At 36.6% G+C, this 144,179-nt stretch overlaps 1 protein-coding gene and 1 pseudogene across 10 annotated transcripts; one reads left to right on the top strand and one right to left on the bottom strand.

Moving 5' to 3' along the window:
- Positions 1-5,592: 5,592 nt before the first annotated feature.
- On the top strand, positions 5,593-6,022 carry LOC119049244 (60S ribosomal protein L26-like; annotated as a pseudogene).
- Positions 6,023-34,422: 28,400 nt separating this feature from the next.
- Positions 34,423-107,386, bottom strand: RBM26 (RNA binding motif protein 26). 10 transcript variants are annotated; one of them, XM_053665503.1, is made up of 22 exons: positions 106,834-107,386; positions 82,494-82,612; positions 81,161-81,297; positions 77,306-77,394; positions 76,223-76,440; positions 73,586-73,846; positions 71,952-72,191; positions 71,373-71,543; positions 70,866-71,021; positions 69,961-70,072; positions 68,682-68,841; positions 65,765-65,929; positions 64,765-64,896; positions 63,456-63,527; positions 55,822-55,947; positions 55,403-55,477; positions 53,605-53,772; positions 51,938-52,042; positions 48,597-48,809; positions 46,969-47,055; positions 37,443-37,556; positions 34,423-35,856 (listed from the first exon to the last, which is right to left on the bottom strand). In XM_053665503.1, the coding sequence occupies exons 1-22, from the start codon at positions 106,902-106,904 to the stop codon at positions 35,767-35,769; spliced, it is 3,081 nt and encodes a 1,026-aa protein (XP_053521478.1). In that variant the 5' UTR covers positions 106,905-107,386; the 3' UTR covers positions 34,423-35,766. The 10 variants fall into 10 exon arrangements, with proteins under 10 accessions (XP_053521478.1, XP_053521483.1, XP_053521482.1 ...); XM_053665508.1 differs by having other exon boundaries at positions 35,107-35,856; positions 70,866-71,006; positions 71,373-71,513; XM_053665507.1 differs by having other exon boundaries at positions 35,107-35,856; positions 64,765-64,887; positions 71,373-71,513.
- Positions 107,387-144,179: the final 36,793 nt, after the last annotated feature.

The following is a 144,179-nucleotide window of genomic DNA, read 5'->3' on the forward strand; positions in this document are numbered from 1 at the left end:
AATGACATTTGGACACACTCAGTATATGCTCGTCATAGAAATTAAAAACACAAGCATTTCAAGACCACATAAGAGATGGTTTTAGTGTTCCCCTGCAATCAGAGTTTTTCCTCCATTACTTAGCTTGGAGGAGAAACATAAACCTGATTAGCACTTAACTAAAGGGTAACGGCTGATAAATTGGCCTTACTGTTTCAAAACTAGACGACTATGCTAAGGTGGCCTAGTATTTATTTCTTGGCTAAACAGATACACTCATTTTTCTCAGTCACAGGAATCAACGCTTTAAGAAAGCACTGGCTCTTTTGAAGCGTATTTCTTCTTTATCTTGGATTAAAGATTTAGCTGTTATCTCTAGCAAAGATACCTTGGAAGAAAGGTAAGGGCTGATGAATGAAACAGAAAGTCGTGCCTAGCAGAGGTGAAAATGACTGGGAAAACCTTCTGCATTTGAATCTGATTGAAAAATGAAAGAAGGTGTTTATTTACTCACTCAGCAAATATTTATTGAGCACCTACTTGGAGCCAGGACCTGTTTCCGGTGCTGGAAAGACAAAGTTAGTGCCTCCAAGGAGCTAGTGAAGACGACAGCCGAGAACACAGGGAAGGGCTGTAACAGAAACATAAACCACGCGTTTGGAAGCTCAAAGATCACTAAGGGAATATTCCTTCCTCTCAAAATTCTATTTGTTACAACGCTCAGAATCTAAATTACATTTGCTTGCATTGCATTCACATGGGGAAAGAAATTCTATTTGGCTCTTATGTTGATAGAAATAATATTCACATTTTAAATAGTTACATTGTTACCTTCATTGTGAACCAGATGAAATTCCACACCAGAGTTTCTAAAAAGTTAGTTCACGCAGAATTACACAAATCATCATTTGAAATAACCCATACTAAATGGTATTTATTCTTAAAGAGCACCCTGCAATTAATCCTTTATTTAAGCAAAGAACCCTGTTTTGATGTGAACAATCCCCATGTTTATTTGCAGTATAAACCTGGATTTTCATATATTAGGTTTGAATCTCGAAAATCTTAGTGATAGGTCCCCAGGCGACACACCGTATTATTTCCTTAGGCCTCCACACCCTGCTCGCCCTGAATAGAACAAAAGGCATTAGAAGCACTAATCCCTCTTGCCCTCGGGATAAGGTCCAAACTCTTTAACCTTTCACAAATCTGGTCCGTGCTTAACCCCCCAGCTTCCCACTGAGTGACAGACAGCAGTGGGGTCCCTGTCAGTTTAGGTTCCTGAGTGACCACGTGGAACAGAGCCGCCTCCACCCCACCCCTGTTCCCCTCAGTCACGTCGGTATATAATGTGAGCCCTGAATAAAGAAGCCATTTCTAAAAACCCTTTTCCTTGTGCTCCTGGATCCAGGGGTTCTTTGCTGCAGTGCAGCCCCACCCCACCCCACCCCATCACTCTCGGTCCTCCAACAGCCAACAGCACCGTGTGACCTAGAACATTTTCCACACTCAAGCACTCTTGTTATCATCACAATTTTTTACATGCCTAAATACCATTTTTACTTAATTTCATTTCATTTTATCCGCCTGGAAACTTCGGGTTTAAAAACAGAACTATACTATCACTATTCTAAGTAGAAAACCAGTATCACTTCCAGTAAAGAGAGGATAACTGTAAAAATCATGCCTCTTCAAAGACTGTGTTTATTTAGGTGCCCCATTCAGTCTCTGATGTGCTACCAGGATAAACATAACAGCCCTTTCGAAATACTAGTCAAGAAAAGAAAGGCACAGGCCTGCGAGTCCAACAAAATTACATTTGAATCCCAGCTCCACTACCTACTGTGTGTGTCCCTCAGGCTGGTACGGAACACAGATCGGCAGGCCGCAGCAAGCCAAACACGTGAGACAGGTCCTGGTGAGAAGGAACCTTTATTCGAGTGGCAGCCTGCTGAGAAGATGGGGGACTCTCGTCCCAAAGCCCATCTTCACATCTCAGGGCAGGCAGAGGTTTTTGTAAGGAAGGAGAGGGAAAGCAGAACAAACAGACCAAGGGGAGGGGCTGAAAAGTTCTCCACGTGCAGACCGGCACAGGGTGTTCCCACAAGGACCTTGAAACCGGTCCAGCAATGACCTGGTGCGCGTCATCTTTTTTTACGTCATCTTGGTTTTATAGTTGAAGGTCAGCAAACCTTCCAAAGCTGGGATGAATGAAGGTCCAAGCCTGTATCTTTTGAAGTTATGTCCTAGAATTCTTATACAAGCGTGCTGTTTATCTACAGGCTACATATTAGTCAGAGTCGGTATTTACCAAAACAATGTCAAAAGGATGGTGGGCAGGTTACAATTCCTTGCTGTTCCAAGGTCAAATTTACCTGACCTCTCTGAACCTCATATTTCATAAGGTAGAAAACTATGGCATAAGACTAATTTAAAGATTAAATAAGAAATGTATAGGAAATTCCTGACCCACATTTTTAGTTCTCAGTTCAATGGTTTTTAGTACACTGATGTATTTTTCATGCTTGGAAATATTAGGTGTTGCTGTTGTGATTATTTCGATGTCACATAATCCCTACATTGTGAATTCCTTAAGGTGTTGTGTTTATTCATCTCTGAATCCTCACAATACCTACTACTGCTCTTAGCTCCTCAGAACTGGCAAATAAATCAAGAGACCTGAATAACCAAAGATTTTTCAACTTATCTGTAGCATTTGTTTTCCATCCCTTTATGGATAGAATCAACTGATCGGTTAAATTACTTCTCAAGGTGTGACTGTAAATCACTCTGGCCAGGCTTTGCCCAACTCCCGCCATAGACTAATTGGGGATTCTTATCTTTAAAACTATCATTCTTCAAAACAATCTGCACGCTGTCTTTTAAAAGATTTGTTAACCTATAGCGGAAAAGATGTGAACTGTGAAAGTTGGAGGCATATGATTATAATAAAAGAAAAACCCAGGCTTTATAAATAAAGTCACAGGATCCAGGACATTGAAAACACGCAGAGTGTCAGTTACAGCTCAGCATTCTCGGACATGTCGGGAAGACATCTTGTGGTGCTTAGACATACAGAATCTAAAATTAGAGATATACGGTGTCCTGTTCATAGTGCCCTCGTTAATAGCAGTCTCCCCTTAGAATTGTCAGAGGGCTAACTGAGAGAATGCAGCAGGCCCTGACACGGAGCAAGTGCTTACTACATGTTAGCTGCTATTACTACCCTTTGTACACTTGATTACTGTGATCATAAAACTTTACTGTCTGAGTATAAGGATTCGAAGTTGGAATCAATGTAAATGTTTCAGGTAATTGAAGAAAGCCTTTAGGCCTCCTGCAACTGCTCTTAACATTTTAATTTTTCAATTCGGTTGTTTCATTAACCAGGATTAACTAGATTACGCTGTGATTTTTTTTAAAAAGTCCAACAAAAGTTTTTCTCTCTCCTCGACGGCAGAAAACCCTCGTGGGCAGCTCATCCCCAGGACCGGAGTCTCAGGGGCGTCTCCATGTTGATCGGAATGTCTTCGATCACAGTGGGAGGGGCGAGCATGCCGGAGGCAGCTCATTCTGCCATTCTAACTGCCCCTCCACGCCCTGGCCCGAGAGAATTGCATAGAATACCCATCCTCAGGGCAGCAGGTGGAGAAAGGCGCACCTGCCTGCTGGAAGATGAAGGAGAACAGACACGGAAGAGTGGTAATGCGTGCCAGGGTTGTGAATGGTCATAATCATCACTCATCCGGGAACTGGGGGCTGACCACTATAAATTCCCCAAGCTCTTGACAAAGCGCTGTTATTACATTACAAATCCAATCAAACAGTTATCAAAATTCCAGAGCAGACATTAAAGGCCATGAAAGAAGAATGCTACTAAAACATTTTTAACTCACATTTTCAGGGATTTATGATAGCTCTTTTTTTCCACTCAAAACTCCGATCTTATTTCATGCTCAAAGAAAGGGAGTTGCCTTTCTTTACTTAGCCCTGAGCAGGAAAAAAAAAAAGGAACCTAATTCTCAGATCCAATCCAAGGTGGGATTTGGACTTTCATCAATATGATCATGTATGTTACTTGATTTAGGCAGGGAAACAATCTACGGAAAATCCCCCATGGGACAGAGGCATCCCCATTTGGGAGGGACAGACTTCTTCCAATTTCTTTTGTAAAATAAAAATTTTTGTAATTCTGCTTTGCTGTACTAGTTTATCTACCTAGTTTGCTTTTTCCTCTATCAAACCATCGATACAAATTATATCCCAAGTCCTGTTCATTAGTTCCCATTTCCTCCTATTAATTTCCATATATGATCACCAAATCGGCACCCACAGTCTCCATCACCCCAGCTACATACTCGCCGCATCATTTGAATGCTCTTACTTCACAAATCTAGAGACACTCAGAATGCCCCCCGAACGCCAATAATCTGTTGCATTATTTTAGTTAATATTCTGCCCAAGTTTGAGATGTGAATGACTTCTGATTTCTTCCTCTTTCTTGACCCCTAATTTTATATGGTCTTAAGGCTTATTCATTCTCTTTATGAAATCTTTCTTTTCCTTACTCCTTCCTTTCCACTCTTCACCACATTATACTCAGTACCTCACACCTGGACCATTCAAATCATTTTCTAACTCGTCCCCCTTTCTCCAGGCTTTTCTGGCTCCCCATTTAAGCGTGCAGCCTGCTCAGTCATCCCAAAACACGACCTCTCTCGGGTTGACCTCTAGAGGGAGGGGAAGAAGGCCCTTCCATAACTCGTCACTGCATACACTACTAAATGCCAGCTCCTCTCCCTGATTGGAATTTTTGTGTTAAGCATAAATTTTCTACCAAATAAAATCAAAAGCACTCCCTGATCTTAGGAAAGTTCATCTACTTCCTTTCTTTGCCTTTCCTCGTTCATCTCTTCCACCCAGCATTTGGCGTCCTGTCTTCAAATCCCACTTGTCACTTACAAAATGCCTTCATAAACCCTTTTGAACCATGGTCAGCTCTGCAAATGTGACATAAGTTGTGTGAAAATAATCAGAAAGCAGCATCCCACAGAATGCTGCTCAGATGTAGTTTGTCTGGTCAACATGGCGGTGCTGTTGCTATTGTTTAAACTAAACGTTAATACCTTTGGAGACCCCACACACTCCTCAGCCAGTCACCCAACTGCTTGAGTCTGAAGACCTTGGTCTGTGTATGTCATGCTGCTGGCATTGTTTATTTTACGATTTTTTGATGTTATTAAAAACAATAATAACACACATATGTTGTGTTTATTTTTCCAACTAACTTGTATGTTTCCTGAGGTCAGGACAATGTTTTTCTACAGTTAAACATTTAAATAGGGTAAGATGAATGAAAAGCACTTCATAAACATAACTAGTCCCAACGTGGTTGAGTGCTAAGTCCTGCCAGCGTGAGTCAGTTAGAGCCATCAGGAACCAAAGTGGTTTTAGTTAGTGGGGAGTAAAACTTTTATGTTCCTATTAATTCATGGATTCCTTCAGCATTTTATCCCCATTTAAGTTAATGTTTAAGAAAGAAATATCCAGATGTAAAAGCATTTATCTGGACTCTTCCCTCTTGTGGCCATCAGTGAAATGGCAGTGGTCTAAATGAAGTTCAAGCCCTGTGTGACCTCTGACAGGAGCTAGAACCGTAAAAGGCATTTCAGTGCCCCTCACCCCATTCACAGGAAGATTATGTCTTCTCCCCTTTCCAAAGGGCTGAGACAGAAGCACCAGGTTCCATCCACGCCCATCTGAAAGGATGATGAAGTTCAGGCCATGCGAGGACACTAGAAGGGGCAGCAAACTGGCAAAGAGGTCAGGTTCACAGGAAGAAATATGCCGTCTACTCTGAACGAGGGCAGCTGGAGGAGGCAATGGGACAACTGTCCCTGCGGGCATTCACCCCCGCAAGGTGCTTATCTCTGAAGCTGGACAAAGACCCATAAAGATCCTTGAACATTAAAGCCAAATCACACCAGGTAGAAAGGAAAAGAGCAAATACAAGAAAGAAACAGTTGAGAAGGTGCAGGAATAAAGTAATGTTATGTATAATTGTCACTGAAGACTTAGAAAAAGAAAATCATCCATTGGAGAGCTCTTCAAATTCCAAATAAGAGAAGTAGTTCCTGAATCAGGGAGGTCCAATATGGAGAGATGAGTAAAGATAACTTCAAAGGAATAGAATATCAAAATTCGATAGAGAAGAAAAAAGAATCTCAGTGTTTACAATAATTTGGAAATAGAATAGGAAGAATATTTGCAGGAAATATTTTGAGAAAATAGCAAGAGCTAGAATATAGTAGTGACTGAATTATTGACTACATTATTAACGCTTGACCCTGACTCCGCACACCCCCACCCTCCTGCCTGGACCCCCACCACAGCTCTGCTGGGGACCACCAGGTCTTACATGACAGTCAGCGCACAGGGTTGGTGGTGTTTGTTGTCATCCTAAACAAGGAGTTGACGTTCACAGGTTTTACATGAGGTTGCACAACGTGGGAACCAAAAGCATCAGGGACTGAACCAGGGTCTGACTCGAAGCCGACGTTCAAGGGACTGGGCTGCACATTCATAGGGACTGTCTCTTAGAGACTAAAATGAAAATAGTAAGCTAAGTGGTGACAATTGGTTCAATAGTTCACTTTTAACTGTTATAAACTTTTAACTTTGTTCCCCCCCCAAAAAAAGAAGCCACAGAAGAATAATTCTAACCATGCCAAAAGATAAACAATTGTTAAGAACTCTTCTGATTGAAATGAAGCAGGGGTGTCAGGCATAGAACTGGTCGTGGCCGTGGCAGCAGTTCAAAGAGGTCTCTGCCTGGCAGGGACTTCTGGTGACGAACACACAAAGGCAGGAATTGCCAGCAAGACCAACAGTGGTGAGGACAGAGATTGCAGTTGACATTGTAAAATGGTTCAGACTTTTTTGATGATGATTTTGCTATACAGTTCAATATCCATAAAATGTTTATGCCATACAAAACAGAAATCTCACCTCTGGGAACTTAACACAGTGAAATAATACAAAGGTAGGGGGAGGAGGGAGAGGATCCTGAATGAACAGAAATACTGATAACTGTGTTTATAAATTTAAAAACCTACTAGTAATACTAGAAATATCCGATAGTTGGAAAATATGGGGTGAAGTCTGTAACATCATATAAACACATTAAAATGTGAAGTGATTGTTTAGAGACCTTAGCAAAGTATTAAAATCAGTCAAAGGCAAAGATAAAGCATTAATCTTATATGCATAATACTAGCTACTATTTTTGAGCACTCCCTATGTGCTCAATTCTTTTTTTAAGATTTTATTTGTTTATCTTTAGAGAGAGGGGAAGAGATAAAGAGAAACATCAGTGTGAGAGAGAAACATGGTTTGGTTGCCTCTCCAACTGGGGACCTGGCCTGCAACACAGGCATGTGCCCTGGCTGGGAATTGAACCAGCAATCTTTCAGTTCACAGGCGGGCGCCCAACCCACTGAGCCACAGCAGCCAGGGCAATGCCTGTTAAATTCTGATCTATAAGCATCACATACAGTAACTCATTTACTCTAATAACTATCCTGTGAGAAAAGTGTTATCATCACCTCCATTATGTAGAGGAGAAATCCAAAGTTACGAGCTACACCCAAGTTCACACCACCACTAAGGGCATGAGACAGGACTCCAACCACTTAGTCTGGCTCTAAAGCCCAAACCGTTAACCAGTGTTAATGGTGGTTCCATAATTATAAGAGCAATAATTAAGCCAATGCAAAAATGAAATAGTATATGTGGATAAAGAATAAGGAATATCACTGAAGAAGAATTAGCACACCTTGGAAGTGGAAGGAAAGACATTATTAATTTATTTTGTTCCTACTCTGCATAGGGCCTATGATTGCTGTAGTAAGAGATTTCTCTGATAAGGTTTCATTCAATCCTTCCCAGGGTGTTAAATTAATTTTTATGTTTTTTTTTCAGATTTTCAGTTTAAAGACATTAAAATATCTCATGATTGATATTGCTCATATGTAACTAGCCATGCTTATCTGAAATTTATACATACAGGCTCATAGAGAGTTTCAGCCACAAAATAAAAAATTTTAATGACAAAAATAGTAAAATATAAACAAAATATAATAGGAAGAAAATCACCTCCCTATCTGTCAAGAGAAAAGTTCAACTTTTTTTTAAATTTTATTTAGTTATTTTTCAAGTACAGTTTTTTGTCTATTTTTCCCATCCCAGTCTCCCCCTCCCCTTGCTCCCCACCTCCCTCCCATTTCCACCCCCCTTAGTTCTCGTCCCTGTGTCCTTCCTATTTGTTCCTCCAAATCCCTCCCCCTTTTTTCCCCTTAACTTCCCTTCCTTCTCCCGTCTGGTCACTATCCCCTTGTTCTCTATTTCAGTGTCTTTGCTTTTTGGTTTTTTTTTCTGCTTGCTTGTTTGTTTTGTTGTTTAGCTTCCTGTTAAAGGTGAGATCATATGGTATTTGTCTTTCAGCACCTGGCCTATTTCACTCAGCATAATGCTTTCCAGTTCCATCCATGTTGTTGCAAATGGTGGTAGCTCTTTCTTTCTCTCTGCAGCATAGAATTCCATTGTGTATATGTACCACAATTTTTGGATCCATTCATTTACTGATGGGCACCTAGGTTGCTTCCAACTCTTGGCTATTGTAAATTGCGCTCAATGGATAAGAAAGCATGACCCACACATATGCTGCCTACAAGAGACTCACCTCAGGACAAAAGACCATCACAGACTAAAAGTGAAAGGCTGGAAACAAGTTTTCCAAGCAAATGGACAAGTTCAACTTTTAAATGTATTGTTTTTACAGCAGTGAACATGTCATATCCTAATGTAACTTCTTTGAACTAAAATGGGATTAAACATTGTAAAAAAATTAGTGCACACCCAATTTTTCAAATTATATTTAATCCCTCAGTAGTTTAGTGGGTTGTAACAAAGAGAAAGATCTTTTTTTTAGGATATTACTATCTAAAATTATATATATTCAACTATTTCTTTGATTAATCCATATCATATGTTCTTCTAAAAATAAACACCAAGAGAATACCTCAATAAGTGATGTTACGTCCAACTTTTGGAAACCACAAACTTTTGCTGTAATGTCACATTTCATTTCAACACTATTTCAAGAATATAACCCTCAAAGTCTCCAAGGTAAGTAAGGTAAGCTGTATTCAACCTTACAAGGTTTCACCTTTAGTTAGTGTTCCCTTCCTTGTTGCTTGACTATGACATAACTGAAATATTCAGGGAGAAATTAATGCAGTAAAGCAACCAGAGGTATCGTTATAAACAAAAGAAACATTTTCATGTGTGACTCCCCGAAAACAAGTGTTTTTGACTTTATAGACATACCATATGCGTTGTTTTAATGGGCGTCACTCAATTAATTACCAATCTACTGCCTGTAAAAAGGAAATAGTTAAAGCTGCTTTATAACAACTACTGAATCAGGTGGTACATAGCACACATACAAATTATCAAAACTCCATATCATAGGCCATTTAGACAGAGCCTGTGAGATTGAATGTTGTAAGCAAAGGAGTTTTATCCATTGTTTCTAACACTACTTCAAATGGGTTCATTTGAAACCTTGATTAAAAATGTATACTGGTATGTCAGGTAAAGTATTGGGAAATAGAAATGTGCTTTTCAAGACCCATTATACAATTTTTATCATTTGAGGAACAGAAAGTAGGAAGCAAAACAACACATAGATTTTAAAATGACAGATAAAGCTTGCGACTACTACCACCCTTAATTTTCTCCTACAAAAAAAAAGGCGACATAAAAAAACTAAATTTACCAAACGGAAGGGCACACAGCAGCACACACCAGCATTGTACAAATCAATTTAAGAAGTGCAACTGCAGTTGTCTTTCCTGGGTTTTTAATTATGTGTTTGTTTGCCATGGTGGCCTAATTTAGTCAAGAAGATGAGCCCACATTAAAAGCTGGTAGGAGAGGTAAGTAATCCCCAGGGTGGGCTGCTGGAGCTCCAGAGTGTAAAAGCTACCCACACAGAGGCAGAAGCCAAGGCACGTTTGAGAAGGGGGTCCACATGACGAACAGTGAAAGGCGAGCAAATCAAATTTTTCACAATTAGTTGAACAACAACGGTGACAGGTTTAGCGCTTAGCATTTTCATTTGTGTGCTCAAATTTGGTTATCTGTCCTCTTTTATGCAAATGCGATGTGACAGGGGAAGCTGGGAGCAGCGGAGCAGGCCAATCACTCACAACAGGGGCCAGGGCTGCTGGGCCGAGAGGCCGGGATTAAATGGACTGAATGCTGATGGATAAATGACAGGAGTGGCACTGAAAAGCCTCATGAACTGATTTAAAACTTCTGAGGGAGGATGCCAAGAATATAATTATGCTTTATGCCCCAGCCTCAACTGTCAAAACTAAAAAGATAACAGAAGAATATAAATTGTACCAAATGAATATTATCGGCATTCATAATTTAACTAAACCCAACATGTTTATCCTACATTGAAAAATAGATAGGATTGGAAAGCTGTGTTCTCATACCACAGGCCTTGGGACTGAAGGAGAGTTTAAGAATTTGTAAATGAAGCGCAATGGCTAGAAATCCAAGACATGGCAGCTTTCTTTTTAAAGGGCTTCCATCTCCCACCAGCTCTCTGTGGAGCTGACACAGCACATTCGTCTTCAAATGTATGTCTGCCAAGAGGTGCAGGTTCGAGTGGCCTCTCCTATGCACTGCAGCACAGTTACAGCCCCCTGAAGACTCGGGGTCCATTTCCAGGGGATTGTAGGGTATCTGCACTCTGTCCCAACCCGCACTAATGGGCTGTGCATCTATCAGCCAAAAGGGCTGAAGAATACCGGGGCTTCTCATCTAGCTTGCTTCACCTAGGTCTTAGAACTTTATTGTTGCTGCAGGCTCTTAATCAAATGTTTTATAACATTAAATTTTTCAGAGGGTAGAGGCCTGTCTGAAAACAAGGATATGAATAAACTATCATTCTCACTTCTTTCAATGTTTGACTTTCAATTTTTCTATTATCTCTATGTACACACACACCCATACACATCTTTCTGGGAAGACATCAATGATTTTAGACAAAAAGAGGAAAATGTCCCACACATGCACTTTATGGATAATTACACATACAGATAAAAGGAGAATGTAATCTTAACATCTTTTTGTAAAAAAGGAGGGTACCAAGCAATATCAGACAATATGAAGCAAAGATGGTAACGAACTCAGACCGCATTTGAGTGAGCTAGAGAGTACTCATAGGCAAGAAAGCACATAGATGTTAAAGTGTGACTTATCCCAGTCAATTGACACTACCTATAAACAAATAAAAGTTTTTGTTCTAATAAACTTTGACATAATTTGGTACCTAGTCCATCTCTTAAAACTCATCACGAGATTAACTACTGTAGACCATGTCATAAAATTCAGAAAATAGTAATCGGTACATATATGCATTTTAAGTAAAAACATCAATTCCTGGGCAAAAAACTCTACCTTAATATGCTAATAACAAATCCATCTGCATAAGACTAGAATATTACAAATAAAATGTTACTAAACAAACCACCTTTCTAAATTTTTATAGAGCTAAAAATACATGTGCAGAGAAGTGCGCATCATAAATGCATATATCAAAGACATTTTGCAAAGTAACCACCATCCAGATCAAGAAATGGAGGGTTCCCAACACCCTAGAATTCCCTGATACACCCCTTCTGGGTCAGTAACCCCTCAAATGTAACCACTTTGGGGAATTCCTTAAGCACAGCTTAATTTTTCCCATTTGTGAGATTCATACAAATCAAATCATACAAAATCTACTCTTCGTGGTCTGACTTCTTTTGGGGGAGATGGGACTGGATGGCTTCTTAACTCAATATTTGGTTTGTGACATTCGCTTGTACTATGTAACAGGAGTTCATGCTTTTCCATTGTACTTTCCACCGTATGTATAGAATATTCTACCATTGACGAAAACCTGGTTTGCTGCTATTAACATTCTCATACATGAACTCCGGTGCATTTGTTTCCATTTCCATGGAGTATAACCTTGGGGGGGGATTGCTGGGTCACTGGATGCACACATATTTTAATATGAAGTATAGCTTTTGTAGATTCTGCCTAATAGTTTTCTAAAGTGGAACAAAGTATTTTTATATATGAAAGAAATCTCAATATGCCCTATTAAATTTTGTTTTAGTTTACAAAAAAGAGGGAGGAGGAGGAGAAATAGAGAGAGGAAGAAAGAGAGAAAAAGAGAGAAAGAGGAAGGAAGGAAAGAAGAAAGGAAGGAGGAAGGAAGGAGGAAGAAAGGAAGGAAGCGGGAGAAAGGAAGAAAAGAAAGAATTTAACAGAAATTAAATCAATACACCACACATACAATTCTCGGCCAGGAAATAATGTGCCCAAGTGAAACCTGAATGTGGAGCTCCCCGGCCCTGTCAACGTCCTATATGCCTGGCTGTGGAAAGAAAGGTGTGGCAGTCATGGCTGCCACCTCTGATTCTACCTGCTTAAGTAGTTGCTTAAATGTACTAGAGAACCATCAGTTCATGAGTAGCTTCCCCAAAACAGTGCTCTAGGCTAAAGCTAGATGCATCTGTCCACAAATCCCAGTTCTATGTGGCAGACACAGGACCGTTTCTGTATTACTCAGAACTTTGTTGGCAGCGTGGAGAACAGCACCAGGTGTTAGACCGGTGGAGTCAGACCAGATCTTGACTCAGCAACCTCAGTACCTGAGTTTTGGCTAGCACATAATTCAGAGCCAAGACTCAAACTATAGGAGAAAATGTATTTAGAAAGTCACAGAAGTAGAAATGAGCTGTAGAATAAATGGGCTCAGGAAACAAGCTACAGAGTCCAAAGAAGGGCCCTGGGAGCTTAGGAGAAAGAGACGCAAATGTACCAGAGGGGGGAAGAAGAGGGGAAGGGGAAGTGTGAGTTGGATTCTCTGTTCTACGGGCTTTTCAGGGCTGGGGTTTGGGGGGAGGTCCCAGGGAAGGATCTCAATAGAATATTCATCAGCTTTCCAGGTGTGTCCTTTCAGGGATGTAGTCTCCACTGATTGGCTGACTCCAGGGTTCATTAAATGACTCAGCTGGTCCTGAGGTCAGCTGTGGTTTCACTTGTCTGATTTTACTGCTTTTCTGGGCCTGGAGCTGAAACACACCTGAAGCCTGGGTGTATCTGATGCAGGTCCCAACCTCATTGTTCTGGGGGCTTAATGCTTACGGGCTATTTTCCGGCCCCTTTTTTGTTCCTTCTCTAAAGGGTCTAACCCACAGGACTAGCAACATGCCAGGGCAGGATGGACCAGGGGAGGAACCAAACCACAAGAAGAGCGATGCGCTAAGGGAGGAAAGGTCACCTGAGGGTGAGTCCTCGATCTCCCGTTCTTGGCCATCGCTAGGCCGCTGGGGCTTTCTGCCCTGGTGACCCTCTGCACCTGGCCCACTGTCCTTACTCCGCTCATGTCTGTCCCACAGCCCAAGCACAACATGAACCATGTTTTTATTTATCCAACACATCAGAATTTATCCTTTTAAAACAACAAAGGCCTGTTGTAACTTGAGTCTATAAATGTGCTTTTTTAGTAGGTAAATGGAGAGACCTCACTATTCAGCCTCATAGTCTCACACAGCTGAGGGCCTGCACACTGTTAACCAATCATCACAACAATAAGGCCCAGCCGTGGCCAAAATGGCTCCATGCTGCTTAAGAAGGAAGTCCATTTGCTAACTGCATCTACCAGCCACGCCGACAAACAATGAGAATGTTTGTCAGCGTGCCTGGTAACCAAACGCTCCAGACTACACTGAAGTCTGTGTCATGGAAACAGATTTTAACAGCTCACAGAAAGGAGTTGAGATCTGGATCTCTTCCCTCCAAGAAGATTCCTACTCTGAGAAGTTCCCCACTTTTCCCCAGAAACCATCAGGGTCTACCCTATATTTTTTTTTCTACTTTTTTGGGAGGGGAGTGGGGGCACATATTAAAAACAAAGTCTTCACCTGCTAGCACTCAGTCGGCTTGATCCTCCCTGGGTGGGCTTCTGACAACTTGTTCACCTGACCACCCCAGCCCCTTCCCCACCCGAACCTCCGTAGGCACACCCGCATTTGCCGTGCCTTAGCTTTTGGCTGCATTAATGGCCCGGGGGGGGGGGGTCACAATTTCATCCTAAAGCAAGGATGGGTCTTCTACAGTCTCTCTGTCTTCATTCTCATTGTCATTTTTCCCCATGGGTTCCAGGTTTTTACATCCATTTCAGCTTCATGACTATTGCCCATATCCTGTGCCTGAAATTTTTTTCCTCCCAATTTTATAAAGCAGCAAGATAAGGTTTATTATTTTGGTCTCTTATTCCTCAACTTTCTTGGCAGATCAATAGCCAAAAGGAAGGTACATAAGCACAAATCCTTTCCTGTCTGGAGTTCACCTGTTCCTTTCTCAACTCTCACCTTTAAAGGGGTGTCAGTGTCCAACCGAACTACCCATGAATTAAGTGGCCAGCCCACGGTAGTGACCATTCACACTCTTCTTACCTCAGCGGAGAAGAGAACACACAGCAAAGGAAGCTCCCGCCCAGCCGGGGTTTTCTGGCGTCTCAGGAGCCACATGGTGGGTCACAGCATCTAACACACAGGCCCCCCTGCCCCACACGGAGGTCGATGGTCAGCTCAGGACCCCCACCACGGAAACTCCTCTTCCCTTTTCCATTTGTCTGTCTCTGGGCCAGCTTGCCAGTTGTTAGGAAAATTTCCTGGGGCCTGAAGACCACAGAAAGAAGCTGATAACTTCAGAATTACATCAAGAGTTGACTGAAGGAACATACAGACTTCGGGGGCAGCAGGACAGTAAAGCTCTCCAATGAAAAGAAACAGACGCATTATATATGTATGTAGCCACGCAGCCCGTGCTCACACGGGCAGCTTATAGCCACGTGGCACGTGCTTGTTAAGAGCTGTATAACACAAGGCAGTAAACAACCTAAAGGGCCCAACTTTTCTGTGCAAATACATCCCTTTCAAGGGATATGGGGACCCCTCCTATGGCGAACTGGTAGTTGGGTTGCTTGGAAGGGTGGTGTTGGTCGCACTAAATACCAGGAATCACTTCATATAACAAACACCTACCTGAACTATCTTTCTCCACCAGACAAATTTTTGTTCATCCCTCAACACTCATCTAAGATGCAATTTCTGTGAAACCTGCAGCGACTCTTTAAGACATAGTCATTTCATTTTTTTAAGCCTCACGAGACCATTACAGCATTTCACGTTTTGTATTGAAATTACCTGCTAGAACTCCCGCCCGCCCCCACTGGGTCATGATGTCCACGAGAGCAAAGACTGGGTCTGCGTGTCTTTGTATGCCTATTTCGTTTGAACTCAGCAAATATTCAGCACCCAGAGTCGTCTCAATTTCAAAGTTGGTACTTAGTAAATGTTTCATGAAAGGATGAAAGAGAGAGAAGAGATAAATTGACATTATTTTTAAACTCCTTCAAAAAAGTTCAGGCAGAACCCCGGCTGGGCAGCTCACTCACTTGGAGTATCATCCCAATACACAAGTTTGCAAGTTGGATTCCTGGTCAGAGTATATACGAGAATGAACCAATGAATGCATAAATAAGTGGAACGCCAAAATGATGTTTCTCTCTCTCAATCCTTTCTTCTCTCTCTAAATATCAATAAATATTTTTTTAATTTTGAAATAAATATTGTTCAAGCAGAAATGTCTTTTTTTCACTCTTATGTCCAAAAGAAAAAATAAAAGGGTTTTTGAAAAGTTGTACTTAAATCAGCAAGCCTCAGGTTTGTTTTTCCAGTTCATTTTCTGTTTATACACTTAAATTTAAATGATGAATAACATGAATTACATGGCAGAGCACAAGTGACCTTGGAGGTGATCTAGTCTAGGGAGACAGCTAATATATGGCACTGTTGGGGCCGCTCTTCACCTTCTGCACCCATAGCAGACAGTACTAATTGATCATAGCACTCCTTCTCATTAAGCCCAGACTCAGCCTTAGAATTCTCAGCTCAGCACCTAGCAGGCTGCTTTTTGGAGTCGGTGGTCATGATGAATCCTGCTTGCCACTCCTGGTCTAGTTCATTTTATCTTATTACAGGTCAACAAAGTGAGGTCTAGAGCAGCCAAATAGCTTTGCCTAGGTCACAGAGCTAATTAGTACTAGAACCTGAACCAGAGCCCTGGTCACCTAAGGCTCTGTCTACTAAAGAATGCTTTTTATTTCCAGAGCTAGTTAATAGAAACAAACACATCACAGAACATGTTAGTTTTGGTCATTCTGTGTGTATTATGTATTGTACATAATAGTTTAGAACCTTACTATTTCTCCATCAATGGTGTCAGCAAACCAATGAATGTATCATGAAGACCTCATTAGTGTGTCATAACAAGCCAAACTTCCCTTAAAGTCACAGTGGCATAATTTTTCAAAAACTGCCACTTAGTCCAGAATTCCGGGGCAAAACATACCATTTTTTTAAAAATCAAAAGTGAGGTGCCTTTAGAAGTTTGCAATGAAAAATAGCAAAACACAAAAAATGTAATACAAAATAACACAGATCAGTTTAACTGTTTGGTATCCTATAGCTAGCTTCTTAACATATCAAAAATGCATTTGAGAAAAATAGCTATGGAAATTAGAATATAAACGAGACTAGTTATTTATATTAAATTTTCAATAGGTTGTTCAGTTACTCATTTTTATTAACTTTTTATGTATATTCATATTATCTTCTTCCATCCAGGCACAAGCAGGTGTCAGGGAAGATCTCAGAATTGTCTCAATAGTATTTTTTATTTTTATTTTTTAAAGATTTAATTTATTTTAAAAAAAGATTTTTTTAATTTATTTATTTTTAGAGAGAGGGGAAGGGAGGGAGAAAGATGAAGAGAAACATCAATGTGTGAGAGACACATCAATCAGTTGCCTCTCACACATCTCCAACTAGGGACCTGCCCGCAACCCAGGCATGTACCCTGACTGGGAATCAAACCGGCAACCTTTTGGTTTGCAATGTGTTAATCAATCCACTGAGTCACACCAACCAGGGCTACTTTTGATTTTTAATAGAATTTTTTAAGTGCTCAAATGTTGTAGGTATCTATCTTAATTACACAGAAATGCTTATGTGTAAAAAAAGAAGACATGTAAAAGAAAACAAGAAATATATTAAGAAGTGCAAGACTGTTTTCTTTTCCAGCACATAAACTTCAAATTCTCCAAAAGGGTAGACTTGTTCCATCCCAGTGGGCCAGCAGAGGCGTAAGAAAGAAACAGCGAAAGTTGAAATAAATTAAAATCTCAGATTTCTCGGCCTCTTTTTCTTTGAGTAGCAAACTGAAAAATACTCTCAAAGAATCAACACCCAAGATACCTCATTATCAGGAATAGAAAGGCAAATGAGGAAGGGACGAAAGAAAAAGCAAGCCTACAGCCTGAGAATAGATAAGAGAAGGCCCACAAAGTTCCTGGACATGGAATCACACAAAGGTTAGCCATTCGAGGGTAAGAAATGAAATAAACTATTAGCGAATAACAATGATAGCCTTTGCAGGGGAGAGAAGCCCGATTTTTGTTGACCAAGAAAAAGTAGTTGTAGCTGACCTCTGGCTGTTATCTGAGGAACATGTGTCCGCTTTCTTTGACGCGTGACTTACAAGTGTAGCCGATTCACGATGGTGGTCCTGTGGATGTGCCTCTTTGGAGACCTGGGGCATCGAAGCAAGGCATTGACAGTCCTCTTCTTCCCACAGTCCTGGGAGAAATGGCGACAGCTGTGACTGCCTCTCAGGCCCAACCCCACACTTCTGTACTTGGCTCTGTCGTGCAAACTACATTTCCCGGACTCAGGGCCAGTGGGAGGCACTGTGGGGAGACTATAAGGGGGAAAAAGGGGTGAAAAGATGTCCTACACACAGCTCTTGTGTGCATCCTTCCAATGTCTTTTATCACTTTCGAAACAGCTGTGCCGTCCTCTGAGCAACCCCCGTGTGTTGGCCCATTTTCCCTGACAACTATCTGTCCTCTTCTATTCTTTGCTTTTGAGAGAGCGACACCACCTTCATCTCTTTCAAGCTGTGTTAACTAACACTTCATTATCCATTTTCCTAAAATGTTACATGAGTTTGTCACTGGGAGACAAGAAGGTGGCATAACTACACGCTTTGCTACCTGCCTGTAAATGAATAAAAGATGCACAGGGACCAATCACAATAAACTTCGAAAAGAAGCGAAGTGATTGGTCACTGATCATGATGTGCACCTCTTATTTACACAGTGATTTTCGGACTTAAGAGGCAGAGTGAACTTTGCACAGGAAACAATTAATCATAGATAAGATATCTTGGTAACTGATTGTGATTCACGGTGTTGGGGGACTGGGTGATAATTCATGCACATAGGAATGGTGTAAAAGGAAAGACTGCCTAGAGTTATTTGTATTATTATGGGTACCTTCTTCGCCTGTCTTTGCAGACATCGAGGTTCACCATCTTCAGCCTTCCCTCTTTGCATGCTCATGTCCTTACTGCGTCATCTCACTCATATGTATCAATGACCTAAGTCTGCCTCCCAGACTTCTCTCTACAGGACCTTTCAATGTTGATATCCCACAAGGCCCTAAAGCTCAACATGTGAGAAGTGAATTAAACTTCCTCTCTTATCCTGTAACCCTGCTCCCAACCCCACATGTCCCATCTCGGAGCATGACACGCCCATCAGCTGTGTCGCTCAGTCCACAAGTCTGGGGTTCCTTTGCCCTTCTGTCCCTGACTCCAACACATCCTCCTCACCACTGCAAAATGACTTATAATCAAAGATGAAATATAAACATTCCACACTCCCCTCGCCTCACCTCTGTCTTCCTTCCATTCCATCTCCTTTTTCCTTCCAAACTTTCACACCTTTCAGTGCCCCCCCCCACCCAACACCTCAGGATGAAGTTCAAAGTTCTTACAATGTTCTGAACCTTGTTTCTTTCCAGACTCTGTCTGCCTAGCTTCTGTTTTTCTTAAAACTCTCTTTTTCCCCTAAACACCACTTTTATTTGAAAGGAACCTAGCCAAATAAAATCACACACATGCAGTGTTTCTTTTTGGCACGGCCCTGCCTGTGTGTGTGTGTCTGTGTGTATCTCTTGCATTTCTGACCAAATTGACATTATAGTTTTTATTTTGTGGAAAGTTTTAAATTATTTTTCTGTAACTCATTCACCCTCCTGTCCTGAGGTAGAGTGAATTTTCCAGCGGGTCTCAGTGTGGCAGAAACGCTCAGAGGTGCCGCTGTGCCTTTCGGTGCTGGAGGAGAGGGCAGCATTGGAGCAGGCGGTTCGAGCCAATAAAACACAGCTGAGGGACAGGAAACTGGAGATCAGCTGCCCCGGGTCACCCTGTGCTGGAGCACCTGCAGCGCAGCCATGCTCTCCTGGGAAACCCAGCCATGGTCTGGCTTCCTCCCCAAATTCTTCCTGGGCTTGAGATGCTGGACCTTTCTTGCTCCCCGTTGCAGCCTCCCTTGGCCCGCCTTGAGCACAGCGTTCTGTGTGTAGGAGAGAGCCACCACTCTGAGCTCTCTCCAGCTTGCCCAGGCCGCTGCCGTGCTGGTTTAGGCTAATGGCATAAATAGCATCACACTTAGAAAGATGTGTTCTCTTAAAACTCTTTAGATTCTGATTGCTTCATGCTTCTTGCCTTTTCTGAGTATTTCATTAATTGATATTTATATGGGAGCTTTTCCCCCTCCTAAACTACAGATCAGGGAAGAAAGTGCATAGAGCAGGAAGGAATTATGGAAGGAACGGCAGGATGTTTGTTTATACACTGGCTTGCGCAGCTTAGAGTAGGAAACAGGAAGAGCCAAAAAGACAGGCTCTGAGCAGAGGCCGCATTGCATCCTAGGTACAATGGTGGAGACTTGAAGAAGGACCATTGACTTCCTCAGACCACAGGGGAGCTTCGGTGTGGGGTGCGTGGGCGCGGGGCCGCTGTGAGGGCTGGGCATATCCGGTAGAGCGACGTTTTAACAGAGGCCCCTATGATTGGCAGTAGAGGTCATTGTGAGGGCCCAGATGAGTCTGGTACAGAAGAATGGAAGGGCGCTAGTTAAGACTAGATTGTTGGGGGGGGGTTCTCAGGTACAACTGGGAAAGATGGTAAAGTGGAGGGGAAGGCGCTGTTTAGCAGTTACACAGGTGAGGGTATACAGCAAATGATTTTCTGACCAGTTGGAGAGAAAACTGAAACTATCCGAGGGAAACTCTTTGAATGCCACCACCAAACCTAAAAACAATGAATTTCCTTCCCTCTCTGCCCCCTGTTGCAACGGAGGACTTGTCTCCATTACTAAGAGCAGTCTTTTTCATTATGAATCAAAGATCTGTTCTCGTCCTATCTTTTCCAGCATCTTAAACTATCTGTTTTCCACACTATCTTCTCCTTAGAACTCCTTTCTGTGCTGATTGAAATATGGTTAAGTCTCTGCCACCTTTATCCCACCTGCCTTGCAAACTGCTAATATCTCTTTTCTACCCTAAAAAATCTTCTCACAAAACCCTGATGCTTGTACTGTCTCCAGATTCTTACCATTTTTTACTCCTCAGCCTGTTCATTTCACTCCCATGTCCCTCTTTAAAACAAACAAAACCACATGAGCTCCCCCTCCCCACCTCCCCACCCCCCAAAAAAACATATTCCAGGCCCATCAATGACTTCCTTATCCCCAAATCCAGGATTTTTTTTCTGGACTTTTGCCCATTTCATGCTACTTTACCTTATAATATTGTTTATCACTCTCTTCTTCCTAAAACAGCTTTTTTATTTTTAAGCCTTGGCCTCCATTTATAACTCCCATTCCTGGTTCTGTCTTTGCCCTTTCTAATCTTTGCAGAAACTGCCCACATTACCTGGATTCAGTGAGAATGTCCTTATTCTATACTTGATCTCCAGGAATCTCATCCTCACCCACAGACAAAAACCTCTACAATAAATAATTCTAAAATTGTTTGTCTCCACACTGCAACCACACCGGGCTGCTTTCTGTTCTTCAGATGCACCCCATTGCGTCCCCCCGTGGAATTCTTGCACAAAACTGCTCCCTCAAGGAAGTGCTCCCCCCATTAGTACACTCCTGCTCAGCTTTCAGACCTCAACTGAAGACCACTTTCATGGGGAGCCTTTCTTGACACTGTAGGTTTTATATTTCCCTTAGGAATGAATGTCTCCTTTTGGAGCATTTCATTTATAATTTTGCTCTTGTTCTATGCTTCCTTCCCCTTTTGGATGATTGCAACCCTCCTGAACTGTGGTAAAGGACAGGAAGTGCAAAATAAGCATCAGTTGTTTTAATCCTCACCCACCTGTTCTTAGGTAGAGGAACCCTGCTGTTTCTCGGAAGGAAGAGTCCACTTCAGGCAGCAAGGCTGAAGGAAATAATGACAGTCACCGTGCATGCAGGACTGCTGGCACTGCTGGAGTGTAACCAGTGGAAGAGGTAAGTCTAAGGTACTTCCAGAAATTCTCAGTATGCAAACTCACTTTACTCCTTTTCTGCACCTCAAATACACGCTCTCAAGAGCTCACCCTTTTTGGCAAGCACACATCCTTCCAAAACATTTCTGGAGACTGGATGGAACTAGGTAGATAGTACTCTGCCTTTACTTACGCTTTTTATTTTGAAATTATTTAAATTCACACCAATTGTAAGAAACAAGAGAGATTCCACGTACCATTTGCCAAATTTCCCCCCAATTGTAATACCTTGCAAAACTGTAGTGCAATACAACCAGCTTACCGATATTTAGTCAAGGTATGCACTTCCATCACCATGAGATCACCCTCCTGCTGCACTTTTGTGCCCACACTCCCTTCTCTCCCACCCCACCTCCAAAACCCTTGGGACAGGAGATCTCTTTCTCATCTTTATAATTTGGTTATTTCAAGAATGTTATGTAAATGGAATTACAGTTGCCTTTTAGGATTGGCTTTCTTCAGTATACTATAATCTCTGAAACTCATCCGGGGTGGCATGCATCAGTAGTTGTTTGTTTGTTTTTACTGCTATTACTTTATGGAATGAATAGATCAGTTTAACCATTTGCCCGCTGAAAGATATTTGGTTTTTCCCATTTTTTTCCTATTATGAATAAAGCCTCTATGAACATTTGTGTAAAGGCATTGCGTGAAAAGAATTTAAATGCCCAGGAGTACAATTGCTGGTTCATAGAATATTTGCATATTTAGCTATTTAAGAAATTACCACATTGTTTCCAGGGTGGCTATACAACTGCCATAGCTTTCCAGAGCTAACATTCCCACTAACAACATCAGTAATCATTTCTCTGCATCCCCGCTAGCATTTGGTGTCACTATTTTTTCTTTCGCCATTCTGAAAGGAAAGTAGTTATATCTCACTGCAATTTTAATTTCCATTTCCCTAGTGGTGAAGGATGTTGAGTATCTTTCGTGTGCTTCTTTGCCATCCAAATGTTATCTTCGGTCAAACGCCTGTCTTTTGCCCATGGACTGCTTGTCTTTTCATTGTTGAGTTTGGACTTGTGTGTATATTTGAGATACCCGTGCTGACACGTACTGGTGTGATTTGCCATTATTTTCTCCCACTTCGTGGATTTTCAGATTCTCTCACAGAGCAATAGTTTTAGGTATCAACAAAATCCTATCATGCTTTTATGAATCATGATTTTGGTGTCAAATCGAAGAACTTCTTGCCTAGCTCTCGATCTCAAGATTTTGTTCTCTAAAAGTTTTACAGCCTACATTTGTCCGTAATCCATTTTGAGTTTGTTGTTGTTAAGGTGTGAAACTTTGGTCTTTTTAAAAAAATAATGTCCAGTTGTCCCGGAATTTGTTGGAAAGGCTGTATTTCCTCTATTCCATTGCTTTTGCACTTTATTAAAAATCAGCTGGGCCTGTGTGTGGGTCCCCTTCTAAGGTCTGCATTCTGTTCCATTGACTTGTGTGTCTATCCTCGAGATTCTTTATTAGGAACAGTCCTGATTACTGTAGCTATGTTTTGAAATTGCATAGACTGACTTTTCTCACTTTCATCTTTCTCAAAATTGTTCTTATTCTAGTTCTTTTGCCTTTCCATGTAAATTTTAGGATAATTTTGTTTGTAGCTACAAAAAAGCGTCTGTGATTTTGATACCTACATATACTACGTTGGACTTTCCAGCCCATGAACACGTCTCTCCAATTATTTACATCTTCTTTTATTCGCATTTCATAGTTTTCAGCATATAAGTCCTAGACATGGTTAGATTTACTCCCACGTGTGTTATTTTTTCCATCAGTGCTTATAATTGGCATTGCTTTTCAGTCTCCAAGAGTCCCATGCCAGGGTGCAGAAATATGATTGACTTTTATGGTTTGTGGCAAGCCACAGACAGAAATGCACATGGGGGGGGGGGCAGCTAAGTGTTCACATTTGCAAAATTCCAAAGTCCAGCTGGGCAAGAGGAGTCACAGGCAGGTTCACAGGTACAACACACCAAGTACCTTGAAACAATAAACCTGGATATTGGCTCTGAACAGTGTGGCTCATGGCTGCATGTGACAGTATCAACTGTGCTGAGCTGCTCCTGTGGCAGATGGATGGGTGCTCTTTGGCGGGACGGGGCAAGTACCTTGGAACTCACTCAGGTTGCTATCATCACCCGACCCTGAGTGCTTCCCATGAGGAACACGCGAGTTACCCCAATTAAGTGTGCTCTCAGCTGCAAGAACTGCTATGAAACTTTCATGTCTTTTGATGCTTGACAAAACTTACCACTTGAGGAAAAAACGAAAGCAGAAATGTACTCGCTTCCGGGCTACTCTGAATCAGAACTTGCACAAATGCAGGACTAAACCTGCGATCCACCTTGCTCTTCCTGGCCTTGGCATCTTAGAGGGCTCTATTCTTTTCTGAGTGCTCCCATTTAGGGATTCTCCCCTTTTTCACTAGAGATGTTAGCAAAAGTAAAAAAATCCTACTCCTTTGGGTTAACTAGAGAAAGGTTGGTTAGAATTAGAGTACATTTTTAACATGTCATTTTCATCTCTGTAGTATTACAAGTATGACACATGTGAGGGTTATCATGACTAATAATCATATCAGTACTCCAGAATTGTTGTCATTACCTGTTTGGTTTTTATTTAAATTCTTACATCATTCACATGGCAATTGCTAAGAGCAAGAGAGCTTCCTTCTTAGTACTCCTTAATTTCCTAACTGAATATTGACTTAAACAACAAAAAGTAAAACTGGCATATTACCTATTAGACTTATCACAAAACTAAACAAATATTGCATTAAACTTAGTACAAATTCTACAGCTGTCCATTTCTAACTCCAAAATGGCAAATATCTATAATCCCTACAATCTACGCATTTCTTCCCAACACTGACTTCTAATAAAAAATACAGGGTGTCCATGAATTGTTATATTCTTTTTTAAAAAAATAGGTTGGCAATGTCGCTGAAATTTTTTATTTAAATGAGATCTTTGGGGTAAAAAAGCTTAATATTAGTGTTTCAAGAACGTGACAGACTTTCCTTGTATGTTACCTGTACTCTATAGTCCTTGAAATCAAAAGGAAGCTGGTCTTTTCATTAACTCCACAACTCAAAATCTTAATACATTGAGGACTGTATTTCAAACAGAATCAAGGCCCTCATTATCACTGAACATAAAATATATTCTTGCATACTTTAATAATATTTTAAATTTATAAGTGAATCAAAGATTGACAATTTAAGAAAACTGCCATGACATTTGCAAACTCTCAAATACTGGAATTAATGTAATATTGTTAAATATTAGCTAAAACATGGACTATTACATGGGCAGTTCAGGAAAATGTTCATAGTTTACAAGAGTTTATTCTTCCCAATAAAATTATCTGTTCAAAAATTGGAATTTCCCATTTATGACATAGATGGGAAAATATAGAACCCACTATGTTCCCAATTCTATATTCTTCTTTCATAGCTATTTCATGTTTCATGAGTTTCAGTAACGAGTGTTCATAAACTTCATGGAGAAAATGTACTTTGAAGAAAAAGCAGTTTGGAGAGTTTAGATAAAAAGTTACAGACTTTGTTGTTGCTATAAATAACTTGGCAGTTTTTTGCATACTCTTAGAGTGGAGATGGTATTAAGAAATGTAATTCCCATCCTGATTCTGCCATTTTTATTTCATAATTTTAGATTATCTTCCTCTCCTTTCATACAGTTATGAGATTATAATAGTTCTTGAAATTTTATGAAGGGCCATAAAAAAGTTATAAAAAATCAGCCCTGGCTGGTGTGGCTCAGTGGACTGAGTGATAGCCTGAGATTCAAAGGGTCACCAGTTCGATTCCCAGTCAGGGCACATTCCTAGGTTGTAGACCAGGCCCCTGGTAGGGGCACGAGAGGCAACCACACCCTGATGTGGCTCTCCCTTTCTCCCTCCCTTCCCCTCTCTAAAAATTTTTAAAAAAAAACAAAAAACAAAAAACTTTTAAAATAAATAAATAAATAAAAGACCAAATTTACATTTGGTCAAATGCACATTTTAAAAACAAGTGCTTTGGACCCAGTGGTTCTAAGAAGGTATCTTGAAAGAATAATAAAAAATGCTCAGAGATACAGCACCATTTATGTTAAAATTAAAAAACGAGCCCTGGCTGGTGTGGCTCAGTGGATTGAGTGCCAGCCTGTGAACCAAGTGGTCACTGGTTTGATTCCAAGGGCACAGGCCTGGGTTGTGGGCAGGGTCCCTGGTGGGAGCACGTGGGAGACAGCTGCACATTGATGTTTCCCTCTCTAAAAATAAATAAGTAAAATCTAAAGAAATACAATCTCTAACAAATGGAAAGGCTTTTTAGTCTTCAGAATGAAAACTGATTCAATGCATTATGATTCATCTACAAATGGTGGGGCTTTGAAAATGGTATAAACCTGTTGTCATAAATGAAGACTACGGAATAGTATACATATTACCTCATTTAAAATGTCTAAAGATTTACAGACGGCAGGCTTTCTATCATCCTTTCATTTTGAATTTCTAGCTTTTCTATAACACTTGTGTGATTTTTTAAAAAGGATTTTAAAGGACCAGCCCTGGCTGGTGTAGCTCAGTGGATTGTGGGATTCGAACCAAAGGGTCACCAGTTTGATTTCCAGTCAGCGCACCTGCCTGGGTTGTGGGCTGGGTCCAGCAGGGGCGCATGAGAGGCAACCTCACACTGATGTTTCTCTCCCTCTTTCTCCCTTCTCTCTAAAAATAAATACAATCTTTTTAAAAATAGGTAAAAGACCGAATTTATACATACTTTATACAAAAGTATTTTTCAGGCCAAAGTAAGGCTCACAAAATGTGCGCTCTGCAGATATTTCATAGGGACTGGCAACATTTATGTAAGAAATGGAACTCCTTTAAATAATTTTACCACGTGTGTCGTTATTAGACAAAGCCCTATCATTTCTACTACTTCCCATTCAGACCCGGCTCGATCTTTATCCCGAGTTCTGCACCTGGAGACGATGCATCTTCTCGTGGAAGCAGTGTCACCAGTGGCAACCCAGCTTGTTTAACCGATTACAGACGACAGAAGGTGTTTCTGCAGTAAGAGACAAATTTTATCATTTGATAAAATATGAAATGAATATGCTAAATGCTGGAAAAGCAGATTTAGTCAGGAGAAATGTCCAAATGAAAACTGAAAATTATGGAGGGAAGTCCTACATTTTCAGTCGTTTTGGAGACTGACAGTGTAAGCACTTTATGCCAGATCTCCCTGCAGAATCTATGGCAGTCCTTCTCTGACAAACACTACTTCTGCTCTTATTGCCCACGATAAGGAGAAGCGTTCTGGTCCCCAGATAGAAGACAAAGTTTCCAGCAGTAAAGAGGCAGTAGTTAGGGAGCATAAGGTATGGAAGATTTGTGTATGTGTGAAAAAAGGAGCCATTAGGCCAGTAATGCATTGGTACCAAAGGTGACTTAAAACAATTTACAGTGAGAATGAAGGGCAAAGAGGGGAAGAGGCAATGTGAAGCCATTTCCTAATATAAACATTTTCAGAATTCTCAATTGTGTAATGCCTGAGGGCTGCAAATTTTTCTTTCTATCGATGCAAGATACAGGACAATTTTTAAAAATTTAACAACTGCTTTTAGGTAAGACTATTTTATTTAAAATTTTTTCAAAATATAAAAATAATAAACATCATGGATATTTAACAAACACAACATAATTCAACTATAAATAAAATGTTGACAACCCCACATAAACATGTGATACTATAAACATTCTAAGCATAAAAGAGTAGTTCTCTAGTTCAAGTTTTACCCTTTTCAGTTCAAGTTTTAGTACTTTAAAAAACAAACAAACAAACAAAAAAGCTGCTACAGCTTAACCAATTGCTTTTGCTCCACTCAAAGAGCAGGGAATTGTCTTCCCCATGCCAACACGCACTTGTGAAACGGACACGTATGTGCACAGGTACTAAAACCTGCAACAGTCCAGTCTCCAGACAAGAAAAGGTTCCTTTGGTGTTTTAAGGTTCAACAATCCACAGAAACTGAGTTAAATTAAGCCACTTATTAAAGAACCTCTTGTGCCAGATATGTTCTACCACACCCGACACAGGTTTCGGGATTCTGAGAATCAAAAATAAACATCTAATGAATGCTTTGCTGATACTTAAGAATTGAATCTTGAGAACATTCACTAAGGTGCTGGAATGAAGTCTTGTGGGTGTAAAAAACAATCCACACATTAACACAAAACTTGTACAATGTAAATAATACATCTCTTTCAACTCATCAAATATTCTATAAATACTTAAGAATTACCCTGCATCTTGTTGAGTAAAAGACAAATGGGAATTTAAAGCAGAGCAGGATTACACCATATTTGGGACTAGAAAAGTTTTCCATTTGAAATGAGACAGGAAAACTGAGCCAAGCTGAATGATCATTTTTTAAAATTCTAGCCAGGTTAACACCATTCCTCTTACTCAAAAGAGCTGATGACAAACTGAAGAAACAATTTTCTTTTGGGAACCTGGGCACAGATCCATATGATGTCATTCTGCTTATTTTTAAATTATGGGGCGGTGTTTCCAACGGGCTGGGCTTTTCACTAACCACTGACCACGTTTATCATTATGATCTTAGAATAAAATATGTCACAAGCAATCAGCGATTAAAGCCTAGCAAAGTCTAAATAACAGGCTCAAAAATGATACTGAAAGATTTTATAGCACCAATGACTTTTTCCTAAGACACTTTGGGGCTGCATCACTTTAAAGTATTATTTACCTTGTAAACAAGACCAAAATATTCAATTGATCTGTATTTTGAGCATAAATATTTATAAACTCTATTTAAAAAAAAAACAATATAGCATGACTAGAGCAGCTAGTAGTGTAAAATCCAAGTATATTGAAAAATATAAAGATATATATAAAAAGGCTTCCATAATGCAATCATGCAAAGGTAAACTGCTTCATTCAATTACACAAAAGTGATTCTGCAGTTAACTACACATAGCTCCACAAGAATTCTACTCAGGAAAATGAAATAAAAAATTCTTATCTTTAATTCATCAACATATGGGAATGTATGTAACTGACCTACTAGATCTCACAGCCATTTCTAAAAAGTGCAATGATCTTGAGAATCAAATCACCTGAACTCTGATTCCAAACAGTAAGTTCAATTTTGTTTTGCTTTATTTTGTTTTTAATTTAAAAGCAAGGGAAAAACAGAAAGATGACAAAAAAAATTGAGGGCGGTAGTATGTGGTCCACATCCAAAAACCAGCAGAAACTGGGAGCAGCAAATATGGCCTCTGCGGACAATGTTCTTTGGGTTTCTGACGCACACGTAAACCATTACTGGATGGGCAGAGAATCTTTCCTTGAAAAAATACTGAATTCATCTGGGAAAATATTTACAAATTCCCTGCAACTATATGCTAGTTTGCAAATATAAACTGAAACTAAAGTCTATTTTTAAAAAGGCCTTGTACACTTACTAGGTCATAATTATGTCAGAAGACCTTCCAAAGTATGCACTCTTCCTTCACACCATGCCTAGTATTAACTATGCTGTCTCCAACTACGGTGGATCAAAATAGATCATTTACATTATGACCGATGTGTTCATCTTTTTATTTTTCATGAAGACAAGTGCAATGCATACTCAAGAAAGAATTGTTTACAGAATAATCAACTTTGCACACACAAAAAAGGAAAATATAGCATGAACAACGATGAATATAATCAAATGCCATTTGGACTTTTCCAATAAAGAGTTTGTACCAAGTATAACCTCCAACTTCTCAAATGCCTCAAGAGGATCTGAAATACTCAAAAACTGATTTCCTGAAAACTGATTTTTAAATTGAGGCCCATTATAAAAACGGTGTTTGGGGAAATACCTAGGATTAAATTGAATCATACTCTATAAATAATTGTAAGCCATACTGCTTGTTAATAATATGGGCATATACCTTTTAAGATAGGAAAACTATGTAGTCTTTAACAGTGCTGACACGCAACGTTATTTCCCCTTGCTTTTAAGATTGTCTGATGTCTTGAGTGTAAGAAAAATATGGAAGAACTGTGTAAATTAGACACTTAATAGATATTTTTTCAATATTTATACTCCACAGGTCATCCTGCAATACTTGAAAAGGAAAAAAATTGTCTCACTGTTGGTTTTGAAGAGCTAAGAATATTTTAAAAAATTATTTAGGTAAGTGGTCTTAGGAACAGCTTCACTAAGTATATTTAGAAGAAATAAGCAAGGGTGCATAAAAAACTATTTTACCATCTGTTCAAAATCATTTTAAGGGAGTATTCTAACTCTGGGAACGTACACCGTTGAACCCCCCTCCCAAAATGTAAACTAAACCCATACTTAATGTTTTAATCATTTTGTTCATTCTAAATTTTTCATGTGAATTAAAACAACATCATGGCTTTACAGATTTCCTAGACACAATTCTCAACTTGACTGAGACTGAACTTATGTCACATTAGGAAACCAAGAGGTCTTTTGCCTTCTTATGGTGTATAAAAAAATAAATGGCTATAAAGTAAGAGGAAAACATTTAAGAATAAGGTAAAACAAAACAGACACTCAGATATACTTCTGGACTCAGATGTACCCTTAGAAACTGTAAAGATAAAATGCTAATTATAGCACATGTAAACATCTATTCAAATGGATAAAGGGCAAACATGAAATGCCGGAGTGACATCATTGTAACAGTCGTCTCCAGACAGGAACAGGTCTTGCTGCTGTAGTCAAAGCTAAATTCAGGCAATGATGGTCTCTCTCTGCTGGAAAAAGAGAAGACTATTAAAAAAACTGAAAATAGTAAAGAAATTTAAAAACTGAATCACACCATACATTGACCTCCAATTTTTCTAAATATCAAAAAAAGTCTATTTTAGAAAGAATCAAAATAAGTATTGTAGACAGATTTCTCAAAAGATCAACTCTGACTTAAAATGATTTAAACAAAACCCCTCTGCATCATGCATCCTTAAAACGCTATATTGCAAAAATCACAGCTCTACAACATGACTATGATCTAAACATTTTGGCTAGGAAATGTAGTAACTAACCAAATAGCAAATTTTTAGAGGTGTGGGTAGGCAAAGTAATTTGAAATAATCATGAACAAATACCAAGACTTTATATATATATAAATGAAAGCAAAAACAATTATCTTAAGTTTCCTGAAGATTTCAAAGTAATTGCAACATATAATTAATTTCTTTAAATTCCACACGATAATCATTTTGTTTAGTCACACTATATATGACATAAAACTCTATACTAAGCACAATGATTAAACAACAAAAATAAAAAGGAACACACCAAAATGAGACAGTGCTTGGTATACAAAGGAAGACTAATTTTGGATGATGGGGAGGTGAGTGGACAGATGCAGTAACAAAGGAAGGAGGGATTAGGGAGAAGCAAATATAATAAATAAACTGATACCAAAAAGGTAAAATAAAAAATACTTTCAATTACACTAAGTACACTAACATCATACTTACAAAGTGCAAGAAAATTATTTATTACCAAATTCGAAATTTTTCAACTAAGCTATGTTTTCATTAGAAATTACTGAGCAATGGCAGTCATGTTCTTCAAGATTTGTTTCTGAGGACTTTGAGGAAGCTATTTTGGAAAATTATCTACTGCCATCTGATAGGCATATAAAAATCAGAGAGAGTAAAAAGCCTACTCTTCTCTAAATGCCTGCATACATACCTTAGAGCAACTAGCCAGTTCAAGAAGTTAACAAGAACAAGGCAGTTCCTGAGGTCTGGGAAAAGGAAATTTTCTTTCTGTCTTTCGAATATTATACTCATAATTTAATGCTAGATTAAATTTCTACTTTAAATTTGTGAGGTTTTAGAAAAGTAAGAAAAATCCTGAGAAAGACCAAAAAGTGAACTAACTTAACCAGAATTTCACGCAACATATTTTTGTTTTAAAAGGCTAAAAGACTTTTGTGAGAGAAAAAACAATAGTTTACTATATAATACTTATATAAATTCTAGAAGAAGTAAAAATTATTTTCTATAGTTAGTTCACATTATAGGTAAGGGGAAAAAAGAAAACAGATGATGAAAGTTTGTATACTACTGTGATATGGCCATTGATATTTACATAACAAACATGCAACTGTTTGCTTTCTTTTTGTAACCCTTCGAGTCAATGATCAGTGTTCCAAGTACGACTGGAAACACCATCCTCACAAAACAGTTCCAGTGACAGGGAATTCCCTTCGGTTAGGCTCAGCCATACTCTGTACAGATGATGAGCTCAAAAGTGAAGTCCCACTGTAAACTGTGGGACTTCAATACATCTTGTCATGTCACAATAAAACGAGCAGTATAGAGTACTCTCCCGCTCCTACATGATTTCAATAAATGCCTGGGCATTTGGTTAAATATTAAAATTAATTTTTAAAATATTACCTCATCCAACATTTAAAACACTGCTTAGGTAGAGACATAAAATACTGAAATATGTAAAATGATAACTCAACCATCCCTTGAAACAATCCTATTCAATCTTTTAACCAGTTACATAATTTCCCTCAATTTTTTCCTGTAACAAATATCTAGCTACATCGCTGTCAATCCTTTTTTCACTCCCAACTCAGCCTAGATCTGTACCAAAGCAAATAACTCGCTATAACTAATTAAAATTATGTTTCACGTTTTAGGTAGCATATTATAATAAGGAAAGAGTTTTAAACTTTGAGTTCAGAAGTGAATGGAAAAGTTGCAAGTAGAGAGGAAAAGTGCTAATGAATACAGTTAATGAAGTTAATCTGTACTTCATAGGCTGAATGGAATTTGTGCCAGCAAAGGCAAGCTTTGAAAACACCACACACAAAACTGTACTAAGACACATAATATAAATTATGATAAATCAAAATTGTTTCTATTGATAAGACAGAAACAATAGCAGCAACATGTACTCGGACTTGGTATAGATGTATTAAATTGTTTTAAACACTAATACATGCCAGGGAAGCTATAGATGTGAAAGGGATCTTAGAAGTCATCTAGTCCAACCACTCTCATTTTACAGACAAGGAAACAGCCCTGGATAAGTTAAGAGACTTGTCTAAGGTCTCAGAGTGAGTTACAGAGCTGGGACCAAAAGCTAAATCTCTTAACCCACATCCAGCACTCTACACTAGGTCATCTTTGGATACAAAAAATCAGTAGGATGGACTAGATTGGTGGCTCTTGCCAAAACTGAAAGGCTGTTTCACTCCTGCAACTGACTACAACATTTAATTCCCTAAACAGCTTATTAATTGTTACGGATATTCCACTAAGACTACACATGCATTCCTCCATCAGCATTTGTAACCCCCATGGTGCAATGCTTAAAAGCAGATGTTTAGCAAAATGGTCCCAATGACTAAGAAGACCTTTAAGAGATATTTTTGAAAAATCGGTAAGAATTCACAAGGAAGGTAACTGTCACTCCACTGCTGGAGGTTTTAATATGCATTCATTCATTACTTCATGCAACAAACATCTTAGTGCCCACCATGAGTAAGGCTTTGTGATAATCACTAGAGATAAGAAGATGAATAAGACATGGTCCCCTTCCTAGAGGAGCTTGTAATCTAGTGGGGAAGACAGATGTATAAACCACATAAATTGTATTACAACATAAGTACTTGTAACAGAGATATGTACAAAGTGCTGTATTAAAAGGGAGGGTAAATGTGTAAACTGGCAAATAACCAAGTCTACTAATATTGTGCAAGAACTACCACATTTATTGCACACATGATCTCTTGCTCAATCAATAATTTAAAAGAAGGTAGCAAGGTAGAGTTGTTGTTTTTTTTCATTGATAGCTGGCACTGGAACCAGAATGCATGCATTCAAACCTAGTCCTTCCATGACCAGCTGTGACTTTGGACAAATCACTCCATTTGTATTAGCCCAAGTTTCCTTATCTGTAAAATGGAAATTGACAACTACCTGGAAGGGATATCTTAAGTTTTAAATGAGAACAGATGAAAGTACATATACAGTACTAGTATTTATAAATATATTAATTTTAAAAGTTCAACAGCCATGAAAATCTAAGTAATATTTATAATTAAAATCATATTAATGCTAATAAAATATAATTGTGAGCCTAATGAATGTTGCTGGTATTTAATCCCCATACTTCAGGGCCAAACTAAAATATACTTGTGTTCAGATTCATTCACAGCAAAATGGCTTACATTACTGGAGAATGTAAAACTAGAAAGAGTGATTACCTATTTGTGAATTTAAATAAATAATAGGTAATTTCAGTTACATTATAAGGTGATTTAGAGTATCAGGCAAAATATCTGGCAAAAATTTAGTAATCAAATTATGAAGCCAAAAATCATCATGGAGATTTAACTGGCCTTTAAAAGACTTTCTTTCTTTATAATACCTGTTTGGTGTAAAGAGAAGAAACGTGAGCCTCTGCCAATTTGGCACGTTCACGACTACTAAAAAGAAAAGAAAACAAACTTACCTAACAAATCAGAATAGCACACAGTCAACATATAAGAGACTACATAAAAGTATATCACAGATCTAAATAAAGAAGTTTTCAAGTAAAATCACCATTTTGACAAAAGAAATTTGATTTTAGAATTTTAAATACAAACACAATGTACCAATTATAACTCAAAACATCAGTATGAAATAGTATTACTATCAAGAACATATATAACTTTAACCCTGAGTGTGGGACAAACCCACTAGTCACCCCACTGGCCGAAGACTATGGGTAGTAGAGTTATACTTTGTGATTGTGAGGACCACAGTACTTACAGAAATTGCTAATTTTAATGTGATTTTTAATGTAATCACTATAACCTCAGGAGCAGAAACACTTATAGCCGAAATGAATTAAAAAATATAAATATATCTCCCACCCCCTCTTTCTACAAAGTATGCATTTATTTCCTGAATCAACTTTAAGTGATCATGTTCACTTGCCAGAGATAGCCACATAAAATATCACAATATTGTTGCAAATGTCAAAGATTTTTATACAGTATAGGAAATGCACACTTAAAATATCAGACTGAAACACTTACCAAACAGTGTTTTCCTAAAGCAGTATCTATAGTACATTTCTTTATTCATACATCTTCAAATGGTCAAGTTTTCTTTCATACATCCAAAATGTAATGTGATGGTTTCTTATTCACCAAATGTTAGCTCTACTTGAAGTCTGGTTCCAAACTAATCAGCCTGCTTTTAAATTTTAAGACATCTGTTGAAAATTTATAGGATCAAACCAAACTGAAGTGGTATAAATTTTAAACATTGGATTGTACATTATTGTAAAGGTACCAGTAACCATTATTATTAAGAGTAAGTTAGTGATTATAGCTCCTTTAGTGATTATTGGGGGAAGGGTATATTACCATCAGGAATGGTCTACTTTAACTTTTTTTTTCTTTCTTTTCTCTTTTTTTTTTTTTTTTAAATCAAGGAACATCGTATTGTTTTTTTTTTTTTGTCAGTACTTTTTTTCTTTTCTTTTCTTTTCAAGAGACCATTCCACTTTATTTTAAACATCTGAATGCATAAGAAGGGAGTCATATGCAAAGCAGTCATACACCATTATCAATGAAACCCATATGGTAAAATACAGACACAAGTCCAACAAAAGGCTAATACATAGTAAAGCCTAAGCATACTACTATGTAATATATGAATACATACTTGGAGATTTTAGTTAGAGTACTATGTTATCTATTCATTTTTGAAAACATTCATTAAGATTTTAAATGCAAATTCATTCCTTATTTGGAGTAAAACAAAATCCTCTAAGTTATAACAAGTATTGGTCGTAAGTTTTCAGACCTATTCATTAAATTACAAAGAACCCAAAGAATTCCATAATGTTCAGTAGAAGTTTGTAATAAAAACATTGCATGTTTCTAGTATGTCTTTAGCAATTGTTTACTGAAATAAAATGCAAACATCAATCTTTCAAAATACAGGATCAGAAGGTAGTTTTCTTCTTTTTTGTGTATTTGTGAAATCCATCTCCATCACATTTACCAAAAATTGTTTTTACAAATATGTAAAAGTACATTAGATAATACTAATGAAACACAGGTAGAGTTCTAGCATATGTAGATCAATGATCAGTCAAATCATCTTCTCCAAGAACGAGATTCATTGTCCTCTTCCTCTTCATCATCATCTTGAAGTAATGAGTCATCCACCATAGACTCTTCCTGAAACTTTAGGTTAAAATGCATTTAGGAATTTACACACACACAAAACAAAGAAAAAAAAAAAGGTGACACTTTTAAATACACATTTCTCCCAACAGAGTCGAATACAAAAGGTATTTCTCTAGCTAGAGCATTCAAGAAACAAAGCAAAGCAATCTTTCTGGACTCCATGGTTTCCCTACAGATCTACTCTCATTTGCATCACACAGGCACTAAAGAATTACCAAAGTAAAGCCTTTGTACATGCTGTTTCCCCTGCCTCTCTTTACCAAATGACCCTATCTTCTGCAAAACATTGCTTAGAATCTTTTTTTTTTTTTAAGAAAACATCAATAAGTCTTCTCTGACTTACCCTAACGCTGGACACTAAATCAACCAACAAGTTATATAAAAATCCAGATTTTCTACTGTATGTAAACATTTTCTTTATGGCAGTCCTTTCTTTTCTCTATTCCTTTCATAAGACCTTCTCGGACTGCTTTTCAGACTTTTCAAAATACCTAATACCAGGAGCTCTCCTGCTTTTCTCCCCATTCAATTCAAACTCATGGAAGGACATAGGTATAATCTAAAATATAAAATGACAAATGTACATGAGTTTCAAAACACACAATTTGTTCTTGCATTTGACTAGGGAGATGTGTAACAGCCTTGACTGCTCTTCAAAGGGAAGTGACAGTATGAATATCTAAATGCAAAACATGGATTCCTTTAGTGCCCCTACCTTACCTTTATTTCTTAATTTCCCCAACTTTTCCCTATAGCTTATTAACAATTAAACAAAACAGAGCTGCTTATTTTTAATATTGGGTTGTTCAAAGGGCTCCCTGTCCTTTATGTTCACAAGTCTAAGTCATCAGACTAACTGCTGTTACTCAAGAAAAATGTAATCCTCCACACCAACCCTCCACTCAAATATCCTCTCAACTATGTCCCCCATCCCAGCTCTCTCAGTTATGGAAAGCTTTATTATCACTTAGGGTTCAGCTCCACTGTTAGCAACTCCTTCAAGATTCTTCTGGACGGAAAGAATCACTTTCTTTTGGATTCCGACGGCATATTGTTCAAATCGCTATTCAGCATATCAGTGTGCCTTTTATTATAATTAATTTCTTATGTGTCTGTTACCACCATCTCCCTTTCCAGATTATAAGCTCCTTGATGATAGGGGACCGTGTCTTATTCATTTTTATGCCTATCACAGTATCTACAATATAGCAGCCATTTACTCTAGTGAACTAAAACAGTATGAATTAAAATAAAAGGTACCTGAAAGATTAATAAAGCAACTGAGCATACTCTAAAAACCTGAAATATTGTAAGTTCCTGTGGATAAAAATCTAATGAATAATTATTTTCTTCTAACAGTAAATGAAAACTGAATATGGGTGATTTTAATGTATTTTTTGGATTAGCAATCCACAGATTTCATTAATTCAGAAAACATAAAGTTGTCTGCATTTATCTGATATCCCTGCCTGAAATATGGATCAGAAATAAGTTTTATGTTAAAATTATAGCCAAAAATACATTTTATACAAAAATGTGAACATTTAAGGAAAAAACTAAGTGAAAAATAAAACCAAACATACTTCCTCTTCATCAGGTTCAACTTCTTCTGTTTCAACAGCTGAAATATTAGTTATTGGTTTATTCCATGCCAATTTTAGATCCTGCCCTTTGAAACGAGCTCCATGAACTGCAGCCTAAAATAATTAAGACATAGGAATATAAAACATTAATAATTTCTGAAGAAAAAATGTTACAGAACCCAATATTTAAATTAAATTAGCTAAACACAGTGAAGACAGCTGTAAATTTGCTTTCTGGTTATTCTCCACTTACTACATATTATAATGTACTTTTTATGGTTATTTCTAACATAAGCATAAGTGACCGGAAATTCCTTTACAAAGAAAACAAGAACAATTTCTCATAATTGATTAGAGTTAATTCACTATTGGCCACTATTTGACTAGAAGAACTATGTCTATATGTTTACAATACAATGATAACTGCCATTCAAGGCACAGTTTCAAAGTACTTCAAGATGCTGCATCAAAGTCTAAATTAGAATCAACAGGCTATATGTTAATCACTGCATTTTAATTCTTAATTTACAAATAGCATATATAGTAACTATAATTAGAAAACTTTAACAAAATTATAAATTTTCATGTACAAAATATCACATTATTTTTAAATTACATCACTTGATCACAAAGTGTCTGATACATCACTGTTGTAAAATATAAATATCTCAAATCCTGAAATTTTTCTCTTACAAACTTAAGTACTTTCTACAAAGCTTTCAGAGTTGCATATAAAATGAGCTTAGTAAAATCTAAGTATTTGCCACAGTAAGTGGCTGCTTTGGAAATTGCAAATTAAAGTAACACAGCCTAGCATAAATCAAAGCAAGCAACAAAGAGAAATAGCACAATGTCGAAGTACAGCATTAATGTGAAATGTAGAAACAATGACATGTTCAATGATCTGACCATGAGTAGTGTGGTATTCGAGTCCCCAGGTATAAATTTTAAATCTGTACCTATAAATTTATGATAAATTTAAAGTACTCCAAATTATTTACTGAATAATTTGTTTTATTCCCTGATCTAAATACATCTCCTTTATTATTTGCTAAAATTCTTGTATTTACTTAGTTCTATTACTAAACTCTATTTTGTCCCATTATCACCCTATTCCACATCATTACTATATTAATTATTTCATAATAAATTCACTTATCATTCCTCATACTTTTCAGAATATTCTTGATTATTCTGATGCTATTTTGTCTTTATGGCTTTTTATTTTTTAGTTTTTCTTAAAAATTTTGTTTGTTTATTTTTAGAGAGAGAGGAAAGGAAAGAGAAAGAGAGGGAGAGAAACACTGATTGGCTGCCTCTGGCAGACCCCCAGCAGGGCACCTGGCCCACAACCCAGGCATGTGCCCTGACAGAGGATTGTACCAGTGACCTTCTGGTTTGCGGGCCAATGCTCAACCCACTTAGCCACACTAGTCAGGGTGACTTTTGGGATCTTTCTGCCACATCCGGTGTCATACTGTCTTCATTACTGTCACTTATAAACTAGATCAATGCTTTTCATAGTGTGAAGCATACAATGGCAGTTGCTTCAAAGCTCTGCAAGCATTTTATTAAAATGTACTTTAAAAATAAACTTTGTGCTCTGGCTGGTATAGCTAAGTGGATTGAGTGCAGGCTGTGAACCAAAGGGTCGGCAGTTTGATTTCCAATCAGGGCACAAGCCTGGGTTGCAGGCCAGGTCTCCAGTAGGGGACACATGAGAGGCAACCACACATGGATATTTCTCTCCCTCTTTCTCTCTCCCTTCCCCCCTCTCTAAAAATAAATAAAAGCTTTAAAATAAAATAAAAACAAACTTTATAAAATTTTAATCAAGAATCATGTTTAAATGTATTCTATAGGATATCTCTATAGGATATCTATCTGAGCAAAGGTAGTAGTAATCATAAAGGTTAAATGTAGGGCTAAATGTAAAAATAAAGAAAATATAATACTAAATGTAGCCCTGGCTGGTGAAGCTCAGTAGATTGAATACACCCGCCTGGGAACCAAACAGTCACTGGTTTGATTCCTGGTCAGAACACATGCCTGGAGCTGCACTGCAGGTCAGGTTCCCAGAAGGGGGTGTGTGAGAGGCAACCAAACACTGGTCTTTTTTTCCCTCTCTTTCTCCCTACCTTCCCCTCTCTCTAAAAATAAATAAATTTTAAAAAATATTAAATGGGAAGTGTAATAAAAAATAAAATTAAAAAACACAAAATAAGAAAGAAAAGTGAAGGAAATAACCTCGGATGAAGATCAACTAAAAAAAAAAAAGGAAAAACACCCAACCATATTTCTATAAATACACAAAATCATAATAAAATCTATTTAGATAAAAATTTTAAATCTCTACAGCTTTTAATAGAATAAGAATCATTTGCCTGCACTTATTCTACCTTAATTTTAAAGCCAGCATCATACATAATATTAAAAGCACTATCAGTGACATCATTCATCATTTTCATTCATTTCATGAGCATGAAAATGACATTTCAAGACACTATTACTAATGTTTAAAGTTTTCTAAAGATATTAACAAATAACAAAAAGTAGTAAGTGTATACATACAAAGTTAAAAGTAGAAAAATAATGAAAAAAATCTCATTTAAAATAGTAATAATGTAAATTACCAAGATAGTAAGCAATATGATTACCTAGAGAAAATTTTTAAATGCTCTAAAAAGACCAAAATAAAAATAAAAATGACAGAAAAACTTGAAATACATTGATGTTCCAGAGGAAGATTTAGTGTTATTAAGAATTGTCCCCCAAGTTAGTCTATCTTTTTGGAACCAGATAAGCTTATTCTGAAGTTCATATAAAAAGTAAACATGTAAAATCAACCAGAAGATTCTGAAAATGAATAGTAATCGGGCATTAAAGGGAATCCAAACAACAGTCCTGACAAACTATTAAAATGTTATAAAGTTAGTTTAAAAGTAAGAGGCACATGAGCAGAAAACTAATTGTCCAAAACACGACCAAATAAACATATTAAGACATTTAATGTACTAAGGAAAACCAGCTTTACTCAATGAAATCAAAGAAGGCTTCTCATTTTACTCCTCATATCCAAATAATTTTCTTACAAAGAGTTTTTAAAAAAATAAATGTAAAATCAAAGGAGAAAAAAGGGGAAAAAGAAAACTATTAAAGGACTAAGGAAAAATGCTTATCATTTCAAACTGGTGAAAACCTTCCAAACTACAGAAAAAAATTAAACAAACAACTCACTATTACTGCACGGCAAAATACAGCACAAATGAAAATTCATAAAAATGTTTCTAACTTATGTGCTAATAATTTTCTAGAATATAAAATGCTCCCACAATTTGGTCAGAAAAAGATCAGTAGAATATATATATAACTCATCAAGATGAGTAGAATATATAACTCATCAGGCAAGTGACATTAATGACTGAGGGAAACAGAAGTAAGTAACATTTAAACATGTGAAAACTGTTCAATTTCAATAAAGAGAAAAGTGAATTAAAACAGAAATGAGTGGCTATTCTACAAAATCAAACTGTTCTGTATGTCACTGTGACTTACACACCCATGGATTTTTTTAATTAAGAAAACTGATAAAACTACTATGTATAGGACATACTACTGTAAGAGTGTGGAGAAAAGGCACTCAAACATATTTGGTGACTTTGTTCAGTAAGTTTAAAAATATTAATGTTTACAAAAACATATCTTTGGTGGGTTAGCAAGTCTGGTACAACCTTGCATGAAGGGCAATTTCAGAACTACCCATCAAAAATTTAAATGCACATATCCTTCCACCCAGCAGTAATGTATCAAGACTATATCCTATCATCATATTCGTATGTGTACAGATAAATATGCACCAAGAGTACTTTCACTGCTGAACAGTTAAAAGAATAAAAACAAAGCCTACCAATACAGCTGATTATATTTGGTGCATCCATATCATGAAATACCTATGCAACAACAAAGAAATAAGGCAGCTCTTAATATGAAATTATCTGAGGATAGACTGGTATTGTGTAAAAGGTCAAGGTAAAGAACACTGCACAAACGCTATCATTTCTGTGAGGAAAAGATGTATTCTTGTAGATTCATAGGCTTAGTATGAACATATAAACAAACAAACAAACAAACAAAAAAAAACACCTAAAAATATGTGTAATCACTGGGCAGGAAGAAAACTAAGGATAAGGATGAGAAGATGATTTACTTCTTATTCTACAACCTTTGGAGTTCTTACATCACAAACATGTACTTTCTATCCAAAAAATTAATTAATTTTAAAAATAAAATTCAAAGCAGAAAACACACTCAAATATGTAAACCAGCAACCTCTAACACAATGAACACTATCAATAAATTAATGTATGCTGTCTAAATTCAATAATTTTAAAACAGTTGTACAATCCCTATTTTGGTGACCATATTTTGAAACTGAAAAGGAATTTTTAAAAAAAGGGTTAATTCCTCATCTAATTACTACATAAAGCACAACTACAACCATAACAATAAGTCAGAAAAACTAGATAATTGTCATCTAAAATTTCCTCCCCAATTTAAAATTTTTACATTTGTTAAAAAACAGTCTCAATGCCTACAAATACTTTGCAATACATATATGCAGTATATACCTAGTTAATAAACCATAAGGAAAAGAACTCGGAATATTAACCTTTTCTTCTCAGCAATCATGTCATCTGTGGTAAAGGTGATATTTTTATTTTCAGACATATTCAGAGTATATAACTAATTATGTTGCGGTCAGTGAAATGCTGTGTTTTCAGCATGAAAATAGAGATAAGGAGACGCTTGTGATTATGTGAGTGCAGTAAAAACCATTTAATCCAGAATTAACTAGCAAGTATTAGTCCAAGTTCTTATTCTTTCCTCCTACCTCTGTGTGTGTGCATGTGTATACAAAACGCTACAGTTCAGAATTAAATGGAAAATATTACCTTTGCATTTTCTTTATACATGTTTATATATATGTGAATATACATGTATGTATGTGTGTACATGTGTTCATGAATGTATGTATATACTTTTTACTCCCAGCTCTGACCACTGGAAAGGACAGTGACTGCAACACACTCAGTAGTAATGAGCACCCCTGGTACTCAGACTGTGATCTCTAAATACCCTTTGCTTACCTTAAAAAAAAAAAAATCAGAGCTCCTTTAAAAAATGGTCAATTCCCAGGACTGCAAGAGAAAATGAGTAAGATCAACCCAGAACACCTTTTCACACCAAAAGGAAAGATACTATCATAATGCATTAGGTCCTGTCAAAAGGACTCAGAAACAAACTTTTAAACCAGCCACTGACCAAAAGCTGGATAATATATAAAGTAACAGAGAAATGGATCAATACCCATGAAACGTTTTGATCTATGAGTTCATGATTGTAGGATACCAATTAAGCTATCTCAAAATATGAACCATATTCTGGATCCTTAAACCAAGTGAATTTTTAAAAAAGAAGAAAATTATGGAATGTAAACCTTGATGAATATTTAATAATTCCTAGAAAATATCAATCATTTTTGGTGTAATGACAGTAATGTGTTTTATGTTTTTAAGGCTCCAACATTGAGAGATACACTGAAATGTTTACAGATGAAATTATGTCATTGAGAATGGCTCCAAAATAAGGGCGGGAATGTTGCAGTAGGTGAGTTACGGACAAAATAGGATGGGCTGTATGAGGGTAACTGCTGACACTCTATGATGAGCATAAGGGGTTCATTTCATAATTTTAATTTTTATGCTATGAAATGTAAAGAATAACTGTTTAAAAGCTAAAACATTTTATTCATAGGCTTTGCTCTAGTCCTTTGTCTATTTATTCTTACACATCATCATTCAAAGTTTGAAGCAAATTAAAAAAAAACAAAGGAAGCAGGCACATGCACAACAAAAGGGGGGAAAGGCTAAAGATCTGACAAATGACGGAGGAAGAAAAAGGATGAAAAGTAGTCATAAGGTGGGTTCAGTATCTTACATGGAAAATGAGTCTGGAAATAGCATTTGGAAAAAACAGGGGTAAGCAAAATTAAACAGATGTGTTTGCCCTGTGCCTTTTCAAGTTGCTGAGATTGTGAATCTACTTGAAATACACAAAATGCAGCTTTTCACAAACCTATCTAACAAAAGAATCCTGTTAGCAGAGCTCTTGCAGAACCAGTGTTCTGTAAAAACTGTGGGAAAACTGACCTAAGGTCAGAAGAGTTAAAGCTGCAATCCCATCCCAGTGTACCTTACATTTTTAGTAAACATAATGATTAAAACTAATCTATAAAAGAAAGCTAAAACCAAGTTTATTAATGTTTGTAATAACCACAGTATACAATGTTTAGGCAGAAATTACATTAAAGGACCACAAATTAAAAAAAGAAAGGTAAAATCTAATTTTTAAAACTTACAGGGAAAGGCCTCTTTTCCATTCCTTAAACTCTCGAGTTCAAGCTACATGGCCACTTTCCAACAAGCTTTAGACTTAGATTTACTAATTCTGGTAGCACAGTGCTTATCATATACCATCACTTAAAAGCGAATCAGTAAAAACATACACAAAAGACTCTGCTGTGTATATCATTTGATTTCTCTTGATTGAATCCACTTACACATATTGTTCTTGCTATTAATTTACTATTTACTCAGTGAGCCCCAACAATTACTAGCTATTATTGCATTATTCTCTATGAACCCAATTTTGCATTTCTAACGTCAGGTCTAAAGAATGAGAATTTTGATATCATTTGCTCTTTCTTGTCTCTCTTCAGTTTCTAATCATTTCTCTTTCTGGGGGGAAAAAAAACAATAATAACTATAGTTAACATTGAGAGGATTTACTATGTCCCAAGCATTGTTCTAAGTACTTCGTAAGTTGGGAATTAGTGATCCTCACAACTACTAGGAGTTGAGGCATAAGTGTCAAAAATATACTAGTAGAACAAGATTCTTTTTCCTTTCAAAATAAAAAGCTATATACCTCTTTGGGTTTGACACTGATTTGTATGAAACAGAAAATTAACTGTCCTTTTCTAAAACTGGATCCTTGTATCTTACAAAGGTATAGGAACAATTCAGAGTAGGAAAAATAACATTCTAACCAGTCATGGGAAGAGACTACTTTTTTCTGTCTTGTTTGGATACTAATCTATCTTCAGTACATGAAGTAGTGATAGAAAAATGGAAATAAAGCAGTAGGAACCATCCTCTAACTAGTAAGAATCAAACCATAACCACCTTAGCCTGAACCTAAAAGTGTTCTGTTTGTATTATTATTATTCCTTAAAATATTTTGGTCTTTTTCCTAGGTAAAATTTCTCACTTTCCAGTTACATTTGAATGTCTCAATTAACTTATTCTTGTACTTTCACTTTGAAATATTTTGCATCTATTGATTATAGAAAATAAAAAGACATTCATTTACTCATCTACAACAATGGTTCAGAAAATAAAAATATTAGAAAATAAACATTAGCAAAGGTTGACAAGTTTCTTGAGGTCTATCCTCTTTATCTTGACTTTATATCCTCCTACATTTTGATATTAAAATTTTACAGAATGGTGACAATAAATGCAATCTCTTTTGTACTTTTTAAGCATTCTTCCATGGCAAAATTAAAAATCATTAACCCTATATCAAACATACCAATTTTTAAATTTCTGAACCTAAGTTTCCTGAAATCCAGAAGTTAAAAAATCAGTGCTTTAGCCTGTACTCCGCCTGTATACGCTTCAACTGATTTTTCTATTCTCTTCTAAAATAGAATGTTACAAAATTTAAAGAAATGTTATGGCTTAAGGAAATGTTTATGGTTTAACAACTTGTATAACTTAATTCCAAATGTTTATCACACCAATGGCAGTCTCTCCTTTTAGCCTGTTCAGTAAATCCAACTAAAACGGTTATTTATCCTGAAAAGATAACTTTCATTATGCATAACTTAAGCTACTTTATCACTTACTCAGGGTTAAAGTCTTTCTTATACATTAATCCCTGGTCTTTTGACTTGACGGCTATTCATTGGGAAATACACACACGCGCACACACACACACACACACACACATATAGAATAAATTTATACATCTGAGGTAGAAAAATTAAGATTCAAGAAAGAAGGTAAATGTCAATAGGTCTTAGCAAGAGCAAAACCTCCAAAAATTACTAAAAGGCAAGAGGCTCATTTTCCTCCTCATTAGTCACATAAGTAAGCAAAACAAAGTAATACATATATTTTTTAAGTTGTTACTAAATCCACAAACTTGACAATACATTTTCTAACCATGTATATAATAACTAACTACCACCATTGTTTTATAATGTGACTGCTTCCTAAAAAATAAAACAGAACTCAGGTACCTAAAATTACACTGAAGCCATCATTTAAAGGAAGCTTATTCTTAACTTGTATTCAACAATACCTTTGAGGAAAAACTTGATCAAATATCTACTTTTCCAATATAACATTTACATATAAGTTTATCAGAAAGTTTTAAACTCTTATCAATTATAAATTACAAGTTTTTATTTTCATAAAGGATCATTAAGAGTCAAAACTGTACTTATAAAAACGAAAGTTTAGAATAAGGAATTCCTAGTCTATAAAACTATCCACTTACCCACTGCACTAACCTAGAAACTAAGTTATTCCAGGGCTCAGCTGAACACTTTTCTGCAACTTAACAGACCCACTGTCTTTAACTGGTTATAACGTCCCAAGAGCAACGCCTACCAGGTAAGCTCCAGCAACCTACCACTGTGCTGGCAGGAGCTACAAAAAGGATAAATCAATCTTTAGCAGGTTTTCTAAAACTTATTTAACCCACAATCTACTTAAAACTTCTGAAAACCAACAAACTCTTCCAATTCACATTAGATTAACCAATTTGGAACATTTACTTCATTTTTCCAAGGACAAAATGGTGTATCTAGTTTTGTATAATCCTAAACAAAGAACACACAAGGCTTAAATGGTTCCTATAAATCCCCACACCTCATACCCATTTTTCTTTTTTTGATCTTTTAAACCCAGAAGAAAGAAAAGGCTGCATATACTCTGTGGTCATTCTTTGGAAAGACAATTCAACATGTACACAGTTTAAGACAACAATACTAAAAGGACTCTAAAAAGCTAGAGCTTTATATCATGTCTTGGGCAAAAAAGTTGTAGAGGCATAGTTGGGCACATGCTGAACTGAGGACAATTCTTTAGGGTTTAGCCAGGTGGGAGTAGGAAGCAGCAGATGCGAATGGTTAGGAAGGGCAGCCACAAAGATTCTACCTCAGCTTCTACCTTATCCCTCACCACTCAGTCTGACAAAGAAGACTGGGCCATCTGTGAAAAATGATAATGGAAAACCTTATCTCCTGTGAAAGGAGACATACTGCTATGTTCTATCTATTGCCAAAATGTAGCTATTTGGTAAGTTTAAAAAGTCATTTATATTAAAACTTAAAAGCAAGATTTATAAAACATTTAAATTTGAATCTTCAATAAATGAGAGTATTTGTAATACTTACTGCTTCAGCTTCTGCTCTCGTCTTGAATGTAATTACTGCGTGAAGTGAAGAGTCATCAATCTGACAATCTTCAATTTCACCATATTGCTTTAAATTAAAAACAAGTATTTCCTCCAAATAAATATTTAGAAATAGCCAAAATCCTAATGGTTTTTAAAATATTTAAATACAAATAAGTATAATCCAGAGCATATAACAATTCACGGTGATTAACAAAAATAATGATGAATAATTCATTTTAGTACTTGATATCATAAGATAAGGCACGGTCTTGTCTTCCAAATATAATTTACTTTATTTTACAATTGAATTTACTACACTTTCTAGAATTAAGGAAACTTATACTTGATTGAACTATTCTTTAGATAAAGGAAACAATGATCAAAGAAGCTTCCTTACTGTCTTTCCTTTTATAACTCATTACTCTGACCTCAGAATATGCTAAATTCTTTCTAAAGCTGAGTATTTAATCCTCAGAATATTCTCTGTTTTTTTTTGGGGGGGGGGGTGGTATCATTTCCAATTTAAAGATGGGGGGTAAAAAAGACAGAACTTAAGTGATTTCCCCAAAATAATTAAGTTAGTTACCAGGATAGAAGTCCAGGTCCTTTGATTCAAAAATTTAATACCAACTGACCCTGACTTCACTCTTACTACAGACTTCTCTAGACCGCGCGCGCGCTCACACACACACACACACACACTCTCTCTCTCTCTCTCTCTCTCTCTCTCTTTTAAGCCATTTATTTAAAAGCTAAACATATGAAATTTTGCTTGTTTTGGTTAGGTTTTATTTTTTACACAGAGAATTTTTCTATAAACAGCAACTTTATCATATAAAATTCTATTTCTTTATAGATCATTAATACCTTCCTTTTTTCTTACCCCAAAATTATAAACACAAGCTCATTAAATGCATACACCACTCCATATAGAAAAACTCTGTAGAGCATATTAAAGACAACAGACTCTAGAATCGGTCAGATCCCAGCTCTGTCCGTTACTAGGTGTGTACACTTGAGTAGATCACTTCATCTCCTTATCCTTCATTTCCCTCATTTCTAGAACAAGTACAAAAAAGGCACCTATCTCACAAAACTGTCAAGGTAATTCATAACACAGTGAGTTATATAAGGCACTCAGAATAGCTCCCAAAAACTAAATGCTCTACAAGTTTTAAGCTCTATTTTTTATCCACTGTGACCAGTAGCAGTTTCATTTCTAGGCTGGCTAGATCAATCAAGAATACAATATTAATAATAAATAAAATTCCACCTTAATTTAAAAAATCTGGATGACCCATGGCAATGTGTTCAACTTTAAAAGTATTAAATAAAACTAAATCATAGGACTTTCCTCTCTAAAACAATAGTTTAAGTCACGTATTTCACAATACCTAAAGGCCTACTAAGTGTAAGAACTATAACATTTTTTTCCAGATAATAATTAAACAAACAAAAACCCCTACAGTTTGTTATTTAAATGACAACATTATAAATTAGTCAAACTCTTTGGTTGTATTAATGGATTTAAATTACTCATGTCATTTTCATAATTTCCCCTTTAATATATCCATGATCCCCAACAATGATTATCAATATTGGTTTTGTTGTGCAGTAAGAAAGTACCGCAAAATGAGGAAGAAGATCTTCTCTATCACTCTCTGTAAATGCAGAAATCTCCAATGCCCTGGGACGGTGATCCACCACAGCATGACCAGGCACACCTCGACCTCGACCTCGACCTCGACCCCGACCCCTGCCTCGGCCATGAGCTGCACCTCGACTCCTTGAATGAATTCCTCTACCCCGACCAGATGAAAGAATCCCTCGTTTTGCAGCCTAGAAGAAATTAGACACACAGGTTAAACATCACAATTACTAACACAAGCCAACTGTTATACTTTATAAGTCAAACCTTTATACAAAATGACATCATATTCAAATAATGCCCAATAAAAGGATCTCATAATTTTAGTTATGAGATCTAAAGTGAAAGCAAATTTGTGTAGTTAATGTGTTAAGTGTTAACTTCTGAAGTCAATTTAACACACATATATAAAATACTACCTACATACATGATAAATATATTTTCCCATTTGTGACTTTCGAAGTGTTTCTATTTGTTTCCCTGTTGACTTCAGTGAGTAGTTGTCCCAAATTCATTATTTTGATCACTTACAGTAACATCATATATCCCAATATTCAACAGTAATTTATGTTCCACCACATCACTCTATAGAATAACACACCATTCTCTCATTCCACAAACATTTAATGAATACTTCCTATGCACAAGCCCTTACCCTTATGAAACTCAAATCCTAGAGGGGAAAGGTGACATTCGGCAACTAAGTTTATAGTCTATAATTACATTAATGAAGTGACTCAAAAAATGAAGAACAGAACACTGAAGATGTGCACAGAACCCTAAGATTTGCAATAAGTAAACTACCAGAATGAAAGTTTCATGATTTTTCTCCCCTGGTTTTGTTCTCTACTTTAACCCCAACACATATAACATATAATAGTAGCTGGAAGACTGTACATACTTAATATTTGTTCAACGACTCAAAGAAAGAACAAAAACCAAGCAAGGCCAGGGTAAGTGGGAGGGGGTGGTTATAGCATAAACAAAAGAACAAAGCTGAAAGGAACATAGTACTTCAAAGTATGAATAAAATCCAGTGAAGATGGACTACATGAGATGGGGAGATGAAGCTGGAGAACTACACAGAGCCAGATCATGAATAACTTTTAACAACCACATTAAAGATTTTGAATTTTATCCCAAGAGCCATGAAAATCAATTAAAACAGGGGTGTCAAATTCATTTTTGCTGGGGGGCACATCAGCTTCATGGTTGCCTTCAAAGGGCTGAAATAATTCTAGGACTGTATAAATGTAACTACTCCTTAACTATTAAGGAGTAGAAATTACATTCCGCCCTCTGAAGGCAATTGAGAGACTGATGTGGCCCCTGGTGAAAGTCAGTTTGACACCCCTGAATTAAAACATTTAAAGCAGAGAAGTAGAATAATGTAATAAAATCAAGGTTCAAAATGTTATACTAGCAAGCATTTTAAGAACAGAGTAGAAGGAAGAAGAGAACAAGCTGGGATACCAGTCAGTAATCTCCTTCAATAACCCCAGCCACTGAAGACAGTTGGTCTACAGTGGAGACAGAGAAGTAAACACATTTAAGATAAGTCTGGAATTAATATGTATAAAACTTGGTAATGAAATGGACATGCATACTGAAGAAAAGGGAGGAATCAATGAAACCTCTCAGATTTTTGGTTTCTCAAATTGTGTAGATGGAGTTTAGGGTCAAAATAAGCACAATTTTGAACACCTTGAATCTGAGGATGTAAAACATTCAAGTGGAAATGTCAAGGGGCACCACTGCCAAATCTCTGAAAGCATAAATATTTCCATTTTTTCATCTTAAGACAGTAAATCTTAACATTAGCTAAAATAATCTAAAACCCAAATAAACTTCAAAGGTCAAGGATTAATGATAAGAATAGAACAGCATACACAAAAGTATACTCTGAAGAACAAAGTGCTCCCTGAAAAAGGGAGTCCATGGACAAATAAGTTGGAGCAACAGTAAATTTTTAATATGTATTTTTGGAGATTTACAAATTAAAGGCTTCTTAAAAGCCCAACAGCCAAAAGTGACATTTAACATAACCTTTTCCAAATTTATTTGGCCTCAGAGTCTTTTCATTAATATCTGTTAACAAAAAAATGGAACTGGTGTAGTGAATGACCACCCTCTGGGAAACACCGCATTACTGCATATACTGAATGCAAACTAAAGTTTAGCCAAAATTAAAGAAAACACAGATTATTCAGTGTTTGGCTATATCATGATAAGAACTAAAACACAGATTAAGTAAAAACATTAGTAATATTATTATTTAAGTACTAAAATTATGAGCCAAAACATTTTAAATAATTTTTTTAAACCCCACCAACACAGGCATCAAATCTCTAGAATGGGAAAAACACAATTTCTGTATTAACAACAACAACAACAAAAAATCTGTTTTTTCCCGAAACCTGTTACTTTGGGCAGGACACAAAGGTAACCACATCAAATTTCCACAGAATGCAAAATGTGCAGGTTTAGGGGCACCATCTTATGGCTTCCTAACTGTTAGATAAGATAGAGCTTTAAGACAAATGTAGTGGCTGCTAACTGCTAAGTCTTTAACACCTGGATGATTTGTACTATGTCAGAAAAAGATGATCAAGTGGCTAGCAAATTAGTAAAAAATTATTCTCAGATTAAGCAAAAGTAATAATAATCTAAAATATTAAAATTAAATTGGAACATCAAACGATAAATATGGACAAGTACCGAATTATGTTGATGACATTAATTTCCCAGTACTTAATGTAATTCTGACTTTTAAACATCACTTTGCTAAATGTTAAAAATTCTCATGTATATAATTTCCCTTGATTTTTTATATAATCATATGACTGTAAGAAAATAGTTTATTTTCTCTTTTATAAACATCCACAGCACCATCTATAGGCAAAACTTAAGTAAGCATGTTCTTTGATATAGTAGTAATGCTAGAAGTCTGATCCTTATAGAACTTAATAAAATATGCTTATTTATGCATAGGATATCTGTGAAAGAATAGCTAAAAAGCCTTTAATAGATTCTGGTCCAGGGAGAAGGACAAACAAAAACCAGAAAAAAAGCAAAATTAACTAGTAATGGCAAGACTCAGGTATACAGGTAGAACTGCTGCCATTCCTCATTATAGAACAGATTTTATGTATTAGCTCTAAAAAATCTGTTGAACTCCCTCTTTCCTACATCAACTCCCAATATGTATGCCAGAGACTGCCAAGAATTTCTGACTAGCTTGACAGGCATGTGTTTTCAAATTAACCACGATAACTACATCTGCTCCTCTAGCACTCTGTGTAGCTATGATAAAACGTACCTCCAGCTGTAATTCTGTGTACTTTCTCCTAAGTTCAGTGACTTCTTCTCCAGCTTGCATCTTCTTATATAAATCCAACTCTGTGTCAAGCAATTCTTTCTGCATCTATAAAATAGTAATATTTTAGGTAACAATAATTAATAACCTACATTTATACAAAATATTTTACAAAAAATTTTTATACATTACCACTAATCTATATATTTCTTCTCTATCTCCCGTCTTACCACCCTAGTCCTAGTCAATCACCTCTCATCTACACTACTGCAAAAGCTTCCTAACTAGATTCTACTTCCATTGATTTCCCTATAATTCATTTTCCAGGGAGAGGCCAGAAAGTTCTATGGACTGATATAAAGTAATTTTCAGGAAATAATTGGGAAAAAAACAATATACCAAGGTATTAACAAATAGTAGACAGTATGCTTTTATATAGGAAAGAATACATACACACATATACTAAAAAGGAAGAGAAGGAACAGTGTCAAGGATCAAAGAGGAAAGGTCATCTATATACTTATATACCTTTTCATAGTTTAACTTCACAATCATGTTGATGTTTTACATATTCAAAAAATAAAATTAAATCAGTAAGCCTTGGCTGGTATGGCTTAGTGGATTGAGCTCTATCCTGCGAACCAAACGGTGGCCTGCTCTATTCCTGGTCAGGACACATGCCTGGGTTGCATAATAGGTCCCCCAGTAGGGGGACAGGAGAAGCAACCACACACTGATGTTTCTCTCCCTCTTTCTTCCTCCCTTCCCCTCTAAAAATAAATAAAATCTTAAAAAAAAATTAAGTCAGTAAAAATGAGGAGGATCCAAAACTGAATACATACAGAAATACACTCAAACTTTATCAAATTTTAACATGACCACACAAAAAAGAAAAAGTAATCCTAGACAACAGTTCTGATTCTATACCATTATTGGAATATATTGTGAGGCTCTAAAGACCACAAATAAATTCTAAATTTTATTTTAGTTAGTTGTTGGAAGTAGCAATTCTGAAGCTATTTGGAATATATTACCAGACTGAGCAAATGAATATTGTATTGATGTTAATGGAACCAAGCTGTCATTATGGGAATGGGCAGATAAAATAAGGAATAAAAGAAGAAAGATCCTTTGGTGTTGGATGAGAATCAGAAATATCAATAGGTAATAATGATTTTATACAAATATGCATATATCAAGTATAAATATGGTATATAACTCTGGCTTTTTTCTTAATCACTTATTACTATCTGAAATTAACTTGTTCACTTATTTGTTATCTAATGAATTTTCCCTTGGTTCAGTAAATACATTCTGTACAGTGCTGTCAGAATGTTACTCTTCTGTTAATGTTTTGTATCACAAATTCCTAATAAACTAAAGCTCAAACTCCGTAGGCAAGCATTTAAATACCTATATCATTTTACCTTCAAATTATCTTTTCAAGATTATCCATAACTATCCTAATTTCACTGGTAATCCACAGAATTCAAAAGATTAGTAGTTTGCCTGTTTGTGTTTACTTATTAATTAATTAATGAAGGAAGAGGAGAATGGTAGCATATATTGGTTGATTTTGAGCAAAGGGTATTATCTAAAAAAAAAAAAAAAATTTAAACAATGTAGTGCTTTGTTTTTTAAGTAGTAACATGAATAACACCACAAAATACCTGAGTCTTGGTTTTTATACTTTTTGGAAGACAGCGTCCAGGAGAAGTAGCTTTGACCTCATCTTTCAACTTGGTTATATTTTTTGTCAAAACCTCTAAAGTTTTCATTATTTCTGCTTTATCTTCAGACTTCATTGCTTTGTTTTTCTCCAATTTTGAAATTAACATCTGACAAATTTTTTAAAAAAGAAAAAATATAAGATACTTATTCCTATTGATAATCCAAACACAGCTAACTAAATATAAAAATAAACATATACTACTCTAAGCTTATATAGTCATAACAAGGATTACAACCACTAAAATAGCAGACTGGTGATGCTACCTATCTCTAGTCAAGCCTTAATCTTGGCTTACTTCCTAAAGACTATAGCATTACTATTTGAACATAAGAAACTCAATTCAATCCCTGAAGAGTTATCAATCTGAAACAGTGCTGATAGTTTTATTTTCTTTTTGTCTTAAATTTTTATTTACTGATTTTTTAGAGAAGGAAGAAACACTAATTATTATTCCACTTATTTATGCATTCATTCATTTATTGGTTGATTCTTACATGTGCCCTAACTGGGGATGGAACCTACGACCCTGGCATATGAGGACAACACTCTAACCAACTGAGTTAACTGCCAGGGCTGGACAATTTCTAATCTACTGGTGATTATTACTGCCTCTAAGTACTTCTGCTCCAAATGGCATCTGTAGCCCAGGATGAATTACAGGAAAAGTTTTGCTTTCCTTCCATATAATAAGGTATTATGAATATGGGACATATAATTACTTGTCACAGGGAAACAGTACCTTGCTAGCCTAGGAAATGATATCCCCAACATGGAGAGGGAACAAGAAGATAAACGGAGTATTATGGGGTAGAAGATACCATCCAATATCATAGGTTCTCTGAGTCGAGATGGCTTCAGTTTTTGGTGCAAAGCATTGTGATTTCTCTTTTCAAGCATATCAGAATTTAAATTATAAAAGACATTTATTTTAAACCAAAATGTAAAATTTGTTATTTTCTTCAGTACTTTAAAATGTAGTTTCCTTTATTACCAGACTTGATCAAGAATTTATACTAAATTAATGTCATAAACTAAAGCAACACTGTAAAAAAGAAATACTGAAAGCTACCTAAGTAGTTTTTAACTTTTTAGGAGTTACTTTAAAAAGATAAAAAGATACAGCAAAATTAATTTAAGAACTAATATATTCTATTTAACTAATATATTCTATAGAATATAATTCTATATTCAAAGATATTCAAAGTGTTCTAATTCAACAAAATGGAGATGCTTTACTTTTTTTCTTCATATTACATTTCTGAAATCTGGTATGTACTTTCACTTACAGCACATCTCAACTTGGACTAGACATATTTCAAATAAATAATAGTCAGATGTGGCTGTTAGCTACTGTATTGGGCAATATAGGACTAGAGGATCACAAACCAATTAAAGAAAGGCACATATCTCAATACTGAGAAAAAGGCTCCACATCAATATCTGTTGAACAAAGTACTTTGCAGCAACACACCTGGATAAACATTCCTTATCTTCATTTCAAATCTGATAACCACAGTTCCATTAAACTACTAAACTTCCCAGTCCACTATTTAATGTATGCTCTTACTCCGCATATACTAGAAACTGATAATATACTTCATTGACAATATTTCAGTTTTACCATTAACAGTTACAGTAATATGTATACAGGAATATGTATACAGTGTAAGATTAAATTAACTCAATGTTATAACATTTATAAATATATTTTGCCAAATCCAGCCTTAATATTTTACCTTCTGGGTTTCAATGTGCTTTTCTAAAATTTCTTGTTTCCTTTTCCTTACATCCTGCTGAAGCTTTAGGGCTTCCTAGAGAAAGGGATCAAAAATACCATTAGACTACTTACCATTTATTTTTCCAATAAACAAAATGATTCAAGAGGACAGAAATGGTTTTAACTGCAGAAGCTTGGCAACAAAAATTAAATGCAAATTTTTGCTATTTAAAATTTAAATATATATGCAAGTTTTGAAAAGTCAGGAAAAACTATCATTTCAAGAAAAAAATTTAATATTTACTGCTACATTATGGAAAATAAAAGTTCAGTGGCAGCTGACCTACTCCTTTTAGTTTATTGTAAGCATTGACATAACACATACATGCACAAAACCCTTCCTACATGCAAGTTTTATACAATAATAGCTATACTTGCCTGTTTTTTTTTCTGTGCTTCATTATTATCAACTGCAGAGGGGGAAACGAGTAAGGTTTTCTGTGCAGCCTTCAAAGCAGCTGGATTATACACCGTTTTTGTTAGGCCAGTAGATGTAGACAACACCTACCAATACAAATTCAATTTTGTAAAAAAATGTATGAAGCATCCATGATTTTCTAAATTCTGTTTTCTTATAAAGCAATGTTAAAGCAGTTCTGTCAAAATTTAGCACACTAGACTAAATGTATTATATACATACAATAACTAAGTCATTTCTTGATTTGAAAAGAAGGGTATAAGTGATGGATAAGCTATGACACAAAAAAATTAAATTAATATACCTACAGAAAAAGCTTCACAAAAAACAGACATACAAAAACTTCACAAAAAACAGTCATTCCTATATCACTGAGAAAATATTAGTTGCTGAATGTATCTGCTAGTACTTCTTATAACTAAAGAAAAGTTGTACCTAAGAGCATGGCACAGGAGAAAACTGAATGCTGGCCCTCAAACAATTTACAACTGTCTGTCCCTCATGGTAATTTGCAATTTACAGTGTAGAAATTAAGTTTGCTGCTTTCTTTCTCCATTCCTTTGCTAGTATTGCTCCTTCTGCTTCAAGTGACCTTATTCCCTTAAGCCCAGCTCAGGGTCAGCACAACGAGTCAAGATCTCCACAAAGTCCTAATCATTTATTTCTTCTACCTTGGTCCTTCTATGAAAATTTATTCCTAAAGCTATTAAGATATTTAGTAAATATGACTTAATAATATATTGTTTCTCTCCCTGTCTAAACAGTAAATGCCTTGAAACAAAAACAATGTCTTTTTCCTCTTTGCATTTCTTCCAGGACCTATTCCTTGATACTAATTAATTATGAAACCCTGGGTAAGTTCAAGTACCTTTTTGGACCTCGGTTTGTTTATCTATAAAATGAGAAAGTTCAATTTGATGATGTATAACTTCCTTAACAAATACATGCATAAAGGTAATAAGGGTTTTTTGGCTTGATTCATTGCTATATCTTCAGTGCCTAGAACTGAAGTGCCAGGGCACACTGTAAATATTCAATAAACCAAAATGAATATTCATTAAATATTTAAATATCCACTAAATCAAACTGAAATGATGATAGATCTGAAAGGACAACCTTTTCTACACAAGGTTCAAGTACCACAGTTTGCCATGTATAACGGGCACCCACATTTTTATGCTAATTCCCATGTATAATGCTCACCCTTATTTTTCCCTCAAAAATTTTGGCAAAAATGTGTGCATTATATACAGCAAAATATGCTATATTGGTTCCTTTTTAATCTGTAAAAGCAAAATGTTTTAAGTTCCATGGGGGGTGGGGGGGATTGGTTACTGGTTCTTTAGAAAGGAGTATAGTGCTCCCTTCACAGAGACCTATTTTGAATACTGTAAAAACAAAACATGAAATCATATATATGAAGAATGTAACTTCCCAGAGGAAAAAACGTAACTTCCAAAGTCGAAAGGAATTCATGACTGGAAAAAGGTTTTATTAAAAACTACATAAATGGAAGAGCATCAATGAGGAAAAAGAGCCCTACCATCCAGCCACTAAAATGTAAATTTTGGGTACCAGGGAAGTAGCAATCTGGACTCTACATTGTTATCTTTATCATGAAATTAGATTGGGGAACACCACAAAGTTTAGGTAACTTACCACTATTCCAGAACGCTAGCTTCTAAATAAAATAAAATCCCAGAATACTATATATTTGTTCCATACAGCACAACTGATGTTTAAAAATAAATACTTTATAATATTTGATGTGTATCAAAACTTCACTAACTTCTACAATAATAAAAACTGGTATCACTAATATATAAAATGGTTTATTCAGTAAAACACAGAATAAACAGACTTGAGTTTGTACTTGAACTTCAGTCACCATTCTTTGTAATTCTAGAGAAAAATTTCTCCCATGCTACCTTACCACATACTACACAATGCCAAACTGTATGATTATATAAAGGATGAGACAATAACTTTAAGGGAGAAACCCTTTAAAGATAATCTGCTGAAAACAGAGTTGGAGTGTTTCATAAAGTTTTCTTCATGAGAGTTCCATAACAAGTTGAAAAGTTGTAACCAAAAACGATTTCTCTACTCAAATCAGTTGGGAATAATACATATCATAAGCCTACCTTCTAGATTCAAAATGTATTTTATTTAAAAAACTGTGAGAAAGACAAAAGTAAAGAAATTATTTATTTGCTTAAACATTTCTCCAATTTCAGGGAATGCTGCTTTTCAAAGCTATTTTATTAACATCAGACATTAGACTAAAGAGAGCTTTTCAAAGTGAATAAATGTATCTGACAAGAATGAGAAAACTCCTTTATTCCTAGAAACATCCCACTCCCTTATTTTATCCGGGAACTTCCATTTGTAAAAATAGAATATCAGCTAACATATTTCACTGAACTTAAGACATCACTAATTTTGAAACACATTACCCTTTTATTTAAAAAGCTGACAATTACAACCATAAACACCAATGACTACAATGGAGCCCAATTCAGAGGCGTAAAGAGTGAAAATAGAATGTCTTAAAACAATGAACTATATGACTGCAAGTATTACTCACTATTTGAAGCTATCTGATCCCAGAGTTTAGACAGGTAAGAGTGTGGCTAGCAAAAATATCTTTATATTAAAAAGAAGTCAGAGTTGTGATAAAAGAGAAAATCTGTTAAAAATGAAGCCACTGGAGCCAAGTAACAAGCCCAACAGAAAAAATGCTATGATTCCTAAGAATACAGTTCAAGCACAGGCAGTGGACTTTGGAAACTACCACACCTTCTCTATTTTCCAAATAGGCTTCTGTATGTGCTGCATTTTCAAATATTGACCTTATTTTCACTAACCTTATCTCATTCACTTATTAATTCCAACTGTTTGTGAATTCCTTTGTATTTTCTATATGCACAATCATGTCATCTGTGAGTAAATATAGTTTTGTTTCTTCCCTCCCAATCTTTATGTCACTTATTTCTCTTTCTTGCCGTATGTACTGATGAGGCCCTAGGCTACTGGAAAAAAAGTGAGAGCTGACATCCTTTCTTATTCCTGATCTCAGAAGGAAACATTCAACATTCCATCATTGAGTATGTTAGCTGTAGGGTTTTTCTGCATATATATTTTGCCAAATTAAGCAAGTTTCTATTTTTAGTTTTCAGAATGGTTAATATGATGCTGTTATGAATATTGTGTTTTTTCTACTGCAATAATCATATAGGGTTCTTTCCCTCCATCCTCTATCCCAACTTCATTCTGCTAATGGAGAGAATGATAATGATTTCCAAATGTTAAATCATCTTTGCATTTCTGAAATAAATCCTACCTGGTCAGGATGTATTATTATTATTTTTTCATATAATTGGACTTCTAATATTTTGTCTAGGATTTTTGTACCTTTGGTTCATGAGACATTAGCTTGTACTTTTCCTTTCTTGCTTTATATTTTTCAGGTTTGGTATCAAAGGTATATTGAATTCTTAAGACCAGATGAAAAGTATCATTTGCTTTGTTTTTAAAATATATATCACTAATACCTTTTACTTTTCAAGACAAAGGCCATTTCCCTAACAAGACAGAGGTTATAATCTATAATACCTCCTGATCTTATTTCCTATGTAAAATATTACCAGCTGTAACTATTATTTAATATACTTAAGACAGAGGAAAAGAGATTTCTGTCGCGGATAAGAATGGAAGAAGACAAAGTATTTTGTAAAAACTACTACAAAAAAAGGTATTAGAAGTAAAGTAATCCAAGATTGACTTTTTAATAAGCAATGCCTAAGTTTGAATCAAAAAATATGAAAGAAACATAGTTTCAATGCTTCACAGTCACACCCATAGTGAGTCAACTCTAACAGGTTTCCAGAGCAGAAGTGCCTTGTTTAAATGCAATGAAAATACAGTATCTGAGGAGTTACATGTAGAAAGTTTATTAATATAACTACTATATGGTTAATTTTTATATTAAGAATCATCTTTTCAATAAATCTGAATGTGCATTTATGATAGTCTCTTTCCGTAACCATACATGTGTCTTCTATAGCAAAATCCAACCAATTAGAAATTCTAGTGAGAATAACATGATTTAAAGTTAAATTTGTAAAATACTTTCCGGGGTTAACAGTTTTATTTTTTTCAATAGTACTAAGTAGCTTAAGAGACACAAAGAAATTAAAGATCTTGCAGAGAAATATTTTAATGTCAAAGAAAAATGAGTAGTCAGTAATCAATTTTTGCTACAAATAGCTGGGTTCCCAGAAAAATCTGTATAGTAAATTATTTTAAAAACCCTATTTCTCTGAAGAAAAACTAATCTTGATAGCAACTTTGACTGAGTAATCCAGGTATTAATCCTGAGAGGCCAATATAGTTTAAAAAAATCAAAATCAGTCAATGTGTTATTAAAAAACTTTCACAAATTTTCTTAATCTTCATATTTAAGGTAGCAAAATTACACAACTACAAATTTAAAAATTTAAATGACTGCATTTAAAGTTCAGGAAACAGAGAATAAGACTTGCTCAGAATCACACAGAGAGTCAGCTACAAAATCAACAGCATTAAGTTTCTATACGCCGTGCAATGTCCTTTCAGTTTCACCACACAATTCCCTCTTAAAGGTGCCACGGCACAGATGTTACATCATCATGCAAAAAAACAACAATAAAACCAAACAAAAAGATGTTATTTTCAGATAACAAAAAAATACTAAGAAACAATAATATCCTGTGCTATATGTATGACATACCTAAAACTGGTAATAAGAACATTAAATATTCAAGTGATCAGCTTGCTTGTCAGAATTTAGATGGGCTTTAAGGAGATAAAGTGGACAATCTGAATCTTTTTAAGAAAACTAACCAGGATGGTCTATGCAGCAAATGCCTTTATTCTTCATAAACCTCCCTATAATAAGCAGAAGCAACTCAAACATCATTTGACTGATCACTCTACTCATATAATATCGACTTCATAGCTATTACAATATTTTAATATTTAGCTGTATCAATCGGTTTTAAGTTTCTCCTCTCTTAGCTCTCACAAAAATGGACACTTAAATTTTTCAAAATCACTGAAGGATATACTCAATGTTATCTACAGTACATTTGTGTATTCATTTGCTTTAACAATGACAAGATACTGGGTGGATACTAGTTTTGAGACTTCTTCCTGCCTTCGATTTTAAAAAAAAGTAGCAATAACTGATGACGGAGAACATTCTTCTATTCTTCCTAAGACTTTTCTGAATAATTAACTTCTAAGGATTCTGCAGCAAAAATCACTATGGAGTAAGGAAAGAGACAGCACTGAAAATAAGCAAAAATAAAATGCTATTCTTTAAACAGGTTCACTGAAGATGACTGCAAGTTAAATATTTGTAAATAATTGCTTTCCTGAAAAGATTCTTTATAGTATTTACAAAATAATTTTCATTTTCATAAACAGCTCACTGCCATCAGTGATTTTTCACAAATTGTTAGTTGTAACTATATTAGTATGTTATGCTATCAGTTCCAGGTTTCTCCCCTTTTATCCTAAAATCATATAAATCATGCTTTAAAAACATGACAGCAGTAACAAAACATACTAGAAAAGTTTTGTAAAACCTATTATTAGGAAACTTCAATTCCAGAGTCCAAATTTCGACATAAATGGATACCAAACATAATCAGTTTAGACCTCTCCAGAACCGCTGAGTTAAAAGACCTCATATTGTTATTTTTTTCCTTCATTGCTTAGTATCAAGGAAAATAAACCCAATCAAAGAAAATGTTTACATACTGCTAAATTTATTAGCAAAGACTAAGGGGCACAAATTTAGAGAAAAGCGAGGGGTGGAGGGACATCCTATAGAAAAATTTGGAGGTTTCACAGAACAGGTTATAGTCTGCAATCTTTAAAAGAATGACTGGAATTCAGTTAGGCACAGCGAAATGCATTCTAAGAAAATCATCACCAAAAATAATTTAAAAAGACACAAAAAATAGCAAGATAGCATAAGCAGTAAAAAGGGCTCCTTACAAAGGAAGAAAGGACTAAAGTAGAGGTAACAGAACCAGAGTAACAAGGATGATGAACTGTCAACCACGCCAAGTCCTTAAGCTGAGGAAATGAAGGTTTTGTAAAGAACTCACATTAAAATAAGTCTGAGAGCAAGATGGTGGCAGGAACACTAGAGGAGGGGCTGGTGACTATGACACTGTATCTGGAGGCCAGGGACCCAAAGGTGATAGAGATGCAGACTACAAACACAAGCAAATGACTCAGAAGGCTTTTAGATTACACAAACTGGAAAATGGTGATATAATTTCCAAAGGTGAATGCTATAAGAAATTAATTTATGTGGGAAGTAATGAATCATTCTTAGGCATATTATGCCTCAAGTATAATGCTGAGGTGCCCAAGAGGGAATCTAATTTAGAGAATGAGACTGTTTTTGTATAGTAAATAAGGAAAACAATATACTAAAGAATCATTGAAGAGAGCATGTGTTCTATTTACCTATGAAGTCAATTTCCTATGTAATCTTCATAATGGAAATAGCCATGGACCAAAAATAGAAAACCCAGATTCCAGTCCTAGCTCAGTAACTCAAGCGTTAGGCCAACCAAAAACTATTAGGGCCTTACCCTCCTACCCTGCAGAGGTCGTGGTCAAAAAAATTACAGCATTAAATCAAGTTCATTTGTATCACTCAGATCAGCCTTGACCTCTGCAGGGTTAAAGTGAGCGTATAGAAATGGGAAAGATTACCTAATTCTAATACACTGTGATTCCACACACCTCAAATAAGACTAAAGACCAGGGCATTTACTCATACTTAAACAGGAAACAAAACAAAACAAAACACATCTACACAGAACTATAAAGTAGGTCCATAAATGGTCTTAATTTAATCAGTATTTGCCCCTTCACTAAAAAATAGACTAAATGTACTGTAAGGCTGTATACAATAGTTGCTAATTATAAATAAAAATATGACATTTATATCATCTTTTCCAATTTACAAAATACTTTTAGCAGCCTATCATCTTAACCACTAAGCCTCCTTGTCCACTCACAAAATACTTTCAAGTAATTTTATTTCAGCCTTACAAAACTCTATGAGCAAGGCAATTCTTACCATCACCATTTAGGATGAAAAAAAGGTTCATAAAGATTAACAGCACTGCCCAATGTCATGCAGTTAGTAAGTAAAGAGCCAAAGCTCAAACTCCAGTAAAATCCCTAGGTCATGGCCCTTTCTATTGGCTGCCAGAGTTTTCAAATTAAAATGTAAAATATCACTAAAGAAAATACAGTAAACACAAAAAAAAAAAAGAAAGAAAGAATGAAGCACATGGAAACTATAGTGAGCGACAAGTATTAAAATGCTAATGCAAAAAGTAAAAAAAAAAAAAGGTACGCAAATATTTTTCTTTTTCAGCAAATGGAAAGCAAAAAGGTAGGAATAAGAGATACAGATATTACTAAGAAGCAAAAGTTTGGATCTATGAAAAAATTAAAAAAATTAAGATGCCATCTGAAAACATTTATGTAGCCAAGACAAACACATCATGCTTCTTCTTACCTTTTCAGTTGCTGAAACAGATGGCTTTGATACAAAACCCAACCTGTCCTTCACAGATAATTTAGTTACATTCTAAAAAAATTGAAATGGAAATATTCAGTGTTTCCCCAAACATATATAAGTCTGTTGGGATTTTGAACATTCTGATTCTACTAACATATACTGACTATAAGCATACAGATGTTAATCACAAAACTTGAGTCTTTTTCAATGACAGAAACAGAAAGAAAATGTGTATGGAAAAAACAAACAGTACGCAATATTACTCAATCATGAAAAACTATGATACAAAATCAGATGTTTGAACCAGGTAGTTGCTAAAGTCCCCTCCATAAATTCTTAGAATCCTACATTGACAAACAGAAAGGTTTAACTCTATATTAGATTTGAGTAAATAAAGGATGTGCCTACTTCTTGAGCTTAAAAATAAAAGCCATTCTTTCCTAAAGTATGTCTGTTTTATAACCAAATACACGGCATTTGCTGATGATTTGGAATAGGTTTAGTTTTTAAGTAACTAATAATTAACCAATTTACATTCTGTATTTCTTAATAGAATCTGAATACATTACTATTCAAGAATTATTCAGAAGACTATTTTAACAAGGTGGCATCCATTAGCTAAATAGGATAGTATATCCTAACTCTATTTTATTCAGCAAATGCTGAAACATCTGGAGACAAAGGAAAGCTAAATTTCAGAGACTGAGGGTATAGAAATAAGAAATTGCCACTCAAGTATGGAAAGGAGTGGGAAGGGAATGACATATGGAGAAGAAAATCCGAGAGTCAGGAATCAGTGATGCAAAGTTCTGACAGAGCTGCATAAGTGACTTGAGTCAGTACAACATTAAGCATGCTAAAACCTGATGGTTTATGCCTTCCTGTCCCAAAAGCTTTGAGTTCAGGCTACTGCATAATTATCTCTAGAAAAAAATTCTAGTTAAGTAAAAGATGGTGGGGAAAAATAAGATTTAGTGTACTAAACTTCACTTTTCAGGCAGATTTGCTAGAAAACATCTCCTCCACAAAGTGAAAAAGAGTTCTTTCTTATAAATAAGTATTAACTAGAGAATAACTGAAGATTCAAATACTACAGAAAAGGTAGAATATAAAAGTGGTATAATAGTAACAAAAACATTTAAAGATGAAGTTCAAGTATGTAGACTACCATATTTCTGTATAAAATATATACAGAAAGTAACTACAAAATATATACAAAAATTAACTATAGTTCAAATCGCCAAGGGAAAATAATTTCCTGAGAACCTACTGTGTGACAGACACCACAGCAAGACTTGTCACTTACCTGAGGAAGGTCTGAACCGGCACTCTGGGCTTCTGCGGGTTCACCAGTACTGGAGGGTACTGGGCCCAACCGTTCTTTGACGGACTGCTTCACAACAGGCAAAATGGGCTGCTGGACTAAAGGCTGCATTACCTCAGAATGAGAAAAAAACTTTAAATAAGCTAACTAGTTCGTGAGCATGAAGTTACCTTTGTTGTTTTTTTTTGTTTACTAAACTGCCCATGCAAAGGGTATCTCTTTAAGTGCAGCTTGTAATCAAAACTTAGCCACTTTCCAAATTTCTTCATATGTTTTTCTTTGTATATAAGAACTTATAAAGAAAAAATTAAAATCTATACCTCAATATATATATATATATATATATATATATATATAATCTTTAAGGGGGAAGGGAAGGAGAGAGGGAGAGAAACATCAATGTATGGTTGCCTTTCGTGGGTCCCCTGCTGGGAACTGGCCTGCAGGGAACTGGTCTGCAACCCAGGCATGTGCCCTGACTGGGAATCGAACCGCGATTGTCTGGTTCGCAGGCCTGCGCTCAATCCACTGAGCTACACCAGCCAGGGCTTCACTATATATTTTTTAATAAACAGGAGAAAATTAAAGAAACAGACTGCTGTAAGACATCTGTACAAGCAATTAACCTAACGTTACACACTGACTGATTCATTGATTAAAAGACAGAGAGGGAGAGAAAGATTTCCAAGATAAATCCACAGTCTGACTTTGTGAAATAAGTAAAGCTACCATGTTTGTACTGTCTCCTATCTACCTGGGACTCTTCTATTGCTTTATACAAACCACCTTATACTTTTCTAAACTAGGAATTAACTTCAAAATAAAATGAAAGAAGAGGTTGGAGAAATTAAGTGACTTTCTCAAGTCTGTACATTTATCAGTGGTAGAAACAGGATCCAGCTCAAGAGTACACCTGACTGCAATGCCTCTGCTCTTAAATATGTTTTCTAAGACCATTTAATTCACACAATTTCTCTCTTACCTTTGGAGAAGTAGTTTGCAACTGCTGGTTGCTTCCTTCTCTGTGCCAATAAACCTTAATAAAGCGATTGTTTAGCACTGCTTCTGTACTTGATATTGCTTTCTTTGCTTCTTCATAAGTTGCAAATTGAATAAGGGCACCTTCAGGATCACCATTATAGGCAACCTAAGATTTCAAATATTAAAAACAGCGGATTTCCAAATGAATCTGTTGCTTCATAACAGTAAAATTTCTCAACAAGTGAAATACTGGTTCTTCTAAGTATGATTCTGTCTTTGCATTTCCTTAAATCTAGATTGTTACCATAGCCCACCTTCACTCCAGAAGAAATGTTCAGCGGAGTGGAGCAAGAGCCTCTTCTATGCGACAATTAATATATGCTCATGTGCACAGATGTTATAGACAAGTATTCCAAATGCTTCACTTTTCACCCCAATACTAGACTATGAGAAATAACCCCTAGGTCAATGAGTGACTTTTGGCCAATATCCAAAGCTAGGTGAAGACAGTAGAACTACTTTAAAAGGGGATAATCTCTAACTAAAAATTACAAAAAAATCCATCTGTGAAATCTTCTGAATATGTAATTCTCACAAAAGTATTTCCAAGAGCACAAGAAGTTTTGAGGGAAAAAGTCATATTTTACACATAAGGAAACTGAGATTCAAAGATATCAGATTTTACAGACCTATACTAATAAGTAATAGATACAAGGCTTTTCACTTCAAATTTCTTGTTCTTTCAATAACAGCAGTATTTTCTAAAGTGTGATATATAAACTGCTGGTGGTGCAAAGTGTTATGAAATAGGGACTGAGAGCAAAGACTCTCAATCAAGCAGCCTGACCAAAACCTGAACTGCTCCTCTCACAGCGGCATGAGCAAGTCATTTAACCTGTTCTTTTGTTTCCCCTTCCATAATGGGAGACCCACACTGCAGTGCTGAGCCATACAATGCCTGTATAACAGAGAGTATATAGTAAGTATTCATTACTGTATTCAATAAATATTTGTGACAAGGATGATTTTAGATGGCATTTTTTAAAATTATGCATTCAGTGAGATTTAAAACACCAGTTCAATATATTTATTAAGAAAAGTTAATAAAACTGGTGTTTAAAAACATGTATAAATAATATTCCAGATACTGTATACAGATACAGCAAAATGACCAGTAGATGAGAAAACATCAACCTCATTAATAATTAAAGAAATGAGAACTTAATAGTGAGATACCATGTTTTGCCCCTCAGCTTTGAAAAATTTCTTAAATTTAATATTACTGCTGTAGTTAATTGTGTGAGAAAAAATATTCTGAGAAATTTTTGTCTGGATCTAAATGTGACAGATCAATTAAACTGCCATAAAAAGATACTCAGGCCTTAGCCAAGTAGCTTAGTTGGTTAGAGCGTTGTCCTGATACACAAAGGTCGCAGGTTCAATGCCTGGTCAGGGCACATGCAAGAATCAACAAATAAATTTGTAAGTAAGTGGAACAACAAATAAATGTTTCTCTAAAAATCAATCAATAAAATTTTAAAAATAATCACAGGTATTCAAATGTTAAATAACTAATAGGGTAATATATTAGTTAAATAATAGGGTAATGTATATAAGATAGGTACATATTTCTAAAATACATGTATTTTTTTGCATTTGCATATTGATTGATAAATAGATATATACATACAGAAATTAAAAACAAAAAATTAAGCCTTGGCCAGTGTGGCTCAGTTGGTTGAAGCACTGTCCCATAAACCAAAAGGTCACAGGTTCAATCCCCAGTCAGGGCGCATACCAGAGGCAACCTGTCAATGTTTCTCACATTGATACTTCTCTCCCTTGCCCTCTCTCTAAAAATCAGTAATAGTGTCCTCAGGTGAGGATTAAAAAAATCTAGAATAACACATAATAAACTGTTAATGATGATGTAACTGTATTATGGGGATATATGGGAAGAGAAACATAAAATGAAAGAGTTGACATACAAACTTAAAAAAATTTTTTTGTTCATTCATTCATTTATTTATTTTTAGAGAAAGAGAGGGAGAGAGACATCAATGTGTAGCTGCCTCTTGCACACCTCCTACTGGAGACTTGGCCTGCAACCTAGGCTTTTGCCCTGACTGGGAATCGAACTGGCGACCCTTCGGTTTGCATGCTGGTATATCTCTGTTGCCCTACCACAAGCAAGGATGCATTTTTTCATAAGTTATTTTTATATTATTTTTTAAATGGCAAGAAATAAAAGTTTCTTAATTATCTACTTTAAGTTGTACTCTCTAAAATTTATTTTATCAGATAAAGAATTTTAATTGAAAAGAGCATCATAAAAACTGAAAAACACGCCAACATTATTTCAACACTTTTAACATATCACATAATGTAAACTCAACACTAAATAACCTTACAAGTTACATATGTCCAAGGGAAGCTCCAATTTTAGATGAAGTAAAATATAAACTACACTGATATTTATCTTGGAAAAAATGTTTAAAAAATGGTACAGAAAAAAGTAAATGTTTGGACTAATTATGAATTGCACAATATTTGGGTCCCACCTGTTAATGCATCTGATCAGAGAGGAAGCAAAAATAATCTCATTAAACACTCTGTTGTAATGATTTTGAGAAACTGAGGAAATGACAACTACAGTAAGATTAGAGTTCACTAGTGTGATTATTTAATTTTGCTATAATTGTATGCTAACCTCTACTGAGTAAAAAGTATATATAATATGATCAATCAAAACCACTGCCTCTTCAAAGTACCAGTTATTCAAATATAAAAAGTTTTATTTCATATACAATTTAACAATTTAGATTACCAGTTGAAGATCCTATTATGAGTATTTTTCTTATTAAGTTTTCTCCCTAAATAACTGAGCAAAGAAAACAGAATAACTTCACAGTTCTTACCTGTAAGTTAACCAGAGTTCCAAATCGACTAAAATGCTCATTAAGTTTGCTGATATTATTTAATTCTGGAGGAACTTTTCTAAGTTCAAGTTTGGTATTTTCATTTCCAAACTGAACCTTTTTCTGGAATCCTGGGCTGTTTGTTCTATTAAAATTTGGTCTGTAAGAAAAATCAAGTTAATTAACACATTCATTTATAAATTCTGTTCCCTATCAAGTATAAAGAAGTAAATTTTTTAAATTTAAGTTTCTTTTTTTTTTGAAACCTGAAATTATTAATTGATAATGAAAACTGAGATCTTCTTCCAAAAAAATGAAGTCTTCAAATTAATAGTGTTTGCATCTTCATGGAAGCCAACTGAGAAGGATTCTTCCATATCATTTGTACTTGGTACTTTCAATCCACTCCCACTTAATTGAAATTGTTATCAGGAAAGGTCCTAACACCCTACTTCAGTCAATTTGCATATATAACCTTTGTTTTATTTCTGCAAAAGCCAGCTTACTGAAATTTATCCTATTTTAAAACACTGAATAAAAGTGACTGTGTCAACCACTTCCCAACTTCAAGAGAAAGTCCTAAATGTAGACCATATATTTGACACTTGAAAAAAAAGGACAAAACTATAGCCCAGAGAAGTTTGCAGTGCTTTCCTTAGATCACAGATTTAAAGGCAGAGGCACAACTAGCAATTATCCACTTTTAAATGATGTTAAAGCTCTAAAAATGTGTGACCCTAGATTCTCCTCAAACATGAAAATTTATAAATGAATCATCATCAACACCCCAGCATTCTAATTCTTTACCCCTTTCTCTGAAACCCTTCTATGACAACTTCAGAGCCTATCCAGCCTCCCTCACTACCTCCCCCGCAAATACGTCTTACAAGCTCTAAAAAAAAATGCCCCATGCTAATGTCTTTTTCTAGACCAGAACTACCCTTCCTTCCCTAATATTAAGTTCATGACTATCCTTCATAAAGGTAGTATTCAATGACGTCTCTAACATAAGAAATGTTCTTTGAAGGTAAAAGAAGGTGGAAAGAGGAAAATTATGTCCTCACCTACCACGCCATTTCTCCATGAAAATGCCTTCCAAATACCAAACAACTAATTAACAAATTTGTAGAAAACAACTTACACTTTAGGGGGAAACTGCCTATAGAGTAAATTATATATTTTTTATTTTGAAAAAGAATACTATACTGTCATAATAGTTCTCCAACTACTCTACAAATTACTGCATAATAAAAGGCCTCAGTTTCCCCTTGCAGCTTACTTATCAAACCAAGTCTTCTTTGTAGTAACTCCAGGCTCCCCAGAACCAATGGTTCTTTTCCTTGACTCTGAATCCACTACTATCCTCATAGTGCTCTTATTAGGAGGTTTTTCTGTTTGAAAAGAAAATAAAAGAAAACACAGATTAATATTTTCTGTTTATCACAGCTACTTCCTTAAATTCGTATTTTGAAAACAAAGTTCTGGCTTTTTTCCATATTCTATGTTTTGGAAAAAACAGAAATAAATGTACATTCAAATATAATAATAATAATAAATGAATTTTAACTTACTTCAAATTTACTTTAACCTACTAAAGAAGAATTAGTAATTCTCACATTTGAAATTAAAATATGATTTTGCGGGCCACTTCTATTGAGGTGTGTGATAAAATCCATGTCACTGTTCCCTTTGCCACCAATCTCATCACAAATATGACCTTACGACCTGTAAAAATTGATCATTTAGGCCCTGACAAGTGTGGCTCAGTTGGTGCAAAACAAAAGATGCCACTTCGATTTCTGGTCAGGGCACAGGCCTGGCTTGCAGTCGGCGCGTACATGGGGCAACCAACTGATGTTTCTCTCCCTTCCCCCCCAACTCTCTAAAACTAACTAACTAAAACCTTTTTAAAAAATTACACCGCTCTCAAGAGTTTAAATGAACCTATTAAGATTGCAAATGACAGAAAACAATCAACGGAATCTACCTCAGAAATTACGTTCTTTTGTACAATTCCCTTTCCCTAAGAAATACATCACCTTTTCTTTCATGGGAGACCAAGGGACTCAAGAAACAAACACAAACATCTTTCACTCAACCCCTATAAATGCAGGACCTTTTGGTCTTTATAAATGTTTTGCCATTCTTGATATAAAAATTACTTTAAAAGATGAATCACAGTACCTCTGGGTGGCAAGTCCATATCTCCCGACGTCAGTCCTATCAAGTTGGGCCTTTGTGCGTGCACTCTGTGTCGGTACATGGGTCTGGAAGTGTTTGTTATGCTTGGGGCCTCAGGGTTATAGCCATCTGTGTCATATGTATCTGGTAATACAAAAACTGTAATTAAAAAACAATTATAAAACTTCGTAATTTTTCTACATATTGATAATAGAATACGTAAACTATATATTACTAATATAAAGCTAACATATTTCATGTTTTAAAAAGAAAATTTAAGTTTCATAAAAATAAAAATGTTATTTAAAAATATAACTTGGTTTTTTGAAAAAAAATCCTGAGGATTTACATTTCATGTACATTCACCATGTCTATACTTTTACTGTCATTTTAGTGAGAAAAACAGATCTACTACAGCAATTCACTCTCTAAACATTTAAAAATCCCTCCAATAAACTATGATCTCAAACTGTTATTACATCATGAACACAGAGAGAGCCAAAACTGCACCTGCAGTAAAAAGAGAGGGTGGAGCAGGAGGAGGCTGGTGATGAATACCAGTTGTTACTACAGCAGGAACAGAACTGGTTGCAGAGTTTGGGGGAGCATCCATGCCGGATGGCTGCAAAGGAGGAAGTGGAGGTGGTGGTCCTGTCAAAACCAAAGAATAAGAAATATCATCTGAAAGCAAACAAATAAAATAAGTTATTTATATATCCAAACATGGTATCTCATTCATCAAATTATAATATCTACAAACACCAAGCTCTTACAACTATATTACTTTTCTAGGGTAAATATCCTCTTAATGTTTTCTAAAATAAGTTTCTCTTGAACTATAAAGGACTACAGGCAGCTGGGATTTATCAGGGTTGTACATAATTCTGAGCCATGCTGAACCATTACTATCCATAGGTTTGGCATAACCAAGCAAAGATGGGGTATATTCAAATGGGAATATCTTGTTCTTGATATCCAACATCTATAAAATTACTTTAGATATTTTTAATAAAAGCAGGCATCGAGTTATTTTTAAAAGGCTATGAAGAGACACATAGTAAGTACAGGCAAACAAACATATTTACTTACCTGTGACTGGTGGTAGACTGGGTGGTAATGGGCCTGGTGGTGGCACTGGGGGTCTCAAATTCACAGGTGGGGGTGTAAGAATTGGTGGAGGTGGGGGGAGTCCAGGAGGAGGTGGTCCTTCAACAACAGGAGGCTGTGCTGGGAAAGGCAGCATACCAGGAAGATTCACATCTTCTACAACTACTGGGTCACTTCCATGATCAAAAGGGCACATGTCTCCTCTCATACAGAAACCCTTTTCTGTGAGAAAATATAGAAATATGAAAAGTGCTGGACATATAAATTTTTCTCTAAGTTAACAAAAGATATTTAAAAAATAAGAATATTTTAAAATACTGGATAAGCATAATTAATCATATAAGAGCTATTTACTAATTCCACTAATTTACAAATACCTGTCAAATGATAATATAGCTAACACATACACTAAAAACTATATCAACAAATTCAAGTGAGTATACCTACCTAGCAAGATGGCATAATACTTACATATACAAGACTTGTCCAGAAAAAGTCCAGCCACTGTTAATATAATGAGACAGTTTGTATGACATAACATAACTGGGCAGTCAAAGAGAGTATACTAAAATGCACGTGTGAACAAGTTCACTGTACTAGCCAGAGGGGGCAGTAAATGCCATTGAGTGAGCATGTGTATGGTGTAGCCCTTGCATTGAAAATGCCTGAGCAAGTAGTGAATCTGCATCAAATTTTGCTTTAAACTTGAACATTCCTCCACAGAAATTATTTGGATGATTCAGAAGGCTGCAGCTATGGGCAACTGGTGATCAGCAGCCTCATCACAACAACGCTCCCACTCATGCATCAAGTTTCATGCAGAGTTTTTGGTGAAACATCAAATCATCCAGGTGACTCAGCCCTCCTACAACCCAGATTTGGTGCCCTGTGACTTCTGGCTCTTCCCCAAACTAAAATCCCCTTAGGAAAATACACCAGGGTAAGTGATGGTGATTGGGAGAACTGTGTGAGGACCCAAGATGCCTACTTTGAAAGGGACTGAGGCATCACTATCCTGTGTATGGTGTTTCTTGTGTATTGTTTCTTCTTCAACAAAAGTCTCTATTTTTCCTATTGCATGGCTGGATACTTTCTGGACAGATCTTGTATATTTTTCATTACATTACCTATATTTAAATCTCACTTAAATCTTTAAGAATACTGCAACTATAGGTTTCATATAATTTATAAAACTTTTACAGTAAAACCTTACGTCTTCACTTATAAAATTTGTAAATAGGTAATACCACATTTCTAGGTTCTACTTACATACCAATAACCATTTATTTTTAAAGAAGTGAGTTTTGTCAAAAATGTTTCAGTAGCAGATTCCTTCATGAGTAACTCTGTAGACATTACTTTTGTTTGGTAAATTCCAAAAATATTTTAAGACTTACATGCAAATAAATAATATCTCGAAATTGATATTCAGTAGTGAGTGGTGACTAACTAATGAAGTTTTCGATTACACTGAAGAATTCATGGGTGCTTACAATTAGTTTCCCACCATTTCCAATAGGTTAAGTCTTTGAATAACTATGGGCAGCCTAAATGTACAGAATTAGTCAGCTGAAAATATTAATTCAATTACTTCATGAAACAGGTCAAAGACTTACCATCATAGTCTCTACACCGCTTCTTTGGCATCGGTGGTCTGACATATGAGTTATGGTCCACCTGGTCTTCATGAAATTCAGACCAACTTTCTGTAGTGTTATTACCATGGTGGGTAGGAGCAATTACTGTTATGGTGCTGCTCAAAGTAGGTACAGGGTAATGGCCAGATGAAATATTAGGTACCGAAGAAACTGGAGTGTAATTGTTTTCCAGTGGATCTGTTCTATCCAGGTCATATTTAGGTTTTACCAGATCCCTTTCTGCAACAAAATATAAAAGACCTATAAAACTATATTTAAAAAACACATGCTCCAGCTCTAAGAAGTAGTAACATTTTTTGATAAAAAAATGTCCAAATTTTATACAATCCTCCTTTCCTTTTAAAAGCTAACAATGATATCCTCAGAACCCTGAAACACCAATCCAAAAGAACCTATGCGCCCCAATTCATAGCAGCACAATTTACAATAGCCGAGAGTTGGAAGCAACCTAGGTGCCCATCAGTAAATGAATGGATCCAAAAACTATGGTACATTTATACAACGAAATTCTATGCAGCAGAGAGAAAGGAGCTCCTACCCTTTGCAACAGCATGGATGGGACTGGAAAGCATTATGCTGAGTGAAATAAGCCAGGCAGTGAAAGACAAATACCATATGATCTCACCTTTAACAGGAAGCTAAACAACAAAATAAGCAAGCAAAATATAACCAAAGACACTGAAATATAGAACAGGCTGACAGGGACCAGTGGGGAAAGGGGAGAGAATTTCAGGAGAAAAGGGGAAGGATTCAAAGGAACAAGTATAAAGGACACATGGACAAAAACTAAGGGGGTGGAAATGGGAGGAAGGTGGGGAGCACTGAGGGGGTGGGCTGGGATGGGAGTAAAAGACAGAAAACTGTACTTGAACAATAATTTTTTTAATGCTTAAATAAATAAATAAATTTTAATAAGTAAATAAAATAAAATAATTTTTATTTATAAATAAATAAAATTAAAATAATTTAATAAATAAAATAATTTTTATTTTATTTAAATAAATTAATAATAAATAAATAATTTTTATTTAAAATATAAATAAAATAATTTTTTTAAAAAGCTAATGATGAATACACCATGTTCCAAGATAAGCTATCTCTGCTCAATATGACCTAAAGTACAAAACCACCCATAAAGTTGCTATATTAATGAATTTTTTCCTTGAAGCTCTGTTTACAGAAAATTTTAAAATTTTCTTCACTGCAATCTTATGAGTAACTTCAGCCCACAAAAATATGCAACAAAACTCATTTTTTCTGTAATAAACATTTAACTGTCATCCACCTAAAGATACCAGCATGCTTTTTTACAGGGAACACTATTTGATTATGTGACTCAATGAGCAGAGGAACAAAAAGAAGTTCATATTAAACATGAACAAAGAAATTAACTGGGCTATATACGGTGCCAAGGAAAGAGGAAAGGTATTAGGGAGATTCATTAAGTGAAGCAATGTGCAGAGAGGCATAGTACACATACATCATTAGGGGTTGGGGGGGCGGGGCGGAATCTGAAAGAAGAATAATAGCAAGTACAGGGCTTAACACAAACGCTATAAAATTATTTCCTAGACTAAAGATGGCTATACAATAAAGGTTATAAGGGTAGCTAAAATCTAAGCCTGAGTTAAAGGTGTTTTACTTAAAGGTATTTGTTGTTTTCTGGCTATAGTAAATTCCTTTTAATAATAAATATTGCAAGGAAAGTTATCCATGTTGGAAATCACATGGTCTTGCAAATACACACATCTGAAAACTTGTAACTGTTTTCACAGATTTGAAGTAACTGATATGTAATTAACTGAAAATATTTAAAGTATACAATTTAATGAATTCTGACATATATACACACCTGTGAAACCCAACACCACAAACAAAATAATGTACATACAATATACATACTCATCATGCCCAAATGTATCATTGTGCCTCTTGATAACCCAGCCCAGGCAACCACTGACTTGTGTTGTCATCTTAGTTTCCATTTTCTAAAATTCTATACATTATGTATTCCTTTCTGCCTGACTTCTTTCATGTGGCATAATTTTTCTGAGATTCATCATTTTGTTGTATCAATAATTCTTCCCTTTTTATCCATGGCATGGGTATTCCACAGTTTGTTTACCCGTTCACTTATTGATGGACATTTAGATTGTTTCTAATTTCTGCCTATTACAAATGAAGCTGCCATGGTCATGTGTGTTCAAGTCTTTGTGTGGAAACACACTTTCATTTCTCTTAGGTAAATACCCAGGAGCGTAATGGCTGGATCATTTGGTAGGTACAGGTTTTATATTTGTTTTTAATATACTGTCAGTGTCCTCCAAAGAGTTCCAGTTTATCTCTATCCTCAACAATACTGAATAAAGTCAGTCTTTTTAACAGTCATGCTGATGGATGTGGCATGGTGATTCACTGTACTTTCAGTTTGCATGAAATAAAAATTTTAAATTTAGAAAAAGCATTCATTTGGACCAAATCAAAATAGAAAAAAATGATGAGAACAATGACAAAATCAAAACAATTTTAAGACCCTAAAATAAGTATTTTCCCAATCAAAGAATCCCAACCAAAATATACACATATATAGCGTACCCCTGCTTCGTGTTCTGCTTCTGCTTCGAGTCCTGCTTCTGTCTCTGTCTCTGTCACGAAGCCTCTCTTTACTCCAACTCCGACTCCGACTGCGGCTGTAACTGCGACTCCGTCCCCGTCTTCTATTGTACCGCTCTCTGTATGAATCTCTTCGAGGAGGGTTTCGATCATAATCTCTTTTACGAGAACGATCATCCTTTTTCCTCTCATCACGACTTCTAAAAAAAGATATGATCACTTCTGTGTAAATAATTTTTAAGATGACACAGGAAAAACTCTAATTAAATGCAAAAGTAATTTAATTCTTACAATATCATAATTCTTTATCACACCATCAGAATACAAACATGGAAAACTCAGACAACGGAAAAATAAACGTGATCTGCTTAAATACTCTAGAACTCCTTTAAGAGAAAAACTCAAAGTCTTATGCATAAAGGCATCTATACATGTCTTATAGTACACAGTCTTATAAACGTATACTTATACACATGTACACTATGTCTGTTCTCATAAGCATGTATCACAGGCACTGTATTCTATGCACCTTTGAAGACCTAATGAAAAATAATAATGTATTTATATTAAAGGGAAACTTCAGGCAAAAAAAAAGTCTCATTGAGATTTCATGGAATTTGAAGTTAAGAATAAAAATAATAACAATAACTAATAAATGCCAAGCTGTCCTAATCACTTCCAGCATCTTCAAATCTTAACTAGATATTCTTGGTAGAAAAAGACTGAGTTACACTTTCTCAGACTAATAAAAGAATAGACATTGCCCTGGCTGGTGTAGCTCAGTGGATTAAGCACAGGCCTGAGAACCACACAATGGCAGTTCAATTACCAGTCAGGGCACATGCCTGGTTTGCAGGCCAGTTCCCAGCAGGGGACACATGACAGGCAACCATACATTGATATTTCTCTCCTTCTCTCCTTCCATTCCTTTCTAAAGATAAATAAATAGAATCTTTAAAAAAAATAGACATTACCTGCCCCTGCATAAAAGATAATCAAGTCTAAACATGTGTATAAAAGATAACCAATGTCTAATCACCGAACATGGTTCAGTGAATTAATCACCTATTTTCTCTGTATCGGGAGCTTGACTGCGGAGGACTATGATTTAGCCTTCTGGAAAACTTCTTCTCTCGCTCTTCCTCCTTTATGATCTGACGTACAAAAAATATGAGTAGAATTTTAGCAACAGTTATTTCTTGCCATGTTACTATTTCAGTGACTTACTGGGTATGAAAATATAATAGCAAAATTGTCATCCTCTAAATGCATCCAAACAAATAATTCTCTAAGTACCATCATTTACTTTAACCACTAAAGACAGGCACGCTGAAAGTTAAAGTGAATCTAAAGAAACTCATAAGCCCTGGCTGGCATAGCTCAGTGGGTTGAGCGCGGGCCTGCAAACCACACGATCGCGGTTCGATTCCCAGTCAGGGCACATGCCTGGGTTGCAGGCCGGTTCCCTGCAGGTCAGTTCCCAGCAGGGGATGCATGAAAGGCAACCACACATTGATGTTTCTCTCCTCCTCTCCTTCCCTTCCTCTCTCAAAGATAAATAAATAAAATCTTAAAAAAAAAAAAAAGAAACTCATAAATGCTTATCTTAGGTAACATTTAGTGGTAAGAAAACATTTTAAGCAAGAGTCCCCATTTTAACATTATTAGTGAAAACCCAACTTTATTCCTTCTTTCAAAAGTCCAATATACATTCATGTTTTGGTTTCATGGATTTGGTCTGGTACTAAACAAATTAAGGCATATAGGAGAAAACATTAGCGCTGACCAAGTCATAAAAAAGTAGAACATCTAAAAAAACAATATACAAGATAAAATAGTTCTTTAGTTTCTCATGTTAGTGTGGCAGCTATATATTTCTCTTTCCTCCTTTCGTATTATATAATTTATAGAAAGCAGCCCTGGAAAATACTCCCTTGTTCAACTCTACTTTGTCAAGGCCAGAATTTTCTATGCTGCACCGCCCAGAACACTGTTTCCATGTGACATTAATAGGTGTTACTAGAAAAAGAAAAGGATTTAGAGGATCAAGACAGAAAATACTGAACATGTAGCTTCTGGAAATGTGATAGGGCTCAAGATTTGCATTTTTAATAAGAACCCTAAGATATTCAGAGGTAGGTAATCTGCAGATAACATAAACACGTTCCCGTGGATGCTGGTTGTCCCAGCACTCCTTTAGGTAAGAGCCTCTCACTATCAAAGCGTTCTACATTGGATCATAAGTTAAATGGAAATCCTATCAGCAGACCAAACTCTGACATTGCTGAAAAGCCTTATTTTAAGAGTTTGCCTTTTTTTTCTTATAAATACTTTTGTTCTCTTGCCACCCACATCAACCCTCCCCCATCCAAAAACACTGGGTACAAATAAAACCCTCCTCAGGCACTTTTTCCCAGTGGCCTCAATGCACACTTGTGAGTAATTTATGTTGACAGATTATCATATTCCACAGCACGTGCTCAACTGGAAACTTACACCCACAGAGTTTTTAATCCAGATTGCCATCTGACATTTTGACAGTCCTAAAAAATCAGTGATAAATATTCGTAACAATTGGTTAAAAAAAAAAAAAAACCTGTCCCGACATATTACTACATAAATAGGTATAGAACTAAGGCTTTGCCACTAACCAGTTTTAGCGGAAGACTTCTTACTGTTTCTCAAACCAAGAGACCATGACTTACTAAAGATCTTTAAAGAAATCGCTCTGGCCAGGTAGCTCAGTTGGTTAGAGAGTTGCCCTGATATGCCAAGGTTGCGGGTTCAATCCCCAGTCAGGGCACATACAAGAATCAACAAATAAATGCATAAAGAAGTAGAACAACAAATCAAGGTTTCTCTCTTTCTCCCCCTTACCCCCGCTTCCTCTCACACTCTAAAAAGAAAAAAATTAAAGATTTAAAACATACTTTGTAATAGCAAAATAAGGAACCAACCCAAACTTCCATCAGTGGGCAAAACTTAAATAAATTATTGTATATATCCACATGGCGTAAGTAGTTGCCAGCACAATAGCCACTATCCCTTTCTTTCTTACTAATGGAATCCCTATACTGCTTGATATAAAATAAGCAGTTATAAAATTACTTCCCATGCAGAGAGAAGTAATGGGGGTGTGTTATGTGTGTGTCTAACTACGTACATATTCATGTGTATAAATATATTTAGGTATACTGGAATAAAATTATATTTCAGAATTATCATGTAATATTATACTTGCATGATATACACATATATCATTGTGTAATAAACACGTGTTAGTTATAATCTGGGGAGTAAGAAGATGTACAGGGGTAAAAAAACAAAAGGTCACAACCGTATCTTTCACCACACAACCATCTCTCAGTACTAATACAATTACCATTTACTGAGAAACCTACTATTTGTCACATACTGTACCAGGTGCTTTGTAGGCATTATTTAACTATTCCTCACAAAAACCCTATAATATTTCCATTTCAAAGCTGAGTAAACTAAGGCTTGAAAAAGTAATGTTTTCAAGGTCACAAAGCAGTGACTAGTAAAGCCAAAATTTTAACCAAGATTTGTTTGACTAAAGCTAGGCTAACAGCAGAAATAGAACAGTTTAATTGCAAATAATTTTTGCTAGAATTACAATCTTTAAATATCAAATTGAAGAAATCAGAATTATATAATTATTAAACAAGAGGGACAATTTTATATATAAAGTAAAAACTTCAAAACTTCTTAAAAAGTATGAGGTCATTTCAAATGTGATAAAGGTCATTATATTGTGCTACCTTAAAAACAGTTCCCTACAGCCCTGGCTGGTGTGGCTCAGTGGATTGAGAGCCAGCCTGTGAACCAAAGGGTCTCTGGTTCAATTCCCAGTCAGGGCACATGCCTGGTTATCAGCCAGGTCTGCAGTTGGGAGTACTGTGAGTCAACCACACATTGATGTTTCTCTCCCTTTCTTTCTTCCTCCCTTCCCTGCTCTCTAAAAATAAATAAATAAAATCTTTTAAAAAATTTGTTCCCTACAAAATGCTTGTGGAACAGAATCAAACAGATGCACTCTCAATCTAACTATTTTCACAGAACACAGATCATAAGAGTCCATAGCTATAAGATACTGTGCAGAAAGGCCTGCTTGAAAGGTAGATCCTTGGCTGGCACCTGCAAACTTTTATTTCCACAGGATTCCCATCATTCCCTGATAATAATAGCTCACTTATGTCTATACTGTTTGTGTACATGGTAGGGCTTATGGTGAACACCTGCTTTCCTCATGAGAATCTAGAACATACTAGGCAGAAAGCACTTATGTGCCTAGACCTAAATAAAAACACTGGACACTGAACTTTAACAAGCTTCCCTGGTTCACACATATTGTTATTATTTCTTAGGCACATCCTGTGCAACTCCCCCGGGAGACACCGGAATCTCGTGCCTGTTTCCCTCCGGACTTCACACCATATGCTTTTTTCCCTTAGCTGATTTGTATCTTTTCAACGTAAGAAATCATAACCGTGACCCTGGCCGGGTAGATGCATTGGTTAGAGTAGCATCCAGATACACCAAGGTTGTGAATCTGATTCCTGGTCAGGGCACATACAAGAATCAACCAGTGAACGTAAATAAGTGGAACAACAGACTGATGTTTCTCTCTCTCCCCGCCACCCCCCACCCTCCTCTCTCTCTCTCTCTCTCCAAAATGCAATAAATTAAAAATTAAAAAATAATAATAGTAATGAATTTTTAAAAAAGAAATCATAACCATGAGAATGACTATATGCTAAGTCCTGTGAGTGCTCCTACTGAGATCACTGAACCTGGGGGTGGTCTTCAACACTTGTGACAGACACAGAAAACACAACTCAGTTTAATTACCCTTTACATGTTTTTAAAGGAAATGTAAGGTTTAACACAAATCCTCACCTCTTCTTTTTTTATATCTTTTTCTTGGTGCTGAAAAAATTCTACCTTTAAGCTTCCCGAAGATGGCTGCTCTGGAGGAGGTAGATAACTCTTTGTATTCACAGCATCAAAAAGTTTTTCCACAAATATCTGTGTCTCTAAAAATAAAACAAGAAAACAAAAAACCCACATATTAAGACATTTGCTAAGATAGTATTCTCCACTTAGAAGCTTCCTAACCAGTGTGCCATGGCACAAGTCCCGTGGCAATACTGGTCCGTTCAGTTTTCAGGATGACGGGGGCAGGAATGGCCAGAGCTTCTCGGCCAGTCACTTCCAGCCACGACTAGTTTCTGTGCACTCTACCCATATGCAAACACAAATATTACCATCGTCTAGATGCTGGCTAATGAAAAGCACTGTGCTAGACAACATTCAAAGTAGTTTCCTAAGGAGCAGTATCTAAATTAATAAGCATCCAGTCATTTTCTTAATCTTTAAAGAAAAAAATATCAGCAGTTTAAGAGCATAAAATTAGTAATAAAAAGGCTTTCTTTATAAATAAGCTATCGATATAATCAGCAGTAATGCTGTTTGTTCAACTTCATTACAATCGGAGCCTCTTGCTTACTGAGTTCCTTTAATACTGTGGATAATCTTTTTTTTTTACTCCTATTAGCATTCATTTTATGATGAATTTACTCCTGAGCCATAAGTTTTTGTTTCTTCAGTTTCTTCTTCTTCTCCCCCCCGCCCCCTTCTGAGCAACCTCCTATACTGGTTCAGGTACAATCTGCTCTTTTCCAGTAAGGATCATCTCAGCGTGGCAGGGACAGCTCATGGATGGGTTAATCTGTCCCTTGGTTCTATAAATTCTACACCGCACCTTGGAAGCTTGGTTCACCCGGATGCGTTCAATGACCAGAGATCTACATCTAAACCCGTAAATTCAGCATTAATCCCTGTATTTTTAAGCATGTGTGGCAAAAATTCAGCACTCTTTTGGGCCACCGACCCTACATTCAGCAGCCCTGTTTGGTTTGGGCACACCTACCAACTCCACCATTGTAACTACAGAATGGGGCACATTACTTCTATGAAGTGATATCCTTCAGGTATTTGGTGGCTTTTTGGATATGCAAACTTTTGATGGCCGAGGTACTTTGTGACAAGGGTTCTCAAAGTGAACACAAAGATCTGAACCTCTTGATCTGCATTATTTTGTGGTTTCTGGGTCAACTGAATACCAAACCATTTTCAGAGGACACCTCAGGCTGCTTTCACGAAGAGCTGTATAATCTTATTTTAAATAACCTATTGAAATAAAGTAGCATCTTTAAACCAATGATCTTACCTTTTTGAAGAAATACATCTAGTTGATCAATACATAATGCCTTTAACTCTTTTTCACTTTTGTCTTTTTTCACCAAAGCAAGAACGTATTTTGCAAGGGCTGACGGATCTGCATCACAGCTAAAGGAAAAAGCAATTTGAAGGAAATTTAACCATAAATAATTGCCCATTCTACAAACTCCACTTACAAACTGACTTAACGTAAGTAGTTTTATGAGTTAATATATATATGTAAAAAGCACCTGGCTTTCAGAAGGCAATGAAGAAATAGAAATTCTCCTTTACACTTAATACACTTTGCATGACGATGCATGCCATTATCATTTGGTATCCTTCCAAATATGTTTTAAGAATTCAGCAGGCTTAATTATTATTAAAAAGAAAAATTATAACAAAATAAAAACAACTTCAAAACATCAAAAACTAATAATTGGTGTGGTATGATAAAAATACCAAAAAGCTTTATCCCCTCCAGTCTTGATAAAAAGCCAGAAAAACACTGAAAAGAAGCATAACAAGAGAAACTTAAAAATATACCACTCCATAATTATTTCAACAACAGAAAAGAAAGTCTAAAACTAGACCCAAACATATATAGGATTTTAGATTTTATAGTGGTGGCATCCAAATCAATGAGGAAGAAATGAACTATGCTCCCTGCTCCTAAATCCCTGACCCACGAAAATGATAAATGTCATGAGGTGATAAAGTAACTTAGTTGCACATGACATGAGGTGTCATGTGCTACTAAGTTAATTTTCATGGTAATTTGTTACTTATCACAAGACAACTTCTCTCATATATCTACCACTATTAATTTGCAAAGATACATGACTATTTACAAAGGCTTGAAGTGGCTTATAACCTAAACAAGGAGAAAAAATCTATTTCAGTGGTACACGAGATTTTTAAAAACTTTTTCTTTGTAATTTACTCCAAAATACTTACTCATACAATTTAATACAAAATATGCATGAAATAACATGGTAAATCAGTATTTTCAGATCTATTTATAATGAGCATGGAAATACTTAAACCTGTGATGCAATAATGTATTGTCTCGTGATGTATCTGTAGATATACTTGTACCTGGCAACCTAGCATCACTGCATAAGAGCCCATGAAACAATACTTATGCATGTTAGGTAACTTGAATAAACACAATCAACTAAATATTAACTGGACATCAAAACTAAACACACTTCAGTTTACAGAAATCACTGTGATGTATAAAACTATCTGTTATACAGTTTCATTGCAACTGCTGTTAATAACAAATTCAGAGTTTCTATATTAAATCCAAATACTATAATTTGATTCAATACTGCTTTGCTTGTTGAGAATTTGCAATTTAATAATAGCTTTTCTAATTATATAACTGTCACTTTGCAATTATCTAAACTAAACCCCAAATCTATTTGTTTCCACGTTAGTTTTTAAACAGAACACTATAGAAGTGGATTAAAATGTTAGCAGCTAAAAAATCTACAGAAGGACTTTGTGATTTTTATAATTATTATGGTCTACAGACCAAGTTTTATAGACAGCTAGACAAAATTCCCAAACAATCCTTGTTAACAACTTCTATAGCAAGCAATTGGAAAAAAATCAAGAATGAATACAAGTCACAACCACAACAGATCAACTACCACACACAAAAAACTGAACTACTTGAGATAGTTTGAAAAGCAGGCTACTTTTTAAAATCTGTTAGACTGAAAATTACATATTACAAAGTTTATAAGTTCATATTTAACAGCAGAATAACAGTAAATTTGTATATGACAGGCAATCTTTGTTAAGTTCTGTAAGAAACTATTTTATTTGTATTCAATATTTTTTAAAACAACAAAGATATGTACTTGCAAATTCCGGCCTAGTAAAAAATAATCCGAAGTAAAAACTGACTCCAGAAAAATACAACGAACTGTAAAACAGTATTACAAACAACAATATGCCAACAAACTGTACACTCTGGACAAAAATGAATAAATTCCTAGAAATACACGATCTTTCACACTGAATCAGGAAGAACCAGAGAATCTGCACAAAGAGATAACAACTAGTGAAACTGAAGCAGTAATCAAAAAGCTCCCAATCAACAAATGTCCCGACCGAATGGCTTCACAGGAAAATTTTTACCCAACATTTTACCTGCTCTGCTCAAACTATCCCAAAATCCAAGAGGAAGGAACACTCCACTCTCAAGTTTATTTTACAAGGCAGGCACTATTCTAATTCCAAAATCACATAGACACTAAAAAGAAAGAAAATTATAGGCCAATACCCCTGATAAACATAGATGCTACCATCCTCAACAAAATATGGGCAAACCAAATCCATCAATACAATAAAAAGATCATACATCTCTCTGACTGGTGTAGCTTAGGTGGTTGGTTGGGCATCCTCCCATCACAAAGCAAAAGGTCACCTATTAGATTCTGATTTTCGGTGAGAACATATGCCTGGGTTACGGATTCCGTCCCCGACAGGGTCATATGCAAGAAGCAACCAATCAATGAATTGGTTAGCAATGAATTGGGTACATGAATGCATTTTTCTCTCCCTCTCTTCCTCACTCTCTAAAAAATAAATAAACAAAATGTATAAAAAAATAAACCATATACCATAATCAAGTAGGATTTATTCCAGGGATGCAAGGTTGGTACCATATCCGCAAATCAATAAAATGTGATTCACTATGTAAGTAAAATGAAGAAAAAAAGAAAAAAAACACATTATATAGTACATAAAAAAAAAAAGCATTTCATAAAATCCAGCACCCATTTATAATAAAAAACACTCAGAAAACTGGGAACAGAGGAAACATGTCTCACCGTAATAAAAGACATATGTGACAAACTCACAGCCAACATCACCTTCAATGGGCAAAAACTACAAGCGTTCCCCTTAGGATCAGGACAAGACAGGGATACCTGCTTTCACCACTCTTATTCAACACAGTACTGGAAGTCCTAGCCCTGCAATCAGACAAGAAGAAGAAACAAAAGGCATCCAAACTGGAAAAGAAGAAGTAAAAATACTATTATTTGCAGATGACATGATACTGTACACAGAGAACCCTAAAGAGTCCACCAAAACAGTACTAGAACTGATAAACGAATTCAGTAAAGTAACAACACACAAAATATACATACTGAAATCTGTTGCACATTTATGCACTAACAATAAACAATCAGAATGGGAAACTAAAAAAGAATCCCATTCACAATTGCTTCAAAAAGAATAAAATACCTAGAAATAAATTTAACCAAAGATGTGAAACACCTGTACTCAGAAAATTATAAGACACTGAAGAAAGGAAGCGAAAGAAGATACAAATAAGTGGAAGCATACACCGTGTTCATGGATAGGAAGAATTAACACCATTAAAATGTCCTTGCTACCCAAAGCAATCTACAGACTCAATGAAATTCCTATCAAGATACCAATGGCATATTTCACAGAACCAGAACAAATATTCCAAAGATTTATACAGAAGCACAAAAGACCCCAATAGCAACAGCAATCTTGAGAAAGAAGAACAAAGTTGGAGGAATCACGCTACCTGATATCAAGCTACGCTACAAGGCCACAGTAATCAAGACAGTATGGTACTGGCACAAAAACAGACATAAAATCAATGAAACAGAACAGAGAGCCCAGAAATAAACCCGTGCCTTTATGGTCAATCAATATTTGACAAAAGAGGCAAAAACATACAATGGAATAGAGATAGTCTATTCAATAAATGGTGTTGGGAATATTGAACAATTACATGCAAAAATTGAAACCACACCACTTTCTTATACCATACCCAAGAACAAACTCAGAACCAAATGAAGTTTAAGTGTAAAACTTGAAACCGTAAGAATGCTAGAAGAAATCGTAGACAATAAAATCTTTGACATTTCTTGTAGCAATAATTGTTCTGATATATCTCCTCAGGCAAGGGCATAAAAAATAATACTAAACAAATGAGACTACATCAAACTAAAAAGTTTCTATGCACGACAAAGAAAACCATCAACAAAATGAAAAGACAACCCACCAAATTAGAGAACATTCGCCAGTGATACATCTAATAAGGGGTTAATATCCAAAATTTATAAAGAACTTACAAAACTCAACACCAAAAAAAAACAAACAATCCAATTTAAAAATTGGCTAAGGACCTGAAAAAAAAAAAAGAAGTGTCTACTTCTCCATAGAGGACATACAGATCAGCTAATAGACACATGAAAAGATGATGAAAGTCACTTATCTTTAGAGAAATGCAAATTAAAACCACAATAAGATTACCACCTCACAGCTGCAAGAATGGTTGTCATCAATAAATCAACAAACAACAAGTGCTGGCAAGGATGTGAAAAAGTGAACCCTCCTGCACTGTTGGTGGGAAGGCAGATTGGTGTGTCCACTGTGGAAAGCAGTATGGAGATACCTCACAAAACTAAAAATGGAACTGCCTCTTGATCCAGTGATTCCACTTCTGGGAATTTATCCAAAGAAACACTAATTCAAAAGAATACATGTCCCCCCATGTTCATGGCAGTGTTATTTACATTAGCCAAGATTTGGAAGCAGCCCAAATGCCCATTAGTAGATGAGTGGATAAAAAAGCTGTGGTACAGTTACACAATGAAATATTACTCAGACATAAAAAAGGAAATCTTACCCTTTGCCACAGCGTGGATAGACCTGGAGATCATTATTCTAGTGAAATAAGCCAGTCAGAGAAAGAAAAATACCATATAATTTCATTCATATGTGGAATCTAATGAACTAACACACAAAATAGAGACAGTCTCATAAATAGAGAGCAAGCTGACAGCTGTTGGAGCAGGGTCTGGGAGGTGGAAGAATTGACCAAAAAGAAGAGAAAGAAAAGTTATTGATACTGACAACAGTTGTGGTGACTGATGGGTGAAGGGGGGTAGGGTTTGTGAAGGAGGGTATGGGGAGATAAATGGTGATAGACTGAGACATAACATGGGGTGGTGAAACATACAACACAGTGTACAGATGATGTGTTGTAGAACTGTGCACCTGAAACCTGTACAATTTTGTTAGCCAGTGTCACCTCAATATATTCAATCAAAAAAATCTGAACATAAGCTATATTTTTGTAGATAAGTTCATATACATGAACCTATCATGTATATATCTGTAGATATACAAAGTTTAATAATATATCAAAATGTTATGAATCAGGGACAGGAAAAGTGTGTTCTCTTTTTATCTGTCTTAATTAGAAGTGCCAATGCTGCATCATATCAACATCTAGCAATGATAACCTGCTATGCAAAATTAATTATGTACAAATGTTAAAATTACCTAATAAAAAAATTATATACACATAGTAAGGAATCAGTTACTTTAAAAAACTGTTTCCATGGCAAGCAACATTGATTATTCACTATGTACTTCACCACACCAGTTTGTTATCTGAATGATACATATCTTTGTCAGAGCCAGACTTTACCCTCTGCTATATACTGCTAGTATTCTGGAAATGTGAAATTAAAGTGGGGCGGAAATCTTCTTTCAGATTAGAGACCAAAAAATCAGATTCTGAAAATGTATAAAGACAAAGGACATTGAAAAAGTGGCAGACTTCATTCTCTTCTTAGCACATAGAATTCGCAGATTCTATATTCCATAAGTACTTAGCCCAGCAAAAACATAATCTGCCAATAAAGCATGATTTTAACCACAGAGCAATTACCCTGAGTGTGTGTGTGTTTGGGAGGGAGGGAACAGTGGGGTTAGGGGGAGGGGAAGGGGGGGAAAACGCAAAGAAAACCAGAAACTACAAAATAAGGCAAGAGACATGACCTACCAGTAGCACTGGTAAAAGGTTTGGTACAGGTGGAGCAGCTAAGTATTTTAGTTAATAATAAGTCCAATGAGATAAGATATGAAATGGTTGGGAGAAAACTTAAATCATAAAGACTCAAAAACAGAAAACTGAGAACTAGAAAGGAAACAGTTGTCCTATGCAGTCCAGAGTGCTACTGATTTCACTCTAGGTGCCAACTTTTGTAAATACATAAACAAACTCAAACAAATTCTTAGAAAATGACTAGAATGGTAAATGGATGTCATTATTCGATAGCTTAGTAGTGATTCTCAGTCTGTATAATTAAAACGCCAGAGAAAATTTTGTAGGTTTTCAAATAACTGAAGGCCTATCACAAGAAAGGACCACATTTATTCCATGTAACTTCCATGGGATTTACATTATTTTACTGTATATAATGTGCTCCTATGCATAATGTACACCCAGGTTTTGGACCCAAACTTTCAGGAAAAAAATCTTTCACTTTAATTTTTTAATTCAATTTTTACTTACTTATATTTAGAAACAAAACTGATTACCCTATTTCAGGGTATTATTTTGCATATGGATATCATTATTACTTTCTAAAATTACATTTTAATGCATAAGCATAAATAAAAGATGAAAACCATTTACACAAATATGGAATTGGCACTACCCACGTATAATGCACACCGTTATTTTTCCGTCAAAATTTTAGCCAAAAAAGTACGCATATACACAGGGAAATACTCTAGTTAGAACCAGTAAGTGGAAGCAACATATTTTGTCTTAAAATAAAGACAGACTTTTTAAAAATGATCAGAGGCCTCACAAAGGCAGAATAAACTGCCTGAGAGAAAGACAGTTCTCCAACAAGCATGGATGGAATAGCCCCTGACAGATAAGCACTGGATTGGATAGTAAATCCCTCACAAACCTGAAAGAATAATCCTTAGGTCTAATTTTGTTCATGGGATATGGTGTAGATATATGAAATACAGTATTCTTTTCAATTATGATCTATAAATATTAGTAATAAAAGCATTTTAATTACATTCTACAGATAAAATACATGTTATGTAAGATACTTTCATCAAAATTCAAAAATAGACTTTCTTACTCATGTGTGTAGCTCTAGTCCTAACATAGTACCTGAGACAGAATACTGAAAGAGAGTATGTACAAATCTATCTCGCTAGATCAATATAGTTCACTTTTGTCAGGGATCCTTTCTTTAATCTTCATCAAGTTCTGAAAAATAAAATAAATGTATCATTTATTATTGTCTAAATATGCCACTTATCTTTCAAAAATATTCAATAAGCACCTACTATGTTGGGCACTGTTCTAGATCCTGAGGATACAACTGTGGGGAAAAAAATAAAGTTCCTGTCCTCGAAGACTACATTGGGGGTGTAGGGAGGAGACTGACAATTCATAGATACATTCAATGTATTGTTTTACAGACAAGTGGTCTGAAAAAAAATAATGCAAGGTAAAGGGATAAAGTATAAAAGGACAAATGAAAGGAAGGCAAAGAAAGGAATAAATGTATAAGTATCTTAAGGTCATCAGGGAAGGATTCTGATAAAATGACACAAACGGATCAGATTTAAATACAGAATGAAAACAGAGTGCAAGCAAGCATTTTGGCTCTCTGGAAAAAGGACACTGCAGGCCAAGGTACCCAACAGAAAAGGGTTGAGATGGGCACTTACTTCACACATGAGGAAAAAGAGTCCAGTGGGGTTGGACGAAGTAAGCATTCATAAACATTCAGATTTCTAATCTCTCATCCTTGTAAGGATTTAAAATCAATGGCTTCAATGAGCTTTGAAAAATTTAAGATGGCTATGAAGTCATTCAAACCAATGATTTTGAAGGATAAATATAAAATTTTATCAATCTCTGAATATATTGTGTTAAGGATACAACTAATAATGATGGCCTTGAAAAGCATAGGGCTGACCATCTTAGGGGGTCGTTCACTTCCAGTTGTTATCTGGGGAAGTAATATACACACACTAAGAAGTTACAGAAGCCACTGCAATGCAAAAATCAAATGTTATAAGAAAAGTCTCCCTCCAAAACTGAATTCTCTTAATACTTTAAATAACACAAATTAAATCAGCACTAATATAAAGGTTATAAATTACTCCTCCTTACACATTCATCATATTAGTTTTTATTTTTTAATTAAAACTTTCAAAATAGTAATAAAAGTTTTAAAAAAGCTAACATCTAGTACATCTCAAAAACTTTTCTTTTACTCAAGTTTCATAGAGGCTTTAGAAATTTAGAAAAGATAACAGATAAAGTTTAATCCAAGCTTCCATTTTCAGTGATCTTGAGAAGGAAGAGGTGGAGGTGGCAGTGGGAATTTAAAATTAATTTTAAATATGTTAACTCAGTAACTTGAGAACACGAATATACACCCACATCTGTTCCCACCAAATTTTCACTTTACATTCAAGAAAAATACCTAATTTGCATTAGCCATGCTTCTATTGTTCTGTACTTAGAATACTCTTAAGAAATCCAAATTCCAGGCGTAGGTAAACATGGCTCACCTCCTCACACAACCACATCAAAATTACAACTGAAGTATAGAAAAACCATCACTCAGAACCATCAGAATTGAGTTGAATGGGAAGTGTGAAAACCATGGAATTAAAGAAACCACATCCATCCAGACTGGTAGGAGGAGCAGAGACACAGGATGGGCTGGTCCCACATGCACACGTGGTGGGTAAAAATTTGGCAGGGCTATCTCTAGAGTGGAGTCCCAGCCCCATAACAGGCCCCCAGCCCAGGGTTCCAGTGCCAGGAAGATAAGTCCCTATGACTCCTGGCTGCAAAACCCAGCAGAGAATGAGTGGGTGGAAGAAAATGCTGGAGTCTCAAGTAGTTCCTCATAAAGATTCCACACAGGACCTCACCTACTCAGACTCACTCCCTCTGAGCTCCAACACAGGGGTAGCAGTGTGAAAGGCACCAGTGGCATATGGAGAGGAACTGAAGTGTCTGGCATCCAAGCAAGAGCTGGAGGATTGCTTTTTCACAGACGGGAAAGCAGAAGCATAAGTCCTTTTTCTGAACCCTTCCCCTAACACAGTCACAGAGCTGGCAGGCAGGTGGCATATCTGAGACTCCATCCACCTGGCTAACACTGTTTGCCCTGCACTAGAGATTCCAGTGAGACTCCATTCCACCCAACTTATGGCCCACTGAAAGTGTTAATGGTGACTTTTCCATATGAATGGTTGATCTTGGCACATACTTTGTAACTTCCTAAATCCTTTCAGATAAGCAAGGACTGGCCCCAGTGAGCTGCCAGCCGTGCTATGTGGCTCCGGGCCCCACACTAGCAGCAGCCAGCCTAGATTCACAAGTTGACTGGCAATGTCCAAGCCCAGCACAAGTAGCAACCACCTGAGACTGCTTTATAGTTCATGCAAGGTGCCCTGAGCAAAACACAGGTGGGAGCTGAACTTGGCCTATACCACCCAGGTAACCCCAGGGCCAGCTCATCCAGTGGACAGCTACAGACCATGTCAGAGTACCACCACTCTGCCCCTGCACAGCTGATCCTCCAGAGGGCAGAGGTTGGTGGTCAGTGGTCACAGCAAATCCTTGCAAGCTGACTGGCCTGGGTAAATCCCTCCCACTGACCTGCCAACAGCAATCATGGATCAACCAAAAGAGTGGGGAGTACTCAGACCACAAGAAGGGCACACCTCAAATACCCAGCTTAGGGTAGAGGTTGTTCCACTGGACCCCACAGGAAACCTACTACATTAGGTCACACTACCAAGACAGGGAGTCATAGCAGCTCTACCTAATAAACAGAAAAAACACAGAGAGGCTGCCAAAATGAGGAGATAATGACACGTGACCCAAATGAAAGATCAGATCAAAAATCCAGAAAAAGAACTAAACAAAATAGAGATAAACAATCCATCAGATGCAGAGTTCAAAACACTGGTTAAGAATGTTCAAGGAACTTACTGAGGATCTCAGCAGCCTAACAAAGATCCAATCAGAAATGAAGGAGACACTAATTGAAATAAAGAACAATTTACAGGAAAACAACAGTAGAGTGCATGAAGCCAAGAATCAAATCAATCATCTGGAACATAGGGAAGCAAAAACAACCAACCAGAACAAGAAGAAAAAAGAATCCAAAGAAGCAAGGCCAGTAGTATAAGCAGCCTCTGGGACAACTTAGGTCCTACATTCAAATGATAGAGGTGTCAGAAAAAGAAGAGAAACAGCAAGAAATTGAAAATCTATTTGAAAAAATAATGAAATAAAACTTCCCTAATTTCGTGAAGGAAATGACATGCAAATCCAGGAAGCACAGAGAGTCCCAAACCAGATGGATGCAAAGAGGCCTATTCCAAGACACATCATAATGAAAATGCCAAAAGTTAAACATAAAGAGAATCTTAAAAGCAGAAAAAAAGAAAAGCAGGGACCTACATACAGCCAAGACTGCTCTACCCAGCAAAGTTACCATTTAGAATCAAAGAGCAGATAAAAAGCTTCCCAGACAAGAATATACTACAAGAGTCCCTCAACACCAAATCATTATTATATGAAATTTTAAAGGGACTGAAAAAGAAGTCAATCAAAACTATGAACAATAAAACAGCAATAAATACATAAGTGAATCTAAAAAACAAACTAAGCAAACAAGAAGAACAGATACAGAATCATGGAAATAGAGAGTATTTTGATGGTTGCCAGACAGGAGGGATGTTTAGGAGAATGGGTGAAGAGGTGAGGGGATTCAGAAGTGTGCTTCTGAAACATCAATGTGTGCTTGCCCCTCGCGCATCCCCCATTGGGGACCTGGCCCACAACCCAGGCATGTGCCCTGAGAATCAAACCAGCAACCCTCTGGTTCACAGGCTAGCACTCAATCCACAGAGCCATGCCAGCCAGGGCCTATATTAAATATACATTTTACATTCTAATTCGTAACTAAGGAAGAGTTAAATTCTCTGGGAAAGGGTTCTGCCTGCCAAAGGCCACCACTTCAGTTACTCATAAGCAACTTCACGTTCTACTTAGTTACCAACAGATTACAGAATGAAACACAGTAAAAACCTTAAACTTACAAGATGCCCAAACCCTCCTCCCCACGTTAGAACAGGTGTTAAAATCTGGTTACTATGTTTTAAGTACTGTTCCCTTTCAAATCGACTGGTCCTCTAAACCAAACTTAAGAGGACTTAGAGGAAAGTCAGCCTTTCCTTGAAGCAGTCTGGTATTGTGGGAAACAAAAACAAAAAGTGAAAAACAAAAAAACAAAAAACACTGGACTAAACTCCAAAAACCCAGGGGTTTTCACAATTCTAGTCTAGTGTTATCTTAACTTTATTCATTAGTTACATAATCCTGGGCTAGCATTTTATTTCTCTCTAAGCTTCAGCTTTCTCACTTTCAAAACAAAGGCACTGAGCCATATGGTCTAAAAAAATGGGTCATTTTTTAGGAATAAAATGCTAAGCTTTCACCACCATTGCACTCCCTCCCCTCCTCTCATTTCCAGGAAGTTTTAGTTCACTTAACTTTAAAATAATTAGTATGTAATAAAAATTGTTTTTCCTGTAAGTCTTTTTCAAGAGCCATAGAATATACCCTTTTCTGAACATTCGAGAGCAAATCTTAAACCTTTACGAGAAATAAATAGTAACTGAATTTTAAGAAGAAACATTTTATATACTTTTCCTAAACTGCCAGACCTTCAGATCTGTAGTATTTTTACCACTGTTACATGACCACTACTGCTGTGCCTGCCTGTTCCCCAGACAAGGATTCTGCCACAGCTCCGTCTACCTTTTCCTCAGGTCAAACCACAAGGTGTTATGAAGTATCTAATAATTATCACATTATATAACTGCATACTAAATCACAGGGTATATTAACCAAAACTCACAAACAAACAGGTCTCAGTGTAGATTATGGCAAACATAAAAGTTCACTTTAGTTGCACCTTCCTCCCACATCCTGACTGCTGAGAGACCGCCCTGATATATATATTCAGTACATATGTACCAAAAATATTACCTTCCCTTTTCCTATCTCCTGCCAATGTTCAAATTCAGGTATTTCACAACTCGCTCTTAAAATAAGAATTTTTTTAAACCCACTACCTAACCTTCCTTGTCTCCAAAATGCTACTGTCTAATCATACCTATGGTGTCTCTGCACACCATAGTATCAGTCTTAAAAAGAGACCTATCTGATCAAGTTATCCCTTACTTTAATAATCTTCCCCTCTGTCCATAACCTAGTTCCCAAAATGTCCGAACACTTTGGCATGGCAACAAAACCACTTTTTAAAATGAAATACCAACAGTAACGAGCTGGATTCAAAAAACTCTTCCTGACCATAACGAAGTCATAATTACTCACACAATTTTACTGTCCTTCCAATTTTGGCTGTTCAATGTCATCAGCAACTTAAAAACTTAATACAATCCAGACTGGTCACTGCAAGTTTATGAAAAAGTTTTCAAAATTGAGCCAATTTCATAGTTTTCCTGTTATAAACAATTAAACTTTTAAAAAGGTAAAATAAGTACATGAGGTATTATTAAGGAAATTAATATAAACATATAACTGACACACTGACAATTTCTTATAAAATATACCCACAAGGTCCTAAGTCATAGGGCTAAAAGTACTTCTTGTTGCATTTAAAAGTATATCACAGATGTCAGCATCATGGCAGGATGAGTGTCCCCCTTTCTTTCCTTTTCATTTACAACTAATTAGACACCCATAACTGAAAAAGAAAGCCTCTGTGCAACTATCAGAACACCCAAGAAACCCCTCCATCTGTGTGTCCTGAAAGTTGGGAGGACAGGGCCCAGAGAGGTGGGGAGCTGGTCACTGATGGCAGAAAAGGTGCTGGCCAGTACAGCAGCAAGCTAGAACAACCTTTCTGGAAAAGCGGTGGAGGGTCAAGGCTGTGAGTGGGGATCTGCGATGGCCATGAGTACTACAGCTGAAGGGACCAGCTGCTCTCCCTGAAGAAAGATCACAGTGACTGAGGGAAGAGAAAGGGAAGTAGACAGACAAGGAGAACTGAAGGAAAAGTGTCTCCCCACTGTCTGCCCCAGGAGGCAAGAAGACCAACCAGGGAAATCTGGGACCCTCTGCACTTAAAGATCCCCCTGGTAGGTTGTGGGTGCATCCAAAGCCCCAAGTGCTAAGGACACATCTTCCCAGGCTTTGCCACCACACTTTTGCCTTTTTTTTTTTAATGCTCCCACTCCCAAACTTTGCAGCAAGTCAGCTCCATTAAGAAAAACAAAAACTTGTGCTATAGCGCCACCTTCTAGAAAACAAAATAACTCTTAACTACCAACTTAGGACTGGTAAAGCTAAGAAAAGTGTCATTTTCTAGGACAGACCACATGTAGGACACAAGACAACTCTCAATAAATTCAAGATGAATGAAATCATACCAAGTAAGAATCTTCTCTGACCATAATGCTATGCCTACAACTCAATCACAAGAAAAAAGCTGAAAAAACACACCAAGACATGGAGGCTAAATAACATGTTACTAAACAATGAATGGGTTAACAATGATATCAAAAAGGAATGAAAAGATACCTCAAAACAAAATGAGAACACCACAATCCAAATTCTGCACAACACAGAGAAAGCAGTCCTAAGGAGAAAATTTACAGCATTATAGGCCCATCTTAAAAGACAAGGAAAAGCTCAAATAATCTAACTTTACACTTAAAAGGAACTTGGAAAAAAAACCCAGAGTGAGTAAAAAGAAGAAAATAACAAAGATCGGGGCAGAAATAAACAAAACATAGTATAAAACAAAACAAAACAAAACAAGGTATCAATGAATCCAAGAAATGATTCTCTGAAAAGATAACAAGAAAGACAAACCTTCACCAGACTCATCAAGAAAAAAGAGAAAAAAAGCCAAATAAATAAAACTGGAACTGAAAGAAGTAACTGACACCTCAGAAATATGGAGGATTTTTAGGAAAGTATGTATTACAAACAACTATAAGCCAACAAAATGGGCAATCTTGACAAAATGAGTAAATTTCCAGAAACATACAATCCACCAAAACTGAATGAGGAGGAAACAGAGAATATGAAGACAGATTACAATTAGTGAAACTGAAGCAGTAATCAAAAAATCCCCAACAAACCCCTGGACCGAATGGCTGCACAGGTGAATTTTACCAAACATTCAGAGAAAAACTAATGCCTCTTCTTCTCAAACTATTCCAAAAAGTTCAAGAGGAGTGAAGGCTTCCAAGCTTATTTTATGAGGCTAGCATGATCCTAATCCCAAAACCAGATAAAGACACTACTAAGAGAGAAAATTATAGATCAATATCCCTAATGAACATAGATAGTAAACTACTTAACAAAATAGCAGCAAACCAAATACAGCAATACATTAAAAAGATCAAACACCATGATAAAGTAGGATTTATTCCAGGGATGCAAGGTTGGTACCATATCTGCAAATCAATAAAATGTGATTCACTATGTAAGTAAAATGAAGAAAAAAAGAAAAAAAAACACATTATATAGTACATAAAAAAAAGCATTTCATAAAATCCAGCACCCATTTATAATAAAAAACACTCAGAAAACTGGGAACAGAGGAAACATATCTCACCGTAATAAAAGACATATGTGACAAACTCACAGCCAACATCACCTTCAATGGGCAAAAACTACAAGCGTTCCCCTTAAGATCAGGACAAGACAGGGATACCTGCTTTCACCACTCTTATTCAACACAGTACTGGAAGTCCTAGCCCTGCAATCAGACAAGAAGAAGAAACAAAAGGCATCCAAACTGGAAAAGAAGAAGTAAAAATACTATTATTTGCAGATGACATGATACTGTACACAGAGAACCCTAAAGAGTCCACCAAAACAGTACTAGAACTGATAAACGAATTCAGTAAAGTAACAACACACAAAATATACATACTGAAATCTGTTGCACATTTATGCACTAACAATAAACAATCAGAATGGGAAACTAAAAAAGAATCCCATTCACAATTGCTTCAAAAAGAATAAAATACCTAGAAATAAATTTAACCAAAGATGTGAAACACCTGTACTCAGAAAATTATAAGACACTGAAGAAAGGAAGCGAAAGAAGATACAAATAAGTGGAAGCATACACCGTGTTCATGGATAGGAAGAATTAACACCATTAAAATGTCCTTGCTACCCAAAGCAATCTACAGACTCAATGAAATTCCTATCAAGATACCAATGGCATATTTCACAGAACCAGAACAAATATTCCAAAGATTTATACAGAAGCACAAAAGACCCCAATAGCAACAGCAATCTTGAGAAAGAAGAACAAAGTTGGAGGAATCACGCTACCTGATATCAAGCTACGCTACAAGGCCACAGTAATCAAGACAGTATGGTACTGGCACAAAAACAGACATAAAATCAATGAAACAGAACAGAGAGCCCAGAAATAAACCCGTGCCTTTATGGTCAATCAATATTTGACAAAAGAGGCAAAAACATACAATGGAATAGAGATAGTCTATTCAATAAATGGTGTCGGGAATATTGAACAATTACATGCAAAAAATGAAACCACACCACTTTCTTATACCATACCCAAGAACAAACTCAGAACCAATTGAAGACTTAAGTGTAAAACTTGAAACCATAAGAATGCTAGAAGAAATCGTAGACAATAAAATCTTTGACATTTCTTGTAGCAATAATTGTTCTGATATATCTCCTCAGGCAAGGGCATAAAAAATAATACTAAACAAATGAGACTACATCAAACTAAAAAGTTTCTATGCACGACAAAGAAAACCATCAACAAAATGAAAAGACAACCCACCAAATTAGAGAACATTCGCCAGTGATACATCTAATAAGGGGTTAATATCCAAAATTTATAAAGAACTTACAAAACTCAACACCAAAAAAACCCCAAACAATCCAATTAAAAAACTGGCTCAGGACCTGAATAGACACTTCTCCATAGAGGACATACAGATCAGCTAATAGACACATGAAAAGATGATGAAAGTCACTTATCTTTAGAGAAATGCCACTATTAAAACCACAATAAGATTACCACCTCACAGCTGCAAGAATGGTTGTCATCAATAAATCAACAAACAACAAGTGCTGGCAAGGATGTGAGAAAAGTGAACCCTCCTGCACTGTTGGTGGGAAGGCAGATTGGTGTGTCCACTGTGGAAAGCAGTATGGAGATACCTCACAAAACTAAAAATGGAACTGCCTCTTGATCCAGTGATTCCACTTCTGGGAATTTATCCAAAGAAACACTAATTCAAAAGAATACATGTCCCCCCATGTTCATGGCAGTGTTATTTACATTAGCCAAGATTTGGAAGCAGCCCAAATGCCCATTAGTAGTTGAGTGGATAAAAAAGCTGTGGTACAGTTACACAATGGACTACTACTCAAATGTAAAAAAGAAAATCTTACCTTTGGGATGGCATAGACAGACCTTGAGAACATTATGTTAAGTGTAATAAGCCAGCCAGAGAAAGACAAGTACCCTAAGATCTCATTTATAGTGGAATTTAATGAACAAAATAAACTAACACTTCACAGATACAGAGAACAGCCTAACTGCGATCAGAGGCAAGGGAGTTGGGAGGCTGGGTGAAAAAAGTGAAGGGATTCAGCAACAAGATAAAAAAACAATAAAAAATCCTCATGGACACAAAGAAAAGTATGGTGATCACCACAGGAAAAGAGATGGGAGAGGCAGACAAGGGTAAAGAGGGGATAAACAGTGATGGAAGACTTGACTTGGGGTGATAAATACACACTATAATATACAGATGACGTATTATATACAATTGTACATCTGACACCTATATAATTTTATTAATCAATGTCATCCCAATAAATTCAATACAAAATAAAATAAAAACAATAATTTAAATGACCCTATGTTGCTACAAGTTATAAAATGTCTTTGTAAGTTTAACTTCTTAGTTTTCATTAGAAATTGATTTTAATAGTTGAAATTTCAATATATGTAGGAATAACTTTTTTTTGTTCCAGAAGGACCCCATCCAGAAAGATGTTCTTTCTCCTTACAAAACAGAAAAAGCCTACATAAATAAGCAGGCTTTTTTAATGTTAAATTGTGTAGGATGCATTATAAAGCAAGTGAAGGAAAAAACGGTAGGGTATATTGTATCAGCAAACAATGGTTGTAAATTAAGTCAGTAGATGGGGCTCCAGAAAACCCAAGATGGCCACTTGCTTCTTGCAGGCTCCCTGGAAAACCCCATTTTTTGTTGTTGTTGTTTTTTGCATTTCTTCATGCATTATAGCGCACTTATGCTGGACTTAAATTAAATGAAAAAACATGACATAATATTGAAGGAGACATCTTATGTAATTGCCAAGGTCCAATAAAGTCACTTTAAGAAAATGCCAAGTTGGTAAATGCTTCCTTTCACAATCAGCTCCCAGGAGAAATAGGCTTTAAATATCACTGACTGCCGCCTAGAGACTTTGTTTATTGGAAAGATCAAATAAAAGACTCTCTACCATCACTGGAAGGAACTTTATGGGCACCTACCCTTGAATAGATGTCTACCCCTATCTCTGACACTCATCTCCACCTACAATGGACATCAAAAACTCCTCTAAGATGAGAAACCACTAACATTAGAAGTAGGCAGCTATCCCAAGATACCAGCAAGGCCTGTATACCTAAAGTCTCATGCTGAACTCTGAAACCATTGTCTGTCTTTACCTGTCTGCCAATAACATGAGTGACAGTAAGTTATACTTATTCTTTGGGTTTTTCTATATACTACAACTGTTTATGATTACTGAAGATGTGTAAGATAACTTTTAATAGTCTTATGTAAGACTATTTATGTAAATTTTATGGCTTATGTAAATTTTAATACTAGATGCAAAAACTCACACCATGATTGAACACAGAATGACCCAGGGTCGTTTTCCACAATGAAGGCCATAAGACCTGAGTGCCTTCCCTTTACCTACCCTTCCCTTTGGGGAAAATTCAATCTCAACTCCCATCCCAAGCTTACCCTATCACCCATCCCCAACAATCCACCATTTCAGTAAGATGACATCTATACTGAGACTTCCTAGAAATGAGCCTTCCTAGCGCTACGAGACAATACAATCTGACCAAAAAGTTGGTCATCAATGCATCCTTTGGATTAACTGATCAAATGGGAAAACTCTAGACAAAAAAAAAAAAAGGTTTCTAAAATAAAACCGACAAGTCCAGTGATGGAAAGTAACCTCACAGAGTGATCTGATCATAAATTCCTAATTAGGCAGGTCACGGTGGGTAGTCCAGGGAGCACATAATCTTGTCAAGTATCTTCTATCTTTCGTCCACCCAACTTTAGGTAATCTTCCTTCCTTCCCTCCCTCCCTAATTCCAAATGTATAAAAGAAACTGCAAAACTGTTATTTTCAGAACACTTCAGATTCTGCTGCCTGGCAATGCCATTGGTTTGACTCAAACTCTTTTAAAAATAAAAATTCTCTACAGTTTTGGATATTCATTACATCAACCCCCGAATAATCTGGAAAAAAATGAAAAGGCAATAAAGAGAATCCAGAGAACATTTATTTTCAAAAATATAGTCTGAAATTCAGATAAGAGAACCGGGTAGATATACAGCTAAAATTGGAGGTAAGAGCTTAGAGCTTAAGGTTTTGAAGAGTGGTTAAGTCCATAATAAACATGTGAGAAATAAATACATGGAGTAGAGGTTATCTTGAAAAAGATCTGAAATTCAATGCAAATGTGCATGAAGTATATGCAACATCCTACAGAAGTAAGTCTTTAATTAAACTTTTAAAGAATCTACAACACATACAAAAAAATTTTAGGAGCCACTGCATGGATTATAATAGAAACCATCCGTGGGAATGATTGGGAATGGGTAAGATGACATGGCAGGAGGAGAAATGGTTGAAAAACAAAAAAAGTCACGAAAAAGGAACTTGAGAAATACAACTAAAAGGCAAAAAAAAAAAAAAAAAAGAGAGAGAGAGAACTAAAGAAATGATTTGAGAAGAGAACCCATAGTATTAGGGAATCAAGACCTCAAAAGTTTAAAAATATAAAAAAGGCAGCCATCAACATTGTGCATTGTTATATGCACAGGTCAAAGAAGGTAAAATTTTATATCAAATCTTTACATTTAGTAAACAAATCACTGGTTAACACTAAGGTAAGCAATTCTGGTTGAAAATAAGCAGTAAGAAACTACTATAAAACATTAAGAAAGATGGCTGGAGGCAAGTGAATGAAAAATTAAAGATTGACTACTATATTTCAACATTTACCACTGAAAAGAAAAGCTAGGATGTAAATGACTAGAGGAAAAGTATGATTTATTTTTTGTTGTTTTTGCTGCTACTGTTGCTGAGATTTTCTTCCTTAAAGAATAAAAAATTTAATTTAAAAAAAAAAAAAAAAAGCCCTGGCTGGTATAGCTCAGTGGATTGAGCACAGGATGCAAACCAAAAGGTAACAGTTCAATTCCCAGTCAGGGCACATGCCTGGGTCGTGGGCCAGGTCCCCAGTAGGGAACGTTCCAGAGACAGCCACACATTGATGTTTCTCTCCCTCTCTTTCTCCTTCCCTTCTCTTCTCTCTAAAAAGAAATAACAAATAAATAAATAAAAAGAATGGAAGATTGACTTTCTATGCCCCAAGGAATCTGCAGAAAGGGAAAGATCAAAGGAAGGAAACAAGAGTAAAATTCAGGAGTAAAGGATCACCTTTCAGTTCTCCCTACAAAACAGGAACAAAAATACGTTTTAATGTGGTGAGAAAGGTACAGTAACAAGTGTGGAAAGTGAGGAAAGACTACAAAAACTCCAAAGAGGTTTCTTTCTTAAACTCTAAAGCACTGATATAACCATGAGAACCCTGCTCCTTTACAACAGTAGCTACTACTATAAAAATGTAACAGTAAAAAATAGAAAACAAAATAGTAAAGTACAGTATAGTAGTCAATTAAAAACATGACTCCAAAGTCTAAAAGCTTTACATCACTGGCCACATGCTATAGCATGACTCTCCCTGATTCTGGACAAGTTATCTTAACTTTGTGCATCACGGCCTCAGCCTCGTCACTTGCAAAATGGAAGTAACAATGTTCACCTCACGGAACTTAGGTGGTAGCAGCAGTAGCAACAGTGGAATAGTAACAGTAGCAATAGTAATGTAATCTATTTGTATTAAACCAACCGATGTTTAAGGAAGGAAAGAACTAGGCTCTAAAAAAAATGGGCCTCATTCAATCCTTTCAACTGCAGCAGGACACAAGTATAATTGTCTCAACTGCACTAATAAGGAAAGGGGAGGTTCACCTGCCTGGATTACTAAGTTAATAAGTGGCAGAACTAAGATTTGAACACTGGTTTACGTGGACACAAACCTTTTGTTTTCAACACACTACCTTTGCACCTTAGCAGAACTTAGCATTAGCAGCAGGAGCACAAAACTACCCATTCCATACTGCTAACCTCACAAAATCTGGAAACATTATTAAATGTCTGCCTTTTATTTTCTGCAAAATTAAGGGGTTTGATGATATCTTGAGGTTTTCCTTTAGCTAAAAACATTCATTATTTTATAAAAGTACCACATTTAGAGAGGGGTAAACTCAGAAAAAGTTTTAAAATACAGCAGTAAACCTTTTCCGTATAAAAAACAAAGACAGAAAAATTAAAATTGAACATTCAGAAAAAGAAAAAAAAGAAAAAAAAAACCAAAATTTTCCCAGGACTTTGCTCATCAACAAGAAATGAATGTTAGAGAAACACCAATATCTAATTTTATTATTAGCAAGTATTGACTAAGCAAATGTTTGGGAGGAAAAAAAATCAATCTTAAATATTTCAAGATGCAAATTTTAACACCTAAATTTTTAATAATTTATGGAAAAGAAAACTCAGAACCATGGTATACCTACAGACCTTAAAATCAAATAAAATAATAGATTTACAAACTTTTACTTCATGCTGAAACTGCAACCAGGCTAGTTTTAATTTAGGTATCAATCTGAAAACTCTCCTGCCCTAAAACCTTCACTGATTCCTACTATTATCCAGTGATATCCAAAATCCTTAACATGACTCAACAAAGTCACATGACCTGGTTACTCTCTCTGAAGCTATCCACTGCTATTCTTCCCCGTGCTCTTTTTTCAGGTGCCTTCAGTTCCTCCAAGACGCCTTTTTTCTTTCATTTTAGAGAGCTTTCATCCAATCTGTTCTCCAAAACCTAAAATGCTCCCATTCTTTTGCCCCAGCAAACTATATTTCATCCTTCCAGGCTGAGATCAAATGTTATCATGCCAGGAAAGCCCTTCCTGACCTCCCAAACATGTATTTTGAGAAATTCTGGACTTCATAGCACTTACTAGTCTAGTAATTACTGGTACAACACCTGTTTTTTTTTTTTGCTAACTGTTAGGAATTTGAATACAGTCATTTAATGTCTTGTTTCCTACTATTTTCCCAATACCTAACATATTGCTTAGCAGAGTTAAGTGCTCAATAAATGTTTGCTGCATTAATACATTGGAAATGTGGGCCAAGTCCAAGCACAAGTACCTAAAAAGTCCTATACAAATCTGAGTTACATCTTACTCTTAGTCCTTCAAGTGTTTCTCCCTCAACAGGTGCTTTTTGGCAATTACACAGCTTTAAAGAAAAGCAAAAAATCCCTCCAGATAACAAACCCATCTAAAGTTTTACAAAACCAAGGTTAGAAACCATAGGCCTTAAATAATTGGAATCAGCTTTGAAACACATCATCTATAAGAATTAACCTCAAATTCAATTAAAGGGGCAGTATAATTTTACCACACCAATGTACATCATAAAAAGGACCAATCCCAATTCCTACTACTGTAGTGCCTTACTTATTCCAACAGTAATGACTACAATAATAGTGATCTGAGTAGGCTATATAACATGTGGAATATGCTTTATTAAAACTAAAAAAATGTATAAGCATACACACTAAGTAACCACAACTAAGCTCCTTTCAGGTTAGTGGAAAAAAGGAAAATGGTACTAATGAAAGCTTAAAAGAAGGAACACTATTTTGACTCAACATTTTTTAAAGTTTTCTGTTCATCTAATACACTGCTAATTATAAACCAAGAAGTGTTCGAACATTTTCTTAATACATATTCACCACCTTCTCCATTTGGGGGAAGAAACAGAAGTACTGAGTTAAGTGACTTACCCCGTATTACACAGGGCAGAGGCAGAACTCAAACCCAGCCATTCCCACTTGAACTGTCCCTCTACCACTATACCATACTGATGAGACATTCTCTCTCCATTCCACTGCAATAGGGCTTCTATCTGTACCACTCCACTCTAGTTAAACTATTTTTACTAAGGTCACCAATGACTTACACCTTGCCAAATCTAAGGGCCACTTACCTGCCATCTTTTTCATCCACCCTGCAGCATCCCATCAAGTGGACAGTTTGCACCATCATACATTCCTTTAGTGATATATATATCCCAATTTTATTCCTACTCAAATCCGGGTTCTCTTCTTCCCTATCTACCTATTGTCCTAGGAAACCTCCTACAGTTTCATGGCTTTAAATACCATCCACAAGATGGTATTTAAATATCTCTAGTCCTGACCTGAGTTCTAGACTCATGTACCCAACTACCTATGTGACACCTCACTTGATGTAATCAACCTTTCCCTCCATCCCACAACCTATTCTCTTCCTGCCTTCTCCCAGTTGCTTAAGCTAACTTCTTAGTCCTCATCCTTGACTTCCCTTTCTCTCATCTTCTACATAAAGTCCATCAGCAAGTTCTATCAAATCTACTTATCAAACATACAGTGTCCGGCATAAGTACCACCACTGAATGTGGTTGGTAGGTATATGAATGTCTTGCATGAGATGAACAGCAATTTGAGCATTTCCCCTAAAATGTCATATAATGTGCTTGAGTGTGATGTTACATTACAGAATACATGCTTATGATTTTGTAATAAAAGATTTGGTATAGATTACCAAAAGGGCATTATTTGTGCTAGACCCTGTATTCAATTGTGTCCACTATCTGTCTAATGCAAACCACCTACATATCTGCCTACAATGCCCTTCACAATAGTCTCCTTGCTTCCATTTTTGCCCCCTTAATCTCCACAAAGCAGGCAAAGTTAAAACAAAATTAAATCAGTCCTTGCCTGTTTTAGATCATCTAATGTTTTCCCATTAGAATTTAAATAAAATCCTAGCTCTTGACCATGGCCTCAAAGATCCTCCATGACTTGGCCCGTGCCTATTTCTTCATGTCTTTCCATTCTCTCCCCCACCGCCAGGTTCCTTGGGGCCCCAACAGCCTCATTTCTCTTCCTGGAACACACCTTGACCATTCTTGTTACAGGGCCATTGCACTTGCTGTTCCTTCTGCAAGAAAAATTCTTTTTCCAAATGTTGGCACAGATGTTCCTTCTTCCCTCCCCTAAGGTGTTGCTCAACTATCACCTACTCTGAGAGGCCTATTAATCACTTTTACATGGTCCTCTATTATTACACTGGTCACTGCTCTATTTATCTTATGTTATCTTATCTGCTTATTAAGTCCCCTCGAATTTGGAATTTGAAAGCTCCATCCCCAAAATTTCTCACAGTACATAGTCTAGGTGCTTAATAAATTTCTTGAATGAGTGGATTTCCTTCAATGCATTTTAAGTCGTTTAATGTAAACCAATCAATTTTGACAAAGCACTTGGCCCATGACATATTTATGTATTCAGAGATAGATCCTTAAAACACTCCATAATTTTTCTAATGTTAAACAGCATCCCACTGAAAACTGCTAAATATTCCATATGGACAGACCGCATGCTCTTCCTCCTCTCCAAGAAAACCACCACGTAGGTGGGAATAGGGAATTTTACTGAGCACCTCAGCACCTGTTACATCTTCAAACAGTTAAGAGGTGCCGAGGAGCCAGGCGGCACATGGCAGATGTGGCCTTCTTTTTTTTTTCCCCCGAAACTGTGTTTAGGTAAAACGTAAGTGGCTTAGACTAGTTCCAAATCCCTAATAAAGGCCGTTCACTTCGTTTAGATAAACATAATAAAATAATCAGGGGGCAGGAGGTTATGGACGGATTCACTAAAAAAAAAAAAAAAAGCCGATTTACTCAGCAAACACAAGTGTATCTGTGTTGGTTGGGGTCGGTCTACATATAACGGGAAAGCAAGAGCAGGAGACAGTGGTTTAAGGTCCAACTCAGTGATAGGAAAAAGGTTCTCCGAGACATGCAGAACCTGGGAACGAGGGTAGAGAAAACACAAGAACCCTGGGACCTCCGTTCACCGCTTCGGCCTCCACCGCAGGCACTTGGGGAAACTGCATAGATCTGTGTCCGCCTATCTCCCACCTCATCCCTGCAAGCAGATAGCCCGGATACTCACATGGGCTCCAGAGTCTTGCTGAGCCAGGACTTCAGTGCCTCGAAGTTTTCAATGATCATTTTAGAAACCATCCACAGAGGCCCCAAGGCCCGTCACACTCCTCCGCCCGCCCGGGTCGCGGCCGCTACAGCCGCCGCTGCCCCCGCCCCCTCCTCCGCGCGCTGCCCGCGTGGGCCGCGGTGGGAGGCGCCGGTGGCAGGTTCCCGCTAACTGGATGCGGTGAAGAGCTGCGCGGGTACGGCCGCAGGCCTCAAGTAGTACACAGGGTGCTAGGAGCTCCCCGGCCCCGGACCCCGGCCCGGGCTAAGGCAGCAACGGCTTGTCCGGGCCCCTCCCCCTTCCCTCCACCCCAGCGAATCTTTCTGAACCAGGAGCGGAATACGCGTCTGGACCCGGGCTTTCTCTGAGCCTCGGGACCAGGTGCTTGTCGGTGACGCAGAAAAGGGAAAAGTGAAGAAAGCGAAGACGAAGAGCAGCGGAATGGGAACGAGTCGGGGGGTCTTCCCGGCTCCCAGCACCCCCGAGAAGATGGCTGCCGGTAACTCTCGCGAGAATTAGCAAAGTCTCGCGATGACTCCCGGAGCCTGCTGGGAAGAAATGTGAAATTGGCCGATAGCGAACTGTTCGATTTTTTTGTGTGTATATTTGCATGGGTTGCGGCTTTTGTGCTTTTTCACACTTTGATAATCTTAAAGAATAAAGACTTTTAAAAAAGAACTAGGTGGGAAAGATCGATGATTTGAGAAACAGCTGAAGCCCCAGCTCGTCCTCTGTAACACGCGTCAGGTGGAACAAACCTGGGGGCTGGAGCGCTCCTGGAGGGCGTCCCCAGCGGTGTGTCTCTGGGCTCTCGGCTGCCCCTGGGTTCCAGTGTCGCTGTGCTGTACTTGCGTTCTGCGGTATGAGTGCGCTGTGTTGTAGTTTGGGAAGCATAGGCTAGGTTAATCTAACCCATGAGACTTCCAGAAGATTAGTGTCTTGTCCGAAATTACTCAGTTTGTTGGCAGAGCGCTAATAACCTAGAGATGCCTCAAATGAAAGGTGAAATAACCTTGGCAGTTCACAAACAGTTTCCAAACATCTGAAACATTCGGGCTTTTCCCCAGCTAAAGATCAGAAAAGTGCGTTTTTAAATCTCTTCATTTAGACCGATTCCACAGCAGATAGGAAAATTACGTAGTCTCAAAACAAAGAACCTTCGTATCAGCATCCCCCCAAAATTAACTCCCCTTTTCCAGGGTGGTCAAATAAGTTTCATTTCTGCCTGAGTTATTCTATTTGCTATTATTTCTGCCGTTATGGTACTAGGTGAAATTTTGCAAAAGATCTAGTACCCATAAACTATAATGAGATGAAAAAAATTCGCAATTAGACACTTAAAGTAGACCAATAAAAAGTCACTTATGACAGACACTTAATTGTCATTAAGTACACCAAGTTTATAATTTCCTGTTTATAATTGCCTGGAGTGAAGTGTCCAGAAGCAGTAAGTGGGAAAGATTATCAAGTGAAAGCTAGACATTTGTATTAAAATACAGCATATAGGGGAGGATGCAAATTAAAATCCAGTTATGAAATAACCAGGGTGTCGATTAAAGCAATTTAGCTAAGCGACATAAGCCAAACGCAAAAGAACAAATAACATATGATGCCACTTAAGTGCGGTACCTGGAATAACCAAACTCAGAGACCAAAAGTAGAATCAGTGGTTAACAGGGATGGGAGGGGTAGGGAAGAATTGGGAGTTATTTTCTAATGGGTAAAGAATTTCAGTTTGGGATGATGAAAAAGTCCTGGAAATGGGCCATGTTGATGGTTCAGAACAATCTGAATGTACCTAATGCCAATGAACTATACACTTAACATGGTTAAAATGATAAATTTATGTTATGCATATTTTACTTCAATAAAAAATACTGTATTTTAAGAGAACAGTAATATTTCTAATTGTTTAGCCTCTTTATTTCAAAGCCTTGTAATTAGCTCATCCTACCAACATTTTCAACCTCATCACCAGCAGTTCCATAACTCTGGCCATTCATCCCAGACTTCCAAAGCTAGTCATTGTTCTACTGTCGTATACTATATGCTCCGGGAAAACTGATTTGCTTTCCCTCCACTTTCCCAAACATTTATTCACATCATTTCCACAGGAGATGTCTTTTCTTCTTTCCCTGGCAGCTCAAACTTCCTTCTCTTTTAATACCACTGCTAGTGTATGTTTGGTTTGAAGTCTTCTCTTATTTTGCCTAAACAATAGCGACGGCCTTTTAATTTCTCTGCCTCTTAGGTCACCCCCATATCAGTCCGTGTTCTATCACCTTCATCATCATTGCCTTAATAGGAGTCATTGTGAAACTTGGATGTAAATCGCGTCACTTCGCTGCTTAAAATCTTCATCTCCCACATTGTCTTCAGGATAAAAGTCCAAGTTCTTGGTGCTCTCCCTCTCAGGAGCACACCCACACCTTTCTTCCCTCTCAGGTGTGCATCTCCTGAACTCTAAGGGTCCCCACAAGACTTTGAACCAGTGGGCAGTGGCAGCTCCTCCAGGGCTAACCCGATCCCGTCTCCAAGGCCATTTTTCTCTGACTTTCTCGTAAGACAAAGCAGACCTGCCTGGGCTCGTTTTTTTACTGTAACATTTCTAAAGAGCCAAAGCAGCCCCACCTGGGCCATCTTCTGTTGTTTCTATTCTCCTAAGCCCTTCCTTGTTCCACTGTCCCCAGCTTTAATAAATGTACATATGCTCAAAAATTTTCCAAAATTTTTCACATGCCATAAAAGGCCTTTCATAATTAAGGCCCTCCCTTATTTGCCTTAGAAACTTCTTTCAGTGCTTTTCAGCCTTTGATCCAGATGTCCTGAACTATTTCACCTTCCTTAAAAAGAGGTGCGTTCTCATTAAACTGAGCTGTTCCAAAATGTGTTTCCCTCCCTTTCACTCGACAGACTCCCACTAATCCATCAGAATCAGTGCATCACCTTGGGAAATCTATCCCTGACCTCCCTGATCGAAAGCAAGAGTCCCCTGAGGTTTTTCTCAAATCAGCCTGTGCTTGCTTCTATGATGGCACTCATTGATTTATTTTTGCAACTATCTGATTAGCTGTTCCTTAGTGGACTAAGCTTTGAATCTCCTACTCGACTCATGGTGCCCAATATATAGAGACAATTCTCAATTCTCTACTTTTTGAATGATCAAATGAAGCCCTACCATTTCCATGAAATCTTCCCTGATCACTGTAGCTGATAAGCAGTCACTTCCTTCTCTAAATCCATGATAGAATGCTTGTTACCAGTCCATGGTTCGTCATCAGTGCTGCCTGGCATGCTTTTCTTCCTTAACCATTGACATTTATCCCTCATTAATTCAGTGCTTCATCTTCTTTGGCTTTGCTTTCAACGGTGATAATCAATTACTGTGATAGTCAATGCTACTAAGAAAAGATTAAAACAACCCTTATAGGCTATTTTCTTTCTTCAGTAACAGACATTTCAGAATGTCCAGTATTAGGTTACTGATTAACATCTTCATGTTCCTTTAAAGCCTTGTGACTGTTAGCGCTGTTCAGTTTGCCTGGATTGACTAACCTCATTGCTCAAATACCATCTTCTCACTGATGCCCCAGACAAAGGTAGTTGCCTCTCGGTTACTACCTGTAGAAGAGGAATTAAAACATTTTATTTAGTTTTCTCATCTGTCTCCTTATCTGGATTATGAACTCTTGAAGGACTGGGACTCAGGCTTATTTTTCTTCCTGTTTCTTGCACTTAACACAGTGTCTGGAACTCAAAAATGTTGATTTTGGAAATAAAATCTTGACAGGTGTATTGCATCAAATGAAGAGTACTTTGAAGGTAACTGAAGTTTGAACATGTAAGAATAAGTACACAATTTTTATAAATAAATTCTGCCTTTGGGGGGTCCTCCCTCATATGGCAGTCACCGAGGTGCACTGTCCTGATACACATACCTTCAGGGAGGGATTCACGCTCAACTGCAAGGCACCTAGTTAGCTGACAGCCTCCAGCTCTCAGCTCCTGGGTTCTCTCAGCTGAAGCTGCACTATTCTCATAGCACTCTCTCTTTCCCCGTCCTTCCTCAGCCAAGGCCAAGCAGGAAGTAGTAAAAGGGGCTACTGATCACTAGAATAATAAAAACTTTGTCAGATCTGTAAACCAACGGCTCTCCTTGCCCAACACGACTTTCTCCCCTTTCCCGTTCACAAGCACTACTTTCCACTAAACTTTCTGTGCTTCTAACTTTATCTCAACATCTGCACCCCAGAGAGCCCAACCTGTAAGTTAAATCATCTGATTCATTCTAATTTTATGAATTTTTAAAAATCATAGTTCGTAATGAAATTTAACCATAATTTCTGACCCAGTTACTTTTTTAAAATCATTCTTAGCCACCTCATTTTAATATGATCTCTCCCAAGGCACACATTCTAACACAACTTTGACTTTCTATGGCCATTATTTAATTAACACCTATCATTTTATTTTTTTAATGTACATACATTTTTATCTTCTATGTAATGCTTTGAATTTAATCCCCTGTGGCCTCCTTAAGTAGCCTGTTTCATCAGTTACTTCCTTTTCTCCTGCTTTCAACTCTTGCACTCTATTGAGTTTTCCCAATTCAATTTTCAGCTAGTGTCTGCTAAAGGTCTGTTGTGTTTCAGACATACTCGCTGGAAATACAGTGGTGGACAAAAGAGGCATGAAATCTGCCCCATGGAACTTATAGCCTAATAGAGAAGAGGGACATTTAACAAATTATCATATAGGGAAAGATGTACAATTACAAATAAAATTAGGTATGATGAAAGAAAACAGAGGAAAATATGAACCACTGTGATAATTTACAGGTTCAAGCATGGCTTCTGTAAGGGTATGGTATTAAATGATTAAGAAGACTGATTAATAAGTAGAGGTTAGTCATGTGAAACAAAATAGAGACAAGAACATTGCAGGCCGACATCATAGTTTGTGAAGTGTTCTGAGTGAAGGACACACCAGGATCTGAAAGAACGGCAGAAGGGTGGCAGGGTATCAGGGTAGGAGGAAAATGGCTGCTGACTAAATCAGGTGAACATGGGCCATATTAAGATAGTGGAACTAGATTTTATTTCTAATATAATGCACTGTCATAAAAAGTTTCTAGTATTTCAGGATGAACTGAAAACATGATCGCAACTTCTTTTAAGAAAAAGTTTAATTAAAGGTGGGGATTTTTAAATAAAAACAAAACACATGCAAGTCTCCTTTAACACAATAAGTGCCAAGATTATTAGTTCTCTAGAGCTAGAATTAAGAGCGTGTTAAAGATAATGTAGTTTTCTCATTTGAGACTAGACACATGGAAAGAAAAAGAATGCGTGCTGTGGGAGACAAGTCCTTAGATAGTTCAAGGTAAACACTTCAGCAACAGGTAGCAGGGTTAACTGGGACAGAGGATTTACTACAATTTCCCCCTTACTAAGATCAGAGTTCTTCTGCTAAAAAAAAAGTTTGAAAGACAATCGCCAATTCTTCGGTGTATTACTGAACAAAAATGGGGGTTCAGCTGCCCGCTGCCCAAAAAGGCATACCCTAGAGGCAGAGGCTGGTGAGAAAGGAAAGAGGTTTTTGTTCAGATGCTAAATGATCTGAAAGAATGGGGGACCCGCACCTCAGAACTCATCTACGCAGAACCCAGACAAAACCCAGCCAAGAGCTGAGCACAAAATCCTAAGCAAGAGCAAACGAGAGGCAGTGCCCGAAGTTCCTGCTGCATTTTAAAACACCATCTTTTGGCCCTGGCTGGTGTGGCTCAGTGGATTGAGCACCTGCCTGTGATCTGAAGTGTTGCCAGTTCCATTCCTTACCAGGGCACATGCCTCGGGCACATGCCTCGGGCACATACCAGGTCCCCAGTTGGGCGTGTGCAAGAGGCAACCAACTGATGTTTCTATGACACATCCATGTTTCTTTCTGTTTCTTTCCCCCTCCCTTCCCCTCTCTCTGGAAATAAATAAAAATAAAATCTTAAAAAAATAATAAAAACACCATCTTTTGGAGCCGGAGGTGGCTGCCAAGCAGTCATCCAGGTTGCTTAGTTTGTTCCCAGCTGCAGTCTGTCTTCAGACTCCCTCCTAAAGGCTGCATGTGGAACCAGCGTAGCCATTGGCCATGCAGCTGCTAAGGCTGCAAGGTCACATGCAGTTGCTAAGACCGCAAGGTCACATGCTTCTGAGCAATAGAGTGCACAAATGCAGCAGTGGATACTCCACCAGTTCAGTGAGTGGGAGAGAGTCCCTCCTGGAGGCCATGGGACTCATGACTGCTAAGGCCACAGGGCCCCTGGAGAGGACTGACAAAGAAGAAAGAGTTTCCTTGTTCCCCTGGGAACAGGGGAATATTTGTTTTAGGCGTGGAATGGGCCGGGTGCTTTATCAAAATGACCAATTTCCAAACTTTCGTGTGCTTCAGGTGGGTCCACCTCCCAACCAATCCCTTTTTTCTCCAGGCTAGACTAACCAGGCCTCTTTGGCCCAGCACGACCTCCCACCACCATTCTAATTTCTTTATTTTATTTTATTTATTTTTAGAGAGAGGTGAAATCAGTTGTCTCTCTCACACCCGCAACTAGGAACCTGACCCAGAACCCAGGCATGCGCCCTGACTGGGAAGCAGGCCCTCAATTACCCGGACAACCTGGCCTAACACCTGCAGGACCTGGCACTGTGCCATGAAACTCAGTGTCCTTGCCATGGCCCCAGGTGGTTTGCAAAGGTCTTGCCTGGTTACCAGCCATGCCCTCAGTCCTGGAACTTCTGTCCCTGAGGGGCGTGGCTTGGTGCATAAGCAGCTTCCAGGTCCCTGTTGCCTGGTCTAGCTCTGTCACCCCGCAGCCTCTCCTGTTCCCTGCCCTCAGACCACACCCAGCCGTCTGGACAGGTTGTCCATCGGTAGAAGTATACACTCCGTACACTGATAATTGACTTAATGGCTCCCTGTAGCAGTACTTTTATATAAGGGATCCAAAATATACCAAAACAGTACAGACTAGGAGACTGTCTATGAAGTCTCCTAGAAGACTAGGAGCTGTGCTATGAATACACTGAGCTCATTGTTTTGTTCCACAATAGGGGAAATGTCCTTACATTTGAGAAAAGCACTGTCCAGTAAAAGTAGGATGTGCACCACATTTACAATTTTAAATTTTATAATGGCCACATTTTTACAATGTAAAAAAAAAACAAAACAAAAAATAGGTGAAATTAATTGAATAATTTCACCTAGCCCAGTTTATCCAAAATAGTGTCATTTCACTGTGCAGTGAGTATAAAAATTACGGAGACATTTTACTTTGTTTTGACTACTAAGTCTTTGAAATTCAGTGTGTATTTTACACTTGCAGCACATCTCAGTCCAACCAGGCTGCCTCACAAAAGCCCAGAATGCAGGCATTGCTGGCAGCTATGCTATTGGGCAGTGTGACTTTCAAACTTTTTAGAGGGTCTTATGTGGGCATTTAATGGTGCCTGATGTCTGTTGTTTCATTGTTCTTGGTGTTTTCCTCTGCTCCAGCTCTGGCCCCCAGTAAGAGTGTGGGATTACATTTCAAAGGCCTTAATTAAGGTTCCGCATAGTTACTTTTATAATAGACACTTTTGTCCTCAAGCTACTAAGGAAACAAGAACAAAATGTAGAGGTGGACCTTCTTCAAAAGGTTGTTTATTCCTCCCCTCATTTGTATTATCCAGAGAATAAAAGAGGGAAGGAGAGGATAGGGTATACATAGTTGTTGTTTTTTTTCCCTGACTCTTGTCTTGAAGGAGAGAGACACCTCCATGATAAATACTCCTTGGAAAAAAAGCAGTGAAATAAAATGCTGTGGCAGAGTCTCCATAGATCTCTGGGGATTATACGCATATAAGCATGTGAACACCTACTTCCGACAGAATTCCAAAACAAGATTTATGAGTCCGCTCTGCTCTCTCGGAGTGGTTTCCTGGAGGCATTTATCCCTACGATAGCTAACAGCATGTCATTTGTAGCATGGCAGATGAAACCCACCCCAGGAGCCTTGACTCTCAGTCTGATCGTGAGACTCTCACCCAGGTTATAGGCATTGTTCTCCAGCGTTTGTTCATTCAGCAAATACATCTTGTCTAGGGTGTGCTGCCAACTTCTCTAGGCCCTGGAGGTTCAGACGTGGACAAAACAAGCAAGTTCTCCACCCTCAAGGAGCTGTATTCCAGCCAGTCTCTGAGGTTTTCCCAGGAACCTTTTCATCTTGGGATCTCTTTACCTTAACAGGAAAAAATATATATTATGGAAACATTTAAACATATACAAAAGCAGAAGTATGATTTTTCCCTATCATCCAGTTTGTATAATGATTGACTCATGGTCGTCTTGCTGATACTCCGTCTTCTCTCCTTACCCCACTTCAAATGATTTCTGATAGTGTAGGCATTATTACATCATTTCACTGACCGTTTCCAATAGTATTACATATTTTTTCCTCTGGATAGTGAGATTTACATCTAGCTCTCATCATCATCTGTGGCAGTTTGTACAAGAGACGTTCAAAATCTATACGTGTGTGTATGAATATATAATATATTTATATATGCATGTACATCCTCAGCCTCCATTCAATCAATCATAAGTGTCCTTACTCAGAAGCACACCTAGAATGTGCACATTTCCATGCTACCCAGACTGTGTGTTTCAGCCAAAGAAAGCCTTAAAAGCCCACTATCATGTTGTCACTCTTGAAAAGCCTTTATTGACTCCCCATTTCCTAGGCTAAAGTGCAAATTTATTAATAATGATTCTTAATTGAAATTAAGTTTTTTATGGTGTTGAGCGCTGTGCTAGGTGCTTTGCATTTATCATGTTCATCTTCCCGATTTAGCATTCCCACGTTAAGCTTTGAGTTGCCCAGGCCTGGCAGAGATGGAACTCAGGTCAGTAAAACACAAGGACCACACCTTTTCTAGATTTGTTGTTAATTGACACCTGCCTAGCACTCCAGCTTCATATCCCACTCCTTCACCTTTCACACTCCACCGTGCTGCCAAACCAAAGTATTTGTAGTTGCCCAAACAAACAACACTGCATTATGTAATAGATACCTGGTATAGGCTAAAGAAGTCATCAAAACAGCTACATAAATATATGTTATTAGAGGATTTGGGATTTCTTTTAAAGTATCCAACATGATGAGAAAAACTAGATGGAGGGACTTTACCACATGTATATTATAATTAGTATTATTTTTATTTTAAATTTCAGTAGAGAAATATTATAATGTTTTGATATGTTGGGCCTACAAAACCCTTAATTGGCTTGTAAAAGCAAGCCATGCTGTTTTTTATTCTGCTCTTTATACAAGGAGGGCCTTCTGTTCAAAGCAGCCACACCCAACCCTGTCTTTGCACAGCTCCTAATCACCCCTCAGGATTTCTCTTAAAAATCACTTCCTTCAGAAAGCCTTTTCCGACTGGGCTGAACGTTCGCAGTGTTTATTCCTGTTAATTACATCACACTGTATTGTTAATATTTGTCTATCCACCATATTAAAATATTCGGTCCCTGGAAGGCAATATCCTTTCTTTCCCTCACTGTTTTACTCTCAGGATAAAATAGAGTAGATAATTTGCTTGCTGCAGCAAAGGGAGAGTTCAGCATTTCAATAGGTATAAGTTAGAGAAGGACACCTGCAGAGTTAGTCAGAGGATGGCCTTGGCAGAGATTGGTCAGAATTTGTAAACTAGGAAGATGCCAGAACAGTGGTCTTGTTTTCAGGACACATGACTTTGCATGTAGTTATTGTTCTGTTAGTTTGTCTGTGGTCTTATTTAGAACACCATGGATCTGATCGAGTCTGTGTTAGGAATCTGAACTTAGTTTTCCTTGCATGCCATGATGGTTTTGGACAATTTTTTTTCCATTTTGTGAATGATAATACTGTTTTGAAAGTTGTGGCTCCTATTTCCCTCTTCAGTCCCTCCCGCACATTTTAGCGGTCAGCTGAACTGGTTTTCTCTTTATCCAAAGATTAATAACAGAGTTCCCGTCATCCAGGAGTTCCCAGTGTAGGCTATTCTAATATCGTTGGGTTTGTGCCACATTAGCAATATAAATAAAATACTATGGATTTCAGGAGAAACAGCGTTTTTTTAAACTCCTATTTTGTTGAAATCCTATCACATGCAAAGCTCTACATACATTATGTGTCAGAAAAGTTACATTCATTATTTTACATAACCTTCCATAGTCCTAGGAATTTCCTGCTATTTTTCTTATTGTCATTCTAAAGTCAAGAAATTGGGATGTAAAAAGATTAAATAACTCACTCAAGGTCACCCAACTAAAAGATGATAAATCTAGAAATTTATTAAAAATGTTCTGGATACTATTCTAGGTGGTCTATATAAACTTCCAAAATAGACCGTTGAGTAGCTACCACTTTGTCCTAGTTTACTGTTGAGGTAACTGAGACATAGGAAAGAGAAGTAACTCATCTCAGATCACAGAGCTCAGGACCACGTCGGAGAGGCAGGATTCAGACCAGGCAACCTGGACCCACGGTCCATGCATATCACCATCTTCTCTGCAATTCTCTGGAGTCCCCTTCACACCCCTCCCCCAAACCATGGAAATTATCACTGTATACCACCTGCTGGGAACTGAAGGAGCAATAACGGTCTATGACAGCTGCTTAGCTGAGAGGTTCTGGCTCAGAGTCTCTCCTGAAATTGCAGTTAAGATGTCTTCGGGGGGCCACAGTCCTTGTAGTCTTGCCTGGGGTTGGAGGATGCCTTTCCAATATGGCTGTGGACAGGAGTCCTCAGTTTCACACCACATGGGCCTCTTCATATGGATGTGTAAGTGGCCTTATGACATGGCAGCTGGCTTCCTCCAAAGCAAGCAATCTAAGAGAGAGCAAGTAAGAAACAACAATGTCTTTTATTTTAAAAAAAGCTTTGGAAATCTAACACCATTACACCCACTACGTTCTATTAATTAGAATCAAGTAACAACCCACATTCAGGGGTAGGCAAATTGGGCCTCACCCTTAGACAGGAGGTTGAATATGTCACAGAGTCTGTGCATACATTTTAAAACCACTGCGCTACCCTTGCGGCTGGGTGAGTACTGCATCAGCAATTCCTCTGGGAGCCTCAGCAGAGAATTGACTACTTGCCTGTCTAGAGTACCTTTGGGGACAGAGACTTTGGCGGTATGCTAATTAATGTTTAGCATCCAGCTTTCTAGAAAACAAAATGTATGGATACATATGTATGTACGTAAGTTTTACTGACATAAAGGAAGTGTAGCCCACAATTTCTGAGTAGTAACAAAATATACATTAGTCTTTATTATAAATTCCAACGACAGATTGGTTCTCACACACACGCAAAAACCTGTTTCAGTTGATTTTTGTCAAATGCCTCTCTATCTATAATACTTGCTGAATCACTTTCTTCTGCCTAAACAATGGACAAAACAATAAATCAAACCCAGCTCTATAGCTCCTGCCAGTCTCCATGGTGTGAATGCTCTCACCATAGCCACATCCGAGGTACCAGCACACCACTGAATGCAGGGTTGGGAAGAGCCACAGCGACACACCATTGCACAGTATTGCCACTGTGTAGATACAATAGATACAAACAACCTGAGGGACCTAAGTAATAAAATAAAGTAGAATTATTAGGAAATGATGTTTTTGACTATTTATTGCCTTTTAAATATAATTAATTTTAAGTTTAGATGACTCACCTTCCACCACATGGGAAAATCCCAGTATTTCACGAATAAAAATGAAATACATGAACCGATTATGGAAAACAACATCTTATGGAAGAAGCACCAGTAGTTTGAGAAAGGAGTATCAGAAAAAATAACAGAAACCTAGAACTGAGGAGACACAGGAAAACCTTAGTTTTTTAAACAGGCATTCTTAAGAAGATTTAAATACAACACAAAAAAATTTAAAGAATTTAGTAGAAAAATGGAAGCATAACATGGTCACCACTGAGACACTAATCAATGATCTGCAAGATAAAAATAGAAATCATAAAAGAAGAAAAGAGGTAGCTGATAATTTTTGAAGCACATAACACATTAATACATATAAATTATGCTGTCATGACAAATAACAAAACACATAGATGCTCAGAGTTGTTATGTAAATTGTTGCTATGGAAATATTTTATGTTCTATTTAGCCTAAAAATATGTATATGGTATTTTTAACCAAGGAAGTATGAGTATCTTGACACAATATGTTGGTTTTATTATTACTATAATTTGAAACCATAATAAAGTAAAAAACTAAAATTTCTCTGTACATATTATGATACATGTAGAATTTTTTTTCCTGTACAATCCACTTACGTGGTACCGTCTGTAGGGATGTATTAAATGGAACGGGTACTTTAACATTTATATTCAAATGCTCATCTTGCCAATATAGGTGGTATATTAGCAGAACTTAACACTCATGAAAGTATAACAACAGTTTAAAACTTTTCTCTTTAATATTGGTAAATGAATTAATGGAATTAAACCATACCCGTTTGCTTCTAAGTGAAACCAAAATACAATCAATATGTAACAATGTCACTGCAGAGCCAGGAGAGGGAGCTCAAACTGTTTTTTGCCTTTTAGCTTACTTAGAAAATTATCTTTCAAAAGCTGTTGGATTCTTTTTTCTTAATTGTTGTTCAAGTACAATTGTCTCCTTTTCCCCCCACCACTTCCCTCCACCCCACGCATCCCCACCTCCCACCTTTGTTCCTGCCTCTCTTTGGGTTTGACCATGTGTCCTTTATACATGTTCCTTGATGACCTTTCCCCTTCCCCATCCCCCTTGCCATCCCCTTCCCCCTCTCCTCTGGTTACTGTCAGTTTGTTCTTTATTCCATGTCTCTGGTTATACTTCGTTTGTTTGTTTTGTTGATTAGGTTCTACTTATAGATGAGATCATATGGTATTTATCTTTCACCAACTGGCTCATTTCACTTAACATAATGCTTTCCAGGTCCATCCATGCTGTTGCAAAGGGTAGAAGCTCCTTCTTTCTTTCTACTGTATAGAATTCCATTGTTTAAATGTATCATAGTTTTTTGATACACTCATTTACTGATGGGCACTCAGGTTGCTTCCAGCACTTGGCTATTGTAAATTGTGCTGCTGTGAACATTGTGGTGCATGGGTTCTTTTGGATTGGTGTTTCTTAGGGTTCTTAGGGTAAAGTCCCAGCAGTGGAATTGCGGGGTCATAAGGCAGTTTCATTTTTAGTTTTCTGAGGAAATTCCACACTGTTTTCCACAGTGGCTGCACCAGTCTGCATTCCTACCAACAGTGCACTAGGGTTCCCATTTCTCCACAACCTCACCAGCACTTGTTTATTGATTTATTAATGATAGCCATTCTGACTGGTGTAAAATGTTATCTCATTGTGGTTTTAATTTGCATCTCTCTGGTGGCTAGTGGTGCTGAACATCCTTTCATATGTCTCTGGGCCCTCTGTAGGTCCTCCTTGGAGAAGTGTCTGTTCAAATCCTTTGCCCATTTTTTAATTGGGTTGTTTGTCTTCCTGGAGTGGAGTTATGTGAGTTCTTCGTGTATTTTGGAGATCAAGCCCTTGTCAAGGTGTCATTGGCAAATATATTTCCCATATGGTTTGTTCCCTTTCCACTTTGCTGATGTGTTCTTTAGCCATGCTGAAGCTTTTTATGTTAATGAAGGCCCATTTGTTTATTCTTTCCTTTATGTCCCTTGCTCTGGGAGACATACTGGTGAAAATATTGCTGTGTGGAATATCTGAGATTTTCCTGCCTATGTTCTCCTTGAGGACTTTTATGGTGTTGTGACTTATATTTAAGTCTTTTATCCATCTTGTTTATTTTTGTGTATGGTGAAAATTGTTGGATTCTGAAAAATACTGTTATTATGTAAATAATTAAAGTGTATTAGTAAAAATAAATGTGTAGTTTGCATAAAATAATAAATATATTCCCCAAACAAAAAACATATTGATATCACTTATTTTATTTATAAATGGCAAGCACTTAAAATTACTGGTCTCCTAGTAATTCTTTCTGTTTACTTTTCTATTACATTCAATGGGCTTGAAGTCAAAAGAAATTTTGCCAAGATTTCTGGTTTCGTTAAGGTGTACTAAACTAATATCGAAAACTTCCAGCTTCAAACATAGAGCATGTTAGGTAAACTATGACACATTTTAAATTTAATTCTTGCATATGTAATATAATATAAATATATTCCCATCCACCCAATTCTCAGCCCCTCCACGTACACAGATAAATTACTCACTATTAGTTTTTCATATATCCTTCCATAATTTCTTTATGAATATAAAGTTTTATTCTAATCCACTTTTCCTTATGCAAAAGCAGAATATTACACATCCTATTCTATATCTTGCATATCACTAATATATCTTCAAAATATTTCTGTGAGTCTATAGTGTAGACCTTAGGCATTTGTTTGAAAAATTTGTATGGTGGCTAGGAAGTATATTTTAAGAACTTATAGGGCCCTGGTTGGGCAGCTCAGCTGGATAGAGTGTCATCCCCACACACCCAGGTAGCAGTTGGATCCCGTCAGGGCACATAAAAGAATCAACTGATGAATACATAAATAAGCAGAGCAACAAGTTGATGTTTGTCTCTCTCTCCACCCCTTTCTTTTTCTCTAAAATCAATTTTAAAAGAATATGTCATAATTTACCTGTTCTTAGTTGATGAACTTTTGACTTGTTTCTAATCTTTTCCTATTGCAAACTATTTTTTATTATTTTATTGTTTTCAGAATTAAGTTTGTTTAGAAGGTTACAAAGGTAAAAGAAGGGGCTCTTGGAGCTTAGGAGAAAGGTAAAGTGTACGCACCTGGGGAGAAGGGGGTAAAGGGAAAGGGGCAGCCATGCTGGGGGTGGCAGACAGTGCTGCAAACTATTTTTTAATAATAATCTATTACATGTGCCACGTTGTACATGTGGAGACTAGGTCGGAAGGATGAAGTCCCAAAAGTGGAATTGCTAGGTAAAAGGACGTATGAGTTTGTAATACTGATAAATACTGTCAAATTCCCGTCTATGGTTATACCAATTTATATTTCCTTGGGAACCATGTTCCTATTTCTTCACAATATCTCCAACCCAGTGTTATCAAACTTTTGAATTTTTCCTCTTTGATAGACAAAACACGTATCTATGTGTAGGTGTCATGTACATTTCTCTTGTGAGTGAGTTGCACATTAACATCAGATCTATTTGTGTTTCCTTTCCATAAACTTACTGTTCATCTTTTGATCATTTTTCTACTAAATTGTTGGTCCTTATTAATTTGTAGGTGGTTTCTCTTTATTAGGGCAAGTAGCCATTTGTGATATGTATCACTTTATTGTTTTTTGATTCACAGTGTTCACATGGCATGTGGAAGTTTTCATATTTACATGGTCAAATGCATCAATCTTGTTTAATGCCTTTTAGACTTTGGGTCATAGTTAGAAGAGTCATCCCCATTTCCTGGTTATAAAGAGTTTTCTCATGTTTTATTCTGGTGTTTTCATGGTTTGTTTTATTTATTGATATTTGGATTGTGACTGTACTCTAAGGTACAGTGTGAGTTATGGATCCAATATTATTTCTTGAACAGGGTAACAAAATGTCTCAATGCCACCCATACAGTATAATATTTTAATAACCTCACAAAAAAACTATCAGAAATAATAAATGAATTCAGTAATGTTGCAAGAAACAAAATCAGTATACAAAAGTCAGTGCATTTTTATACACTAACAATAAACTATATAAAAATATTCAGAAAACAACCTCAGTTACAATAGCACTAAAAAACAATAAAATACTTAGGAATAAGTTTAACAGAGAAAAAGAAAAATCTATGTACTGAAAACCATAAGGCATCGATGAAAATTTAAAGAAGACACAAATAAATGGAACAATAACCCGTCTTCATGGATTGGAAGAGTTGCCATATTTTTTGGAGTATAAGATGCACTTCCCTCCCACACAGATTTGGTGGGGGAAGGGGGTGCATCTCATAGTCCGAATGTAGCTTATCTGGCTTTGCTGAGGGAGGGAGGTGGCAATGGAGCGGAGTCATGGGTTATTATATATTTTACCACATTTTTTGCTTCAAATTTTTTTCTATTTTCCTCCTCTAAAATCTAGGTGTGTCTTATGGTTTTAAAAATATGATAATGTTGTCAAAATGTCCCCACTACCCTAAGCCATCTATAGATTCAATCCCTATCAAAATTCCAATGCTATTTTTCACAGAAATAGAAAAAATTCTAAAATATATATGGAACCACCAAAGACCTGAAATAGTCAAAGCAATCTTGAGAAAAAAAAACAAAGCTGGAGGCACCACACATCCTGCTTTCAAACTATATTACAAAGCTATAGTAATCAAAACAGTATGATACTAACATAAAATTAAACATATAGACCAATGGAACAACATCAACAGTCCAGAAATAAACCCATATATGGTCAGACAATACTAGCCAAGGGAATAAAAAATATTCACTAGGGGAAGGATTATCTCTTCAATAAATGGTGTTGGGAAACTGGATATCATATGCAAAAGAATGAATAAAATTAAACTTCTAACTTACACTGCTCACAAAAATGAACTTAAAATGATTAAGGACTTAACTGTAAGAACTGAAATCATAAAAGTTATAGAAGAAAAGATATGGGAATTATTTTTTTGGATATGACACCAAAAGCATAAGTAACAAAAGCAAAAATCAACAAGTGAGACTCCATGTAAAAAGCCTTTGCACAATTGGTAGTTACAGAACAGCTACAGAGATGTAGTTCACAGCTTAGACAGTGTTGTCAGTAACGTCGAGATGAAAGTACATGGGGCCAGGTGGGTGCCTGAAGCAGTGGCAGCACCAACTCTGTAAAGTACCTAATTTTCTACGCACTTTGCTGTACATCTGAAACTAATATAGAATAATGTTGAAATTTAAAATTTTAAAAAAACAATAAAAATAAATTAAAAGCTTTTGCACAGAAAAAGAAACAACAAAATAAAAAGGCAATGTGTGGAATAAGGTAAAATATTTGCAAACCATATAAGTATGTCTGATCAAGGGTTAATATCTGAAATATATAAGAAACTCAAATAGCTTAATAGCAACAAAACTGAATAATCTCATTTCAAAAATGGGCTGAGAATCTGAATAGATATTTTTCCAAAGCAGATGTATTGATGTCTGGAAGGTACATGAAAAATGCGTAACATGACTAATCATCATGGAAATGCAAATCAGAACCAAAATGAGATAGCAGCTCACACCTGTCAGATGGCTGGTTAAAAAAACAACAACAACAAGAAATAAGTGTTGGAGATGATGTGGCAAAAAGGAACCCTTGTATACTGTTGATGGGATTGTAAACTGGTACAGCACTGTGGAAAACAGTATGGAGGTTCCCAGAAAAACTAAAAAGAGAACTACCATATGATCCAGCAACTTTACTTTTGGGTATTTATATGAAAAGTAAAAACATTCATTCTAAAAAGGTATATGTACACCCCTGTTCATAACAGCATTATTTACTATCGCCAAGACATGGAAACAGCCTGAGTGTCCAATGCATAGATGAATGCACAAAGATGTGGTATATATAAACAGTAGATATTATTTAGTCACAAAAAATAATGAAATCTTGCCATTCACAACATCAATGGACTTTGAGAGCATTATGCTGAGTGAAATAAGTCAGACAATGAGAAATAACCAAGATTCTGGCCAGATAGGTTACAGCATCATCCCAATGCATCAAGGTTTCAATCACTGGGCAAGGCACATACAAGAATACAAGAATCAACCAATGAATGCATAAATAAGTGGAACAATTAATCCCCCCTCCCCTTCCTCTCTCACTGTCAATAAATAAAAAAATATATAAAAAGAAATATCCTCTGAATTAACTTATATGTGAGATCTAAAAAGAGTAATAACAAAACAAGCACATAGATACTAAAAACAGACTGACCATTACCAGAGGCAAAGGGTGAGGGTGCAGGTGAAATAGATGAAGGAGTTAAAAGTTACAAACTTCCAGTTATAAAATAAATAAGTTATGGGGATATAATGTGCAGTGTGGCAAATATAGTTAATAATACTCTATTGCATATTTGAGATTTGCTGAGTGGCTCTTAAAAAGTTCTCACAAGGAAAAAATACATAACTGTATGCTGATGGACTTATTATGTGATCAGTTTCACAATATATACAAATCATTGCGCTGTACACCTGAAACTAATACAGTGTTGTGTGTCCATTATACCACAATTTAAAAAGATAGATCAGGTGACTATACTGATGTGGTCTATTTCTGGGCTTTCTATTCTGCTCCATTGATCTATTTGTCTATTCTTCTACCAGTACCACACTGTTTTGATTACCGTAGCTTTATAGTAAGTCTTAAAGTCGCCTAGTGTCACTTCTGAAGTTTTGTTCTTTTCCTTTAATGTTGAGTTTGTTAGTCTAGGGTGTTTTCCTCCCATAAACTTTAGGTTCCACAAAATAACACTGGGATTTTGATTGGGATTTCACAGAATGTATAGATCAAATTGGGAAAAACTGACATCTTGATAATCTTGTCTTTCTATCCATTTATTTAGTCTTCTTTTTCTTTCCTCTGAGATTAAAGTTTTCTTCTTATACTCTTGTACATATTTTATTAAATTTATACATAATTATTTAATTGGGAGGAAGGTGCTAATGTAAACAGTAGTGTGGTTTTACTTGCAGAACAAACTTGTGTATTGCTGGTATACAGGAAACAATTTTGACTTTGTTAACCCAATATACTGCAACCTAGAGATAGTCCCTCACTACTTCCAGGAGGCTTTTGTTGTTGTTGATTTTTTTCTATATGGACAGTTTTATTTTTTCCTTCCCAATCGGTGTAACTGTCATTTCCTTTTCTTGTCTCACTGTATTTATTAGCTAGAACTTCCAGTAAGATGTTCAAGAACAGTGTGAGGGGGGAACATCCTTTACTTGTACCCGATCTTAGCTAGAAATCTTCAAATTTTTCACCACTAGGTATGATATTAGATCAAATTTTTTTGTAATCGTTCTTTATAAAGTTAAAGAAGTTCCCCTTCATTCCAAGTTTGCTAAGTGTGGTGGTATTATTAGTATTATTAACAACAGGAAGGTAGCATAGCTGGACTCACACTCCAAAATTTGTCTTCCCTATGGAAGACAGCTGCTGAAGTTTCTGTTCGAATATTTTGACTTCATCTGGGTTTACTTTAAATCTTCTCTGTGCAGAGACAGTTCAGAGAATTTGAAATTCATCCTCCCTGAAACCCCCCTTTATGAGATTTTTTTATTTTCAGCTACAGTGGTCACACCAAAATCTGTGTTTTGTTTTTTATTGCTTTAAAGCCAATATGACTGTGGGTTTCAATCCAAGTTTTAGCTCCCTCACTGGAGCCTACCTGCAGGATAAAAATTATACATATATAATATTACATATATTAATTACATATAGAATATATATACATACATTCACCTGTTGCCACTTCTTTCCAATGCTGACTTCCCTCCTGTTTCTGCCTGATGTGGGTCACTCTCCAGTTCATTTAGGCAGTTGTTTTCTACAGAATTAAAAAAAATAACAACCCTGGAGTATATTTGAATCACATCTCTGATGTGATTGCAGAGAATTGGGTTTCTTGAGCAGACATTGGATGCAGAGAGTCCCAGATAACAGACTAATGATGACCTCAAATGGAGCAGTGATCATAAGAATATAGAATGAAAAAAACTGCTAACATCTACAAACTTGTAATAGTGAGGTTTGTGACCTTGAACCGCCATATCGGATCCATCTAAAATTTAGGGAAGAGCATTTTGAGATCGTGCTTCCCAGCATGTTGCCAGTTTGGTTTAAATAAACTCTTATAAAATTCAATTGAAAAAATTTTAAAAAATTAAAAATAATTAAAATTTTAAAAATAATAAAAACATATTAAAAATAATAAAATTGTCTTCATTGCATAGGGAGGACCAGAAAAGAGGCTGAGATGGCAACAGCCAGAATTACTGTTTGTCACCTAAAATTTATAAATGAATCAAAACTGAAGAGGCTTACTGACAGCCTTAAGCAAAAGTATTCTTCCATTTTTAAAAATTGTTCTTTTTTATTGCATTTTTCTCTCATTTTCCATTCACAGTAAAGAAATCCAGGCATGTCATGAAGTACCATTGGTGTTCGCCTGCAGAGATACAAGATATCAAGTAGGAATTTTGTCTGCTACCAGCAGTTCCCGACCTAACTACAATTTAAACAACTGAGAATATTCTTTTCACACAAAAGATGTTCCAAAGCGGGCTATCCACGCTGGTACAGAGTTCCACAGACAACAGGAATCCAAGCCTTTCTATATTTCCACACTACCTCTCTTACCACGGCTTCCATTTTCAAGGTCATAAGACGGCCACTGGAATTGCAACTGTTATATATTCTTTTCAGGTTGGAATAAGTAGAAATGGTGAGGAGCAAAAGGACTACATCCAAGCTTTGTGATAAGATCCTCCTAGTAAACCCCAACCTATAATTTTTGCCTATATTTCCTTGACCAGCACTTATTTGCACAGTCACACCTACCTACAAAGGAGGCTGGGAAGTATTCTTTTTAAGATGGAACCATTGGTGCCTTGAATCAAACTGAGATTATGTTACTAAGGACAAAGGAGAAAATTGATACTGGATAAGCAGCCAAGTTTCTCTGCCACAAGAACCAGATGATCTCATTGGATTTCTCTCTTTCTTCCTGTGTCTTTCTCAAAAAAAAAAAAAAAAAAGGAGAGGGGAACATAATGACCCATTAGCAAAGTTCAGGTGTCTCTGTATAGGCACAAGCAATCTAGGCGCTCAAGTGGATTGGATCAGGTTTAGGCTACTCTCTGCCTCACGGTGGCAAGACAGCTACTAGAAAGACTGGGAGAGCTTACAGCCTCCCATTTTAGCATTCCCAGTGGAAAGAAACCGCCTGTTTTTTGGTCATTTTAGAATGAGTCATAAGAGGGATTCATGGTTCTTGGCATCATGTGCCCGTTCCTACAGTCATTGTAGACAAGGCACGTTCTGCTCTGGCTGATCAGCCCTGTATCATAGACGCCATCCTCCTGGGTCAGTCCCAACTAAACCATGGGGACTGACCCAGGAGGATGGAGTGTCAGAAAAACTCAGTGTCAGAAAAAAAGGGTGACTGGATGCCAGGCAGGCGAAACCTGGTGCAGAAGATAAAAGATAGAAAGGAAAAAAGTTAATTTAGACACTTTTAGTCTAGGAATAAAAATGTAGGCAAAGTTGTGGTGATCAAACCCCTGGAAATCATGCCAAGAATTCTATTTCTATTGTTTTAATAATATTCAATAACATGCCCTGGCTGGTGTGGCACAGTGGATTGAGCACTGGCTTGTGAACTGAAAGGTTGTCAGTTTGATTCCCAGTCAGGGCACATGCCTGGGTTGTGGGCCAGGTCCCCAGTTAGGGGTGTACAAGAAGCAAGCCATCAGTGTTTCTCCTCCCCTCTCTTTCTCTCCATTTCCCTCTCTCTAAAAAATAAATAAATAAAATCTTAATAATAATAATAATAATATTCAATAACACAATGTCTACAGGGAAATACTATACTACAAGCCAATGCCGGTAATACTGTGAGCATTATGAAAAGCTTTCACAGTTCTAAAACAACTACCAAAATATCAAGAAGAGGATTTTTGTAAGTATGCTATTTATAGGGATATTTGTTTGTGGTAACTCCTTTAATACCTAAACCATGGAGATTCAAAGTGATGCACAATCACAAATTAATCCTTTCAACACTCTGTAATAAAAAAAGATTACAAGGAGAATGGGACACAGAGCAATGATGTGTGACATTCCAAGGTCACCAGTTAAATCAGCGGCCAAACAAAGCTGCTGATGCTCAAAATATATGAGTCACTCTGCTCCTTATTTCTGTACCTTATTTTAGTTTATCACAATGATTGGTCTTTTCTTAGCATCTTTTTTGTTGGTGGTGATTGGCAGAGAATGAAAATGGCCTTATGTTTGAAACTCAGCATCATGTGCCCCAGGGAAATAATAAACAGCACAAACACGCAAGTGAAAAAAGCAAATGGGTACAGCAAGAAATCTATGGAAAAGACTTGCTAGTGGCTAAAAATAACTAATAGTGGGGTATAAATTGAGGTACCAGAACTTTCAATGGGTGATATGACAGTGAGTACACTTAGAACTGTCTTTTACTTTGCTTTAACATAACGTCAGACTTGCAGAAAAGTTTCAAACGCAGTACACAGAATTCCAGGATACCCTCCATCCAAATCCCCTAAATGTTAACTTTTATTGTACTACTTTAGTCTTCTTCAGTCTTCTACATGTGTCCATGCACACACACGTTTCTGAACCACTTAAGAGTAAGTTTCAGATATGATATCTCTTTTTTGCTATATGAGGTCTGTTCAGCAGGTATACAGCCATGTGACATGAAAAATACAGACATTTATTGAAGAAGATGAAAGATACAAGAAACACTGTACGTAGGGCAATGATGCCTCAGTCCCCTTCAAAGTAGGCACCTTGGGACCTCGCACAGATTCCCAATTACCATCAACTGCCCAGTCATATTTTCTTGAATCTCATTGACAGTCTAAAATCTCTTCTCTTTAAAAGGGAATTTTAATTTTGGGAAAAGCCAGAAGTCGCAAGGCACCTAATCTGAGCTGTAGGGGGCTGAGTCACCTGGGTCATTTGATGTTTCACCAAAACATTCTACACGAGATTTGATGCATGAGCAGGTGCATTATTGTGAGGAAGCTGCCAGTCACCATTTGCCCATAACTGTTGCCTTCCGAACCATCCAAATAGTTTTTGCAGAGGAATGTTCAAACTTAAAGCAAAGTCTGATGCAGATTTTTCACTCTACTCAATCATTTTGAATGTGACAGCTACACAGTGCACATGCTCACTCAACAGCATCTACCGCCCCCACTGACTAGTACAGTGAAGTCATCATTGTTCACACATGCGCATTCCAGTCCTCTCTCCTTGGCTGCCAGGTTATATGATGTTTCACAAACTATTCTCATTTTATTAACAATCACTGAACTTTTTCTAGGCAGACTTCATACTCTTCAGTGTGCATTTACTAAAAACAAGGACATTTTCTTCCATCAATAACCACAATATAATTTCAAAATTAGGAAATTAATACTGATGCAACACTGTTTATTCAAATTTCACTAATTGTCCTGATGATATCAATGACAACAAAAGAAATTTAGGATCAAGCATTGCATTCTGTTGTTATATCTCATTACATTCCTTCAATATAGAAATTCCGAGACTTTATATTTCACGAGGCTGACATTTTTGAAGATTACTGGACAATTGTTTTGTCTAGTGTCCTTCAAATCAGGGTTTGTGCGATATTTTCTCATGATTAGGTTCAAGTTATTTTGGCAGGAATACAACAGAAATGAGGGCATGCTTTAGTCACTGCACCACATTAAGAGGCATATGCTGTCGATGTATCTCATTATGGGTGAAGTTAACCTTGACTACTTGGCTAAAGTAGTGTCTGTCATGTTTTTCCCTTATAGCATCATTATGTTACCTCTTACAATTAATAAATGCCTTTGGGAAAGATACTTTGAAATCATGTACTATCCTGTTAATCCTCAGGCATTTACACACAAGTTTTAGCATCCATTGACAACTACTGCTTGATGCAATAAATTAAAAGAAGCTATATCTTTTAACTAAACTTATCCTAAACTTGTTTCTGATGTGTGTACATTATTATGCCGTATTATGCTAAGTGTTAGCATAGTCATAGGACTTTCATTATAGATGAATTCTTACAGTCTAAAAACACTATAATCAGTGATAGAGTGGTGGGATACAATTTTAATATGCCTAATGTTGAAATAAGGACCATCAAAAGGCATGCGTGATAGGGGCTTAAAATGTTCTAATACTGCTCATGGTGATGGTTGCACTGTTCAACAAAGTTACTAATTGAATCACTGAATTGTACACCTAAAATGGGCAAATTTTATGATATGTGCAATATCATAAAATTAAAGATACAGAAATAGAAAAAATTAGTTAAGAAAATAATAAAAATGATTTGAGTCAGAACACAAAAACAAAGGCCAATGACTATTCAATGTCATGATTCACATAAACAACAAATAACTTAGATCTAAATCAAGGGTTCTTAACTTTCTATTATATCATGGGCCTCTTTGACAATCTTATAAACCCTATGGACCTCTATTAAGAATAATGTTTTGGCCCTGGCTGGTGTAGCTCAGTGGATTGAGTGCCAACCTGTGAACCAAAGGATCGCTGGTTCAATTCCCAGTCAGGGCACATGCCTAAGTTGCAGATTAGGTCCCCAGTAGGGGGCGTGCAAGGCCACCACACATTGGTGTTTCTCTCCCTGTCTTTCTCTCTCCTTTCCCCCTCTCTAAAAACAAATAAATAGCCCTGGCTGGTGTGGCTCATTGGATTGAGCATGAGCCTGCAAATCAAAGGGTTACCCGTTGCAATCTCAGTCAGGGCACATGCCTGGGTCCCCAGTGGGGGGTGCATGAGAGGCAACCACACATTGATGTTTCTCTCTTTTTCTTTCCCTTCCCCTCTCTCTAAAAATAAATAGATAAAATCTTTTAAAAAATGTTTTGAATATATAGATTATATAGGGTTATGAAGAAAATCAATTATTTTGAAACAATTTTAAATATTTTTATAATATAACAATATATGTGATTCTAAAATGTGATAAATAGCAATAGATTTTAAATATAGGCAAGACAAAGTTAAATTTTATTTTTAGAACACTTATTAGTGTGGTGGCTATTATTACTTAGCATGAATAAGAATGGTAAACTTTGTTAAACAGGAATGTGCATGTTATATGAGACATCCAATTGACTTCTAGATTTTATGGTGTTGTTTTTTGTTTGTTTTTTTGGTTACAAGTGTTGATGATCTACATTTTCCAAAATATATTATCATAAGTTTAATGAAAGTACCCATAGCTTGCTTAACAAGAAGTGAATAGATTCTGTCAAGAAATACCAAAAGTCTATAAAGCTGTTCAGTTAAAGTTCTATTATGGAGTTGAATAGATTTAGCGTTTGGAAGCCCAGAGCTGCGCTGAAGTTGACTAGCTCCCGTGCCAGAGAGTCTGTGGATGGAGCAGCTGAGAACTGATACTTGAGTATTGCTCAAGGGACTGATAAACATAAATGATGTTTTGAAATATTTGCCACAACTTCACTGTGATTTGAAAGTATCTGTGATTTCTATTGGTTACAAGATCACAAGTACTGAGATTTTTGCCAACATTCATACTTAAAGAATTTTCTAAATTTCAGTAAAATATCACTGCAAATAAAGATGTATATTATTTTTTTACTCATCAAATTCAAGAACCCTTTGAATGCTATCTATGGGCCTTTTGAGCATCCAAAGACTCCAGGTTAAGAACTTACAAACAAATAGATAAACACAATTTATAATCTTTACTTTTGGCCTCTTTGGTATAGTTACAGAATGCCCAAAGATAACACAATCTTAACTATAAGGCTGGAATATTTTTACGAGAAAAGAAAAATTCTGGTTTTGTCTATGTGAAATCTAAAGACTCAAAAATAGAATCCTAATTCAGTTTCTTTTAAGGTTCTTCCTCACAAAATGTGGTTAAAATACTTAGTGCTGTTAAAAAAAATTCAGATGATGAGACATCTCTCTCTGCTCTTTCATTTCTAGGCTTAAGTCCAGCCCACGGCTTTTCTGCCTCATCACTTGTGATAGAAGGTAATTGATCTCTTCTTTCTTATTCTTATGTCCAGTTTGGGGCGGCCCTTTTTTTTATTATTCTCATCTAAATTTACATGTTGAATTCTTTTTCTTAAAGTCATTACAGGCAGGAAAAGTCCAGTTATTTATTATATATTCTTCAGCAGTTAATTCTTCCATATGACAAAACTCATTTAGTCCTAAAACGTTATCAGATTTTTCAGTTCTCTGAAAGAAAAGTATTAGATATAAATTGTGTTACCTATATATTAATCCAGAGAAACATCTCTGGAAATGGGAATTAGGGTATCACAAAAGTCACACTGCTCGTAAGTCAGCTTTGTGCTTCGATCCACATTATGCTGAAGTGAGCACTTCTAACACTATCTCTGAGCTGCAGTTCTCCTTGGGGGAAAAATGAGTGGTAACTTGCTCTCTAATCTCTAAGGTACCCCCTACGTCAACAGTTAAACAAGTCATGACTCTATCTAACACTGTCATCTCCTGCCCAATGTTGATGCCCTTTCCCCATCTGGCTGGTCTGCCCATCCCTCAGCTGTAAGGAGTATGGGCCGCCCCCACCTAGAACTGCTCTCTTCTCTTCAGTAGAACAGAACACTGAGTCAGCCAGATCCTCGGGGTTGCAGCCCAAAGAAATAATTGACAAGAAGCAGAAAGGCTGGCCCCCTTTCCCTCAACATGGGACCAGAACTTCCTCGTTTCCTTATGGCACTAGACTAGAGCTGGTGTCCTGGTGAGATGACACCTTTGCGAAGTTTATTTCCTCTATACCGTCCTGCTTCCTTAACCCTCCTTCTCCTGAGGTCACTCCCTCAACTAATCATTTTAACAAGAACCCCCATCTCAGGCTCTGTTTCTAGGGAACTTGACATATTTAGAATCCTGCAGTAGGCATTCAGCAAACCTTTGTGGACTGCTTGAATGAATGAAGTTAACCTGGTCAACATTAATCATAAAAGTTACAGAGAAAACCTAAAAATGCTTTACATAGTTTACAGCAATAACTGTCTTAGGGATATTTCTTTTTTTTCCCTTGTTGAGTTTTCATTTATTATTTTTTAATCCCCACCCAAGGACATGCTTATTGATTTTAGAGAGAGGGGAAGGGAAGGAGAGAGGGAGAAAGAGAAACATCAGTGTGAGAGAAAAACATCCATTGGTTGCCTCTCATACTCTCCTTGAACCGGTACTGAACCGGCAGCCTAGGCGTGTGCCCCGACTGGGAGTCAAACCTGAGACTTTTTGGTTTACCTCCTGGTTTATGGCAGGATACACTCCAACCATCTGAGTTACGCTGGCTAGCGCTTGCCTAGGGAAAATCTCTTAGCAAAGACTACAAGCATGAAATTTGTGTCCCGTTCTAATAAAAATAATTAGATACTGAATAATTTCCAGAAGGAGCTTCCCCCAAACGCTTATTCAATGTTGGGCAGAGGACGGGCTATCCCCAGCTACTGACCTAAGTGGTCAAAGTAATGAGCTCAGTATTTAGGAAAGAAAGGAAAGCTGACAGCTCATATTCCCAGGGTTCAGCACCTTCAATTAATTATTTATTTCTATTATAAGAGATACATTATAAACTTATTAGCAATACAGTATTAAGAATGTATGAGAAGACAATGCAGTAAGTGCTCAGCTGTGAGGCTGACTTTCAATTATTCAGTGATAAGAGATGGATAATGTAGATGCCTGGTCTGGAATACGTTATACAGTTTGCAGCAAACCACAGAGAGCAGATGAAACTCTCATTTATCTGCATATGTTCTTTTAACCACCAATACAGTTTAAGTGGAGAAAGCAGTGCTGTGAGTTTTGAAACGTCTTGCTGAGGGAAATTCCATCGTTCCTTCTCGGGGGAGTCACAAATACGGGAGCCGCCCCTGTTTTATAAGAACAGTAAAATCCTGGATGGCAAGTCCGGATTCCAGCTCCACAGGTGCGTGGGCCCTGGTCTCAGTGCCAGTTACCAGCCCTTTGGCCTCACCGTGTTTTCTTTCAGGGAGGACCTGTTGCCCGTGAGCACCTCTTGGGAGATCCTTGGTACATTCTCATTACACGTCCTATGTTTTACTATTTTTGCTTCTGTCCTGCTTGTGATCATGCTGATGAACAGAAAAATAAAGTTTTCCACTAATACTTTTTTTCTGATTCAACCACTTTTACATATTACTGTGGAGTTCTATGTATTATAATCCAAGAAACACTATTAAGATTTATTTTCGACATGATGAAGAGAACACTCCCTTTTCTCTTCTGTTTATTAAAGAATGTGTATACATATATCGTTCTGTTTCAGATTATAGGATCTACCATAGTGGTCTTGAACTCAATTAAGCCTGAACATTCTAAAGTTCTTTAACGAAACAACTATTTCTTAAAACAGTGCCCATCACACAGCAGGCACTTCTGAATACATGTTGATATATTAAGAACTCCTTGTATTTGTTTGCTAAGGCTGTCGTAACAAGGTAACAGAATACGTGGGCTTAACAATGTTTTTCATGGTTTTGAAGGCTAGAAGTCCTAGATCAAGATGTCAGCATGTTTGGTTTCTCCTGAAGCTTATCTCCTTGGTGTGCAGATGTTCCCTCCTCTCTGTGTCCTCACCTGGTTTCTCCTTTGAATGTGAGCTTGTCAATCAATGCCCTTTGTCCTAATCTCCTTTTACAAGGAACACCAGTCACTAGATTAGGGCCCACCCCTATGACCTCAGTTGCCTCCTTATATAACCTATCTCCAACAAAGTCCTAGGGTTAGGACTTCAACATGAATTTTGGAGGCAGGCACTTCAGTCCATGACATTTCTTTATATTGGTCTTATAAATGTTAATTCTTATCAAGTTTATGTACTCAAAGGAAACAAAAATAAGTGCTTTAATTATTTTAAAATACGAGTTATATTTTATAGACTAAACCTTCTTCTAGTCATTTGTTCAGAAAGTTACCTCTGCTAATTACAATTTAGTAGTTGTTATAAGCTGTATTAATGTTCCATCTTGGCAGAAGCAAATATTAATGAGGCTGATGAGATCAACTGAGCTTCCATTTCCCAGGCTCTTCCTATGAATAGACTATAGACCTGTCTGATTAAAATAAATCTGGACCTTATCATCAATGTCCCTTTTACAAAGGGAACATTTAACAATGCTTCAGGTAAAAATTTGTATTCTAGTATATCTTGTGATGTAAGATAATTATATGAGTATTACCTTTCAAACATGAAAATAAATTATAAAATCACATTAAATGTGACATAAGTGAGAACAATCTGAGGTTGTTTTTCAGCAGAGCTACTTGTCTTTGTTGAAATTATAATGAAGTCATTTTATTTATACAAGAAACTTCCTCTTTGTAAAACATAAAATGCTAGAACACACTATACTTTGGAATTCTGTCTTTTAAAAAAACCTTATTTATTTATTTTTAGAGTGAGGGAAAGAGTGGGAGAAAGAAATGGAGAGAAATATCAAAGTGTGAAAAATCCATCAGGAGGCAACCCCAGCTGGGAACCCAAGCCCGCAGCCCACAAATGTGCCCTGACTGGGAATCGAACCAGTGAACCCTTGGTTCACCGGTCCGCACTCAGTTCACTGAGCCACACCAGCCTTGGCCTGACATTGTTTTTAACTAAAAAAAGTTAGGCTCACCAAAACATATGTTATAATATCCTAAAAAAAATTGAAAAAAGGAAAAAAAACAAAAAAATTGAAAGAAGGGAAAAATTGTCTTTTTTATACATTATATATGCAAATATGTGATCCACATTACCTGTTAGAGAAAGCCTTTATATCAACTTTGTAAAATCACACCTATGGCAAAACAATTTTATATATATTAAATTTTACCCTTAAGTATGTGTATATCAAATATACATACATATTAAATATATACGTATATATTTGAGATTGCGTTGAAGCCACTCTACTTAGAGGTTAACTAGACTTGTAGATGCCCTTTAGTGGGTTGAGGAAATTCCTGTCTATTCTTGCTTGCTGAGATTTTTTTATAAAGGAGTCTTTGTTCAAAAGTTACATTATTTTTTAATTTTTATTTATTTTTTAAAATTATTTTTTAAAATAATTTTAAAAATTATTTTATTAGTTGTGTTATTACGGCATCTCGGTTTTCCCTCTTTGCCCCCCTCCCACCCAGCACCCCCGCACCATCAGGCAAACCCCACACCATTGCTCATGTCCATGGGTCATGCGTATAAGTGCTTTGGTTATTCCATTTCCTATATTGTACTTTACATCCCATGGCTGTTCTGTAACTACCTGTTTGTACTTCTTAATCCCCTCACCTCTTTACCCATTCCCCTACACCTCCCTCCTATCTGGAAACCAAAACACTGTCTATATCCATGATTCTGTGTCTGTTCTTGTATGCTTAGTTTGTTTTTTAGATTCAGTTGTTGAAAGATTTATATTTATTAGCATCTTCGTGTTCATAGTTCTGATCTGCTTCTTTTTCTTAAATAAGTCTTTTTAACATTTCATATAACAATGGTTTGGTGATGATGGACCCCTTTAGTTTTTTCTCGTCTGGGAAGCTCTTTATGCTCTTTATCTGCCCTCTGATTCTAAATGACAGCTTAGCTGGGTAGAGCAATCTTAGCTGTAGGTCCCCACTTTTCATGACTTTGAGTATTTCTTGCCAGTCCCTTCTAGCCTACAAAGTTTCTTTTGAGAAATCAGCTGACAGTCTTATGGGAAATCCCCTGCCAGTAACTGGCTGCTTTTCTCTTGCTGCTTAAGGGTTCTCTCTTGATCTTTAACTTTGGCATTTTAATTATGATGTGTCTTGGAGTGGGCATCTTCGCATCCTTCTTGTTTGGGACCCACTGGGCTTCCTGAACTTGCATGTCTATTTCCTTCACCAAATAGGGTAATTTTCTTTCATTACTTTTTGAAATATGTTTTCAATTTCTTGCTCTTTCTTTTAGTGGTGTTCCAACATGGTCTTTAGGTGTCCATTGGGCGCTGAGATTTTTTAAAAAATCAAGAATAGATGTTGAATTTTGTCAAATGATTTTTCTGTATTAGTTGGTAATAACAATGTGATATTTTTCTTTAGACTGTTAGTATCACAAATTACAATGGTTGAATTTTTGTTACTGAGCTGGCCCTGCATTCCTTGGATAAATCCCACTTGGTTGTGATTTATTATTCTTTTTATATGTTGTTGAATCTCATTAGCTAACATTTTGTTGAGGATTTTAGTGTCCGTGCTTTTTAAGGTATGAGTCTGTAGTTTGCTTATAATGTCTTTGTCTGGATTTCATGAAGTGTAATGGCTGGCCTCATAAAATAAATGAGGAAGTGTTCTCTTCTATTTTCTAGAAGAGATTGTATATTACTTTTATTTCTTTTTAAATGTTTAGTAGACTTCCCTAGCAAAAAAAAATCTGGGCTGGATATTTCTTTTTCAAAATATTTTAAACTGAATTCAATTTCTTGAATAGTAACAGGACAATTCAAATTATGTATTTCCATTTAGATAAGTTTTGGAAGTTTATGGTTTTCAAGGAATTGGTTCTTTTTATATTATGTGCATATGCATTATTAAATTTATGTGCATACAGTTATTTATAGTGTTTCTGTATTATCATTTCATTGTTTGTAGTGATGTCCTTTCTTTCATTCCTATTAGTGGTTTTGTGCCATTCATTCAGTCTTGCTAGAAGTTTTTCTATTTCACTTATTTTTTTTTCCCAAAGAACAAACGTTTTGTTTTACTGGCTTTGTCTACTGTTTTTCTGCTTTCAACTTCATTGATTTCTCCTCTAATCTTTATTATTTCCTCCTTTCTTCTTGCTTTGGGTTTATTTTTCTCTTCTTTGATACTTCCTACATTAGAAACTTATGTTATTGATTTGAGACTTTTCTTCCTTTCTAATATGAATATTTAATACCTTAAATACCTTAGTAAGCACTGCTTACCTACTATCTTTCAATTTTAAGATTTGCTATATATTGAGATTATTAGTCCTGCCCTGACTGGTGTGGCTCAGTGGGTTGGGGACTGTCATGTGAACCAAAAGGTCACTAGTTTGATTCCTGGTCAGGGCACATGTCTAGGTTGTAGGCCTGGTTGAGGGTGTGGAAGAGGCAACTGTTTCTCTCTCACATTGATGTTTCCCTCCTTCTCTTACTTCCTCGCTTTCTCTTTTCCTAAAAATAAATAAATTATTTAAAGAAAGATTCTTTGTTCTTTGTTTTATATATGATCTACTGATTCTCCCAGCTTATCCGTTGTACTTAGTCTTTATTTGTTTTTGTCATAAAATTTTTTAAATATTTTATTTATTTATTTTTAGAGAGAGGGGAAAGGAAGGAGAAAGAGTGGGAGAGAAACATCAATGTGCGGTTGCCTCTCATGTGTTCCCAACATGGGACCTGGCCTGCAACCCAGGCATGTGCCCTGACTGGGAACTGAACCAGTGACCCTTTGCTTCACAGGCCTGTGCTCAATCCACTGAGCTACACCAGCCAGGGCTGTGTCATAAAAAAATTTTAAATATTTATGTAATAAAATTTATCATTTTTTTATTGCTTCTGATTTTGAGTCATGATTAGAAAGTCTTTGATTACACCAAGGATAAAGAGGAATTCACCCATTTTTTAAGTTCTTTTATGGTTTTTTAAATTTGTATTTAGATTACTAATCCATTTGGAGCCTATGCTTGTGTATGATATATTAATCTAATTTTATCCTTTTTCAAATGGCTACCCAATTATTCCAGCAACCATGAATCAAAATGTCCATCTTTAACCCAGTGATTCAAATAGTTACATTTCTTATATACTAAACTTTTGTAAGACTTTGCATTTCATTCTGGCTATTTTATTTTATTTCGCTGGCCTGTTTGGCTATTCGTATGCCAGTACCACACATTTTAATTACAGGGGATTTGTGTGACTATGTTTTCTAATGTCTGGTAGGACTAGTTCCCCCTTCCAGTGTTTCCCCTTCAGTGTTTTCCTGGTTATTCCTGCCTTTTTGTTTTCATATATAAACTTTAAATCATCTTGTTTAACCCCCAAAAACCTTAGTGGCATTTGTATTGATTCCTTGTAAAATTTAATCTTGTTAAGTCCCAAATTTAAGTTCTAAGTATTTTAATATCCTGACTCATTCAGATTATTCTATATCCTTTCCAATTTTGTATCATCACAAATTTAAAGAGTATGCACTCAATGTCATATAATGATTTATGTGACTTATCAAACTGTGATACATTATGGGCCAAGGATATTCTTTTGCTTTGATATCTTAGACATGTACCTCCCAAGTGACATTGACCTGTGAATCTTTTGGGAGTGGTGTTCAACCAATTTCTAATTCAGCCATCCAATCAACCCATATTGCCCTAGATGGTCCATAAGTGTATTATGATCCATTTATCGAATGTTCTACCAAGGTTCAAGCCACACTAGATAAGCCATTTTCATTCTGGTCTAAAAATAAATGCTTAAGTCCTTTTTTTTTTTTTTAGAAAAAATATGAACTCAAAGACCTAGAAGCAGTTGTTTTAATTAATTAGTAAATGACTTATGAAAAATCAAATTATGCTTACAGTTTTTTGGGAAAAAACTATAAGATATGGGGTCTCTCCCTGGCTGGTGTGGCTCAGTGGATTGAGTGCTGGCCTGCAAACCAAAGGGTCACCAGTTTGATTCCCTATCTAGGGCACATGCTTTGGTTGCAGGCCAGGTCCTTAGTGGAGGTATGCAAGAGGGAACCACACAATAATGTTTCTTTTCTCCCTCTTTCTCCCTCCCTTCCCCTCTAAAAATAAATAAATAAAATCTTAAAAAAAAAGATATGGGGTCTACCTTACAGACTACATTACACCCTTTACATCAGAGACTGTTGTATGATACTCTCTCCCCCATAACATATGGTGGTAGGAATCAAGGGGGAGAAGCAGACAAAACTTCTCTTATTACCAAACCTAATATTCCACTTGCAGAATTTTTGCTTCATGTCCCAACATTGAGCTCCACTGGTTTGGAGGTCTTAGCTCCAAGATGGAAGGCTTCCACCAGAAGACAAGATAATGGTTCTACTGAATTGGAAAATAAGATCGTCACTTGGTCATTTGAACATGCTATACCACTCAATAAACAAGAAAAAAAGTGATGCTCTACTGGTTGGCATAACCGATTCCCATTACCAAGGGGAAACTGGGTTGCTACTATTCATAAAGGCAAGAAGGACTATGTCTAGAACCCAGGAATTCTCTGGGCTACCTCTTAATACTTTCATGCTCTAAGATTAATGGAATACTTACTCAGCAATCAAAAATAAATAAGTGAAAGATGAGGTTATTGAGAATACAGACTCTTAAGGAATTAATTTTGAATCATTCTATCAGGTAAAGAGCCCTAACTAACTGATATTTCCCCTGAGAAATAGGGAAACATGGAGAGAATAGTAGAAGAAAAAAGTCATAGATATCAACTGCAACCTCATGGCCAATACAGAAATAAGAACTGTAGTAGCTTTGTATATTTTGTATTTGCTTTCTTCGTGTATACATTTATTTATATATATTAGTGATTTTTCTCCTCTTTCTTTCATTTGTTATTTTACATACAAGTATCTGAAGGTTAAATTTATAATTTATCCTCTAAATAACAGATTATTCAGTGGGTATATGGCTGAATTACAAAACAGTAATTCAGAACTATTACTGTCTCCCTTAGAACTATGTGTCTCCCATTTTGGGGAAGAGAGTGAGAACTTCACATGTATGAGAAATAGCTTCATCTCATGTTGGATGGAAGACTTGAACTATTTTGTCGTTGAGTGGAGTCTAAATTCATGTAGAAAAGTGCATATGGAAGTTGAGTAGCCAAAGAATGGACTTTACTGTTATTAATTTGTCTCTTTCAGCTCCAACCCATCATTCTTTGCCCAGCTCTGCCATACAATGTGATACCCAACTAGACCCTCTAAACGTATCTTATTTTTCCATTAGGGTAATATTAGGCTTTGCCAGTTGGAAGCACTGGTGCGATCCTCCAGGCAACAGCAGTAAAAATACACTTCTCTTCCAGCCTCTGTTCTTTCATATTATTATGCAGGGCAGGAAATTAGCAGATGAACTCCAGCCATGCCCTGACATCAGGTTCTGAGCAGCTCTGGCCTGCCTACACCTTCTGGCAATGGTGTGTCACTTTCAGAGACCAGCTTCAGCCCACTCACAACCTCTAGCAATGGGGAGCCCCTTCTACTGACTGGTACTAACCTCTGGAAACTTCTTCATCCATTCCCAGGCTGTGTGTTACCATGGTAGCTGCTTCCTCTCTCAAGAGACCCAAATCTCAGCCTGGGGTCAGGGGCAGCCTCCCCCTGGTACTTAGTTACTTTGTGTCTGTGTTTTCTAGTCTATAGATAGTAGCTGCTTTTTTGTTTCTTTATTCTTATTAAGGGTTTACTTATTCTTACAGAGAAGGGAAGGGAGGGAGAAAGAAAGGGAGAGAAACATTAATGTGTGAGAGAAACATCAATTGGTTGCCTCTTGCACTTGTCCTAATTGGGGCTGGCCTGCAATCCTGACCAGGAATCATACCTGCATCCTTTTAGTTTGTAGAAGGACAACCAACCAGCTGAGTCACATCAGTCAGGTCTAGTCGATGCTTTTTCAATGCCTGACATTTTTGGATTTGTTTTGGTAGGTGACCACATTCTACTATTCAACAATTCTTTATATTGAACTTCTCTTTTTCAAGTAACTGATGTGGATTCTGTCTCCTGGACCCTTCTGACTCCTAGACTCTTTGAGAAGAAAGTAATTTATTTTTTACCAATGAAATAACCTTTTGCTCATTGAATTTAGTAGGAGGGGAATCAGTTTCCTAAATCAAACAGTAGCTTGCTTTACAGAGTACTTTCTGTTCTCTAAGCTTCTGTGCACAAAAAGAAGAGGCTGTACTATGGAACCTGATATTATCTATTATAAAATACTTCATAGAAACCTTTGTACTTGAGTGTGTCAAGGATTTGTGAAGCATTGTTGTAAATAACTGCCTAAAGTCATGATATAATAGCTACAGTGAAATTTATGATGGTTCATAAATTTTATCGGTTGGTACAAATGAATCAGCAGCAAGTTCACTAAGTTTTCTCTTTCAATCTTTTATTTTCAGAGCTATAAAAAGATCATTGTAACTTTCGGTGGTTAGAGAAAATTATATTTTTTTCTTCAGCAGATCCTTTTAATAAAAGGATTTGTGACTGATCCCTAAAATCCAAACACTGAAAAAAAATTGGATGGCCTTTAAAATAAAAACCTTTAGCATATAACCATCAAGGTAGAATCTGGCCCTTGGGGTAAAACTGAGCTTCCTATTCCCAACAAAGCAAGCTGCCAACTCTACCTGAAATACTAGGGAAGTAGTTCTCAGACTTTAGCATGTGCCAGAATCACCTGGTGGCTTGTTAAAACACAGATTGCTGGATCCTACCTAAAAGACCCTGATTCAGTAGGGCTGAGGCAGTGCCTGGGAATCTGTATTTCTAACAAATTCTCATCTGGGGTCTATAATTTAAGAACAGTTGTTTTATGGCAACTCTTCAGGACCTACTTCCTCTATCAGATGATGAGGAAGTCTCTCCCCTTCCTCCATTCAATCCCAAACTGTTTGCCCCTGCTGTTATTATCTCAAAATCTGTATATTTGGTACTATATTCTGCGTTTAATTTCTGGAACTCTTTTTTTCTAACATTTTTGAAACTTGGCACATTTTTTCTCTTTTTCTTTCTTCTAGCATCTGGCCTTAATATCCCCCAATGCTATGCCTTTCCATTGACTACATTAATCCCCAGTTTTGTTATTCTAATTTTCATTGCAGCCCCTTAGTCAGTGCACCTCTTTTTCTTTCTTCTTCTTCCCCTCCCTTAAGCATACACACATTCTTAGCTACTGCCAGTCATGAACTAGGTTGTGGGATATAGAGAGATGAGTTTAGAATGTGTTGATTTTTTCAAGTTAATCCATGCTGGGAACCAGAAAGACTGGAAGCATTCTTTAATAGTCCAATTTAAAATCCTCCTTGGGATCAACTATTTTAGAATTTGTGGAATGATCTCTTCTCTTCTGAATGTTGTATAACTATTTTACTCCTGCCCTGAATCCATCTTTCGCAGCTGCTCAAGCATCACAGATGCCCATGCAAGTTCTTGTTTACACTACTTTGCTTTCTTACCCAGACTTGTCCACCTACAACATTCTATTCATCTCTGAGACTCATCTCAAGTATTGCCTTTTTGAAGAGTCCTTCCCAGATGTCTTCTCACAGAAGCATGGCTAGTACATAGCTATGCTTTATATCCCACAACTGACATGGAACTTACCCAACTTAGGAGACATCATCTCATTTAGAAGATTGTGAGTTTCCTTT

The sequence above is a fragment of the Artibeus jamaicensis genome, unplaced genomic scaffold (assembly GCF_021234435.1).
Source record: "Artibeus jamaicensis isolate MK-2021 breed Jamaican fruit bat unplaced genomic scaffold, CSHL_Jam_final contig_415, whole genome shotgun sequence".
NCBI classification, from domain to species: Eukaryota; Metazoa; Chordata; class Mammalia; order Chiroptera; family Phyllostomidae; genus Artibeus; species Artibeus jamaicensis.

Bases quoted from the DNA above. Each gene is read 5' to 3' on its own strand.
- RBM26 (XM_053665503.1), bottom strand. From the start codon at position 106,904: ATGGTTTCTAAAATGATCATTGAAAACTTCGAGGCACTGAAGTCCTGG. The intron at 70,073-70,865 runs GTACTGTGATTC...CTTTTCAAACAG, and splicing joins TATGGACTTGCCACCCAGAG to AAAAACCTCCTAATAAGAGC. The intron at 55,478-55,821 runs GCAAGTATAGCT...CCCTTTCTCTAG, and splicing joins AAGCACAGAAAAAAAAACAG to GAAGCCCTAAAGCTTCAGCA.